Below are 128,640 nucleotides of genomic sequence, written 5' to 3'. Positions count from 1 at the left end.
AAAAAAAAAAAGTAGATAAAAAAATTTACAGTATGTAAAATAAACTTCTCGTATTATGCTTTATATTTGATAATAAAAGGAAAATTTTAGTAAAATATTGCATATTCCATGGAATTAAAGCATGTTTTGAAATGAAGATAGGTTTAATGGGAAGATAAAATAGAAGAGGATATTGCCTACACTGTGACCATGTCTCCCATGTGCCATCCTTTCTGTAAAGAAAATGGGAAATCAATAATATATTTTGCTAAACAAAGCAAATGGAGTGCTTTGGCCTTTGACATTTGAAATGACATTTTGATTTTTTTAATCTTAAAAATTATCAAATTAATAAAGTGTTGAAAACTATGCGAGGGTATCTTTGCCCAAAGTCTTTGGTTGGTTGTTAGGGAGAAGAAAATGCTTACCAAAGTATATATGGTCACTAAGCTTTTGATGGCCCTTTGAGGAGGACATAGCATTAGCCACCTTAGTACTATCATGGCTACATTACTATTAGTTGTTACCTTTCGCTTTTACATTAGTAATGTGAACAAAAATTGGCATTGTGTCTACAACTAATAGTTTAATGAGCAAATTAGCTAGATGACAATAACTTTTAGGCTGATAAGCTTAATGGCACAAAATCAGTCTAATGACAAAAGACCTATATTCATTTTTTGCCAAAATAATTTTTTTTAACACATTGGTGCATATGGTCGAATTGAAAGTAAACAATATATATATATATAAATAGAAGGAAAAGAAAAACAAAAGAGAGAATCAAATCAAAAAGATAAAAAGAGTAAAGAGAGAGAGGGAGAGAAAAAAGTAACAAGTATATAAGATAGTAGTGGAAGCGATGGATCCAATTGTAAGTGTCTCTATCTTAAAAGAAGACCCCACATTAAGAGATCTCAGTCCTATTGTCCTCCAACCCATAGGAGCTTTAAGATGTTTGTTACCTCTTTTCCTTTTCTCTATCATTGTTACGTTAGTCCTTTTCATAGATCTATCGAGTTCACACTCTTTATCATATATCATCCCCATCTCTTTCTCTTTACCCACGAGTATGATTCATCTTGATGACGATGCATCATACTACTAAAAGTTTTCATAAACCCGAGATGATATCATTTGTATCAAGTAATCGTCAATCTTTTGTATATTTGATGAAGCCAAGTATCTTAGAGCATCTAAAATGAGGAAATAGTTAAAAAGTATATAATATTGAATTCTTAGACACTATAGAATGGTTCGTTCATAGTTCCTCCTCTATGAATAACAAGTACAAACACACGTACGTACACATATTTCAAAATTAGATAGATATATATGTGTGAAGCAATATATCCATGTAGGTGGACACCGTTGGTGACTTGGTGTCGCGCATGACTTTTAAGATTCCAATAATGTTTTGATGAGTACTGTTCCGAATCGCATACTTAATATTTGTTCCTGCTGTCATGCACAAATGAAATAACAGTAATCATCTCTTCCACACGATGATAAATATATTAATGCTTCGTGGACCAACTTCATTTCAGAGTTGTCTAGTTCATATATTGAAATTTACGGAAAGTGGGTGTTCTCCAAATTTTGTGATAAATCGCTTTCTCTTTTGACCTTATAAGAAAAATAAAGCTAAACTTTAAATGTTCTTTTTTCCTTTTTTATACTAAAAAGATACAAAAAATATATGTCTGTTAATAATAATATTTTCATGCGTGAAAACGCTTCCTTGACTTTTTCGTAGAAATGTTACAAAAAACTGAAAAATATGTAAAAATTATTGTAATACCAGCTTGTGAAAATCATAGAGATATGTGTAAAAATAATTTTAAAAAATCCAACATGTATTTATAATTAAATACAAGGTTGCTAACTTAAAATCCAATTAGAGATCTTATAAATTTTCGTTTCGTTAATTGAAAGCAGAGATCGATTTTCATTGTACATGATGATGGTTACCAAGTTATTCTGTCCACTAGTTTGTACCAATATTGTCATTGTATGAGAGCCGTGCCAAGGTATTTTAATGCCATAGTAAAAAAAAGATGGTTTAATATCAACAATATATATAACACATATTACTATTATATATATATATATATATTAGTATTTAAATATTTATAATAAATATATAAAATCTAAAGTAGAAGTTTACGGTTCCATAAACAAAAGCAATTATCAATGAATAAGAAAAAAGTATGAAAAACAAATGAAATAGAAATATTAGATTAATCATTTAATATAGTTATAGTGATATACAAAATGTTTTATCTAATATATAAAAATAATTAAGAAAGTTGGATGAAGATGAACAAAGAAAGACGGATTAATATATATACTTCATGAGTGGACGTTTCAGATTTCTTGTACATAATATATACTCTCGCTTTGTTATTAGTCTCTATCTAACTTAACTAGCTAATTCAATATAATAATATAAAATAAATTATCTATTTATTTATATACAATATGTTATGATTATATATTTTCTATATTTTAAAATACATATTGCTATATTTTTGATGAATTTTTAGATTATAAAGTATCCATTTGTCGTTGAACATTTGTTCAATGATAAGTGAATAGTCAATTTCAGTATTGTTAATAGATAGTTACTTGTGTTTATTCATACAGAATAGAAGTAATACACATCAATTCAGGTGACTATGACAATGTGTCCATATGGAAACATATGGGGTTATAGTGCAATTTGTAGATATGATATTTGTCTACATGGATAACTATTTATGGATACAATATTTGTCAAACTTATCCAAATGGATAACTATTTGTGGATACAATATAAGTAATGAATAACACTCACACAACAAAACTCAAACTTTTTCCCAGATCGAACTAAAACAAATTCACAAGACCACAATTAATCAGTAAAATCACAAAATCACAATAAAACCAAGAAAACTCATATCGAATTTCATATAATCTAAAGTGATAAGGAAAAAGATCTAAATATTTCACCTTCTCTAGATTTCCACCATTGTTGGAATGGTTTTTGAATACTTTAGAAAAGGAATGTAAGAGAGAAAGAGAGAGAAACATAAATAAGTTTTTCTCTTTCAATGGATGAGCAAAAGCAAAATAAGGAAGAAGAAGATGTATTGTTTGGTTGAATAATTGAGAGAGAGAGAGAGAGAAAAAAAATAGAAGGGGTTAGAAGAAGTGAGGGGTAATATGTAATTAAACTTTAGAAAAGTATATGAGTAGTAGAAACTAGGTGTGAGTGTTAATACTTTTGGAGAAAGTGGGTGTGTGTGCAAAATTCCCTATAATAATACATATATGTCATAACTCATAATCATTATCAACATATATAGGTTCCTAAAGTTTCCACAAAATATAATGCATTAGGCGAGAGTTTCTTATCTCATATCGTAGGCACGGCTTGTATCGTCACTTGGGGTTAAAACCCAATAATATTGCAGATTATTAACCAAAAAAAAACTTTGTTTTTGTTGTAAGAAATTTGAATTCTACGTTGTATAAATATAAAAATGCTAAGTTTTTATGAATACTAATAAATGCTAAGTTTTTATGAATACTAGGTTTTGAACCCACGCTACGCGTGGGTTTATTTGATATATTTTGATGAAAATTATATATGATTGATGACGGTAATAAAATATTATCTTATAAAAAAAATTAAATTTCAGATACACCATTTTTTAAAATATAAAAATCAGTTGTGTTATAAAATCAAATCTGATAAAAATCATGAATTTAACTCGATGTCGAGGCGAGGCGAATCAAACTGATGACCTCACATATTCTAAACCATTTCTTTGACCACAAAAAAAAACGAAAGAATTTTATCATCATGAATTTAACTCGTTTTCATATTTAATTGATCGCTACCACCTATATTTTCATGTTTTCTATTCAATGTTTTTTTATTCTTTATATTCTTTTTTTTTTCATTTTCAATGTCAAATTTTTTGGTAATTGTCATCATTACTTTTACCGTCTGGTTCTTTGTTATACTCTTTTCTTATTCTTTCTCGTCAACTTCTTCACATTCTTCCAATGAAAAACATTTTTTTAAGATTACCACACAACTTGTTAACTCATCAAACTCCAAGAACAAAATCATTTATTTTCTCATAAAAATAAAAAATAAGATAAAAATAATTAAAACTTAATGAAAGAATATCAACTCATCAATAAAATCATACACAAAAAATATATTTTACAGCTCATAAAAAATAAAAAGCACAAACGTAGATAAATAAGATAATTTTTGTATTACATGAATATTTATAATATTTTTAACTTTTAAAATGTTTCGAAATATAAAATTTGAACCTTTTAAAAAGTTTCAATATTTATAATATCTTAAACTTTTAAAATTTAAAAATTATAATATTTAAAAACTTTTTAAAAGCTAAGAACTTTTAAAAGTTTCAATATTTATATATTTAAACTTTTAAAAATTTTAAATATTATAATATATTTTTTTAAAACTTTTAAAGTTTTAATTTGATCAAATAAAAAACCGGATCAAACCGAATAAAACTTTTAAACTTGGACGCTTGATAAATCAAGCTTTCCTGCTCATTCGTTGTTGGAAGCATATTAATCTTATTTATACTGTTTCTGAACCATTGTCTAAAAAAATTCTAGCCGATGTGGGATATTGTACATAGTTTTTTTATATCCATAAATTTAAAAATTTTCCTTTTTCTAAAAATTCTAGAAATTTAAAAAATGTTAATGAATGATATGTCAAATCCTGATAGGTTGTTTAAAATAATTCTTAAAAAATAAAATTCTGAAAATTTTAAAAAAATGTTAATTAGTGAGGTGTCTAATCACTATTGGTGGTTTTAAAGCTTAGGTGGGCACCTTAAAGAGCTTATAGCTCCTACTTTTTATATGTGTAGATGCTACCAATATATACATGACCTAAGAAAATATCGTTTATGAATTTGGAGAAAAAGTTTTTCCATGAATAATTATATTCATGGAAACAAGTAATTAAAAAAAAAAAGAAAAAAATTAAAACAAGTATGTTGTGTGACCGTTTGTTTATTATATTATAGCTAAAAAGAGAAGGAGGACAAGAAAGGTTTTCACGTGATGCTTTGTGAGTTTTAACATCTGCAGCTATAAGCTTCATTTCAATACTGCCTTTCTTACACTTGACCAACTTCTTGTCCACAATAAGGCCTCTCTAACTCATTCTATTTTCAAAACATTTTATTTTCTCTGTTTTATCCTCCAGTTGAATTGGTAACTATGTACTAATAGAGCGTAATTATATTTTAAATCTCCACTAACTTTTCATCAATCTTTAATTAGTACATGAAAATGTGAAAACTTAGAATATTCATTGTATGCTACAATCACCATATATATTTATTTTATGTTATTATGTAAATTCGATAAATCTATAGCTTATTGATGTTATTTCTAATATATATACACACAAAAGATATTTGATTTAGAATTAATTTTTTTGTCCAAAAAAAAAAGATTTAAAATTAATTTTTAAGGATTTCTGTAGAGCTTTTGGGTTTTCAAACTTTCTTCTTCAGAAACTACTTATGATTAAGATTTAGATTTTATGAAATTGTTTTGAGAGTAATATATATAGAACAGTTAAGATAATTTAATGTCAAGTATTCTGTTTTTTTTTTTTGATAATTTAATTATGAAAATATTTTAAACGGAAGTCAAATATGAACCAAATCAAATGGTGGAAACCATTAAAAAAAAAGTTGTTGCTTCGTACTGTTTCTAAAAAAAAAGGTTTCGTGCACGTATATATCGAAATGCGTTTTTAAGCAACACTTAAGGTATTTACATTTTAATTGTGTGTTATTAGTTTTCATATAAAATAGTCCAATCAAGATAAGTGAATCTAGCTAGCTGGCAAAAGTAGCTCAACTTATAGATACTATTGAAAAAGGGAACGCTTGATAAATATTCGATTGCAAGGACCCTCACCAGTCACCACCACTCGCCTTGGTGCAATACATATCATGAAACACGTTTTGTATATTTAGTAGTGGCAATGGCATATACATTTGGGTGTGAGAGAGAGAGAAGTATGAGCGAGTCATATGCAACTGTCATTTTTTTAAGCCGGTAATAATATGTTTTCCGATTATCGTCCATGAGATCCGATTAAAAAGTTAAAATAAAATGAGCTGTCCACTTAAATTTAGTGGACAAAAAAGAAAGGGGTGAATTTCCAACTAATTAAATATATATACAATACATATATATTGGATTATATTGTTTATAAATGAGTGATAGATAACGTGTATAAGCATGTTAGCTATAGTGACTCGGTGAGTCATGAGTGAATGTTTTTTAAAAGAAAACAAAAACGTGGGATTGTTGTTTATAGTTTTGTTTGAGTTAAAAATGTGTCTCAGTCGCTGAGATCAACGCTTTCTCTATGCGCACACGCAAACCTATATGTATTTAGTTAGTATATACAACATTACTCAGCAGAAGTTCACCAAAAAACAAAAACATGACTTAGCAGAGCCTTCTATAGTTCGATTTAGTCTGTTAATTCTCTAAACAGAAAAACAAAAAATCAGTTCAAATTGCAATTTTCTTTTAATACAAGAATCCCGAAATAATAAAAAGTTGGCAAAAGAATACATAATTTTATTTCGTTGAGATCCCAATGGATGTACCTAAAAAAAAGAAAGAAAATGATGTTCTGATTGTTTGTTATATATGGATAAAAAGAGTTTACAATTTCAATATCAATTATAGATCAGTAGTTATGAGTGAATGTTTTTAACAGTTCAATCTAAAAGGTATAACAATAAAAATGAATGGCATTGCGTATTAAGCTAGTATTATATAAACTTGAAGCCAATGACTATATATGGTCACATACATTTACGTTGCATCTGTCTCTTTCTCTTCTTATATAAGTTGTTGCATATTTCTCCTTCTCTTCTAAAATAGAAGGCACAAGTGCATGTGAATGGCTTACGAGAAGGCCACGAATAATTTGTATATATTGACTAAGAGAGGTGATGAGCATTTATTATTTAGTTGAACGAATCATTATAATATATTAAAATCTTTTCGTAATAATTGAAATTATTTTAAATGTCCGATGAGCTAAAACGATAGATGTTTGGATTGTTGGGGAATGTGGGATTGGTGTATTTTTTATCAATTTAGAAAAAAAATCGATCTGTTTTCTTTGGTACCGTGTGATTATATTGGTATATAATAATATACACAGTTATTTACATTTGTATTTGTATCTTATTTTTATATTTATCATTTCAAGAAAGACGCTGAAATTTAGGTTTTTGTATGGACATCACCTTCATCTAGTCTAATCATGTCATATGCTTTTAAAACAAATATTTGGGATCTTCTTAATTATTATAAAATGCTAGAACATACTATAAACTAATTAATTGTTTTTTTCTTGTCCCTATTTTGTGGTGTGCATGTAGAAGAGAGGCAAATAGGCAATGCATAAACAATACGGAATGTCACGAGAGACAATGATTATAATCACTTTCCATAATAGTTTATTTATAAATGACATTTCAGTGTTTTAAATTTAGCTAGCATGTGGTACTTTTATATAGTTAGATAATAATAAGTTTAAAAAACATATAAATATAAAAGTTCACTTATGATATTCAATAAAAGATGTAACAATCTAATTTTCAATATTATATCGTAAATTAACTAATGGCATATTAAAAAAAAAAAAAAGAGGGGTCTATAACTTTGTTGATGGGATCGTAAGCGGTGAGAGCGTGAACAGGAAACAGGTCAACGGACCTTCGACCATGCAAATAGATAAATTTACAATGTGTGCAGGTTTGACCATTTAGCCAATATAAATCCAGCAAAACTCAACAATAGTGGTATTAGAGCGAGGTTAAAAAATGGTTGTTCTGGAAATAATAACAGGTGTAAAAACTGCATGTTCGTTGGGAGAGGATCGGAGATTTTTGGTGTGACATTGTGATTAAGGGTGTTATCTTGTTTATTTGAAAGAAAGATTGTTAGGATATTAGATAGATATTGTCTAAAACTTAAAATATAATTTTAATCATTGAATACCCTGATTTTAAGAAAAATAATAAGGTATGGAGAGAGGTTTAAAATAATTGATTTAGTTATTTATATCATCAAAATGCACTTATATTTTTAATCAAACATTTGAAAACAATTTCACATTTAAGTGTATTTACGTTAGAGTAATTTCAAGATAAGTGACATTGCAAAAAGTAATTGTCAAAACCGTATAAGCTAAATAAGGATAAAACACGAAAAAATATCGTTTAGTGATTTATAGGATCTGTAAATAAGTTTTAAAATTCTTCTCGACGTAACGAACCGGGATAAAAATGGGCTCACGGACCTAAGGAGGACACAAAATATATTAGCAAATGTGGCGGTCAGAGCGTTATATTTGATATCAGAGATAAATCCAAATGAGTGTAAAGTCAACAGGGCTCACCCAGTTTTGGTACGCAACAAAGACATTACAATCTCTTAGTGGGGGTGACGTCCGAACACAACTCCACAATTCTTATGCTGAAACAATTTCAGGGTAAGAAGTGATTGTTTGAACCGTGCAAGTCTTTGAAATCTCCTAATTGTAGCGAACCGATCGTTGAATAAAAATGGACTCAACGACCTAGAGAAGATGTGCACCGCATTAAAAAAAAGTGGCGGTTAGTGCGTTTTAATTAATATGGAACAATTTGAAAAAATATCTTTTGAAACAAGTTTGTCCAAGTTTGAGACTTGGATCAAAATAGACAATACTATGCTAATTAGTGGTTGAATTTACATAAATTGTAGAGGCTAACAATATTAACCTACAAATTTATATTAATCTGAGTTTTTAGTACTATAATTTTTTTTGAATATAAAATTGTAGTGACACTAATTTTTTCTTTGATGGTTTTTGATAAAATGATAACCTTACAAATTTTCTTCAAATTTTCTGATTTATATATGTAACACAACTGATGGGTTAAAGTACTAGTATAAGTATTCCATGCATGCTTTATTTATATAATGCTCAGTAACATACTAGCATCGGGTGTATACGCTCTCTAGAAAAAAATCTTACAAATTCCTATGAGTCTTTTAACATTTATTGCTAATCTAAAGCATATTATAATGTTTTTTCCATTAAAGTTTGGACAAGAGTTTTACAGAAATTGGGATAATTCGAGAGAATGGGTGAGCAGAGATTCCACGTCCTAAATGAAGGAAAGGGATGGGGCATTCTCTACATCAGTGTACTTATTATCTTAGACCTCAAAATAAATTAAATGTAAAAGGAATTAAATGCATGGATACATATACATGAAATAATAAATTTCTCGACTTATGCCCATACCAACTTTTCCAACATACAACAATTACTCCAGACTCTAAACGCGGATGAGGTGCAAATAATAAATTGCAAAAAGTAAATAACACAAGAGCTTTGTTAACGAGGTTTGGTTTTTTCTACTTCTCGGGACCACGTCTAGATTTCGATTCCACTAGAACAGGAAAGCAAATACAACATATTCGCAAACGCGTAAATCAAGTACAACCCTCTTAATTCACCGATTTGTTCTATAACATGAAATCTTAAGAATAAATCTCTACCCTTAACTAAACTCACACCGAGCCTAGATTCAAACCAAGATAACCTAACCTTGGGCTAAACTCCCTCTGAGCCTAGACTTCAGATCTTCAACTCTCTTGAGCAACCTTCACACACACGTCACACCGACGAACAAAGAAGCTTTAACAACACAAGCACCAAACCGCATAACTAAGCCGCACACAAACATAGAAAGCTCCCTAAGATTTATCGTTATGCTTCAGCTCTCTTACATCTCTAGGACATGTCCAACACCTCCTTATATATCCATTAAGACTTCATAATTACCATAGGAGAAGATTTCCATAATTCATAAGAAAAAAGACATTTTCGTTTTTGCTATTTTGCTTTTCCTTGTAAAACTCCAATTTAATTAACCAAAGAAATAGTAGTTTTTCTCTTCAATTAATCCTTCAATATTGTCTTCTCAAACCTTATAGAAACTTCTCACGCACATAAAATAACAACAATTTTGTATCACGTCTTGAATCACACAAACACTACTTTAGTCATCCAATACATCTTGACAGATATACCTGTCCGAGCAAATATTGCCATGTAAATCACTATAGTGAAAGAATATTTGAAATTTTCGAAATCAATTTATAATTCTTTATCGCATAACAGAAACTGTTAAATATAATGCACATATGTTCATTTTGGTCTAAAAATCGTCAGTAGGAGATAAGACTATATATCGTTGGTAACTTGGTATGGTAAAATCGTCCATAAGAAATCTAAGTATTGTGGGGAAACTGTCGTCGTAGGATTGTTCGTGAGGTCATTCATCATAATAATATAATATATGTTGTATGTAGATAAATATAATAGATTAATCATCATTCATGGTTAAAGTAAATCAAAATATTTATGGTGGCAATATAACGAACGATAAAAATGGAGAGAAAAAAAAAGAAGAGAAATATTCTTCCGCTCACTTAACACAATTGAAAATGGATTTTACTTAATAACCGAATACAGTATTAGGAGTCATAATTATTGGTTATCTCCAATGCTCATTCATTGGTTAGACTCTATTTTTTTTGTAATATTAGTATGTTCTATGAGTAGCTTTATTGTACTCAAGTGCTTACCTCATCTCTTTCAGAGCTTGTCCCTCGTTCTGCTGTGGCATCTTACCGTGTCGGAAATATTACAATTGTTTCTTAAGAACAAGAAATAATGCGCACACACATAAAGAAATAATATATGTATATATTTTTTTCTCACACCAAAATTAGTCTTTAATTTTTCTAAACAGTATCACCCGATGTCAAAAGAAAAATAAAAAGAAAGAAAACAGTATTAAACCAAATATTAATTGCATGATATTGTTCATAAAATACTAACAATTTGTCATAGTTTTATTTATGTTTTGCATAGTTAAAATTGTTGTTTAGTGGTCTTGTGGTTGGTGTTCCTCGAATAGATGAAAAACTTATCGAATGATTCTTCGTATCATAGATAAAGTCATTCGTCGTGGTTTCGTTTATTGTAGGAAAAACCTATCTACCGGATGTCGTACATGTAATATCGTTAGTCATAGATTCGAGTATTAAGGGAAAAACCTATATTGTTGTATAGTTGTTTATAGGAACCATGACCATATATGATGTAGTTAAATGTCATTATGTAATATGAAAAAAAAACAAATTGTTAAAAATATTATGCTGTCCAATAAAGGTAAGGTCACAATGATGACATTCATTTTTCTGAAGTTGTTTTAAGGATGGATGTCTTGTTCATGAATCCTAATTTCTATTAAAAGGCAACTAATAAACCTCACCGAGTAATCTATGCATGCTAAATGAAATAAGAAATCAACTACCAACTACTTAGCGTATCATATGCGTCAACTATACTTATGATTCACTTCGAAGCTACATACTTAAAATAGTATCTATTACAATTATATATTATTCAATAACTCAGAAATAAGGAGCATAAATGCATTTATTTATATGTACCATTGTACATAGATATATAGAAATCTAACTACCAAAAAAAATATAAAAATCTAACTGTGTGTGTATGTAAATATGTAGATGAATAATATGGGTTGCCAGGGGAAAAAGCCAAGCTAGAGAGATAGTAGAGATTGCAATGTCTGTCCCTATCTAGAAAATCTAAGAGGTGTGGACAAATTGCTAGACCTATGAACATTAAAGACTATGCATGTGAATTTTTTTTCATAAATTTTCACATGAATTAAGAATATTAAACGATTGTTTCTTAAGATGGATCAGCAAACTTATAAAAAACGATACTCAAATTATAACAAAATCGAATCTCCACATTCAAACAAACATATTTTTTATGTGACCCCATAACTTACAGATACATAAATACATATTTGGTGTAACATTATGTAAATCATGAATCTTGTGCGCCCTCTTTATAATTTTTTTTTTTCTTTGGTGTTAAACGCCTTAGCATGTTTATAATTTATGATGTCCATGTTACCAATGAAAAAATTATTTGAGTTTCAAAACACTTCGAAATTGTAAAATATTTTGATCTTCACAATGAATTCTTTAGTAAGTATATATCCTCATATTCGGAACTATATTCCCATTCGTTTTTGTACTATGTAGAAAACTTCAAACATATAATATTTACCTAAAAATTCTTTTTTAAAGATTTTGTAAATGTTATCTTAAAAAAGGTAATTATGTTTTGGTTCTGTATTGTAATATTAGCCAAAACATACAGCTAAATTATTATAAGTATAACCAAAATATAATTAGAGTAGTTAAATGAAAAAAGAACGAAGAAGAGAGAAGGTAGGAAGAATGGTCAAAGACAAGAGCATAATGGTCTGCCCAAAAACACTTTCTTAGTGTCAGCCTCAGAGCTGAATTGAAAGCACTGAAAGCTCCTTTTAGTCATCATGTCTTTTTCCAATCTATTTCCATTTTTTTTTTCTTATTATTCTTACCATTTCCACATTTTTTTAATTGCTTTATTTCAATCCGTATAGAGAGAGATGTATGATAAATTAAATGAAGCATCTATTATTGTTTCTACATCTAGTCCCTAACACCTATCTACGTGGGCACACAATCTTCGTACCAAAATGAATAAAGTTTTCCAACGTACACTGCTCTTGCTTTTTGTTTTGTCTTCAATCTATGACTACGTGCGTGAACTAGTTACTATGCTTCATCGAGGATTAATTATAATTCAAAACTTGATCTATCGAACAAATGATATGGGGAGTGGAAATGTTTCAAAGCTAGCTTAGTTGTTAAGTTTGATTATATCTAATATATTTAAAAATGAAAGTCGATCTGCATGGATGAACTAAAAAATAAATAAAAATAACACTATTTATGTCCGTTTCGAAATATTTTAAAAAACTTAATATTTGATTTCACTACTGTTTAGTTTTTCTTTTGTCAACAAATAATTTTTTAAAATTACAAATTATCAAAATATGTTGTTAAACCGTAGTTTTCTTAATAACAATATCTATTAATACAGATTTCATGATTCTTTTTTTTTTTTTTTAACTCATTCCCCACTATGTAACCACTAACATTAGTGTGACTGTTGTGTATTCTCTTGAGAACCAAGATTTACATGAATAGTCAGTTTATTGATGTTTCTTCACTTCTACTTTTAATAATGTCATGTAGACCTTCTAAACCCTTAAGAACCTTACAAGAACCCATAATAGATGATAGTAATTAAGGAACGATTGCTATGGTCTACAAGAATGCATGACTTCTAAAATGGAGATTTGAACGACAAAACCTATCCATTTTTTAGTAAAATCAATTTTTAGAAAGAAAAAAAAAGATTTGATCAATAGTAAAGAAATATAGCGACATCTATATAATATGAATAACTGATACGTCATTAATCAGTAATCACCATTCACCTCGATTCCCATTTGCCTCATTCTCAACATCATTAAAGGTGAATTTAAAAAGTCGAAAATAACATCATTGAGACCTCTCGGGAGAAATTAGTGTTGCAGATGATACAACAGTAAAAAAAAAAAAAAAAAAAAAAAAAAAAAAACATTCGTTGGCTAGCTAGCTTTGACCAGCATAGAAGAATAATCATTAGACTAATTTTTAATATATTTATAAGACATTCTCAAGTAGCTGTGTTAAAAAAAAAAAAAAGAGAGATATATAGACTTCGAATATATGTCTCTATATCCTTGTCCAAAAACGTATCATTTAATTCGTCAAAACCATCATAAGGAATTAAGGATCCATGTGACATATTTGAATTAGCTCTACGCCTCTACCGCAAGCTGTAGGGTCCTTTAAACATAATTTTCACAAAACGTACCATCTCTTTATAATGTAGAGATGTTTTCTTAAATTCCTTGGTAAATGATTCGGATTGTGATTTGACTTAAATATCATGTGTCTTCTGATTTTGGTGATATAATGTCGTTGATTAATTCCTTAGCATCATCAATGAGATTTTGATTCCTATAAGACCATGGCATGTGCATAAATCCATACACAATGCATATACATGTGTGTAAATTTTGACTTTTGTGCAAGTAATAGTTCTCGAAACAAATTGATATGAAACTCTCGTGCATGTAACGACAATTAGATAAACTACTAACTAAACTTATATGTTATGTGTAAACGATTGATTTTAATTTTTTCTTTAAGAGAATAAGGAAAGAGAAGAAGAGAAATGAGAGAGAGAGAAGGTACTTAAAACACATGTACAAAAGAATCAAAAAAAGAGGTACAGTTTTCGTTAACTGACCACTGAACTGAAAATAAATGAATGTGTTGGTAAAAGGAAAACCCCAAAGTTTTTTTCATAGGATTTGAAATTAAATCAATTTGGCAGTTTTGTCAGAAGCAAAAAAAAACTTATTTATAAAAGTAGTATTCATTAACTTAGATATGATTTTCAGGTAAAAAGACAGTTTCTCATTTAGTGTCAAAACCCAATAATGATGAATATGTTATCTTGATGACATTATAGTCAGAATTAAAAGGTTGACATAGTCATATATTGTATGATCTGGTCCAGACTATCAATAGATTTTTTTTGTATGAGATTGTGTAACTTACAAAATCTGGCGTATCAAGTCTGATTTTGGAAGGATACATCAAATATGATGATGAGGAGATGAATAACACAACATGTATTGATGTCTCTACCCATACTACTACATTGTACATGTTTTTTTTTTCTATTGATTTCATTTGTAAATACATGCACAAACATATATATGAAAAATTGTTCTTAATTATAATATTTTATTATTAACTCATTAGAGGAAAACCTTAACATTAATTAATACGATTACAGAATATGATATAAAATAAAAAATCAACTCTAACGATTAAATAATATTCTAAGGTTCAGGTCTGCTTACAATTTTTCATGCGTCACAATATAATGAATTCTTTTACGTATACTTGGCAAAAGAAAAGGAGAGAGAGTAAATATGATCAGAATAAAGTAACGTTAGGTAAAATGGCTAAACACAAGGAAAAGAAAAGCCAAAGATCTTAAAGAAATTAATTTCTTAACTTCATCCAAATTTAATGAAATAATATATATATATATATATATATATATAAAGATGCTTTGTGGGGTGTGGATCTATACGCTTGTTATATAAAGGAGGATAGATAGTGAGGGTTTGCTACCTTCTTCTATCTAAAGAAAGTCTTTACACAGAGAACCCCAAACCAAGAAAAAATAAAAAATTAAATATTAGGCCTTTGTAAATTTAGAATAAATGGAAGAACATCTAAATCCATTAGCGGTGACTCATCTTCTTCAACACACACTAAGAAGCTTATGCATCCATGAGAATTCTCAATGGGTTTATGCTGTCTTTTGGAGGATCTTGCCCAGAAACTATCCTCCTCCCAAGTAAGCTTTTCATTCAAAATCAAACGTATATAATAATACATATATTTATAGAACTTTGGTGTTTAGAAAAAAAAAAAAGATTTCGACTTTCGTGTTATCCTAATCCTTTTCTATTCTTCTTTTGTATATTTTAATCTTTGAGTTTTGCTTGGGGCTTATATTATAAATAATTAAGTGTACTTTGTAAAACAAAATCTTTGTTTAAAAATCATGCATATGTGATGATCATTTGGTGTTGTTTGCAAGTAGATGGGATGGTCAAGGAGCTTATGATAGATCGAGAGGAAACAGAAGAAACTGGTAAAGATAAAAAAAACCACCTCTACAAAGTTGTATTTATAAAAATTTGTGGTGAATAACATTTAATAATATGTGTGTTTTTTATTTTGGCAGGATCTTGGTTTGGGAAGATGGTTTTTGCAACTTTGCAGCTTCTGCCGGGGAAGTAAGTACCGGTGAGTGTAGCGGTGGCGGCTCGGCCGCTTATGGAAGTAGTGATTTTCAACAATATCAAGGGCTTCAGCCTGAGTTGTTCTTCAAGATGTCGCATGAAATCTACAATTATGGAGAAGGGTATGTGAGGATAATACACACTTTTTTTTTTTTTACCACAAAAGATTTGTTCACAAGGAAGTTTATTTAATATTTTTTCCGCGAAATATTTCGTTTTTCTTATATATATAGTACTTTCTCTCTTTTGTGATTCACTTTTTTTGTATGTTAACAGTGTCTTTTGGTACTATTTTCAACACCTATTTTCTTACTTAGATTTTTCTATCTATATGTATGTATATGTAAAGAAGGTGGTTTTAGAAAGTTACGAGTCAAAGTACCTCTTTTTCTCAATTCAAAGGTTATGATCTATAACTGTTTAAACGTCTTGAGGACAAGAGAGGAGTATTTAATCATATATTTTTGGGCAGAGGGAGTATTTAATTAATCATTAACTGTCAACTAAATAAATTATTACTTGTTAATTAATTTAATACTAATAGTCTAATGATTGAAGTGTTATGAAATTGTGTGCAGGTTGATAGGAAAAGTAGCTGCAGATCACAGTCACAAGTGGATTTACAAAGAACCTAATGACCAAGAGATTAACTTTTTATCTGCTTGGCACAACTCTGCTGACTCAGTAAGCATATGCATATACGTACCTATCCACTTCTTTACATACACCCGTGCATGCTATTACCGTTTTAGAGGAAATGAAAATGTATCACTAATACTAGTTGAAAATTTGTGTAATTGTGCAGTACCCTAGGACATGGGAAGCTCAGTTTCAGTCTGGTATCAAAGTATATGTTTCTCCAACTCTTTTTTTTTTTTTTTTTTTTAACTTCTAAAGATATGCATTACATGAAACTAGTAAAGTATAGCTCTCAATATATAATTACATGAAAATGAATATTGTTTGCAGACCATTGCCTTGATTTCTGTTCGAGAAGGTGTTGTCCAGTTAGGAGCTGTTAACAAGGTTTCTCACTCTCTCTCTCTCGCTCTATATATAATACACTTTGTATATATAGAAGATGATATATTTACGTATTAAATTGTTATTATTAAAGGTCATAGAGGATTTAAGCTATGTTGTGATGCTAAGAAAAAAGCTGAGCTATATAGAGAGCATCCCTGGAGTTCTTCTTCCTCATCCTTCTTCTTCTGGTTACCCTTTCATCAACGCATCACCTTCTGAAACATGGCACTTCCCCGGCGTGGCTCCTTCACAGCAGCAGCCTGAGCACCAGTTTTATCACTCTGACCACAACCACCGCTTCTTGCAGCCACAAGCGGTAGGAGCGGCTGCACCGCCTCTACCTCTTTCGATGAAGATCACACCGTCGATGAGTAGCCTCGAGGCGCTTCTCTCTAAGCTCCCGTCGGTTGTACCTCCGGCGACTCAGCCAGGATACTTCGCGTTTCACCACAGTGCTAAAGAAGAAATGAGTCAAGAAGATCAAAATGATTCGTTTAGGGCTGAACGTAATGATTTGGTGGGTGAGGGTAGTAATAACCATAACCATAATAATTACAATAGTAATAATGATATTTATAACTATAGCAATAATTGCAACAATAATAATTACGATAGAGAGAATAAGATAGGTGGGTTTCTTAGTGAGGATTATTAAGTTTATTCAAATCTCTCTCTCTCTCTTTTTCGTACAATAAGTATAAATTGTACTAAGAATTTTCGTAGTCTGACATTATCAATTCTTAGATTTTATTTTTCTCTTCGTTGGCAAAAAAAAAATAAATAAAAATATTATTTTTATAATAATATTGGTATTGAAACAGTGTGTATGTCTTGTTTCTGACATAGTGACATATTACGTTGTTTTAACGGTACTTGTGTTAAAATTTTGCAGATTCCATGTCTTGAACAAAAGTATCACGTAAAATTTATAAATTGAAAAAGGTAATATAATCTATAAAACATATAATTCTATCTTGGAATGGAATTTATAATGTTTTACTTAGTTAGACTATAACCGAGGTTTTTCTACTTTATTTCATCACCCTTCGTTTTGTATACATAATTACATACTTCATTTGGTCAAGAAACCAGTCTCTTATAATTATCACAAAAACGTGAGAAAATGGTATGCTGATTAGTTAAGAGGTAAGAAAATTTAGAAATACAAATTATTTTACATTCAACCCCATTTCAGAGAAATCATTAGACTTAAAATCTGGAGAAACTAATCTGATTTAAGGTATAGAAATATAATCCACACATTTTTTAAGGTATCAAGGACTTCTTTTATTTTGTTTTGTTTTAGCATAGCTACAATTAGTGTTTGAAAATGAAATTGCTATTAGTTTGGTGAATATGTTTATGTTATAAACCAGAAAACTAAATCAAATGATTGCGGTATTTACATATTGTTGTAAATGTTCAAGAAAATGGGCTAGTCGGCTAATATAGCACGTTGGGACGGCATTGTAAATGTAAACACAACCTAAACAGCAGTGTGCATAGTATATATGGGGTTTAGGTAGGCGTCTCTATCCGTCACATACAATATTTGTTGAAAACTAAAACTTTTGTCTATCTATTTATTTTGAGTTTGATTTTCAGTTATTATACGGATTTAGAATATTTTAACAATTAATTAAAAAATAGAAGTTAAAGAAAGTGTATGATTATTACAAAGCAAGAGAAAAAAAATGAAGGAATTTCGTGTCTTGATTAACCAAATATAACCTTTTTTCTCAAGAAGTAACTATGGTTTTTAATGCATCTCATAAGATTTTAATTTATCAATCTTGGTTGTACAGATCATAATATTATACTATAGTATATAAATGTAATATACTGATTTAAAAAGTAAACCGTGCAAATTGTCTATGTTCCATTCAAGCGTTACATCCACCAGTCGTGGTTAAACGTTTCGTGCCCAACCCCGTCTTTTTAACTTTGACGATTGAGGTCAGCCGACACATTTGTATAAAAGACATACTGTTAATTTGGTCACAGGCGATTTTGCAGTACTATCGGGTTCTCGTCCGTAATCCACGATTCCACTAACCAACCTATAAGATCCAGCGATAGAAGTATCTTCTTAATTAACACCAAAAACATTTGAGGTCAAATGCTAAGGACCTAAGGAGATGGTTTTGGTAATATCTCAATTAAGAGTTATCACTACGGTAATTCTCCAAATTTTGAATACCAACTATTTATTACTGCCATGCAAAATTAGTATTTATGAATGTTTTCTGAGAAGTATCATATTGTCTTCTTTACGTATTTTCATTTTAGGACTCTTAAGTAAATGAGTCCATGATACAATATGAGAAGTATCATATTGTCTTCTTTACGTATTTTCATTTTAGGACTCTTAAGTAAATGAGTCCATGATCCTCTTAAGTAAATGAGTCCATGATCCCTCGCTAACATGAGAAATCCACTAATCAAATTAATCTAGACAACAACATCAAATCATATGAACGTATGGACTACATACTGTATTTCATTCAAAACTCAAACCTTCATCCATAGATTCCCAATTTCGACATAATCATTACAAAGGAAACAAACCCTCCAAACATTTTTGTGATTTTTTTCTTTCTAAATGACAAGTTCCACTAATAATGATGAAACAGAGGTCGAAGCAGCGAAGAAAATAACATTTGACAAGACACATTCTCATAACTCGAAGTCAAACTATCATCAAAAAGATATCTCTTTAAACCCAAATTTCACACAAAGCCACAACGAATACACACACAAACGTTCTATGACGAACTTTGTTTTAGTCTATGGGAAGTGATGATATAGAAAATTAGGAATATGTATATGAATCTTGGAATACCTGAAAAATTCTCATAACCCACGTGGGAAATTGTTGATTTGTCCTTCTTCCAATACATCTTTGCCATTAATTTTGTAACCTACCCTCATCCTCATCACAATGGGTTTCTGAAACGGTGAAACAACAGCAATTATTCTGAGAGTTCGGCGGTCTCGGTTTCACAGCAGATCGAGGGTTGTGCTAAATGTTATACAAATCTGGTCAGAGGAATAAAGGGAATAATACCTTTCCCTGTTGGCTATTTGTAACTCTCATAGTTTGTTTGATGCTTCCGTTGGCTGGAAGAGAGTTGCTGCTAGCGGGATCCAGGTGAAGTTGTAGAAACTGCAATGTGTGTGATTATCAATATTAGGAATATACTAGAACATCGTCAACAAAACTTCAGAAACCAGATCGTTTCGAAATCTTAGATCAAACTAAGAAATCATATCATGGAAACTTAGACAGACACGAATCTTAATCCAAAACAGTTCCAAGTTATGAACTTTAAGTCTAAAGCTTCAATTTATCATGGCGGTGAAGCCCATGGCAGCTTTTTGTTTTGGAAATATTTTCTGGAGTAAACTATGAAGCGAAAGGCTTATAACACACACACACACACAAAAAAAAACAAGTTTGAGACCTGACCTTTGGAACTGCAGCCTGGAATAGAAAATCTGTGTACACGTTAGGAGAAAGATTTGTGAAATTGCCCACAATATTTGTCGTTTGAGGGTTTTCTGGTTTCTTTGTGAAGTTGAACTCAATCTTCAAGGAGCTGCTTTCAAAAGCAACAATGGACGGATATGCTGGACTCTTGTCCTCTGTGAAGGAAATAGATGCCAACATCACATTCTAAAAACACGGAAACTGAGGGAAAATTGTGCACAGTAACTTTTCAATGCTTAACATCGTATCTTTACCGTTCTTTGGTGGGGTGGAGCCAAATCCGTCCAATAAATCCATCATAGAAGAAGGCGCAGTGGGAGAAGTTGATGAAATTGTATCCATGGATGCTATTGGAGCATTGTTATCTTGCATAAATAACAAGTCTCCATTCGTCGAGCCATTTTGCACAGGGGAAGGAGTTCCGATTGACAACAGATCCAAAAGAATATCCGCTCCAGCTTGCGATGGTTGCATACCTGAAACTGATAGACGCAGGGGTAAACAATAAGCTCAAAGATTTAGACATTAAGATGCAACTTCACAACTGAACATCCCAATCATTTTACAAAACGTAACACTATATATCGGCTAAAGAAACGTATATGAATTATGTTCCAACTAAGACTCCAAGAAGATATGCTATACAGACGGTTATCATTATCAGTTGCCATACCAGATCTCTGACCCGACAGATGCTATGCTTTAAGTTATTTTTTTGTTCCAACTGGTGGAGTGGTATAGTATAAGTTTGGAAATCTAACCAGGTTGTGCTGAAGGCTGCGTTATATCAACACCAAGAAGATCTTGAAGAAAGTTGTCACCAGAGGAGGTTGGTGCAGGAGTATCATCAGAACTCAGGTCAAGTAAATCAACAAGAGGAGCTTTAGCAACACCATTCGGAATACTAAACGAAGATTTTCCGGAAGTTGACACAGATGCAGGTAAAGAACCAGCTCTCCTTCCACTAAATGTTGCCTCATCAAGGACAGGCATTCTTTCAAGCAAGGTAGATCTGCATGTATATAGATCGATTGTGTTGAATAATTTAGTAGATATTGATCCATGGAACCTTCTCATCCAAAATCGATGAGAACAGATATGTTCAGTATCATCGAAAGAATTACCTTATATTCTGATGCTTTTGAATAACTGAACTAAACTCCATAGATCTTTGTTGCAGTTCTAAGACAAAGCTACCTTTGTTCTGTCCTATAATACTTTTAACCCTCCTGTAAACAAATACAAGAAGCCTATCACTGATGAGAAGTAGCATGGACTAATTTTCACTGCCACCTAATTTTTAAGAAAAAAGTTTACAGGGACGTGAAAAGACTTCAGGCATGATTATACTTTATAACCCTAGTAACCAAAAACTCTGGAATCAACTGAGTAGACATAATAAAGGTAGGTAGGAGTTGGCATACTCTGAACAAGAAGGAAAACGAGATGAGATCTTTAACAGAGCAATGAGTGCCATTGCCTTAGTTGTGACATCCGAAGTATGATGCTTAATAGCAGTCTCGATAACATCCACTGCATCTGATTCTGTTACCTAATTACAGAAGCTTGAGAACTCAAATTAGTATCTATCCATCTAATATCTACATTGAACAAACAAGTCTTTAGCATGTAAAGATGATCATTCAAAAAGTCGCGGGCAGAAAATTTCAGCAATAAATCTATTTGACTGGGTAATCAAATAGTAAGGAATAATAACCCGCATAAGACACAGAGAATAACAACTGAAACCATTTTCCTTTTATCAACCAGAGAACTAGCCGGCGCAGAAAATCCACAAAACGGAGATTAGTTAATATTTTCTAGGGTGTGAGGATCCCAAGCAAATCAGTGAAGGACAAAAATGTTACAAGACAAAAAAAAAAAATCAAGAAAGAGATCCCGTAACTGCACCTCCAGTATCAGTCACAAAAATAAGCCCTTCGTGCAGGATGATAGTACTCACCGTTATTGGATCTTCTAAGTCAAGCATTCCAGAATTGTTTACCAACAGATCAGCATATTCTCCTATGCACCATATTGCAACCCGCACAAGAGTTTCCTGTACCAAATATCACAAATGATCCTCTTACTCCTAAGTTACAAGATACTACAATTTAGGAAACGCCTGACCAAAGAAAAATGTCATCCAACCTGTTCACAAGATGTATATAATGCTCTGTACAAAGCCCTGACAGTGTACCCATGGAGATGAGGGGCATTTGTTATTACAACAATCAACGCGTGCCATACATCCTCTTTCACATAAGTTCCAGCCTACATGTCTCAAATTAATCAAGATTAGAAGTCTCAAATTAAGATCTACTTATTTTCATATGAAGTAAAGAGTTTGTTTTTAGTTAAAGAAGCCTGCATATCAATTGATACTGATAAATGTATGGAGAAATTGTAATTCACGACCTGGGTTAAAAAGTATACCTCAGATAGAACCTTTAGCATTTGATCAATGTACCAGATTTTCTCTGGAGCAAACCTAGTCAGAAAGGAAATACAATCAGGTCTGAAGGACACCATTCATCCAGGCCAGCATTCTGATAAAATTCAGGGATTACTTTTGATTTAGCTTTACTCAGATCTTTGTTACAAATTAAAATGTTCAGTTACCATCTACCAGATAAATGAAATATCAGTACATGCTGGCTGAAAAGTCGTGAAACTTACTTTTCAACAATGGAGCATATTTTTGCAGCAAGATCTCCCTTAAAATCTTGTTCGCTTACTTCCAAATATTCTATAAGCTCCTTTGCTAGCGGCTTCACGTTATTCTCATTCACCAGAAGGTAAATAAGTTCAAGTGCCCTTTTCTGAATTGAAGCATCTGAATCCTAAACCAGAAGATATTTTAGAACACTTTTTCCATTTAATAAAGAGTGATCTCAGACTACCTAAATAGAATTGGATGGTTACATGTAAAAAAATATATTCAGTGACTATAGTAAAACACCAAGCCGGGAAGCATGTTATGGCTCAGCGGTTAAATTGAATTCCGTAACCAGTAAAACAGTGGACTAAAAATCATCTGGTAAGTCAATAAGATACAACCAACAGAGAAAGTGTAACACCATATAAAATACCTTAACACACTCCAGGATTGTAGCTCTGTGTCTCTGAACCGCTTGGGAATCAACAGTTAAGGCTCTCATCAGCATGTTTAATGCTACGTATCTGAGAAAGCAAAGCTAAGGTTTATCGTTTTTGGAAGGTGGTCAATGGAGAGACAAGAAAGGCATCAGGTGCAGTGTGTTATCAATTGCCACAAAATATCTTCCACATCCATACACAATACTGTCAAAACATGTCAGGTTTGGTTTATTTTATCTTTATAAGAGTTGCTGCTTCAAGCAGAAAACAAAAAAAACAAAAAAAAAAGAATCACGGAAAACTAGACATATTTGAGTGAATCAATAATTATCGGTATTCTAGCAAATAAAAATTGAAAGATTACTGTTGATCAATAGTAAGATGTCAAGAGATAAGGTTACAGAAAACTCAAACAATGGTGGTACTCGATAAAAACCTGATGTTATTATCTCGGTTGGACAAGAATTTTCCTAAGATATTGATTGCAAGGACTCGTAAGCCACCGTTTTCTTCAATGCTCATTATCGTTTGAACGCATTCGTATAGGATAGCGTTGCCTGCATTTTTGTTCGACTCGGTTTTTGATGCCACCTAAGACATAAAAAATCAAGTTGGGAATCAAAACGATTTTTTGTGATTATGATTCTCACTGCTCTAGATCAAAAATTTTTTTTAATGCAAGTGTAACAGAGATCCTTCTAGCAAAATCCATGAAGGTGAGAAAAAGGCTTCATTTGTTACCTTTATTGATTTTGGAAAATCAGAAAGAGCAAAACATTATGAAAATAACATAAAGGAAGCTTTTGAAAAGCAAATAAAGGATCACAAAGACAGCAATACATGAAAACCCAGGTCATTCAAGCCAGGAAAAGACTTGAAAAAAAAAACTTGAAAGACTAAGTACAACAAACCTGAGCAAGTATATCATTCATACAGTCACTAGCATCTGCATCCCCTTGGCCCAAAACACGCAACAGTCTGAGCAATCTGATGTGAAGAAATGGATCCATAATTCCAGCAACATCATACTCTGGTGAATATGGACTGTTTGCAATATCTCTCAGGGTTTTAACCAAGCCCTCTGTGCATTTCTGTCAATCAGATAAGGAAACCGCTAATTTTCCATCATGTCAAGCAAAAGAATGATTGAAACAAATCAGTTCAGCATGTAAGTAAATTATGTAAGGGTCGCAGGAAAACCATGAATCCAAAGAGAAAAAAATGGGGATGCATGGATGATATAGATTCCAGAAAGAAGGATAATGAAACTATGAGACAGTAGGAGGCTAGGAGTTACAAAGAGAAGTCTAATGAACAGATATAGAGCTACTTTTAAATTCTCCAAGAGAGAAGGAGAGTGCACACTACAACATACAAGGCAGCCTAATATTCTTTTAACCAAATAGAAAGGATATCAGCAGTTTACCTTACGGAAATATTCAAGGGCTTCGGAACTGACATTACAGATCTCCGTGCAAAGGTGAACTCCCGTAATGAGAACACCATGATGCTTTTCTTTGAGTAAAGCAGCACCAGGATTAATAAAGTTCTCAGAAAGATCAGGAACTTTTCTGATGATCCTTATGGCGCAAAGAGCTGCCTAAATAAAGAAAAAAGTTAACGAATGAAAAGTTCATCTGTTGTGCTCGTCAATGGATACAAAAATAACAGAAGTAAAGTTAAGATTCATGAAAATGAATGCATAGCTCTTAAATTACTGCTTTATTTAGTTAAAACATGCAAGTCAACTTAGCTTCTAAACTTCTGTTATCTGAACAGGTACAATTACAGTAGGAGAAAGCACTCACTTTCTTGCGTATATTTGGATCACGAAATTGAAGCAATCTTTCAACTTCAGGGGCGAGATCACGAGCCATTTCTGCTGAACAAATATTTCCTAAAGCACAGAGAGCAAGCCCCACAATGTATTGGTTTGTGTGATTCAGATCTCTAGACGTGAGTCAAGGTTCTCACAATATCAATTTAAAAATTTGTACGAAGCTGCCAGCAAAAAATTTAAAAACTAAAAAAAAAAGAATCAAATTCGAAAAAATTCCACCAAAAAGGATACTGCTTCAGGGAGTTGGTGACAAGCATTAGCACTTCTTGCCTTTCATCAAGAAGCAACATCAATCCAAGATAACCAATCCTCTTCTCAGGAAACCCAGGAGAAGCAATTAACTTCAAGCACTCCATCTGCCCGAAATGAGTTGGATAACCAAGCATGTGAATGAACATGAGCTTTGCTAGATCCCTGTGTCTGTAGTCCTGGTCATTTTCATTAATAGAAGCACGGATTGCAGCACATTCTTTCCTTACAACAGCACGTTCCTCAGCAGCAGTTTTACTTGCACGTATAGCCCGAATCATGTCGCTGCAAACATCAACAAATGATGAATCCAAGCAAAGTAAACTGTATTACTGTAACACTAGCACAAAGCTTAAGAGGATTTGATTATACAATTACAACATGCCTAATCTCTCACTTCCATAATCCACCAATACAATTTCATTTTCCGAATTGAATTTTGCCGACAAATATACAGATTCGCCAGTAGAAAACTTAAAGAATCAAAGCTACATTTACGGATTTAGAAATCAAAAACGCAACACTGGAAGTATCGCATATTACTATAGTTAGAGATCGGAAGCAAAGTGAATCCTAACCTGAGACGCGTCCCGGAAGAGAAAGGATTCATGATTGTTGTTGTATCCACGCCGGAATGGTAAGCTGATGAAAATCAGATCCAGGGACGATTTGTGCGAGAAAAATGGATCAACAGATTCGAAAAATCATAGATCTAAGAAGCTCTCATTTCCCAGATCTGAGAGTTTCGAAATTCACTTGATCGCTCTCTCTCTAGTCTCTTCCACTGTCGATGAAAAGATGAACAACATGAGAATGAGAGAGAGGTCTATGTGTGTGTGTGTGTTTTTTTTTTTTTTCTTCTTCATTAAAGGTTAACGGAATATTTCTAACGGAGTTGCGGGAGTTTAAACGGAACACTTTTAACGGTAACGATCAATACTTAGAAGCCTCTCGTAAGCCTCTCGTTGACTTAGAAGGTTAGATTTATTTTTATTTTTTCTTGGGCAACAATTATTCATCAGTATACGAATTGTCACCCCGTTTCATTCATAAGATCAGATTCAAGTTAATAATCATTAGGTACATTCAGTATCACATATCCTGAATTGTTACTGTCAAATATAAGTATATTAACCATCCAGATTTCGGGAGTGGAGAATTCATGGTCTTGACAAACCTTAGCAATACTAGTTTATCTTGGGTTGACAACTACTCTAAGAAACCCAAAAGTTGGATTTTTGTAACAAATCTAAAAACTTGATATTCAATAAATTCTACGAAAATGATCAAGCACAAGATGACTACTTATTTGAAGGTGGTGAAGAAAGCATTGGTTCGACATATCTAGTCTCTAGCTTCAGCCTTCAGCGTGGTATACCATCAGTAAGTAACCATGCACATTTCTTAGCTAAATTAGGTTCTCCATTTATGTCGTCGCCGTCATAACAAATTATGATTGTTTTACAACCTTATTAAAGATAACAAGTTTACAATCTGAATCAAAATTTCTCGTGCAATTTACTCCCTTTTCCTATCTTAGTTGATTATTTCGTGATTCATAGTTTAAACAAAAATTTGAAAATATGGTTATGAAAAAACAGTAAAACATAGTTGTAGTTAAAAGTGCTTTTATAGTAATAGAAAATTTTATAAAGGCCACATATTTGTTAAGATACAAACATGAACTTACTTATTCATCGTATAATTTAATTTGTCCTAATAAAATCTCATTAAAAGGCCATATAAATAATGTTTTTTCACCAACAAATTACACTAGTCATCATCATACACATTTAACAATAGAAATCTAAATCAACGAAAACAAGTTCAAAATGTGTATAATGTTATATAATCTGCTTAACGATTAAAATAAGTGCCGCAAGTTATGTAAATATATCTCATTTCCACCTCTACACTCACGTATTAGTCCAGTTTTTCAACTTGTTACACCTAAGTTGTAAAGAAATATAAGTTTTGTATCAATATTTCACACTGACACACATAACCAAAATAAAATAAAATCGAATCTCTCTAATTACAAAAATGTTTTGGTAATTTCAATATTTTTTATTAAAGAAAAAAAAGATTTTAATGTACCTCATTTAATGCAAGTTTGATAAAAATAGGAAAATGGAAAAAAAAAAAAAAAAAAAAGCTGAGTAAAAGAGAAAGGCCTAACAACAAAAGTGTACGGTACTGTGAACCTCCCACACACACACACATAAACACAGACCCTTCTGTTACGCAGCCGTCTCTGAAACTTTTCGTCGTCTTCTATCTTCTCCCACTCTGTTTGTTGAAAACCTCGATACACTCGAAATCTCAGAGATTCATCAAAGGTTCTCTCTCTCTGCTTTTATTTTTTTTTCTCTGCAATGCGTCTCCGATTTTGTTCGTTTTCTTCTGTGTGATTGATTCGTGCTTCTTTTTTTTTTTTTTTTTTTTAACCTGTTGTAGAAGACGATCGAGACGAAGATGGAGAATGTGTTTTGTGAATGTTACAGAGATCATGTTGAAGCTGAGGAGAAGAAGCAGAAGAAACAGAACACGCCAGTCACCGTTGTTCTTAAGGTTGATATGCACTGTGATGGTTGTATCGCTCGAATCGTACGATTGGCTCGTCGTTTGGAAGGTATATAAACCCTAGAAATTGAAATCTGTACTCCATGATTCTTCTTCATGTTTTTTTTTGTAAACAGTCGTTTTTTGCTTTCAATCGAACAGTGGAACAGTATCAAGAATCGAGTTTGATTTCTAATTTTTTTTGGATTTTCGTGGTTACGTTGTGCTGAATCTGAGTCGAATCGTCTGTGTTTTAACCGTTTTGGTTTGTTTCTTCTCTGATATGGTTTGAAAGCATCGTGAAATCGACTGTGAACTCTCTGTTAAACCCTAAACCCCTGACGATTTTGATCTCTGTATATTACGTTTTATCTTCTCCTTCCTTCGTCTTAATCTTCTTTTGGTTATTTCTTCTCTAGTAATGGTTTCTGAGTACTGTGAATCGATTGTGATGTTTTGTTAAACCCTTTAGCGATTTAGATCTGATTTGAGAATCATAAAAACCTCTGTTTCTACCATGTTGTTAACGCAGGATCTGTGAAGAGTTGAATCTGTTGTGTTTTATGGGTTTGTGGATCCTTGTTTCATGATCGTTTGGTTGCTCAATAATCTCATTAACTTTTTTTCTGATTGGTTTAACTGTCTCAGGAGTTGAAACAGTGAGGCCAGAACCTGTTTTGAACAAGCTGACTCTGATTGGGTTTATGGAGGATCCAGTGAAGACTGCTGAGAAACTGCAGAAGAAGAGCAAGAAGAAGGTGGAGCTTATATCTCCTAAACCAAAGAAAGAAACCAAAGAGAAGGATGAGAAAAAGTCTAATGATAATAAGACTCAGACTGTGGTATGCTCTAAATTCAGCTTCAGATACATTTATTGCATAAGTTTACACTCCATTGATTGTATATGTCTCCCACAACTGCTGATTCAACTATGATTAGAATGTAGTAAGGTCGTAGTATCAAGAGGTAGATGTTTCTCAGGCTTACTTGCTGCTCAAGTAACATTCATCATCTCAGATCAAACCCAATTCCTTTGTAGGAAATGTACTGTAGCCAACTAGCCATTATCTTCTAGGTGCTCCTACTGGATAAGTAGCTAATCTTGCCGTTCACATTACTTGCTATGACTTTATAATCTGTTTTTGACTTTCTTGTTTAGGTTGCTGTGACTACAGTGGTACTGAAGCTGAATTGCTCATGTGATGGCTGTATCAAGAGGATTTACAAGACTATCCGTAACACCAAAGGTCAGAGTTATTTATCGCCTATGGTTTCCATTATTTTTGACTGCTACAGAACTTAATTTGTGTATTGAGTTTGACTCAAAACAGAACGTTGTCTTAACATCATTTGAGTAAATGTGTCAACAGGAGTGTATCAGGTCAAAATGGACAAGGAGAAGGAAACGGTAACAGTCATGGGGGCGATGGATGTTAAGAATGTGACAGAGGATGTGAAACGTAAGCTGAAGAAAACAGTCCACGTCGTGCCTGAGAAGAAGAAGAAAGAGAAAGACAATGCAGAGGGAATCACCAAAGTCGGGTCTCCGTTTCTACCTTGTTATGGTTGCACTCATGGGTTTGGGCCTTACCGGTTCCCAGAAGGCCCAATGACTGGTTTTTTCAGTGAGGAGGATCAGAGCTTTTGCAGCGTTATGTGATTTTCGAGGCAAGCAAAAACATTTGGAGTATATCGCAACAATATGGATATATATATATAGGGGGAGGTAAATAAACTAAGTAGGGAACAGAAAAGAAAAAGAAGTACGAAAAGTCTGACGGATATATTGTGATGGTCTGATATCACATGAGTAGTAAAAATACACTATTTTATTATTTTGAGAGCTTATTGCATTTGCAAGGACACTACGTTTTTTATTGTGAGGACCGAATTTTCCAGAATTTTAGTTAAACAGTGTTCTTTCTGGCCAAAACTTTCAGGAGTTTACAGAGTAAAAATAGATGAAAAAAAGTAAATTCTTTACTGCCACAAAAAAAAGTCAAAAAACTGTTATGTATTGCCAAAAGAATTCAGGAGATTCCAGAACTTTTATAAGATAAAAGTAATCAATTCTTAACAATGAAATGGTAATATATATAGGAAGAGGAGGAGGTAATATGTATTAAAAGAAATATTCAAAAATAGCATTAAAACAAGTTTTATAGACAATTGTAGCACACACTATATATATTTCCAAAAATAATACTATTTAACATATTTCGATATTTAAAATTAATTTTTAAAATTTATTTTGACAATTTGTTAGAAATACCCTTTTTGATATACCTTTTTTTTTTAAAATACACATTTTTTTTTCATTTTCATTTTTGCTGTCCTTTAATTTTTAATGACTATTTTACCCTTACATGAAAATATTTTAATCAATAAAATGAAAAACAAATTTTCCCTCAAAAAAAATTTCCCGCTAAATCTTTTTGTCAAAAAAAAAGTTCCGCCAAAAAAATTTTACAAGGCTTTTATAAGGTTTTTATAAAGTTTTAAACGATTTAAAAACCTTATAAAACCTTATAAAAACTTTGTAAATGCCTTATAAAAAGCTTATAAAAAAACTTTTTAACACCTTTTAAAAACTTTGTAAAAGCGTTTACAAGGTTTTTATAAGATTTTTTAAAAAAAATTAAAAACGTTTACAAGGTTTTTATAAAGTTTTTTAAAGGTATAAATTTTAAAAAAATTGGCGAAAAATCCAATTTTGTAATTTTGGTGGGAATTTTTTTTTTGATTTTGGTGACTATTTATTCTTGCTATAACTCAAAGAAAAGGTAATTTGGTCATTTTGTAAATAAAAAGATAGTTTTGAAAATTGGGTTATTTTAAAAAATAAACATACAAAAAGAGGTACGTGTGCTAAATTTCCCTATCTATAATTATATGATTACATATTACCAATGGGGTCATTTTTTATAATATAAAATCTAAATTTTTTTTAATATATATTAATTATTTAACATAAATAATATATGATATTTATTTAATATATATTAATAAAAATATTCTCCATCCAGATATTTTGAAAATCTGAAAAACATATAAATATCATATAAATAATTTAAAATATTATTATAATTTTAAAATATTGTCAATCCGAATCCCGTATTCTGTAATCCGGATCCGCTCTACCCAAATATCTTGTTTTTCAGAGCGAATCTTAGGATAATTGCTCGAAGACCTACCAATTACCAAGACAAGGGTTGAGACTCCGACCGCTAGAAACCTCTAGACCAACGTTGGATTTTTGTTCTAACCATAGTGTCGTCATTTTCACTTTTCATTATTATTTTATTTAAAAAAAAACACGTAAGTGATACCTCCTTATATATAATGAATTAGTTGGTGTTTGTTTGGATGTAAGCGATTGTTGATAAACACGATTGATTTACCATATTTATGGAATGCTTCTCTTTGCCTAGCTTTTTTTTTGGGGTGTAATCTTTGCCTAGTTTTTGTCATGCCCTTTTTAGTTCTTATTCTTACAAATCGATATACGGATTGGTCCAACTAGAGTTCCTTACACATATTGTATGTCATGTTTCAAGCTTTTACGCCCCACGATAAGATATTGGTTATAACATACTATATGATATCCATGCGTGTTTGCGCATTAAAGTTCGTGCGGAGCAAAATCTTTCTCCAAATCAGGTTTGAGATCTTACATTTAAAGAACATATATCAATATATGGTCCTTGGACTCGTTTAACTCTATTGCAGTAATGCACCTCGGGTTGATATTTAGCACATAAGACATGAATCTATCTTAAAAGCTAAAATACGTATTTTGTAAACTTGCTTGACTAGGACGTGACTTACGTTTTCATTTAGTCCTTCAACCAAGTTTATGTTCTAAGTTTTAAATTCTATTTTCTCTATTATCTGATTCATTAGTTGTAAAAAATGTTATTTTTTGTTTGAATAAAATTTAACATTATAATCAAAAAAAAAATCACGAGGTAACCAACTTATATTGGTCTACTGGTTGAAATAATTTACCATGTTGGTTAAGAGACCATGATCCGAAGTATCCACTAAATATAAAATTACTTAATTATTCTATATATGCTATATGCATGAAAAATTATGTATGTTGTTTCATATACTTTAAGGGATAAGAACAAAAAACAAAAACCAACTTTACCGTTTAAGCAAATTAAAGAAAATATCTCTTTTCCGTTAACTGAACAAATCTCAAACTTTTGTTGACTAAGCTATATTGGGTCCAACGTTTAGGCATAAAGAGTATGATATCACCAATTAGTGTAATCATCAATAGACTAGATACTTTCCTTTCCTTTTGTATCTAGATATTTGTAGATGATATTAATAATATCGTTTAATTTTGTTTATAGCTCAATAACTTAATTTGTTAGTTAATGTTTTCTTAATCAAAATATCCTACCAAATTTTCATTCACTTGCATATATCCTACCTTTTCTTAATGTATCTATAGAGTTGAACAGAAAGTGCAAAATCCATATATATCGAATACAAGAAGACGAAAAACAAATAAAGACCGTGTCGGACCAGCCCGCGGTTATAGCGGAGACTATAGTCAAGTAGCTTTCAAAATTTAATATGGACAGTGCACTGCCAACGACATTTATATGCCCTTTTCGCAAATTTTTCCCAACTTCCCAATAATATAAATTCAGAAGCAGAACGTGGAATTATTTACGCAATCATATGTCTAATCAACTAGCTAGGTCATATTATGTCAAGATGGTGTTGCTATAGTCACGTAGTTCTAAAATATTATAAACAAGTTTTCTCCTTGGACTGACGTTCAAAAGTGTCTATTTTGGACAAGGACCATTCTTCTATTGCTACATTTTCCCGTGTTGCATGCCGACTACTGTTTTCTTATGTTATGGTATAACTTGTTGTTTTCAAAACCTATTATTGTTGGTACGAGGTAATTAGTGTGCGTAAGTATGTAATTTACTTAAACGTCTCATTTTTGTGTTGAATAATGGGTTTATTATCGTTTGGAAGGTTGATCAGGAATTCGTATAACAAAATATAATTTTTATCATAATAGAACAAAAATCATTGTATTTTTATCGTTTTCCCCCACATACAACTGGTAGGTGAAAAAGGCATAACTTTAATTTTTTTCTTTTGACGTCAAATTTTTATAATTTTTAGATTTACAATAATAAATCTTCCCATAATTTATGTCTTCTTTTTTTCCAAGATGTATAATGAAAGCATGATAATAAGTCAGACGTTTTGACAAAGCTAATATATATATCTAAAAAGAGTATGTCATAATAAAATATTTTTCAAATCAGTTTTCTTTTATATATAGATTTGATGCAAAGATCACTATTGCTCATGAGATTTTTCTGTGGCACATTTTATAAAAAAAAATCAGAAAATGCATATATAAATTAGAATAACAAAGAAAAATAAGAACAAGAACAAAGAAAATTGAAGAAAAGGGAAAGATAGGTCTTAACCTATCTCGGATACGTGCATGGTTTTGCAGCCTTGCATTGGTTGTACTCAATAGATAAGAAAATTGATTCGGAGAGATATGGTAAATAAACGTACGTACGCATGACAAACACATGAATCGATTGCGTCCCATTCTAGATTCGACTGACACTGTTTGTATGACACGTCCATGGATTGCATGTTGATACAATAATTGAAGCTAGGCATCAAGCCCTATTATCTTACACCTAGGGAGGAAGTGTCGTTACATAACAATAACATAATAAATTAACACATAAACATATATACACAGCTTTAAGTTAATAATTGAGTAAATTAGCAACATTACACAGCTTCATTCGTAGAGAGAGACGAAAATGTCAAGGTGGGATCCATTAATAAGTGATGCTCGTGGACGAATAACAGTATTTTATTTTATTAGCATTTTCTGTTTTATTAGTTGAACGAGGTGTAGATCATGATATATATATAATAAAGTAAAGTGTTTGTGTATTTTAAAAAAAAACACCAAAATAACAAACACAATATGACCAGTACATCTTCGATCAATTGTCTATATATATAACAACTACAATATAATCACAAAAATTATTAGTATCTCAAACGGGTCATTAAACATGAAAATATGTGAAAATATTTAGCCGTCCAAAAGAAATATAATAATTGAAAACATCATTTTGAATTCACATGTATATGATATAAATGTAGTACGAAACCGACCATGACATTGCATGCAGAGATACAAAGCTAGTGATACACTGCTACTATATATACAGTTCACAAGGACGCAAAGTACTGTGTATACGTATATATATAAATGACATTACAAACGATCAATGTGGATTGAACGTGAAAAATATGATGAAATGGTATAGCCGGCGACGTTGTTTGCTTAGTTTTTGTTTTCATGCATAACAAAACTCATGAGTTTTGTTTTTCGGTTTTCTGTTTTATTTGTTTCAAAAGAAATAAGGCCAATAAGGTTAACCAATTAGAATCTGAATCAATAAAGGAGGTATATTGGATCAGTTGGATAGCATCATTCATAAAAATGTTAATAGAATTATAACTTTTTTTTGTCACACACCCAAAATTTCATGAATTTCAAAAAAGAGAGAGATCAACTAGAATCTGTCCGTCTTCGCACAACCAGTCAGATCACTCTACCATTACGTTGGACTTGTCTGGCTTGTTGGCCCTCACCATGTTCAACTTTTAAATTTAATATTTAATTAATATACATTATTACATATAGTTTGATAAAAAAAACATTATTACGCATATATTATAAATATATGATCAAAATTTGAAAAACGTGCTGTAAAAAAGTGTTCACGGAAATCTAAGATTTTTTTTTATGAATTTTGTGATCGTCTGTCCATCTACACGAAAATCACATAACTATAATTTGATTTCTAACCTACATATAAAAAAAATCATTGATAGTGTATACTTTTATAAACATGTAAATTACTGTATGGATATTAAATTCACGGTCATTCTGTAAACACGATTTTCAACACATCTGTTATTTTAACACAAAAATAAAATAAAAAACACATATGTTATCGGTAATACACAAGGACGGGTGTACGTTGAAGGTTGTGGGTTGATGCAGCAAAAGCTAGATAAGGCATGCATATTCGTTTATTAATTAGTAGAATCTTTAATCGTTTCAAATAAGTTATTTTTCCCCTAGATCTTTGTAGTTTCAACTGAAAAAACTCATTCAAGTACCTAAAATAACATTTTAATATAATTTAATTGTTTTATTAAATTTAAATTTGTCAGAATTTTTTTAAAAAGTAGTAAAAAGACAAGTGTGAGATGAGATTATTATTAGTATACAACGAGTTTTTTTAATACAGTAAGTCAGTAGATAGTAGATACTCCCAATTAATGGAGTCACTCTAAGAAAAAATGAGACACAATTTTGAGTCATTAAACAATTAAAAAAAAAACATAAAATTAGATAAACTATTTGTAAGAAGTTTGAAAAGCTAAAGGCACTTCAAAAATAAAACTAGATAACAACCTTAAAAACTAATCATATCTTAGTGAACAAAAGGGTTCACCCTATGAGTAAACCCAAGTATTTTCCATAATTTAGTGGGTTTTCTAGCTAGGTCGTTTAAGTTCTCTTATGGTTGAGCTTTCTCTGTTTTAATTTTACAGACGGTAACCAGAAAGAAATAAAAATAGAAAATTATAACTTACAATGAAATCCGCTTTCGTGGAAAATTCAAAAGAAGGCAAACAACCAACTAAGCCACATGCTTTGGTCTCCCTTACTCACTTAACCTTCTTATTTCTTCCTCTTCTTTCTTATCCTCTTTGTACTATTCTTCCTTATATATACGTACTCCTCCTAACATTTCTATATTCAAACATACATTTGCCAAGTTAACCTGAAATCACGAGATAAAAAAGGAAACAAAGGAAACCTAATCTATTAGCATGGCCAGGCAAAGAATGATTACAATTGAGCCGTCAAAGAAGAAAAAGGGAGGAATTGTGAAGCTCAAGAATGTCGTAGAGAGATTGGTGCAGATCAAAGGCTTTTCCTCGGCAAAGAAACCGTGTTCTGTAGAATACGGTCGTGATTCTGTCCCAAAAGATGTGAAGGAAGGTCATTTCGCGGTGATAGCCGTCGATGGGTATCATGAGCCTACACAGAGATTCGTTGTCCCGTTGATATTTCTGGAACATCCTATGTTCCGTAAGCTTCTAGAACGAGCAGAGGAGGAATACGGGTTCGACCACCACGGAGCCCTGATGGTACCTTGCCAACCAAGCCACCTCCAGATGATATTGACCGAGCAATGGAGTTAAAATTATGCCGTAGTTATTACTGATTTACTTGATATTACAAAATAAAACCGTATTGTTCACTAGAGGGACTCTTGTGATTTATAACAGATATTTCACTTAAGATTTTAGCTATGATATGGGCATCTAATGAAAAATATATTCACATTTCACACACTTCAAACTTGCAACACGAGCAAAGGCAAACATTTCGGCAAATTTTAGTTTTAGTCCATAAAAATGAAGAAAATGGTCTACTGAGTTTAATTTGAAGTACTTTTTATTACGAAAAAAATATCCATTAAAAATGTGTTGTTTCAGTGTTGATGCTATAAAAAAGATGGTTCAGCGTTGTTATATTTGATTTACGACTCTTTATATATAGTAATACACTTGAATCGGTGGTTAAAATAATTATCATCTAAAATATTTATGGACCGATGTGTCTTTTTTTTTTTGGTCACAACGGACCAGATGCGTTTGTTATGGAACCCTAGGATTGTTTTGTTCTGATGCAAGATGATGTAAGAATACACGAAGCCTTGACACAAAAACACCTCGATGTCTTAATGGACCTTTTTAGTCCACTTTACAACTTGTTACCTCAAATATTCACTTAATATTCTCAATATGATTAGGAAAAGTGAAAGTGGGGGACCTATATATGTTATAGCTTTGGTCGGAATTTAGTAACTTCACATCGGTAGAGCATGAGGACAAGAGTAAATACTGATGTGGAGAGATATGAGACGTCACACATAGATATTAAGTCCTGTAGATATTTTATTATGTTCTTTACTATATATATATATATATATAGATATATACACAAATGTATGTAAAAGTGGGACAATAATGCACATCAAACCAAAAGAAACGGTAGGACAATGTACACCAATCCGTACTTGCGTTTTCTCTATCAGTGCCCCCTCCATATTTCCCATATATGTATACACACACATGACCTACGCGAAGGTGTTTCGGACGTGTCTTAATAAGGGCATTGTATAAAGTGTTATCGCCTTTATTGTTTCTAACATCTTTCCTTAAAACATTGGGGTATAAACTAAATAGGATTCGATTTTTTTGTTTTAAGTTTAATCATCAATGAACTCATAATCCTTATAATGTTTATCAAAGTTAAATGAAGAGAGGGGAAAGAAAAAGAAAAAAAACTCAATTATGGTTACGACTTACGAAGGTTGCCTTAACGTAAGAAAAGTTCTTAGTGTGAAACAGTTTTGATTAGCATATTTCATAGTTAATAAAATCTTAAGATATTAATCAATAACTTAAGATTTTGGGGGTTTAGACTTGAGACACTTTAGACTAGAAAGCCAGTATACAGTTTGATGATTGCTTGTTAATCAATGTGGCTTTATATATGTAAATGGAAATATGTGTTAATGGTATGTCGAGTCACTTTTTGTACAACTCACACTGTTATAGAAAAGATCATACGTTGGCTGTTGGCATTAATTTGTGAAAGTGATTTATATAGTTTGGACTTTGGACTTGTTTTGGCAATGTAGTTTCTCTCAAATTCGTCCGTCAGGATTTGTCATATCAAATTGCTGATAAAACTCACAAACCGACAAATTCCCACAATTTGAAACGTCCTTTTTTTTTTTATTATATTTCAGAGTTTTTGATGTCTCTCCAACATTTTTTTTTTTTTTTTTTTTTTTTTTTTTTAAATTCCGTAACACATTTTCTCCTCTTATAAGTTATAATATCTAGTGGAAATTGCTTGTACAATTAAGGGTAATTAGTGGAGTTAAGAAAAAAGTGTTTTATCGAAACCTACGTTCGTATTTTCATGTACGTACCGGTTAACTAAACAGATTTTAGAAGCGGTTAATCTTGAGTGAACTAATTCCCAAACCAACACCATGTTGATTACTTTCACCACATATGCATACGTGTGAAGGTTCATAGCCAGAGGTATTTATGAACTTTGATATTGGCAGAGCTAAAGTCAAAGTTGAAACAAAAGTACGTAAAAGTTAGAGGCTTAGAGCGAAGTGATATCAACCATATATATGAGTTAGGATGGAGTACGTATCTGTACTTAAGTGTTTCATACAAAAATATAAACACATTATAAAAAAATTAGATATTTAGACCCTTATGTGAACAAATCATATAAATTCTGGTGGATCTAGCAAAATCTTGTGTATGTTTTTCGTCCTTGATGAATATTTATAATGGACATAATAACTTTTATGAATTTTGTTCTCTTCTATAATTCTTATGTCTCGTTATTTACTTAAAACTGTAAAAAAAAAAAAAAAAAAAAAAAAGCCATCGGATGGGACTATATACCTTATATTTGTTGTTGTAAAGAACTGTCATATATCAAATTTATATCATGAAGACAAAAAAAAACAATCAAAGCTATAAAACAATTTTCTTTGTTAGCCACACAGCCTAACATAGATCTCAAATTCCGAAGAAAACTAGAGTAAGGAAATCAAAGAACCGAGAAAAACTAAGGAAATCAAAGAAGAACCATGATTTAATGTCGACATTGAAAAAAAAAAAAAAATTGATGCCTTTTTAGTCGTGCCCTACTGATCCTCAACAATGACAACAGCCAATAAATATTGAACAATAAAATATTATGCATGCGAATTGGTACGTGCGGCCCATTAGGAAAAGCATGTCGGGTAAACATCGAGCTGAACCGTCTAGATCGTACAAACCATTCATTTTGAAGAAAGTGGTCATAAGATGCTAGAGAACAATTGTTATGTTGGAGTTTAACACTTTACTAAAGCTGGAAACATTTGTGCGATTAGTAAATTACTGTTACTTTTTTGAAACCCGATCAGAAGATGAATTACATAAGTTTATGGATTGTGGCTTCACTTCGTTCCCCTAGTTCGGACAGCACGGTTCTTCTACCTGATAGAATCGGGTTTAAGGATAACTTTGTTAAAATATATAATCTTAAATTTAAAAATTTAAAAATTTAAAGATTATTGTAAGCTTATTCTGAGTCAAATTTCCATTTTCAACTAGACGATTAACAAGCACTATAAACCCAATCCATTTGGTACTAATTATCATAAACTTTAATTCTCATTGGCAAAGTACGAAAAGCTCAAGAAGGATTGGCCCAACCATTTTGTCGAACAACGTTCCTAGAACAAAATGTCCATAATATATATTTTGATTAGGAAGGTGTTAAACACATACTAAATAATGAGAAGTAGTAGCCCTAAGCATAACCAGTAACCACAAAGGGACTAATGAAAGCAAACAAACATTTGCATATACTTATCGTTACTTGTTTTTATTTATTATTTATTATTATTATTCTGAGCATTCATATTATCCAACTCATTAACGTTCATTATGTATTTCATGTGTAGTCCTGCAAAAGGTGTCTCAATCGACTCAACATAATTAGAGGGTAATTTGGTTATTCGCAAGAAGGAAGAATGCAAAACATTACATAAAAGGAACCAACAAAAACGAATAATTTACGTATACAAGATTTTTACTTCCATTTTCTACCCCATATATTTTGAGTTCTACCCTTTTGTGAAGCTTCTTTTTCTGTCTTAATTAGCATAAACCCAAAGGTACCTTTAGCCAAATGAATATGAGCACCTAAGCCATTCCTCATTCCCCATTCTCTTCTTTTGGGTTTCTAACTAACATATATATACTCAAGAGAATTTAAGTCATCCAGCTTCTCAGTTATGATTGCATGATCTTCTCGAAGGCCCATTTTCCGCTAACTTCTTCTTTCTAACTAATCCCTTTCACACTACAAATAAGAGCAAACCCTCACTAATACAATATGCGTCTTTCACTTTCTGAAACCTTCTCTTACTCTCAAGGTCTTCACCGTTCATATGTTTCAGATTCTACCACCTCGATCCCGCTCAATTTAAATCCATTTAAACCGGCCACTGCAATTTGAGGTAACAAGAATCATCATGCTCTTTCTTTAGAGAAAACTGAAATATCCGGATCAATATATTTCAGGCTCCTAACGGTTTGTTTAAATTATATCATTAGTACTATAGACCGATTTAATAATACTCAAAACCAACTCCTATCTTTTGAATGTATTTTATCCCAATTTGTATTTATTCACCGCAGTAGTGACCAAAGAAGAATAAAAGCTAGACGTAAATATACTATCAGTACTATAGACGGTCTATAATAGACCGATTTAATATTAATACTCCAAACCAACTCCTATCTTTTGAATGTATTTTATCCCAATTTAGTATACTGAATATACTATATATTTAGTTCTTACATCGTGATTTAGTGACCATAGCCAACGTATTTTCGTACACCCAAGAGCTCCTCCTATCCAAACCACACAATTCTCTGCCACTTTGCTTATCAATATCTATAAACATTGTAAAACAACAATCCCTCTCAACCACCTCTTTCTAAAATCATCTCCAAAAACTCATTTTCCTCACACAATGGTCTCCAATTCCGTTAAGTGAACCGGATAAGTCCATGGAACAGAGTTGAGTTTACCAGTATCTACTAGTAGAACAAACTCCGTTCCATGGAGTGATCAGGTAAAAATAATTTCTCCCGTTTGGAGCTCCCAGCCGAGTTTCATTTCGGGTAAGATATATATTTTATTAACTAATGCCTTAAAATATTTGTTGGAAATTATTTATATTCACTCGGATCATTTTAATTGGACTGACTCACCACGGATATTGCCATTTTCTGGAAAATGTTTTTGAGCATGCTCGAAGACATCATCACCTAAAGACAGCCGTTTTTATTGTTAGACAGATGTAAAGAAAGATGATGTAAATGTAAAATGTTATCATCGGTCTAGAACACAAGAGAAATTATGAATGAAAACGAAATGACGAGGAAGGTGTAAGAAACTACGAATGATGTAAGTGTGAAAGAACTTGTCATCTTTCTTTCTTCATTTGTTCTTCTTAGGTTTCTTTATGCTCTCTTATACCATCTTTTAATACCTACTTCAATATTGAGTTTAGCAAAGAGTCAACGACAGTTGTTTCGATCAGTTTCTTACATTTATTGACACCATGAGTTTGAAATCACTAATTAATTTGTTTTTCGTCGACAAAACGATTTGTTATTTCCACAATCCATGATTTTTTTCAAGTTTTCAACAAATCTTTGTAATGGGTCAATAAATCTTTATGTGAAATTTAATTAACGCGCATAGGCCACCAACATAACATATCTTGTTGAGCAAATGATCCTTGTCTCAAGAAAATCACTGGTTCTCGTCTGATGCATGTTTTAATACATTTAAGGTATGCTATAAAACTGTAGTGATTTTTGTTAAAGAATTCTATTATATAAAATACATGTCCGGTTTAATTTAAGTTAATCGGAATTATAAACTGCAATTAAAAAACCGGAGCCATGGATCCCGAGACAATAATCAACAGGTAATAAAACATAGGACTTGGTTTAATGAAGTTATGGTCACACAACCAGCACATGTAGAAGGTAACTTGGACCGTAAGGCAATTAAAATAATAAGAGCAATTGAGGAAGGTTGCATTGTATCTAAAACCACCTCCCAGGGCCGGCCAAGCTTTTTATATGCCTAAGCAAAAAAAAACAAAAAATTGGCCAACTAAAAAAACACTGAAAGAACAAAAATGCTAAAATTTACATCTTAACTGCCTCGATCTCGAAGATTTTGAACAGTTGATAAGTGACTTTTACCACTGTACCATTAAACATTTACAAAAGTAAGCTCCAAAAACCGTTAATAAATATTTCTGTCTAAAACCCTTATTTTACGTGGTTTAGCGCCGGGCTGGTCCTGCCATCTCCAATGCTAAGAACTCGTGACCAATTTTTTTATTATTAAATTTTGGATTTGTAAGGGGAGATGTTAAGAAAAACCTTCTCCAATGGTAAAATCAATGATGATTTCTTAAAAAATTTACAGATTTAAGCAAAGGAGCTTGTGTGATATGTTTTGGAGGAAATATGTTTACATCTCCTAATAATAGAATTAGTCCTCCAATGGGCAATTGTCATTTTCCAATTATTGACTTTAAAAAAAAGTTCACAATTTTTGTTTTTTAGAGTTAAGAATTTGAACTATCAAAGCGTTGATATTGAAGATACACCGATCCATACTAGTGTTATAGAATATCATATTGGGGATATGCTAAGAGCAGTGGAGTAGTTTTCACTTTTGGAGAACCACGTCGAAATTGTGGTACTTGATGATTTATGAACCCAATATATGTATGGGTTGACTCTGGTATACTATCCCAACTATACTACTTCTTCGATAAACATCATAGACTTTTTGCCTCTTTTCTGAACACCATCAACTATATTTTTCTCCATTAAACATCACAAACTATATATTCTCTTTTAATTACAATATAACGACTCTAAAATTGTGATTAGACTTAGTAAACCGATAATCATGTTTTGAAAACCACGTTTGCATTAGCTGAACCAAAAAACAGAGTCCACGATCAGTTTCCTTCTTCCCCGTATCAAAGTCTCAAAATCTTAGGATTCTCTCTTCCTCTCAATTTATCACCGTTTCCTACTTCTCTTTCTCTCCATTTTCCTGGTACGGTCTCTCTCTCCTTTCATAGCTTATCTTTCTCTCTCTCTCTCTCTCTCGTTAGCTTAGTTTTTTTTTTTTTTTTTGTCAAAAGCTTAGAACAGTTAATTTTTCAGTTATCTGATGAACGAAGAAGACATGGATGCGATGCAACACGACACGGAAATGGAAAATATTGATAACAATCCTAGTGAGGAAAACGAAGATGACTGCAAATTAGAAAAAAAAACAAAAGAGAGGGTAAGAAAAAGAAAATCAAAGATGAAGCTGAAGATGATGAAGATGGAGTAGATCGGTTTGAGTTTGAAGTAGAAGATTCAGTAAGAAATTTTGTTGATGAATTGTTTGTTGGTCGAAATGAAATTCCAGATAATTCAGATGAAGAGGAAGAGAATGTATAGTTTGTTGATGAAGATGAAGAGGAAGATGAAAAGGAAATTTTGTTGATGAATTGTCTGTTGGTCGTTATGTTGTAATTAGAAGAGAATGTATAGTTTGTGATGTTTAATGGAGAAAAATATAGTTTATGGTGTTAAAAAAAGAGGCAAAAAGTCTATAATGTTTATCGAAGAAATGGTATAGTTGGGGTAGTATACCATAGTCAACCCTATATGTATCGATCAAAACTATATCAAAAAATTAAAATTGATTAAACTATATAAGATTGGTAACAACATGCTCGATCAAATGAAACAAGTGTAATGGATTCAGGGCATTCAATCACAGTTTTAAATGATCATTGGATTCCATGCTTAGTCATGAGAGTCCTCTTATTAAGTAAACAAATTTTTTTATGGAAACGCTACTATGTGTCATCTCTATCAATCTATTATATTGTCTCACCAAATTAAATGTCACGTATTTCAAATAGATTGTTCAGAATTAATTTTGATGGTTGAAAAGTTAATTCATTCTTAAATCTACTAAATAAATCTGTTTTATTTCCAGATAAATTTGTTTTATTCCCTATTACCTTCATTGCACATCAGTTTATTGTTTAGCTACATTGCTAAAGTTCAAACTTTTGTCAAACCAAATGTTCCTCCGATTATCTTCTTTGGGTTTGATATATTTTGTGCTTCACAAAAGAAGTTTACGTTTTACGTTTTTTCTTTTTTGTTTACATTCATAATTATTTAAATTACTCCAGAAAATATATGAATATATAAAGTTGTGTTCTTAAATTTATATTCGTCACAAGGATAAATGATTCGTATTAATAATAGAGGAGAGGGGGGGTGATTCATATATATTTTAGAGGTATCTATATATACATTTTTAGAGACATTTTTTCTGAAGTTGACACTTATTTACAGGCATGCCATTAGCATTAAATAATTAATTTAATAAACACACTTAACTCTATTTATATTTATTTTTTTATAGAAACTAAGTGTTTTAAAAGTTAACAAACATAATTGTAAATATATACATATTTTATTTCCTTATTATATACATATTTTTTTATAGAAACTAAGTGTTTTAGAAGAGGTATTGTTCTTTAAAAATTTGAAAAACTGATTTGATAAAAATTGATTTTCAGTCTCACATACTATATTTTACTTTCACGGGTATCGTATGATGAGTTTTTGCGGATTAAAAATCTTTGAACATATTGCGTGATCCGCCTAGCATGGCGAGTTTGGACTATAGAACCAATACTAAAATTATTAGTTTATTTCATATACTATAGATTTGTAATCATAGTTTGGAAAATTAACTTAACATACCATATAGGCATATACCTCTGTTTAATTATAGAAAACAAAACTAAGTATTTTAAATTTTTATATTCTATCTAATAACAAATTTAATGTAATTAGGTTATAAATTGTATAAAACCTAAGAATAAAAAAAACATTCTAAACAAAATTATAAATTAATTAGATAAAATTTAATTAATTGGGAATTTGAATACAAAATAAAGTAAAAATTATTATTTAAAATATATTAATTATTCTTTAGTCCCGCCTTGTACCGCATGTGAAAACCTAATATTATAATAAAACCTAAAAACGAAAATTACTCATCATTTTTTTTTTCAACTATTACTCATCTTTCTTTTTCTTCTACATAAATGAATATATTTGCCTCTGTCTTTGTCGTTTACATTAGGAGAATATAAATTGACAAACCAACCATTTTGACTAAGCAACTCTAAATCCACATGGTCATAAACTTTTACTGGAACTAGATTCTCTCCATGACATCTTACTGGATTTTAGATGAAAGATATTTTCTTTAAGGAACAAATTATTAAATTGTATTATCAAAATCAAAGAAAATAAAATTAAATGCATAGAAATGCCACTAACCATCCACTTCTATGGCTATTTCCGCGAATCAATGCAAAGTCATTCATTTATTCCCAACTTGCCCCATATGTTTTTTTCTTTTTTCTTAATGGCAGATTCTTCTCTCTTTTTTATTTTAAAACCAAAAAAAAAACAAAAAAAAAAATATAACCTTTAGATTTCTCTCATTTCTTCATCTTCCTCATCACCACAAAAACCCATTTTAATGGCGGACGTTAAAAACCCTAAAAATCATAATCATCATCATCTTCATGCTCTCCTGATCCCATATCCGTTTCAAGGACATGTAAACCCGTTTGTACAGTTAGCCATCAAGCTAGCGTCACAAGGGATCACCGTCACATTCGTCAACACTCATTACATCCACCACCAGATCACAAACGGCTCCGATGGAGATATTTTCGCCGGAATTAGGTCTGAGTCTGGCCTTGACATAAGGTACGCGACGGTTTCCGATGGTTTACCGGTGGGGTTTGACCGGTCGTTGAACCATGACACGTACCAGTCGTCTCTGTTGCACGTGTTCTACGCGCATGTGGAAGAGCTTGTGGCGAGTCTTGTCGGAAGAGACGGCGGTGTGAATGTGATGATCGCCGACACGTTCTTTGTGTGGCCGTCGGTGGTTGCGAGGAAGTTTGGTTTGGTTTGTGTCTCGTTTTGGACCGAAGCTGCTTTAGTTTTCTCGCTTTATTACCATCTGGATCTGCTTCGGGTTCATGGCCATTTTGGTGCTCAAGGTAATTTACTAATTATCATCTTCTTCTTCTTTAATTTTATCTTTTTGTATATTTTTATGCCTCATTTTTTATTGTTTCCTCTTTTGTTTTTTTTTGATAAAGATTTGTTTCCTGCTCCTATTTTGTTTCATTGATAATAACGGTAGATCTTTCAAATTTCACGAAAACATGTTCTTTTGGGTCTTGGTCAACGTCTATAATTAAATTGAAATGCAAGATAATAATAATTGGTGAGCATTTCATTGCATGTTTACCTATCTAGTGACTATATTATTCGAATATTCTGTTATTATTGGGTGATTACTTTTATCATTTAGACAGCTTGTACACAACTTTTTTCTTTCTTTTTTTGGTTTATGATTATTCTTACTAAATAGGTTTTCTAAAACATTTTATTGTTTTAACCCCAAAAAAAAACATTTTATAAAAAAATGTTATTTTGTTGAGTAAAAAAACTATGAAAGATCATTTAAGACACACATTAGTTACAACCTGACATTTTTTATTAGTTAGGTCAATGAATTTGTTTTTTTACGTAAATAATTTTATGCTTGATTAAAATATTACCCTCAACTCAAATGATTTGCACGATTATATATGAAATCGCATTATAATATTAGAAAAGTACCATGTTACCACACTATTGTACCAAATATATCATGAAACTATATGTTATCGCTTTGATACCAAAAAAGTATTCTCTTTTTCAAACAATTTTACTACCATAATTATAAAAATTTTCCAAAAAAAATCAAATGAAATTATTTATTTAAGTACTCCTTTTTTTTTGGTGAATTATTTAAAATACTCCTGTTAAAAAGCGTTACGGTTTGCCGACCAAAAAGGAAAAACAAAAACAAACAAAAATCAGTAATCGTAACGATATAAACATGGCGAAAAATAATAAAAGCCAGTAGGGACTTAACAAAAAAGCGTAGGGACTTTACTTTTGTCATGTAATGATGCATGTGAATTAATGTCAGGGGGTCCATATTAAAATTACCACCTTTTGATATTTCCTTTTTCTAATTTACCAAACTCGTCCTAACATTTTATTAATTATCTAAATCTACCCCGTAACTATTTTTCCTGACACAGAAACCCGCGACGATCTGATAGACTACATTCCCGGAGTGGCCGCGATAAACCCAAAAGACACGGCGTCGTATCTTCAAGAAACAGATACTTCTTCAGTAGTTCATCAAATCATATTCAAAGCATTTGAAGACGTTAAAAAAGTCGACTTTGTACTCTGCAACACGATCCAACAATTCGAAGACAAAACAATCAAAGCACTCAACTCAAAGATCCCATTTTACGCAGTCGGACCAATCATCCCGTTCAATCTCCAGTCAGGTTCTTCTTCAGTCACAACATCACTCTGGTCTGAATCAGATTGCACACAATGGCTCAACACTAAACCAAAAAGCTCAGTCCTTTACGTATCATTCGGTAGTTACGCTCACGTGACCAAAAAGGATCTTGTCGAGATAGCTCACGGGATATTACAGAGCAAAGTCAATTTCGTTTGGGTGGTTAGACCAGACATTGTCAGTTCAGACGAGACGAACCCATTACCGGAAGGGTTCCAGACAGAAGCTGGAGACCGTGGGATTGTGATACCATGGTGTTGTCAGATGACGGTTCTGTCACATGAGAGTGTTGGTGGGTTTTTAACACATTGTGGTTGGAACTCGATACTGGAGACGATTTGGTGTGAGGTTCCTGTGTTGTGTTTCCCGTTGTTGACTGATCAGGTTACGAATAGGAAGCTTGTGGTTGATGATTGGGAGATTGGGATCAATCTTTGTGAAGATCGGAGTGATTTTGGGAGAGATGAGGTTGGGAGGAATATTAACCGTTTGATGTGTGGGGTTTCTAAGGAGAAGATCGGACGGGTGAAAATGAGTTTGGAAGGTGCGGTGAGGAACAGTGGATCATCCTCGGAGATGAACTTGGGTTTGTTTATTGATGGTCTTATGGCTAAGGTTGGTTTATCTAATGGGAAAGCGTAACTCTTTTTTTTTTTTTTCTTATGGAACTTTGTCAAATTTTGTTTCCATCTTATAATACGCTTTATAATTCAGTTTTGGTCATAAAAATCTACTCTGAAAAAAATGTTAATCCAAACAAATTATTTGGTTTTAGTATTTGTAAATGTGGTATGATATTAGGTTTGTTCAGTGAATATAAAAAAAAAAAAAATTAAACTGAAACCAAAAAAAAGTTTAGGTTCAATTCAACCCCTTTTGTCCACCTCTCCTTTCAATGAGTTTTGAATTGATTCACTATTTTGTGTAAGAGATATCTATTTTAACGTTTTTGAAATATATTTTTATGTTATTTTTATGAATTGAATCAAAATTGAAATATATATTTGATTCAATGATTCAAATACTTAATTATAATAATTTTTTCTTAATATATATGGTCATTCATCGATATACTGGTATTTTTAATTTCTATCATTAACAATATATATGATAATTAATAAATGTTCCAATATTCATCAAGATTCTAAACATTTAATCCAACATTATAATTTAAAACTGAAATTATTTAAAATCAAAATTAAATGATATATATATATATATATTAAAATTTAATAAAATTAATTATTCAGTGTATTATTAGTAACAAAAAATATATACTTATAGTTCTTTCAAACTCAATACCTAATTATTCAATAATTGATATTGTAAATCTTTGCAAATACAATAAAATATATTTAAAACTTTAATATTTTGGTAAGCACGACGAATATCAATTATTTTATAAATATATATATAAAATATTATTTTGTGGTGTACCACTGGTCAATACTCATCTAATGTAAAAAATGAGCAAATCATCAAAAATAAAATTATATTTCATTAATTTTTTGTGTGTTTAACTTCTTATTAATTATGACGCCTAAGGGTAGTAATGTTAATATGGGTAGACTCGGCGCGTTTAGATCCGGCCCTTTTAGACTGTGCTTGTTTAACGTAAAAAAAAATCATATCCGTTTAATTATGTACCTGTTTAAGCGTGGCAGGTACTCTTAAGAGTTCTTTCCATTAAAAATCAAAAAGTAATAATAAAGAAACAAAAAAATTAAGAAACAGTCATTCTCTCAGCAACGGTAGCATCGATTCTCAGACATGTGTCATAGCAAGTGATAAGTTAACTTCTTTTTCCAATTTTATTATTTAAATATATAATAATATTAAAAAGAAATAATAAAATATATTATTTTGGGATGTAGATGGTCTAACCTTAAATTTATGTTGAGTTGTTGACCCATTTAGTTAATGGATTTCCCAATATATATTGTTATTTATTTAGTTTTTAATTAAATAATTAATTTAATTCAATTTTGAATACTCACCACCACCATCATCACCTCCGCACAACCGTCTTCAATCTCCGACGTACTCTTACTCGGCTATGTCTATCATCTGAGTTAGATTCCAATTTTGTGAGTCTTCTCAAAAATCTACTAAGAATATGAAAACTTGAAAATTCAAAACGGAGTTGATGAAGTAAGAAACATGGAAGAAGCGACGAGGCTCGTATGATGAGGCGGTGATGGGAGATAGAGGCAGCGAGGTCATCGTTTAAAGAACAACACTAACTAAACTCCGTTTAAAGAACAACCTTAAACTCAAAGACATCGTTTTACGAAAAAATCAGAAAAAAATATATTGAACAGGCTACCCATTTATGTGTTATCAAGACCCGTCACGCCTGTGAGTTTAAACGGGTCACAGGCCTAAATTTTTATAGCAGTACCGTTTAGGGCCGCGGGATCTGAGTCCACTTTAACATCACTACCCAAGGGTGTTATTCATCAAGCCAGTCTGATATAATTGGACACACTCTTCTTCTTCTTAAAGTAAAGCCTAAAGATGAACAACAATATCAGCAACTGATGTCTTCTTCTGATGAAGCAATATCATTTGATGGGTCGTCTGTTCTCGATACACTAGAAATGATACGGTTGTTCTCGATTTCCAAGAGAGTGAAATTCAATATCTGAACTTGAAAGAGACTGTTTCTAAAGATTTGATGCGCTTTTGCAAACGCCTCAGTGTTAGCTAAACGTTTCATCCATGACACCGTAATTGTCATGTAACTTCATATTATCTTTCCTTCTTCATGGAACTTGGGATTGGGATTATTGCTTACAGTCCTCTAAGATAAGTATTCTTCGAATATGAACCCAAGCTTGTTGAGAACCTAGACAAGAATGACTTAGAAAGGCAAGTATATAGGCCTTGTTTGACTTGTTTGTTGTTGAGCCTTAACTCAGCAGTGGAAACATAATCTATGTAGAGAACGAACATAAATAAGAGTAAGCTATATACCCTTCATGTGCTAAGATTGCCCGGTTTTGGTTAACAACATATTTAACATCTTATTATATAAAGCTTGATGACAATAATCTATGTGATGAGTTTAACTCGCTGAAGTCCTTCCCACTATTCTTCATCTCCTAGATCCCGCTTGCGGAAAATACGAAGGCGGAGTATCTTGTATGTGCTTCGCGTTCTCTTATCTATGAAGTTTCTTTTGTAAACTCAAGCCAAAGACCGAGGAAAATATATTGCATTGTTTAAACATGTTTATTTTAATGGAGTCGATGTACTCGAATTTAGATTTTGTTTTCTGGAGGGGTGCCTCTCAATAGGGTGATCATGATCAACTTCTTCAATTACCATAGATTTTATGGGCAATATGGAATGCCATAAATAAAAACGTTTTTCAAGGTTTAGAGATCGAGGCGAATGATATAATTGCTCAGGCTTTGGACGATAAGTTAGCCTGGGAAGAGGCGCTCTCTTTTACGGTGGAACATGCCAGCTCCATCTCCGTCTTCAGATGTCCAGGTTTCTTCACCTGGTTGTCAGATTGATGGTTCTTGGAAAGCAACCAATGTGCATTCAAGATTGGGCTGGTGGTGTTGCGTTAGTGAGGAGCGAACCTTGTTGTTGGGGGCCAAGTGTCTAAGATGGAGCTCCTCCCCCTACATTCAGAGTTAGAAGCGTTGTTGTCGGTCATGGAGCGTATACGTGCTGCAGGGATTGCTTGTCAACATTTCAAGACTGATTTTGCTGAGTTACTCACTATTGTACAGTCCCTAAAGATTGTTCGTCCTTCTCCAACTTGCTTGATGATTTTAACTCGCTTGAGTCCTTCCCACTATTTTATATCTCTTTGATCCCGCGTGTGTCAAATACAAATGCAGATTGTCTTGCCCGTGCTTCGTGTTCTCTTATCTTTTGTAAATCCCTTCCCTCCAGCTTGGACAACTAACCGAGAAATTTCTTTTTAATTTATTGTTTGGTTGAGAAAAAAAAAAAAGGTAAATAGATACACTTTTAGATTAAAAAAATAGTTGTAGATGAGTTCAAAGTTATTAAAATAAAATTAATTTTAACAAATAATATATATTTAATTCTTTTCATAAGTAAAAACAATATGTAAAAGTAAAGAGATAAAATTTTAGTTATAGAAAATAGTTATTTTTTTTTGCTATAATACACTAATGTATATCCATTTACAAATCTACTATATACATTACTACTAAAATTGTATTTGTACACATAAATATATTTTATTAAAATATACTTTTTAGTCTTTACTACTACCAACAAATTATCTTTATGAACACATTAAATAACTTATTATATGCCTATTCACTTTAACATTTTTATAGTTACAAAATGCATACGTTAAGATTACATACTCCTATCTTATATATTACAATAGCAGTATTTTTGAATAAATTATTTGATTGGTCAAAAGAATATGAGACGATCTTTTTTTTTTTTTTACTTCAACCATCTTTTTCTTTATGTAAAGGTGAGTATTTATATTTTTTCCATAAACAGTAATTAATTGTATATTTTCACAATCATTTTTTATCTTATATAAAAAGTAATCATTTTTCTTGTAAAATTAGCAACTTAAAATTAAAATAAATAAACTATATTATAATTTCGAATTTTATGATATATATATATAATTTCCTTATAATGATCTTTTTAAAATTTAAAGCTGTTTAAATTTTATAATTTTCTTATAATTGCTTTTTCATATTTTTAAAATTGTTAATAGTTTTGTTTTACATTTAGAAGCTTAAAAAAAAAAATTTCTTTAAAAGATTTTAAATAAAATTAGGTTTTTTTTTATTTATTTTACTTTTATATAAAACAGTTTTATGGTAGGTTTTGAATTTTTACGTTTTTATTTTTTATGGCGGGTCCTTATTTAGAATTGACACGTGTCAAGATTTGAATGATACAATTGACACGTGTCACAATCATGTTAATTAGTAATTTTGTCATCAAGCTTTATATAATAAGATGTTAACCAAAACCTTTTTTTAATTTGAAGTGCGAGTAAAAATATCGTTGACGGACGTTACAAAATCATTAAATGGTATTAAATTTTAACCCCAAATACTGCAAAGACAATCTTTACCAACTGTTTTCTTTGTTATACTATTGTGTGTAGCTTTGCCAAAACACAACTGTCTGTCAAAATAACGGCAAAAATCTACAAAAACATTGGTAAAGCCTACTAAAACTATTGTAAAATTTGAGCTAAGCTCTGCTCCAATTTTTTGTGAAGCAGAGGACTATTAATTAATAGCATTAATTTTGAATATTTACAACCATCAGAAATTTTTGCTTATGCTGAATAATTAAGCTAAAAGAATCAATATTAAGGTAATTCATAGAACAATCAATATTAGTCAAGTAAAAATAATTAGAAATTTTTTTCAATACTGGTCAAGTAATATTTACAACCATCAGGTTTTAAGCATATTTAGTGAAGCCTATAATATTTCAAAACCCTAAGTAAATATGCTGAAAAATACATATTTTAATGTATAAAATAATTAATTTTTCTTGACCAGTATTGAAGCATAATAAGCTAAGAAAATTTAATACATCTATAGGAAAATAAGTCAAAAGATTATATTATTTTGCATCTTTGACTAGGAAAAAAAATATGAAACATACTTTGCATATTATATATATAATCAGTTTAGGTGAAAAACAACTCATTAAAAAAAAGTTGAGAGAATATCACTAAAATAATAGCTATCACTATGAAAACTTTGGTGGCATTTTGTTTTACTATCATCTTCATCATATCTTTTGTCCATTCTCTTTCTACAACTGCTAAAAGTCCAGGTAATTGGTTATTGTTATTCATACCTTCATTTTGTAATTATCATCATGATGATTTCACTCTTTTGTTAATAGGTATTGATTATTGTTAATAATGTATATAGATTATCAACCTGGCCGAATAGGGCGTTCCTTTCTCAAATGCTTTGGGCATAACGTGTGTCCGCAAGGAGGACGAGAACTCTGCAATCATATCTGTACTACAAAACTAAGATATGTTCGTGGCTTCTGTGTTAATACACAAAAATGTTGTTGTGCTGATATTTAATACTATAAGTAACTAGTACGTGTCTAAGATTAAATTATATAATCAAATGTATTGGTATCGGCTTAAAAAAAATAAATCTATAATTTTCACATGTTTTTGAATATACAATGAAGAACTAGAGGCTAGAGCGGAGTACATAAACTTTACCAAATCAAAGTTAGATTGATTTTCAAGCCATACATTTTCTTGAAGTTGAATAAAAGCTAATATAAGTTAATGAATATTAAAATGTAAAAAATGAAAAATAAAATCGGCAAATACATTTTCACGTGAATATATTTGGTAATGTGTTGCATATATTGACTCTATTATTGTGAATCTTATACTCTCCCTCTGTTTCTTAATAAGTAATGTCTTAAAAATTACTTTCTTCATATTCTTTGATCTTATCATAATGACTTTAAATGTTACATAGAATCAGTTGTTATTCAATCAAGATTTTGTTAAACTCTATTAAAATTTGGTGTTATTAGTTTTTGATTTGTAAAAATTCACTTAAAATTTTATAATGTGAACAACATTTTTGTGTTATTCAATTAAAACAAAATAAGGTAGGATTGTTAATGAATTCAATTATTATGATATTGGTTTATGACTTTATACACACTTTCACAAAATAAATTCATAGAATGTATCATCAAAATAGAGAAATTGTTTGGGAGACTTTACAAGATTACATAAAAACTAATTAATAAGATTATAGAAAACTCTCTAGCAGTGTTTTAAATTCTTTCACTTATTCACTTTCTATGACTTTATTGCAATCATCAAAATTCTTTAGAACTAAGAATCAAATAACACCCTTAAGTTAAGCTAAAAGAATTAATATTAAGGTAATTTATACAACCATCAATATTGGTCAAGTAATAATATTTAGAGAACTTTTTTAATATTGGTCAAGTAATATTTACAACAATAAGATTTTAAGCATATTTAGTTAAGCATATAATATTTCAAAACCTTAACTAAATATGCTGAAAAATACATATTTAATTATGCATAATATAATTAATATTACTTGACCAGTATTGAAACATAATAAGCTAAGAAAATAATTTTCAATACATCTTTAGGGAAACCAATTATAAAGATTACATTATTTTGCATATTTGACGAGGAAAAAAAACATGAAACATATTGTTTGTTATTACAATATATCTATATATATATATATATATAATTTTTCTAGGTTAAGAACAACTTATTAAAAAAAAGTTAAGAGAATATTATTAAAATAATAGCTATTACTATAAAAACTTTAGTGGCATTTTGTTTTATTATTATCTTCAATCTTTGTCATATCTTTTGTTCATTGTTGTAACACCTAGGTTTCAGGACTTGTGGAGATGTTTAAAAGAATTGATTTGACTTTTTTATATCACAAAAGTGCAATTATCTTTTCGGTCAAATGTGTTGAGAGAACTCCACAGTTAAACGTATTTCTGCTGGAGTATGTTATGATGGCTGACATTCCGAGAAATGAATGTCGAACTGTGCAAGTGAGAAAAAAACACCAAAATATCACGTGATGATTTAAAGTCGTCCAGACGTAGGAAATCGGCCACCGAATATGAGTGGACCATGGGCTGGGAATGGACCTAGGACCTACTTAGAAAAGGGGGACCCATGGACCGAGAGTAGACGTGAAACCCACTTAAAGAGGTGATGACGGGCGTTACAAGTGGTATCAGAACCGAACCCAGATGAATGTGGATTCGAGAGGGTTAACACCGTCGAGGGTGACAGTTTTGGTGTGTAATGAGAACGTTGCAATATTTTAGTCGGAAGAATTGTAACATCCCGATTTCAAAAAGTTACAAAAAAGTTTAAAACAATTGATTAACCACCTGTAACACCTCGACTGTCACCTTTCTTAATAAACTTCAAGTTCACTCTCGACCTAATATCATATAAAATGAAACAAAGAGAAGAAACCAAATTAAATAAATTGAACTAAGAATATTCATTATTTAATTATGTACACTAAACAAAAAAAATAGAACCCGCTCACTGGATCACAATAAACCGGCTCATTAGCCAAATTAATATGTTTGTAGGGAGCAAACCTAATGGTGTATATTCTCGATGAATTTAACATTTGCTATTTATTCTAATAAAGTCACTTCACATAATAATATTTTTCCTTCAGTATAGTTTTGGATTCATTTGGATTCATTTTCCTAAACTTGGACCCCGAGGAAAAGTTAAAATTTCGAATACAATTATACAAACAAAGCCGATCTACCATACCTTAACTAGACACAAGCCCATACTCACATTTGAACGACTGTACATCTTGATGGGTTTCAGACTTTCAGCTACTACTCATGATGCATTTACATAGTTAAAGGGGCCATCTTGAAGCAGTATTTACTATTTAGATTTTAGACACTCAGAATTTTGAGAAGTTTGACGGAAGCATAACAAGATCTTAGAGACCATCTCCAACCATAGTTTCCTAACATGAATTTTTTTGTTATTATTGCGATCATACAAATACTGTTATTTAATTTGATAAGTTTCTTAAATAGTTTAAAAACTCTTTCCAAAGTTTCATAAATCTCTTAAGAAATTTTAAAAGAAAAGTTTCTACTATTTAAGAAACTCATACCATTTTTTATTTATAGTTTTTTCTCTCTCTAAAATAAGAGATATTCATTCATGTTAAGAAACTTCCTCCATTGGAGGTGGTCTTAGACACAGAATTTTGAGAAGTTTGACAGGAAGCATAACAAGATCTTTTGGTTTTTATGGTACTCAGTCGACCACATGTTGTCCATACACGTTCAGATGTTATATAACGCAATTTATACAGTGGACCATACACGATCACAAATCTCTCTAAACATTTATAAGCCATGTTTGTATATGTAACATAGGTACAACCGTACAACTACAATATTACAAAATTGTTATCACATACAAATGGAAGTTAAAATGGTGATTGATTTTGTTTCAAAAATGTTATCCATGCAAATGAATCTCAAAAAAGTGTTTTTATATTTTACATTTTCTGTCTGTCTGTCCAAATTTCTAGAAAAATAATTAATAATAATAAATAACTGTTTTCATTTTCAACTACTAGAATTACAAAAGAGACTAAAGTAATATTATCTAAAAATCATGATTCATCTACCTAGAACTGTTATTTTTCTTATGACTAAGCAGTAAACGACCAGACACGTTCTTGTTTAGGCCAAAACGTAGTAAAACATAAACAAGAAGACGGTAGCCAAAAGCCATAGCCAACAGCACAAGCATGTTCCGCCATTTGGAGTTTGTGTCTGGAGATATCTGGTAGTTTCCTTGGATCGCCTGGTAGCCCGATATACTCCTCACTTCTCCAACCGCAAACACTTCCCCGAGGTACTCGTTCTCTAAAAGACCCTGCACGTATGCAAACATACAAGAACGTTCTTGAGTTTACCCCCTGGAAGAAATAGAAGATTGTTTTTTAGAATGTTGAATATGTAACCTCGATGGAGTAAGTGTGGAACGAGATGTAAGAGAACGGGTAAGTCCAGACGGGTTTTGGTAGAGCGTTACGGATTCTAAAGTGACCTGAAGAGAGCATCATGATCACCTGCAATGATGCATAGGAAGAAAGATCAATCCTTTATCATGACTAATTCATTTCTAAAGACACTAATCTCCTTTACTAATCAGTAATGACCTACATGTACTAAACTCTCATTTGTAATCAAAGTGATTGGTAAGCAATAGATTCAAGTTTGATAAGCGTATATAATATCTCCTAAATCCAACGCTCATCTTAGGCTGAGTTGACCATTCTATTTTCCCTAAGTTGTATACAAGTCAAATCTATATTATCCAAGAAGACATGAATCATAAATCTGATAAAAGGTCAATTCGAAATACACAACTCACGTGTACAGAGATGAGAGTCAATGTGCTCCAGTAAACATCTCGCCAAATGCAAGCAATGGAGAGCATCAATCCTTCGTTCACTAAAAGGCACATGAAGAAGTTGAGCACAAAGTACATCAACAAGCTGAAATCGTCTCTTAACCCGACCATGAAGTAGAACACAAGACTTGAGGAAATGGACATTAGAAACAAGAACGGTATGCTTCCCAGAAACTGCCCTAGTAAGAAGACAAAAGCACCCGAATGCTGGTTCGATGCTTCACTTCTATATATCTATTAGAAGATGAAAGTAGAAAACTTCAGAGCTCAAAAGAAAATGTGATCAAAGATAAGAGAAATCAAGAAGAAGAAATGGTTACCTTGATCTCTTTTAAAAGTGAAGGTATTCCAGCTATTCCCAATAGTGAGGCAAAGGAGACAAAAACAAACACAGCAGCAACTCTTGTCTGTAAGAATATATTTACATGGAACAATAAATTGCATGTTTCGGTACTCAAATGTGACATTGTTGAGAATGGTTTAAAAGACTTACTGAAACAGAAGACAAAGAATGACCTAAGCCAGAATATAATGTGCCAATACTAAGTGTAAGAATCATGTAAAGAATAAGTCGGAGCCAATAGTATTCCCATTCCCTCGACATAACTAGAAGCGATCTCCAAGTGAGCACTGCAACACGTGTAGCAGCACCGGCTTGTCCCTTGGATTTAAGCTGTGTACCCTCCTGCAAAATGAAAAAAGAACGTTCATATAGGAAACAAAAAAGAAACTTAGATATATAATAAGATCCATCAATAGACAATTGTTACCCTTTCGGTAAGTTTAGATATCATAGCCTCGACGGAATCAGCATCTGCAGATGATTTATAAGTAGCCTCGAGAGTCCGAATAGCAACAGCAGTATCCATATTCACTGCTGAAAAGTCCCCATTATCGTCCTGTTGTTTTTATTTACCTCATATCAGGAAAACAAGAAACAAGAAAGAAGCACAAATCATATAAACTCTCAAGTTTGTGTAATGTACCTGCCAGTTTTTGCACATTGCAATAATCCTATCGAAATCTGTGTTAATAGCCCGCAAAAAATGATCTGATGGACTTTGCATAATCGGGCATGGGAATCCAGCATTTGAAAAGTGCTTCAAGGAGACACATAACAAGTAAAAACATAACTTAGAGAGTGATCTTTTGGCCTTGATATGAGAAAAATAAAAAGTTCCAAAACGCTTTATAGTTTATATATTTACTTGTAAGCAAGCCAGTGTCTCTCCAAAGAAGAGTGTGTTTCCATTTGATAGAAGGCAGATTCTATCAAACAAACCAAACACTTCAGTGCTGCTTTGATAAATCGTAAATACAAGTGTACATCCCATACTTGCAAGCTTTTTTAGCGTCACCATCATAAGCAGTGCTGAAACACTATAGAAGAGAGCAAAAGTGTCAATTTTAGAATGCAAGGATTCTAAAATGTAGTATAAGGCAGATGATAACATATTTAAGTTTAGAAATATGGTTAAAACCTGTCAAGATGATAAAGAGGCTCATCAATGAATAAGATATGTGGTCGCATCACAAGTTCACGAGCAATAGACACACGTCTTCTTTCACCACTTCGGAGTCCCTTCATGTAACAGTGACCACCAATCAATTTGTTTGCATAATCACTCAGAGACATTGCCTGGATAGCATCTTCCACAACACTCCTTTTCTGAAAGAGGAAACCTGGGAGCTGAAGCAGCGCTGAATAGTATAGGAATTCACGAACTGTAAGCGATCCAATCAGTTGTGTTTCCCTCTCAACAAACCCCTACAATAAAAGCAAAAGAAGAATTAACAAAGCAAAACATTAACAAACCAAGAAAACTATAGACAGTAGTGACTCACGTATGATCCATAAGGCATATGTGATTTTGAACCATTCACAAACACCTCACCGTACATTTTTGCTGAAGGTGGCAATCTTCCTATAAAAGATAAGAAGACCATGTCAAGTGAAAGAGAAAACAAATACTAACAATGAATCAATTGCCAAAAAAATACTTACCAGCAAGTGCTCTCAATAGAGTAGACTTCCCAGACTTAGCAGGACCCATAATAACCGTCATAGTCCCGGGGAAAGCATAACCATTCGAACTCTTAACAACTTTGTCAGAATATTTCCTCTTCCCTTTCATAGTAACAGTCAAATCTTTCCAAGCAATAGAAGCACCAGCAATTTTCCTAACAACAACAGCCGCTCCTCCACCTTCAGGGACAGGAGGAGGAGAAGAAGCCATTGATCCGCTATTCATCTTCGACAGCGAAGGAGAAATAGGTGTTGTTGTTGTAGCATAGTTAATAGAATCACCACCACCAGCTTCATCTTCCATTCTTGAATCAACATCAGGTGTGTCTTCCCACTCAGGAGAATCCTCAAAGGATATAGGTTGTCGAAGAGAACCAGGTTTTCTTACATAGAAAAAGTGACTTGATGGGACTCTACTTGTTGGACTACTTGCAGATGACGAAGATGAACGGTATAAATCTGATTGAGACTGTATCTCCTCCATTCTTTTGACCACTCAACAACACTACAATTTAACAACCATCAAAATGTTTAGATACCATAATCAATATGCAACCAAAACATAAAAGGCCATTAAGTATATGAAGTTATTAGTGAAGCACTAAAATGGGAAGTTGCGGTAAATTGAAAAAAAAATCTAAGCATTTTTTTGTTTCCATAAGCTCACTAAATTACAGTTTCATGAATGAACAAAGTACAAAATGAGAAGTGAGTCCTAATTAAGTAACTTTAGTAGCATAAATCATAAAAAGCCCTAATTTTTTTTTCAATTTCTGCATTATTGAGACCTTTGAAGAAGATAACTTCAAGTTCGTAGCTTTTTTTCTTTCTCAGTACCCACAAAACGAAGACTAAAGCAGAAGCAAGAGACCCAGTTCGAGTTACGATGAGAAGAAGAGACAAACCTGGATCTGAAACACAGGGAGAGAGACGCGGAGAGAAGAATGGGGAATCTCTTCTTGGGAGTAGTATTAACTTGATTCGCTTCAAGAGAGAGTAACAAAGTGAGCTCTCAAACTCAAAAGTCACACTCTAAACTCTTTCGGGTTCTGCAAAATAAAAATGGATTGGGATTTGTTTTTTGTTTTTGTCTGAAAACCAAATGTTTTAACAAATTATTTACATAAAAATTAGGGAAGCGAGTTTCTTAGTTTTTCCAAACTCAAGAGAAAAAAAACAAAATTCAGATTTTTAATAGAAAAAGGGTATTGCATAAATAATGTTTGAAAAATATTGTGTAAGTATGATTTTTTCAAATTTGCAATAATTGCAATTATTTGTCCTTTGAATTTATAAAGTTTTTTTGGGGGTTTAACTTTTTTTTTTGAAGTAAAATCTCCTTATTTCTAGTATAAATTAATTTTAAATCATGCTTATTTTCAGGATATACTTGTGAACAAAGTGTAAGTGTAACAAAAAAAAACCAAAAATACTAACATCAACTTTAAGCTTCAGATATCTGACCAAAGTTTTTGGACTAGTGCTTTTTGTACTTATGAAAATAATTTGCTAAAATTTTTAAATTTCATAGTAACAAAAATTCAAAATATCTTTGCTTTTAATTTTGTCTTATTCAAGAAAATAAATCGTGATATTAATTAAAAGAAAAGAAAAAAGAATATGAGACTTTGGTTAACTGGTTATCCTTAAATCAAGCAAATTATTAAAGTAAAAAAGTATTATTTGGACGTTAAATGTTTTTTTTCTTCTTTTGTCAATAATTTTAATTGATTAGCTTAAAATAGTCAATGCGAAAGAATGTCATTTACAAATAAACTCAAAAGCGGTTTAGCATGAACTCAAGAATGTCGTATTAGCCCTACGAGAAACGAAAATGAATGAAAAATCAAGAAAGCTCCTCTTATCGTTTTGAATCTCTACCCAGACCACTCGGCTGGAAAATATACCATCTTCACCAAATCTGAGTAGTTGGTTATGAACACCACATCTCGCTTGTTTGCTTTCATCATACACTTCATCGTCCACACTAGTGTAACACCGACAAACTACGACGGAGATTTGCTGCCCCCATGGTTTGTGAGGGGTCTTTACAACAGGAACAATACCACCCTATTCCTGAAAAAAATTGGTGTCCTTCCAAGAGCAATCAATGGAACATCTATAACCCGAATAACTCGTGGATTATACAAGACCAACACGGGGTTGTTGAGACTCGTGTAGGAGATCCAATTGAGCTGCAGACCAGGCCTTTTCCTCACTCTCCGCAAGTTGTATAACATCTCTTGGATCTTTATCCATAGCCTCAAAAACCTTTTTGTTTCGAGCTTTCCAGATATACCATATCAACCAAGGAAACATTAAAATATTGACATCCTTCGGCGTTCGCTAGAAAAGATAGTTCATATTCGCATAAAAAGATTCCGATGGGAAAACACCCGGAATCGTTGGAACCTGAGAAAGTTCCCATCTTTGAAGAGCGGGCGGGCATTGAAAAATGGCATGATTTATAGTTTTCTGATGATTGCCGCACTTAAGACACTCAGAATCACACACTATACATCTATTGTGTAAATTCCACGTGACGGCCATGCAAATAGAAAGGACTTGCCACATAAAATGCTTTAACTTAGGGGGACACTTGGTTTGCCACACATAAGCTTGTAAAGGCGAATATCCGGACCACAGACCTCCACCAGCGTATCCTTATGAATTGTTTGGTAGCCCGACTTAACCGTGTATTTGCCAGTTTTGGTAAAATACCAACCTAGAGAATCCACATAATAAGGGGTCCTCAACGACATAACACATATCAAAGAGACATCCTATGGGTCAAAAGTAATATTGAGCAACTCAATCTTCCACGAATTTTTCCATGTGTCAATAAAATGGTCAACTGTAAGTGACGTGGCAACATTGGAATCTTGATGTAAAGTTGGCCTCGGGTATTGAGCTGGTATCGAGGGATCTGTCCATACAGAATTGGAAGCCCTAGACCCAATCCTTTTGATAAGCCTTTTATTTACTGGAGGTCAAGCTGAGATAATACTCATACATCCATAAGACAGGGAGTATGACTTGATAGGTTCCAAAGGATCTGATTTTTGGAAATACTGGCCTTCAAACACTCTCGCGGAAAGCGAGTCCGACACCGTTATCAGCCGCCATAACTGTTTAGCCAGGAGGACAGTATTAAAATCATCCACACTCCAAAATCCTAACCCACCATTCGCTTTACTAGAAAAAAGCTTATTCCAGGCCATCCAATGCATTCCTCCTGATTGGCCGTTATTACTCCACCAAAAGTTTGCAACAACACTTATTAATTTATCGTTACTGATTTTGGAAGACAAAAACAAGGCATCACGTAAGGTTGTAAAGCGGTGGCAACAGATTTTATCATTACCTCTTTACCCCCTTTAGATAAGATTTTTGAGGACCACCCATTAACCATGGTATGAAGCCTTTCTCTAACAAAAGAAAAAAGTTTTATTTTGGACCCACCCATGCTCTCCGGTAATCCTAAATTAGTACCCATCTCGTCTAAGGTGGAAATCCCTAAGACCGTTTTCAACTCTTATGTGGTCCCGCCGAAAACCTTATGCCCAAATTGTAAAGAAGATTTTGTTAAGTTTATTTGTTGTCCTGAGACCCCTTCAAACTGTTTTAAAATCCGTAAAATGACCTCGCATTGCTCCTTCTTATCTTGACAAAAGAACAAACTGTTATTCACAAATAAGAAATGGGAAATAGAGGGGGAGGGTTTTGCCACTTTTATCCTAGTAATCAACTTATCATGTTCCGCCTTTCAGATATTTGCCACCAAAACTTCTGTGCACAAAATAGATATATATAAGGAGATAAAGGGTCACCCTGACCAAGCCCTCGCTTTTGGGATTATCAACCCTTGGGTCTGTCCATTTATAAGAACCCTATACCGCACTGATTGTATATATCATTTGATCCAAATAATCCATTTCTCGCAGAAACCCATTTTCCGAAGTAACTGAGCAATGAAGGGCCACTCAACCCAGTCGTAGGCTTTACTCATGTCTGTCTTGATTGCCAAATATTTTATCTTGCACGAAGAATTCGTGCGGAGTCCGTGAAACATCTCTTAGGTAATAAGAATGTTATCATAAATCAAACGACATGCTACAAAAGCCGATTGAGTTTCCAAAATAATACGTGGCAGTAACATTTTCAACCTCTGACAATGAACCTTAGAAATGATCTTATATTCCACATTACACAGGATTATCGGTCACAACTCCCGTCATCCGTGTCAGTCTTTCCGTTTTCGGGATAAGATAGATATTAGTATCATTTAAGCATTCATCAAAAGTCTCATTTTGAAGGAAGGAATTATCAAAGATAAAAAATCCTCCTTAATAATATGCGAGGCCTTTTGGTAAAGAAGTGCTGTCATACTATCCGGACCGGGATCCTTTTCTAGACGCATCATAAAAAGCGCAGTGTGTATTTCTTTTTCTGTAGCGGGCACCGTTAGTTTCCATTGACTTGATATGTTATTACCGTTGAAACCTCCTCCAAAGCAGTCTTAATGTTTTTGCAAACAATGAAGCAGTGTGATGTTGTTCATTTTTGACTAAAAGTGGGCATTGTCCAAATAGATTATCTGACTGAGTTTTAAAATTTTAGAAAAAAATTTTAAAACTCATTAGGATGATTTAGTTAGACACTTTGGATGGAAATGCTTCATCCAAAATTAACTAATAATCAACAATGTGTCCAAATAGCAATTGAGACTGATTTCTCTAGTTATGTGCCATTGACTAGACTTCATATTTTGCATTTGCATGACTCACTATTTCTAATGGTTTTGGATAATGCTCCTAATTTTTTTTGTCTTTTTTTCATTTTGCATTTGCAGATTAACTATGTCCATTAGTGAATTTGGACTCCCTTTATTTGTTTCTTTCTATAGTAAAAAGGTAAGAAACTGAGATAACTAATCTAATAGAAAATATTTTTCTGAGACGATAGAATTGGGAAAATGTCCAACAAAACTGATAATAAATAGTACAAAATCAAAATTATAGAAGCCATTATTTACTTATAATATTTTTTTCACAGTCGCTCATGTGACTAACATTTTTCGTCACTATTTCTAGTTTTTGTTTTCCTTTCCCACACTTGCCATCAAACATTGATGCCGCAAGAAGAATTATCGACAACCATCCAGTACCTCTATTATTTTTGTTTTGTCGCTGACTTGCTGCATGCATGACCAAAAATTTGGAGAATTTATCTCTTCTTTACTTCATATTTGGTGTCACAAAATTTTGCCACTAAGATACAAAAACACAGCTTAACATCATATATACTAACATTATAATAAAACAGCTTATAACTGATGGCAATATATGTTTGTTATCCGTCAAAAACAACTATAACTGATGGTAACCAGATGGAAGCGACCGTCGGTTCTAGAGCCTTGGTAACATATACTATTGACGGATTGGTCATCGATAATTAGTCGGTAATCCGTCAATGCATTATCGCCGACAGATTACCGAAGGAATATCAAAAAAGAAATATCAAAAATCTCCGTCTTTACCGATGGTCGTTTCTAAAACGTCGTCATTACTGACGGAGTACCGACGATACTTGTCGTAAAATATTTGTTATTATCAATGGAGTACCGATGATACTTGTCGTAAAATGTTCGTCTTTACCGATGGAGTATTGACAGACCTTTCGAAAAAGTCCGCATGAACCGACGAATGTTTTTTTTTAATGAATTTATTGAAAACTTACATTAGCAAAATTATTGAAACTGAATATTAAGTATATATATTTCTTATATATAAATTCTTAAATATTTAAATTTCTGAATTTTAAAGTTTTGGAGAAATATTTTTAAAAACTCAAAAACAAGCAATTGTGTGTAGAGAAAATGCATCTTGCCCGTCAATTATCCATTGATTTTTTTTGAAAATTTTAAACGGCTATAAAATGGTTACATTAATGGATAGGTTAATCGATTGATTTCTAACCGAATATACTGACGATTATTTTTCATTGATAATCCATCTGTAAAACTGATGGATTATCGATGAATTTTGTTCATCACTAAATTAGCGATGGAAAACTGATAAGCTCATTTTCTGTTGGAAATTGATTTCAGTTTGCCATCGGTAGTTACATACAAACTTAAATCCATCAGTACATCTGTCAGTTACGTCACTGTTTTCTTGCAGTGTAATATGTAGACTTATATACTGAAACTGAGTCTGAATATCCTCTAAAGATTCACCATGGGTTTCATATATGGAATTATATTAATGGGGGCTTATGAGCCCATAGACGAAAATAGATAAGAAAGCCCTTAAAATGTTAAGAAAATTCTTTGCTTTCCCTATTAAGGAAATACTAAGTTAATATCCGTGCTACGGGATTGTTTTTAAAATTTACTTGTTGATCAATATTTCAAGTGAATACAGTAAAACCTCTATAAATTAATAATGTTGGGACCAAGATATTTTATTAATTTATAGTGATATTAATTTATTTATAAATTAATAATTATTATTTTATAGTGTAAATTAATAATTATTAATTTATAGGTATATTTTTAATTGTTTAATTTTTTAAAATTATGAATTGAGACAATCTTTGCAAAATAAGATTACGAAATTACAAATATTATAGAAAAATTTTAAAAATAAATTACAAATATTATAAATTAAAGAATATTGTAAATTTATGGTATTTGAATTGAATTTGAAATAATTAAAAAATATTATTGAAAATAAATTACAAATATTATAGACAAATTCACTTATACACATGACATAAATATTCATATTTATGAACAAAAATATCAATTATCGTATTTTAATAGTCTATCAAACTATCAAAATGTAAATGATGCATATGTAGAAATTGAAAATTTTAAAATGTTTTAGCTGTTTTATGAAATGTAATAGAATATTTTATATCAGTATAGTTTGAAGATATAATATAACTATTGTTTTATAGATATGAGGTGAGAAACATATTTTACTATATCAACATATATATATATATATATGTAAATTTACATGATTATTAATTTATGATATTATTGGGACCATATTTTACATGGGATTTCAAAAAAATTATTATCTTATTATCTTATCGAATTTTGTTATTATCTTATTATCTTATCGAGTTCTAGTAAATAACCTAGATTTTGTTTTTCCTAAAACGAAAAACTTGGATCATATCAGAATTCAGAACTCACCCTAATGTTGTTATTGATTGGAGGAGACAGAACATAGTTGTGGACCTGTGTTCAAACAAATTAAAAGGCTAAGTTTATCATAAGTATTGTTGTATCACAGAGACATGCACATAATTAAATAAAAATACTACAAAGTCTTAATGTTCCATGATGCTTCAAGCATAACCACATGTGCCTGAAGAAAACAGACAGAGACATAATGTACTACAATATAAAAATTTAGGAACTTAAATATTGTTTCAATCTAATATTAAAGAATATTATATATCATATTGCTACAAATATGATATATTGACACAAATTCACACCATTGTATGTTTTATATGGCATCTCAACGCTCGAAAATTCTAAAGGGTATGTCTTTCTTTCATAAATTTCTCCAGGTACATCCGCACTGAAATTTAGAGATAGAAACCAGTCAAATGGATCAATAAGTTACATATAACTAAGACTCTAAGAGACCACTAAACAAAAGAACAAAACTATGTCATAATCGAACTCTAAACTGGTCAATATAACTTTTTTTGTAACTTATAATTAGTATGTTTAAATAGAAACATTTACGGCTTGGTTTGTGCCTAAAGTCGTAGCAGATAGAATCAACTGTATTTTTGATCAAGGTCTTCAAGGTGGGATTGGGTGCGAGCTTAGAAACCCAAAGCCAGTAATGTCCAACCATCATCAAATTATATGAAATTACAAAAAAAAAAAAAAAAAAAAAAAACAGAATAATAAACAGAATAAAAAACAGAACAAAAAACACCCAAATACAAAATTACATCAGCTAAAAAAGTATAATCCACTTGAAAATAATAAGCAAGAGTCCTAAAAAAACAAACAAACTTCACTAACCAACATGGAGAGGCTTTTGAAAAGATTTGTGAGACTTTTGTGTTTTGTTATTAATTTGATTTTAGATTGAGAAAGTGTGGTTGCTTCTAATATGCGATGAGGCTACCTACATACACCCTAATCATAAACCCTCAAAGAACCTCAACTGTAAATACCATAGCAATGTTCTACCCAATCGCATCATATCCAATATTTTGGATCAAGCTATTGTACTAAGAATTGCTACACAAATATATCAGACAAAAATCTAAGAAATGAGAATGAATCAATACAATACAAACCACACACAAAGAACTTACAAACAACAAAATGGTCAAAGATACACTTAATAGAGGAAACCTTAAGATCGAGCATGTCAGAATTGAGGTTACCTTGAAGACGGATCCAAATCCATCTTCATCGAGTTTGTGGATTGGGTGAAAATCTTTGGTATTACTTCTACTCAAATTATCTGTCTCAAAAACTTCTTCTCGGTTTTGTGATAGAAAATTGACTGAAATTGGAGAATCAAAGAGAGATATCCAAAGAAGAGAGAAAGAGGAGATGAGAGAGAGAGGGTTGACTCTCTAAATGTATTGTGTTTTTACTTCAGGTCAAAACTGTGGCAAATCCATTACAACTACGCTCTAGCTTGAGAAGACAATTATAAAGGATATGTTGGTGGTGATACACGGCGTGTCTGTTACAACTTGAATGAACACATCAGCCGCTACTCTTTCTCTATGGGTTGAGGAAGAAAAGCATATGGTGTGAAGAAGACGAAGAGCGAGACTTTTGACTTTTTTGATTCGGTTGACAAGAGGCTTACGAGTAGAGAGAAGGTGACGTGAAACCAAAAATATTAATATTGGTTCAAAAATCTGAGATGTATTAGTCGTTATATTTTGATTTGCTAGCTGTTTTAAATTAGATGTCAGCTCCATGTTTTTTTAAATCGCTGAGGTGTCATGCTCTGCTGAGAAGCGTTCAAGTTTTATTGTATTGATTCTAGACCTATCCAAACGCCAGTAGCTTGATTTTTGTATTAGAGAACTTGGAAAGGAAGAGTTTCTCAAGATCAAGAGTTTGGATAGAGCTTTAGGTAACAAAACTAAGTTTAACATTTTTCGATCCCATGAACAAGAGTTATTAAAGAAAAAAAAGAAAGATTGAAGAGTTATTAAAAAAAAAAAATTCATAAACAAGATAGTATTAACACATACTTGCATTACATATATATACTTCATAAATATTGAGACCAAAAGAATCAACACATCATTGAATTATTTTCTTAATTAAATTCTCAAATAGAAAAGAAATTTAATCAAGGCGATATCTTAGACCGAGAGGTGACTTTGGAGGAGGAACACTTAATGGAAACAAGAGGCTGATAATTTACAAACCGGCTCGGAGCTGATCTCGGTCGGAACCCTTTAGGCATACAACTCTTTACTTCTGTCCCACGGAAAAACTGATTCCTCGGATTCAACTTGACTGTGTTATCGACCGATAAAGGCATCCCTGATGATGAGCTTGGAACGCTTTCCAGTGGTATAAAACGCCCTCCGGCATATATGAATACAAGGTTTAGAGTGATGATGATAGTATGAAATCTTGTGTTGAACATTGGGTTTTATTTTTGAACTGACTAGTTTAGTTTCTTGAGACTTTATATAATATAATGATGTGCGGGATATATATATGAGTGGAGAGGGAGATATACATTGGTTTAGGGTTAAGGTTCATAAATGGGCTCGTGAATGATGGCTGGAAACTAAAGAGACGAGAGAGTAAGTAAAAGATGACAGAGGCAAAATGGCTGGAAAATATTGTACATTAATCAAAATACGATTTTATATGTGTGATAGAGAAACAAAAAAGTGTTAATGGGGTCGGGGAAGATCAGAAAGAGGTAGGGAAGTCCGTGAGTTTCTGATATTACAATCAAAGTCAAACATTTGCCTCTGCATTTATGAATTATGACACACTCACACATACTTGTCTGTATTTCAATTTACCGTTTCTCTTGTTTCAAATTGGTTTTGAAGATTGGCCATAATTTTTTAGGAAATATATAATTATGTACGCGCACGTCTGGAGTATATTGAAACTGTTGGATTTACAGAAACACGATAAATCTGTCACTAACCATTTTTAATTTGCCAAGAAATATATATACCTAATGACCTTACCATGTGGTGCTGTTATAGTTTATGAATAGTTTCTGTTCATAAACATAAGATTTTAATTTCGTCTCTCATCAAATTATTTAACATTTTATTTATATGTATGCAGTATGCTGTTCATCTTTTACCATAGAACTTAAGTGATCATTTGTTTTTTGTAATGAACTAAAGTGATTATCTTATATTTGGATATTGCCATTATGTATAAAATCGTTAACATTAGACTATATATCATCTACTACATAAGTCCAAATCAATATCCACAAGCCTAATGAAGTTCATGTGCTTAGGGCTTTGAGCTAGAAACTACATTAGTATAAATACTCTTAGTTTGAGAGCTCATATCAGAGCTTTGAGGGTTGCCATTTGGAGCAACTCTCCTCTAATTCCCCATATATGAAATCAATCAAAAAAAAACATAGGATCGGTTAAATTTTATCTCAGTTTCATAGTCACTGAAATCGGTAATCCGAATGATGACATACATCAACTATAAAATAAATAATGACATGAAAATTACATTAGGGCTTTGAGCTAGAAACTACATTAGTATAAATACTTTTAGTTTGAGAGCTCATATCAGAGCTTTGAGGGTTGCCATTTGGATCAACTCTCCTCTAATTCCCCATATATGAAATCAATCAAAAAAAAACATAGGATCGGTTAAATTTTATCTCAGTTTCATAGTCACTGAAATCGGTAATCCGAATGATGACATACATCAACTATAAAATAAATAATGACATGAAAATTACATTAAAAGTGATTTTTACATGTCAACTTTAGATGATCCCAAATTTATAATTAAGATTTAAATTCATCGTGCAATAAGCTAGTAAACTAAATTATAATTTGTTTTCTATCAAACAAATATGCTACCGAGAAACAAAAAAATAGAACCCACAAACAAATTGTTAACTCCCATTAATCTATAGATTCTTCACACACTGAAACAGTTATGGTCTTTGACCCAAAAATAAAATAAAAAATCGTGAGAGTGAAACTTTTGGTGAGAAAATATGTTGTCATAGGAATAAGATTTGTCCCCAACTGGCTTTATATAAATCTCTCTATTTTGTATATAAGGTTGATGTCAATATACTTTGACTTGGTCGTACGTAACTCCCATTGTTGGAGCAAAGATGAATTATTATTTATATTTACTAAAAGGATATAACACAAGTCAAAGTACATTAATCAATATGGAAATGGAAACTATCATACATTTAACCACACATTCTGTTTGTGTTTTAAAATTATCTAAATCATTCGCAAACAAAGAAAACAACAATTTGATTCCTATTTTGTTTTCTAAAACCTGTGAGCTTTGATTCTTAACGTAAAGAAAAACTTCGATTTGTTTTGAATGGTTTACGGCGGTGGGTTTCGAGATGGGGATCAGGACTCTCTTCTTTGGTTTATGGATCTCTGGGCTGGGGATCAGCGATCTCTATTGCTTTCAGCGGTGGTAGTGCTGTTTCAGGGGGATCAGGCAGCTGGGTTTTGGGGACTAAGGGATATCGTTTGTCCAAAATCTGGATCGGGTGGCTGGCAGTCATCCCAGATCGTGGAAGATACGATTTGGTTGGATATTGTTCTAGTCTCTTCGGGATTTGATTGGCGATTTAATGGGCATATTGGGTTCGAATTTGGAAAGAGTGGGATTTGGGTTCAAACAGTTTCGGGTAAGCAAATATCCCTTTTATTGTTGTTATGCGATTTGGTGGAGGGGTTAAGGATTCTCTGTTTAATGGAGTTAGTGTGTTCCGATTCTGGTCTATGGGTATTTAAACAGCTTTTTGGGATGTTTGGTTTTATCATTGAGCTTTCTTCATTCTGTTTTGATATACCAGTTTACAGTCGAGGGTCCTTTGTTTTCAAGTTGTTAGTTTGGTGCTTTTCACTTCGGTCTCAGGGTACTTTTTGTGTTTCGGGTTTTGTCAGGATTATCATGGCTCAGTTGAATCTCAACAGGGGTAAGGCGGCTTTGGTTCGAACAGACACGGTGAGAATCTCTGATTCTATGATGGCGCATCGTATCCAACAGTTCTCTCTCACTCTCATTGGGAGATTGATGAATCCATCAGTTCAGCGAATGGAATCCTTGGTGGCTAATTTGCCAAAGATTTGGAAGCTCGAGGAGAGGGTTGAAGGTGCTGACTTGGGTCAAGACATGTTTCAGTTTAATTTTCAAACGGAGGAGGACCTGCAAGGTGTGTTGAGAAACGGTCCTTACCACTTCGACAATTGGATGTTATCCTTGGTTCGATGGGAGCCTATCATCTCAGATACCTATCCTTCCGCCATCAACTTCTGGGTTAAAGCTTCGGGAATTCCTATGCACCTTTGGGAGGTGGCAACCCTTCAAGCCATTGGTAAGAAGATAGGTATTCTTCGTGAGGTAGATGAGGAAACTGGTAGTCTGCTGGTGACTATCAATGGCTTTAATCCTCTTATCTTTCACCTGGTGGTTCCGTTTAATACTGGTGATGAGGTGGTGGCCTCGTTAGAGTATGAGAAGTTGTTGGGTTATTGCAGCCACTGTTTTAGGCTAACTCATGATGTGAAAGTCTGTCCCGAGCTGAGTAAAAGTGAGGGGGGTCGTGGTCAGGGTGATGTTGGTGATAGAAGGGGAGGTTCGTGGAACCAGCCCTTGTTAAAACCGAAGGCACAACATTTTGAGGGTGGTTGGGAAAAGCCAAGGAAGGTTGCTAAGCGATCTCTAGATTTTAATTCTGAGTCAAACCGAGACAGGGATCACCAGCAAATGGGTAGGGGTGAGAGCTCAAAGAGTGGTTTTAGATACCAGGCTAAGAATCAAGGTGATCTTGGTCAGCAAAGGAGTTATGGGAGATATCCAGAGGTTACAGAGGGTGTTGGTCATTCTATGGTCCATCAATCACGTTCGCTACCTCCTAGAAAAGGGAATGGTCCGACTTGGCCAAAACCTATGTATCAGGCAAAGCAGAAGCATGGGTCGCAGGCTGATGCTGATCATGAGTCAGGATATCCTACGACTGATGATTTGGTGAACCGGGAGAAGGATTCCCTGATGAAGGATGTTAATGGGACAAGTGGTGGAGATATTGAGCTTGGGTTCTCGGTAAGTTCTGATGATCTTCTCGAGGATGGAGAATACCAGGAGGGTGATGCTTCGGGTCGAGTAGAGGATACAGTTGCGGATGACAATGATGCTTAGACGGATACGGAGAAGGAGGTGTCAGAGTCTGAGGACGATGCTCCACAAGGTAATGTTTCTATCTCTTCTTCCATTGTTGAGGATTTAGGACATGTGAACCAGGTTATGAAAGATTTTAAGTTGGGAAACTCTAAGGTTAACAAGACAAAGAGGGTTGGTTTTTCTAGTGCTAAGGGTGGAAGGGGGGATAAACGACATGTTGTAGCTATTGCATCGCCAGGCAAACGATTACTAGCTAAAGCTTTATTATTGAAATCTGCAGGTGATGTTGGTAAAAATAAAGGGGATGCTAAGCCAAATCAGAAGAAGCCAGAGGGTGGCAAGTGGGGAGGAGGAACCCGCATACAGAAGAAAGGGATGGTGGCTCTCCCGAAACCGCCAGCTCAAACATGAAGATCATGAGTTGGAACTGTCAGGGCATTGGTGCAGACCTGACAGAGAATTACTTGCAGGATGTGTGGAAACAACATCGACCAGACATTTTATTTTTAATAATTTGTATACTGTCGAACCCCGCGGGGCTAGTGGTGGTTTAGCATTATTTTACAAGGATGAAATAAAACTCTCAGTTCTTTATGATTGTGACCGTATTATAGATGTACAAGCGTTTTTTGGTCAACAATTAGTTTATATGTCTTTTATTTACGGTGATCCGGTTCCCCAAAACCGAGAAAAAGTATGGGATAAGTTATTGGATATCGGGTCTTTTCGTGTTGATAATTGGTTTATGATTGGTGATTTTAACGAATTGGTTGGTAAGCATGAGAAAAGGGGAGGTGCTCTGCGTTCAGCCTCTTCTTTTGTGCCTTTTATTTCCATGCTCTGTCATTGTGGAATGCTCGAGTTCCCTTGTTATGGTGAAAAATTATCATGGAGAGGTAACCGGTGCAATAACCAGGTAGTTCGTTGTCGGTTAGATCGTGCTTTGGGTAATGAGGAATGGCATGGCTATTTTCCGAATTCTAAAGTAGATTATTTGGAAATGATTGGTTCTGATCATTGTTCAATTTTAGCAACTTGTCTAAAGACACATACGAGACGGAATAGGCAATTTCGTTTTGACAAACGCTGGTTGGGGAAAGATGGTTTGTTAGGGGCGGTTGAGTCAGGATGGAATCATACTAAAAATTTCCGGATTCCGGGCTTTGTGGATAAGATAAAAAATTGCAGGAATTCGATTTCTTGGTGGCGAAAGAATAATATTTATTCTGGACCAAGGCTTATTTCGTCCTTGAAGGCGGCACTACAGGAGGCGAAAATGGATGACTCGATTTCTCAGGAGGATATTCGGGGTATAGAGAGGAAATTAAAAGAGGCGTATTGGGATGAGGAATTATACTGGCAACAAAATAGTAGGAAGTTTTGGTTACGGGTTGGGGATAAGAATACTAAATTTTTCCAAGCCTCTACTAGACAGCGACGGGTAAGAAATAGGATTATTGGTCTGTTTGATGCAGACAATGTATGGAATGAATCGGTCTCAGGTATGGAGAATATTGCTACAAAATATTTTGAGGATCTTTTTACGAATTCAGATGTCCGAGGTGTTTCAGAGATGTTACAGGAGATTACCCCTTTAATTTCAGATGCTATGAACAGAGATCTAATTCGGGATATTTCTGAAGCGGAAGTTCGGAAAGCCCTGTTTGCTACGCATTCGGAGAAAACTCCAGGACCCGACGGCATGACGGCTTTGTTTTTTCAACGATTTTGGTCCTTCTTAAAAGGGGATTTAGTGGCTCTGGTTAGAGAAGTTTTCCGATCAGGTAGTTTTGATCCACGTTTAAATGAGATGAATATTTGTCTTATTCCTAAAGTTGATCGGCCACAGCGGTTGGTGGAGTTTAGGCCGATAAGCCTTTGTAATGTGAGCTATAAAATTATTTCTAAGGTTCTGTGCTTTCGGCTTAAATGGTTCCTCCCATCCCTGGTTTCCGAAACTCAGTCGGCTTTTGTTTCGGGTCGCATAATTACAAATTATATTTTGGTTGCGCAGGAAATGTTTCATGGGTTAAATACTAATCAAAGGTGTAAGTCGGAGTTTCTGGCCTTCGAAACGGACATGAGTAAGGCTTATGATCGTGTGGAATGGGATTTTTTAGAAGCGGTTATGGTTAAGCTAGGGTTTGATAGGAAATGGATTTCCTGGATCATGTGGTGTGTATCCTCGGTGTCATATCAAGTTCTTCTCAATGGTCAACCCCGGGGTTTTATTAAACCACAGAGAGGTCTGCGTCAGGGGGATCCGTTGTCACCGTATTTGTTTATACTTTGCACGGAGGTTCTGATAGCGAATATTAAAAAGGCAGAACGGGAGAAGAAACTAACGGGTATCTCAATCGCTCGCGATAGTCCTACCATTTCGCATTTGTTGTTTGCTGATGACAGTCTGTTTTTCTGTAAAGCAGAGGCGACTGAATGTCAGACGGTCATGGAAATTATCAAAATTATGGTAAAGCCTCAGGGCAAGAGGTTAATTTAGAGAAATCTTCTATAATGTTTGGTAAGAAGGTTCCTTCTGAGATAAGGGATCAGTTGAAGTCATTTATTTGTATTTCTAGAGAGGGAGGTATGGGCTCTTATTTGGGCATTCCTGAAAGCCTCCATGGTTCAAAAACAAAGGTTTTTGGATATGTCAAGGATCGGTTGGATGACCGAGTCAATGGTTGGAATGCAAAGCTTTTATCGAAAGGTGGTAAGGAGATTTTGATTAAATTAGTGGCGTTGGCACTTCCTACTCATGTGATGTCCTGCTATAAATTGCCTCAAGAGTTGACATCTAAATTAACGAGTGTTATTTCCACTTTTTGGTGGAAATCCAATGATAGGGCTCGTGGCCTACATTGGGTGGCCTGGGATAAATTATGTAAGGATAAGTGTGAAGGGGGCCTAGGTTTCAGAGCCCTGGAACAATTTAATGATGATATGTTAGCGAAACAGTATTGGCGGTTAATCCAACATCCGACGTACTTAATGGCTCGGGTGTTGAAAGGCCAATATTTTAGGAATAAACACTCTCTTATGGCCAAAAAATCATATAACCCCTCCTTCGCTTGGAGGAGTATTTTTTCAACTAAGGGATTGGTGGAACATGGAGCGCGGTGGGCGGTAGGCTCGGGTTGTTCTATTTCGGTTTGGCGAGACCCATGGATACCAGATATTCGACCACGCCCAGCAAATGGTCAGGGAAGACTCTGGTTACCGAGTTTGATGGTGAACCACTTAATTAATCATGTTACGAAGGATTGGCATTTGCCTACTCTGGAGGAGTTTCTGGATCCGGGGGATATACCGATTATTCGGAGTATGGCGGTCAGCAAAGTCCAGCAACTGGATCGATTAGTATGGCACTTTACCAAGTCAGGAAAGTATACGGTTAAATCAGGTTATCGGCTAGCCAGAGAATTAATGACGGAAGTCGAATACGGGTCGACTTGTATGGCCCTCAGGGCCCAGTCGTTGAAACTTGATGTTACCCCGAAGGTCCAACATATTTTCTGGCAGATTGCTTCGGGCACTCTCCCAGTGTTAGAACGGCTTGCGTATAGGGGTGTCTGGTGTGATACTCTATGCAAACGGTTTGAGTCTGCACCAGAGAGTATTAATCATGCTCTTTTTGAGTGCCCTCGCTCGCGCGATGTTTGGGGGTTGTCACCGGTTTTGTTAGTTCCAGATGGTTTTCCATATGCTTCAATCTATGCAAATTTAGATTTTATTTTCTGGCGGGCAGCTTCTCAGTAGGGGGATCCTGAGGTAGCTCTTCGTCTTCCCTGGATTCTTTGGTCACTATGGAAAAACAGGAATAAAAAAGTTTTCAGGGGTTAGAGGCCGAGCCGTTGGAGATTCTAATTCAGGCGAATAATGATAAAGTACTGTGGGAGGAGGCCAAATCTTACTCGGACAGTTATTTGCCTACTACGCCTCTGTTGGAGGATAGGGGGGCGTTTCCTCGATGTCAGATTGATGGTTCATGGAAAGGTTCAGATCCTCTACAGGGTCTGGGGTGGTGGTATTGTAGTGATGAAGATTTGACGCTTCTTCTGGGAGTACGGAGTCAGAGGCGCGGTCCTACATCCTTACATGCAGAGCTACAAGCCTTGATCTGGGCTATGGAGTCACTAATGGCAGCGGGAGTTGTCTGCCAGAGCTTCGAGACAGATTGTGCAGAATTGGTGGCGATGGTGCAGACGCCTGATGATTGGCCAGTTTGTTCGCCTCTGTTGGAGGAGTTATTTTTGCTCAGATCACGCTTTCCTTCCTTCTCCCTCAACAGGATCACTCGAGAGCTCAAAGTAAGGGCACATTGTCTAGCCCGTTTTTCGAGATCTTTACTTTCTGAAATTTCTTTTGTAAACTTTTTTCCTCCAGTTTGGGCAACCAATCTTGGAGTTATATTTTAATTTAATTAATGTTTGGTTGAAAAAAAAAAACTTCGGTTGACATTTATTTAAATATCATAATTAACATATATAAACTTAATAAAAATTAATTATTATGAATATGTAAAATTAAAAAAAAGTCTAAAATACTGTATAATGTGGTTATATAGTAGAAGAGTTATAAAGAAGACATGTTGGAATTAATCAAGTATTATTAAATTTTTGTTAATACTACTAATATTAGAATATTTGACATAAAATTAAGTTGATTTAACTAAGATTGTATAAAATAATTAAATCATTAGAAAATATGTGACTTAATCATAGCGTATAAATTACTGATTATGTATTTAGATCCCTTTTTTTATAATAATTAAAAATCAAAATAGAATATCAAACACTAAACAAAAAAAACTAAATATAACAAATGAATGATCATGAAGTGTGTTGCGGGTTAAAAACAATATAAATATTTAGCCGCACAACAATCGGAAAATTTAGTTATTATTCTATTTACAAAATATCCAATATTTAACAAATAGATACAATATAAAATATAAATTATAATAAAAATTATATGTCCACGAAGTACCGCGGGTTAAAATCTAGTTACAATCATACTTTGTTGGTCTTTCAGTTTTTTTCCAAGACTCGAAATTCATGTGACAAATCTTATTAGCTACTATCTCCATGGTGGAAAAAACACGAGTGATTTTCTTATATTATGCCAGGATGTAACTCCAATAACCAACAAGAAAAAAATACACAATATTTTATTATCCGATTTGGACAACTAACGTTGAAATTCACTTTTAATCAATTTTTAGTTGACAAAAAAAAAAAAATACACAATGTCACAATGATCATTAAAGAACAAATGAAGAGGCAACGACCCACACCCACTCTCTCAAACCAAAGTCATACTTCAACATCCAAAACCGAGATCATCACAAAGGAAAAAAAAAAAAAAAAACCCTGTAGCGCAATTTTTTGTTTTTAAAGTCTTATTTGTTATAGATAAACATATACCATTTAAAACATAATGTTATGAAATTATTTACTATATTAATATAATGATTATCAACCAATTTAAAGAGATATTCTGCCTAAAACACATTAAAATTGAAATTTTTAGCTGGATTAATTAAAGAATCCATTAACAAATAATAATCTAATAAAATTGAAAATTCATTGGGATTTCTCCTTAATTGTAACTTTTTTTTTTACATAACTCTTACTTAAGCCAATGGGAATTTAAAAAGAAAGTTAAAAGTTTAGTTTAGTTTCTCTGTGAAAAGAAAAAAAGAAAATGTTTTCTTAGGGATAGCAAAGATTTATTTACGCCAATAAGCAAAAAAAAAACAAAAGCTGATGCTTGTCGCACTTGTGTTCGTTGAGAGTCTTAGGCATCAGGACGAACCCAAATCTTCTTCTTCTTCTCGGAGCTGTATATAACAATTCAATCATTTGAGCTAATCTAATATCTTAGATTTAAGTACGAAAACAGAGTAACCCCTTCTTCTCTTCTCTAAATTCCGTTTCGTCTCCTTCGTTTTTCCCAATTTCTCTGTTTGATTTTATACGAAATTTTCTGTTAATATCGAAGTTTTATTGAATACCCATGATTCAAAATTTCATCTTTTATGCGATTGATTCCTCAATTTGATGTTCCTGTGATTTCTAGGGTTTTTTTTTTTTTTTTTTTGGTGTGAATTGGGGTGTTCTTATGTAATGATTTTTATGGGTCCTTAATTGATGATTGTTTCAGGTATTGTTTTAAGGATTTTTATAAAACTTCCATTGCAAATTGAAAGGACTTAGCTTCCAAAAGGGTGAGTTATGTGTAATCCAAAGATCACTTTTTTTTTTACCTTTAATTTTTAGTTGTTCTGTTTCAGTTTGTCTAATTTGGTTGCTTAGTTTGTGTATTCATCAGATTTTGTTAGTATAGTTCTTTCTTTATCTTGGGATTGATATCTTCCAGTTGATTTGTGGGATTATCTGGGTTCAGTATTTAGACTTCAAATCTCAGGATACTCGTTTCATGGTTCTGTCTTGGAAATGTTAGTGATTGATATGTTTTCAATGTAGGAACGATGCGGTTTTTTCTTGTAGGTTTAAACAGTCTCTAGCTAAGATATTATTCCTATGATGTGTGTTGGTACATTCGTAAGATGAAACCGTTCTTATAATCGTTGGATTCCGTATGTTATATGTCAGTATACATAGAGAGGATGTACATGGCAATAACAATTTAGTTTGTGTCTTCCAACTGGACTCTGTTTGTGATAATGATCAAATATGTTTCATTTCCAACTCTTGTGGTCCATTAATTCTTGAATCTTTGGTCCAGCTTTAGTACTTTCTTCCAATCAAATACGCCAAAGAAAGTGATGTACATTCTTTGGTCCAACATTCTTAAAATTGTCCGAGTCTTTGGATCCTTAGGTTTAGAATTTCCTTGAATAGAATTTAACAATTATACAAAGTCTTACACTTCCCACAAATAAGAGTTTGCATCATTGTGGATTGCATTTCTGTTTTGATGTTTTATCAAGTTGCAAGGTTCGAACAAATTCACCTACACTATCTATGATGGTTTATGATTAGATTTTGTTTCAGGCAGTAAGTGGCAATCTTTTTCAAGATGAACAGCCAAAATCCTGATGATCATGTAAGCCAGCTAGAATCTTATTTTCTTGAGCCGACAAACCGAATAATTTCTAGTCTCCATCGCTTGAACTTTCATTCTTCTATTTTATTTCTCAAACATAGGAGGACACAACGGTTGTGGGATTTGAGGTACCTCTATCACCGGTTTCAAGTTACAACAATGTGTATTCTGCAGCAGAAGATGCGACAAGAGATCCTCCAGCTGTACCGCCACATCTTCAACACTCTCAGTTAGGCAATCCAGGTAGCATGGAACTGGCTTCTGCGCCACAGAATGTCATCCTGAACCATCTCTATATCGAAAACCGAAACTCCCCAAGATCTGTTGTAGCACTTGGTTTCTCGCATCGGTTCAGATCTAAGTTTGTCACTGTGGTGATTTACAAGCCAGTCCAAAGAAGAGGGAACGCCAGTGTTTGAATGATGATATGATGAATGCCTCCTTTGAAATAGTGTTGGGATCTTTTGCTGCTTTGTGGGTTTTTTAATTTGGTCTACAAAACTAGCTGGTCTAGACTAAATTTTCATATTCTCTTAACCGATTCGGTTTAGACGGTTTCTAGGTTATTTGATTGAAATCATCTTGGTTCGAAGTTGATACTGCATTTTTTAGGGCCAAAAAAAGCTGATGGACTTGGGCATTGTATGTTTGTAATAACTCCCTTAGATTGGGTTGGTCAACTGAGGTCATGTATCTCTTATTGAAGCTGTGTAGTATTCAGTTAGTGTTTACTCATATATAAATGTTCCATAAGGTACTTAAATCTTACAAGTTACAACAATCATAAACTATTTAAAACTCTACTTTAGAATTTTTGGTCAAAAAAAAAAACTCTATTTAAAAATATGTTCTAATGATGTTACAAACGTTTAAAAAGTACTATTTTAAGATCATGATAACTTTTTTTCTTTTCTGAAACAATATAATGATACTTTAATACTTTATATACAAAAATAAAAACTAAAATTTTAACAAATGATCAAGCATATTATATAATGAGTTAAAACACTGAAAACACAAAACAATGTAATTCAAGAGAAGATAAATTGGATGCAAACTGAAATTGTTTACCTGATAATTTTTAACTGTATTTCGACGAAATAATTTGTGCCCAAAGAAACCATAACTTAAAAGTTAAACCAAATTCGAAGATATAAGAAAAGAAATTCAAAATTTAACAAATAAATTAAAGGAAAAAAAAAGCTAAATACAAGGTAAAAGATTAAGAGATTTGTATTTTTTTTTCTTAAATTTTAAATATCCTAACTAAAAGAGGATCTATAAATTGATACATAAAATGGAAACATTATGAGTTTTTGACATTTTGTTTTATATACTGGCACTGGATTATAGGTCCGAAACTACCAAAAAAAATTTGTCACCCAATAACTTATTTTGCCACTTTAGTTATTTTGTCCTAATATAAAAAAAGTTAAATATTTTTTCTTTCTCAATCAACAAGAAGAACTCTCAAATCTATAATCAATTTATTTTTCATTATCCAGATCAATTTTACGAGAAACATGACAAACAAATCTCCAAAAAAAAAAGTGATAGTTGGTGAAGTCTGAGGAGTGAGTGCGGTTGGAAACAGAGATAAATATGAATCATGTCATATAATCTTCTATAGATATTGTTAGATTTGAAGGATTTGGTTCTTGAAGTGGTGGTCATGGATGAACAAATGTAGGGTTTTTGGCTGGAGAAGAGAGAGATGAAAAGAGAGAGACGAAGAAAAGGGAGGTAAAAGGTATATGTATTTTTTTCTGACAGAAGAAAATGAATTCGGGTATACCCGAAATTATCCTAACCCAAAAGCATTTGATCCAAACCCGATCTGATATTATAAAATACCCCATCGGGTTTTATGTCTCTATACCCGAAAATCCGAAAACCCAAAAACTCAAATATCCGAACCTGAATCCGATTGGATATATGAATGCCCAGGACTATTTTCTGGCCTGCCAAGAGTTTATTTAGGGAGTGTCTAAATCTACTTTTGTAAATTCGGTCTGATTTGTCATAGCACTAGACTATAAAATCCAAGTGATTCTTGAACAGGAGTTTGACTCACAAAGAGAGGGCAAACCAAATTTCCGACCATATTATCAGAACTGAAATTAAGCCACACTTATTTTCTAAAACAAAATTGTACAATAACTATGATTTACTACTATAGTTGGATACTTGGATTCCCTAGCTATTTTTGGTATAGCTATAGGGTTGTACAATGTTATTATGGGGTATGAGGTAAAAGCCTTGTTTTAAAAATTGGCCTCCGCGGCTGAGTAATCGCCGGAAAAGCGTTCGGCGGCACCCATCCGCCGCGATTTCACTATATTCGATCGAAAAATCGGATCTGGGAAAAGCTCACCTTTTTTAAAAAAAATTCAGTCAAAAATCGATAGTTTATGATTAGATATGTAGATTTTGGGTATAAATATACTGAAAATCGAACAAAAATTGACTAAGAAAACGAAAAAAAATCAAGATAGTTCATGTTTTAGGGTTGTCTGCGCAGTCCAAAGGAAGAAAAAGAAGATAAAATACCTATTCTACCCTCGATTAAAAATGAATGATTAAAAAACTGTGGCTACGTTTTGAACCCGAGACACAGGACACACTTTCAATCAACATAGACCACTGCACTAATGAACTTATCTGTAACTTTTGTCAAAATATGAGATATATATCTAGTAGAATCAGATATAAGCCCTAAAACTACTCCCCGGATAATTCATATGTAATCCCAGATTAATAGATTAATTGCTAGGCCCATCTCGACCACCCGACTAGCGCCTAGAGATTTTTAAAACATGGAGTAAAAGTAAAAAATAACTATCTTTATCAAAAGGAGAAAAAAAAAAGTTTCTTAACCAGCTTACGGAATAGATAATGCTACAATATTAATATATATCGCTATCAAATCATACACAGTAGGTCCATAATCTTACTTTTTAACTCATGTGAGTCTTTTTTAATTCAATAATTTTGGTTATGCTCCTTATCTTTTTTTTTTCCCCCACTAAATCCTAACTTTTGTAATCTTATGCTAGCTTTTGTTCTTTGTTCAACAAGTATATTTTCAGAAATTTGGACTCAGAAATTTGGCAGCCACATTGTGGCATTATATCTTGGACACCTTTAAAAACTGACACACTGAAATTACTCGATATAGTTTAACTTTTTCATATGGGATGTTTTTTTGTTATCTATATACTTTGTAGTTTTCATTTGTTTTAAGTTAGAAGGAAAAGAAAAATACAAAAAGTGTCTTTCATTTGATTTGTTGACACTGAACAGCCAATGAGGATTTGAAACGTTTGTATGTAATTAGTACTCATAGTTGGCTGGCTGACTCTGTGAATCGACATGATTTGTGCTTCTCTCATTATGACTTTCCATTAGTACAATTTCTTTTCGGCGCATCAACGCATTTGACATTTATATTAATCGTTTTTTTCATTCTTTCTTTTTGTGTAGTCTTTTTAATTCCAAATAAATAACTCTCTCTCGTCGAGTTTGGTGATGAGGTAAAATCCAATATCAGACGAAAAAGCAATAGTTTTATTCCATTATTTTTTTTGTTAAAAATATAATATATTCCATTGTTGTATTTGACAAAACAAGATAGGAGAAAGAGAGTGGTTTATACCCAAAAAGAAAAAAAAAATGAAATATAGAGAAGAAGAGTGAATGAGGGGGACCAGATTGGGGTGATAGAGTTGGTCCATGGCTCTGACCATGAGCCCATTGATCACGTGGCAAGGAGTGTCTTACTGGTGCACTTTTATGAAGCAACCATGAGTGTCACGTGAGATACCATTGGGGCTATTGGTCGACCTCACCTCATTGGAGCCATGTCATTATACTTCTGTCTAGTTTTCTCTTAATTAAAAGTGGTTTATTTGGGTCGGAGAAATATCAATAAGCGTGAACTCCGGGAAAAACAACAATAAATAGAAACCATCTCATTTGTCTCAAGGAGATGGTAATGAACTCCGAGAAAGATATACTAAGAATCGAGACCATTGCTACAATGCTACTAAATCTATTTTTTTTCGTTTAAAATTCTAAAGGATTTTTCAAAGGTCCTACACGAGTTAGTATAAATATATAATCGAAGAGTGTGTCATTGGTGCATGCTACACACTAGGTTATATTTCTGTATGCATCGACACATTAATTAGAAGTACATGTCACATATGTGGGGTTATAAAAGACTATTTGAGATTGCTTTCCAACGGTGAATGGACAACAAGGTTAGACTCAAGGTGAATGTCCGAAAGGAGATGGTTAGCACTTAGCACCTCCTCGAGATAATTAGTATAAGAAAGAGTCCATGGTTATTGTTCATCCAATCTCAAATATGGGTATTAGTCATTGCTTATATTCACATTTATATAAAAGAATGTTTTCAAATTTTGGAGTAAGTATTTTGCCGTATTCGAAGGATGTTTCGCGTTTTGGTGTATATACGTTAATTTTTGTGTAAGTTTTGTAACTGATTATTTTTATATTTTTAGTATATGTCAGATTAAAAAAAGTAAACAAAAAAAATTTTAAAAGGAAAAATAATTGTTGTGTTGTGTATATAGGGGAAAAAAAGATGGTGGCATCATGAGGGTTTGATGCGAACACGTCACAGCAAGACCAAGTGGCCAACAACTTGTTCACAAAATCTGCACCTATCTACTTCGAACTGTACGGACTTGGGGTCCCTTTCAGGTGTACTGGGCCTCATACGAATCCCCCTTTGTTATTTTTAGATACTTTCTAATAATATTTTGGACAATGAAATCAAAGATAGAAAAATTATGGAATTTGATGTCATGCGGATATCCACTAGATAAGATATGCTTCCTTTGAATTATAATTATTATAATCTGCTTAGATTATGAACTAAAAGTTCTGATCATTTTGGAACAGGGGTGCGCGTTGGGGGCTAATCGGAATATGCTTTATACTAAATTTAATAGATTTAAGTTGGTGTTGTGACCGCTTCCTCATGGACATTTAAATCCGATTATACTCCGTAAAATCGCTATACCATCATCTCCACCTCGATTAATGACTAATCCTCACCTAACATTGATTATTCGATTACACCGTTTAATTTAATTATAATCTGTCTACTCCGATGAATTCCTGTTTAATTTTGTATATACAAATTATTTTTGGAGCCAAATATAAATCAAATATATATGTGTTATTTAGACATTTAAATTAAAAGATTATGATGATTTACAATAACTAATGTACAAACTTTTAATTAAAATCATAATTTTTTTTTAAATTACGTTTTTATATGTTTACTGTAATTTTAAAGACAATACAATAGTTTTCATTTTATTTGATATTTTTCTTTTCACATCAAAAGAATTATATATATTTAGTACTATATATTTTTATTTTATTATTAATTTAGTAAAATAACCCTAAAACTAGTCCCGATTAATTCTCGTTACTAACATCTAGCGATTTCTAAAACAGGGGTTAGGATATTAATTTCAGATGCCAATATAACAAAATATTTCGCCGGTGATCTAAACTTGCATGGATAAACTTACTTTGCTAACGAACATGATATTTAATTTAGAAAGTTAAGTCTTAGCGTATGATTTCTTTGTATTCATGTTTGCATTGATTTTTTTAATCTTATGCGACTTCTTTTTTTTCCTTTTTCGTTTATCTATAAGATTAGATAGAGTCCTCAATTTTTCGTAATCATTTTTATAAAATCTTTTACCATTGATATTAACCAAGAAATAATGAATTTCGCAATATAAATTATTTAACAAAATTAGTTGATAAAAATACCGTCAAAATGTCATGCGTCTTATTTGTAATAGGAAAACCAAACAAAATTTTTAAGAACTATGAGTTCATGGAAGTGAAATTTAATTGATTTTTGAGAAAGTTTTATACTTTTATACTTGGGAAACCAAATAACAACGATCTTGTTTTTTATCCGCAATAAATTTTCTAGGGACAAATTTGTTGAATCAGCAAAGCTATGAGTCTTTGTCATCTACTTATCCCTTCTTGATGTTTAGGTTAAAGAGATTTCTATTACCGACCACCTTGCTTGTTCCTCTATAAGACTGCTCCTAGAAAAATCTCCTAGACCGGATGGTAAGTGACATTATTTTATCTACAGTTTCGACATATCTTTAGAGTGATATACGGTGGTCTTTGCGAAATAGTATTTTAGGAAAAGATATTGAAGAACAGTTGAATATAGGAAGTATATATGTATTTTGACGACCAAAAAGCAAGGGAAGTATATATGTATTTTCTCTAAAATGAAAACGAAAAAGTGATTGTGAAAATTTCAGCCAAGTTTAGAAAATTATTTCAGAAATCTATGTTTAAAATTTACTAGGATACCATCAAAATTAATTTCAGAAAAAGTCAATATTTTTTGAGAATACCTATATTCAAATAATATTTTGATTGCTCAATGGATGTTTCATGGACTAAAACAATGCATGTCTAAGAATTTAAGACGGCGAAAACGTATATAAGTGAATTTTATGGTAAATGAAGACAACTTTACTAGATTTACGTATTAATGAAGGACTAATAAGGCAATATCTCAGATAATATCTAGATTGCGTAATAGATATTTCATGGATTGACAAACAATGCATGTCTAAGAATTTATGGTGGTGGAAACGTATATGAGTGAATTTTATGGCTCTTATTATAACTTTTTTTTTTTTTGGCAAACAACAACTTTATTATAACTAGGTATTGAAAAGAAAGAGTAATGCAAATGTATTTAGTAGCCCTGAGATTTTAAACCGAACCGAAACAATCGAACCGAACCGAACCGATATTTTTGGTGTTTGGTTCGGTTTCGGTTATGGCGGCTGAACCGATCGGTATAATTTTTTTTCCAAAAAAACCGAAATATTTCGGTTAACCGATTTTTTTTTAAAATTTTTTTTTTTAAATTTTTTAAATTTTTTTAGGAAAAAAACTAATAAAACCGAAATTTACCCTAAAATAACCGAAAAAACCGAAACCGAAAAAACCGAAATATTTGAAATAAAACCGAAAAACCCGAAATTATCTCTAAATAACCGAAAAATCCAATTTTTTCATGTTTTTAATCAAATTTCGGTTAATTTCGATTTTGAAATTTTAAAACCGAATTAACCGAGAAACCGAAATAACCGAACCGAAATATATTTCGGTTCAATTCGGTAAGATTTTCAAAATTCAAAAAAACCAAAAAACCGAAATAACCGAACCGAATTCACCGAAGTCCTAGGCCTAATATTTAGGTATTACATAGAGTTAGTTTAGTTTAAGGAGTACTCAGTTATGTGTATTCCTAAATTTTTTAAATTTAATTTCCCGAGATCTGAGTGAGATTCGATCCAAAATTAAACACAGTGTCGTAATTCGGCTAGTGGGTTTTGATAATTATAAATATATACTATGATATTGTTATTGTTGGTAGTCATAATAATGCTATCTTTACCCTAAACCAAGTAACCTTTATCAGATAGATAGATAGTGGAATATTATTTTATGAAATAATCCAGAGACCAGATCCTCGTAATAGCGTCAGAGAGTTCCTTCGGTTCAACAAAGTACTTCAAACCACCTGAGACTGAAGTGTGAAGACCATACTTATAAATATTTTATATTATCAGTTCTACTCTTCTACTGCATGTACAATACAATATCTTACTCTGGCTAAAGTTAATAATTTTTTTTTTCAAAAAGATTGGTAAATATATATGTTTAGTGGGTAGGTTTTATCTACATTCGATTTGGATCAATAAAGATAAAGCTTTTTCTTTCATTTAATTAAAAGTCAGATTCAATCCAACTTTTTGCAGTTTATATATATACTAGATTAGATTAGGATCCGCCCATTGTGCGGATTTAAAGTTTTATAAATTAAATTAAATTTCACAAAAATATATTAAAATTTGTTGTACGTTATTTATAATTTTTATGTTTGTTATAATATACAGATTTATATCCATTTACAAATCATTTATGTATGTTACCAATAAAATCGTATTTTTACACCCAAATATATTATATATTACAAATATATTATTTAACACCACCTAGACAATGACTGTATGAACACATTAAACCAACTATTTTATGTCTATTTACTTTCACTTTTGCATAGTGTTTTTAATTACTAAAATTATTGGCTCAAAAAACATTTCGAATAAAAAATATATTACATAGTATACTAATCAATGATGTATCATCACAATATTTTATAACCAACCATGGTGAGAACCTCGGCTCCGCCCTCCTCCCTATGAAGAGAAAATTGCGTCCAACCTCCTCCACCATGAAGAGAAACTTGGCTCCACCTTCCTCCCCCGGAGAGATAACCTTGCGTCCAACCTCCTCCACCTTCATTCCTTAGGGAGATAACCTTGCGTCCAACCTCCTCCACCATAGAGAAAACTTTGGCTCTGCCCTCCTCATGTCTAGAAAGAACACGTTCACGTCTTTTAGCTATCGCAAAATGGCTTGCTCCAACAACGAATAAAACTAAAGACCCTTTTCTAACGTCACAAAATCTTTTGATAATAACTAATGTTAAATTTTCCAATGTATTCGTGGTAGTGTTTTGACATCATGATGTAGCCTTTGTCTCTGGAATGCTCTGACCGCCACCTTTCTTAGTGAGCCCATGTCCACAGGCCCTCCTTCCTTAGTGAACCCATGTCTACACCTGGCCCATCCATATCCGACGGCCGGTCTGTTAAGTCTAGGAGACTTTAAATACTTGTTTACCGACCCTACAAATCACCATATGATCTTTTTCTGTGTTCGCACAGTTCCGACAGTCACTTTCCGAAATATTACCCACCCTGAAACTACTCCAGCTCAACCAAGCTTAACTCTGGAGTTTTCTCAGGACCCTTGATCGAAAAGATAAATGCACTTTGGTGACATAGGTGGCCAAAACAAATTTTTTAAACCTATCCGCAAACCAGGGTGTCACAGTCTCCAAAATCCTATCAACAACAATTTAAGTTTTTCCAATTTATCTATCTATGTTCGTTGTAAGCTTGTGTTTGATTAGCTTATTTTATCTAACCATTAATTTGATGAGCGTCTAATCTTTATCTTCCTTTAGGATTGAATGAATGGTAACAATTATGTTTGCATAAAAAAAGTCAATAACCAACCAATCAAGGTTGAGAAATTAGAAAAAACATTAATTTGACGTAAATATAGAAATAAAAGAAAATTACAAGCAAGATAATATATGAATCCCAAATAATTCAAAGGTGAAAACATAAATTAAATAAAACAATCTAAAAATACTACATTAAATTTTAAAATACAGTATTAGAAAAAGAAGATGCATATATTAATCATTTTTCTGGATCAACATATTAATCTTACCTATTCCAAACTAAAAAAAAGAGAAAGTAGGAGAAAATTTTGGTTTACAAAATTAAAAAAAAATTACATTTCCATTAAAAACGTTTTACCAATAGAACAAAGTTGAAAGCAATATTTTTGAATAAATTATTTTGTTAGATGAAAAATATGAGACGATCTATGTTTATATAGAAGTGAGTATTTACAAAATTTAGAATTAATAATTAACTGTATATTTCCTTAATTACATTCCTATTTTTTGTAAAATTAATAACTTAAAATAAAAAATAAATCTTATAATTTTGAAAATCTCCTTATAATGATAATTCTCTTTTTATATTATTAATATTGTTTAAAACAAGATAATTTATTTTTTTTGTTGTAATCTCAAATCCCTCATATTAAATGTTAACTTTTTACACATGTCAAAATTTCAGATTGATATAAACTTGGCACATGTCAAAATCTTGGTAATGACTAACTTACAAAACTCAACTTTATATAATAAAATATATATATATATATATATATATATATATATATATATATATATTACCGGCGATATGTGTGAAGGTCAACCTCAAATACATGCTAGTTATGCCAAATGTTATATACGCTCCTGTATTTATTGAAAAAGCAATTTGCAGAAACATTACTGTTTTATTTTTAATTACACCTCTTGTCAAACTGATTGTAGAAAGAAAAATGTTTAACGAATGTTAGGGCTTATATGTACGTACAGGATATAGGTCCTTGTTGGTGTTAAAACTAAATGTACATATAATTAAAATAGTTATATTATTTAATGCAAAATTATTAAGTGATTATCTATGGTATTTAACTTTAGGAGTGGAATTAAAGACGGTAAATAAAATCATTAAGAGGTGATATTGGATTGTAATTTATGAAGATTTTTGAAGAGTTCAACAAAATCATTAAAAGTGAATAAGTGAAAGATTGTTAAAGATTGCTAGAGAGTTTTGTTGATTAGTTTTCTAAAATCTTGTAAAGTCCTCTAAACAATCCCTGCATTTTTATGATACTTTCCATGACTTTATTTTGTAAAGAAAGTGTCTAAAATCATGAACCAATAACATAATAATTGAACTCATTAACAATCTTAGATTCTTTTGTTTTAATTGAATAACACAAAACTTTTAATGACTTTATAAAAGTGTGAATCCAATAACCCAAATTTGTTAGGATTTTTAATGATTTTTTTACAAATCACAAACTAATAACACTAAACTTTAACAGAGTTTAACAAAATCTTGATATAATAACAACAGATTCTACATAACATTTAAAGTCTTTAAAACTCTATTCAAATCTCAAACCAATAAGGCTTTGGATGGCTGTGGATTTAAAAGCTGTTTTTGGTTTAAAATTTTTCAAAAGTCCATTTCTAAGGCCAATAAAGATTATGCAAAAATTGGTTTTCCTAAATATTAGAGAATCCAGATTTGTTAGTTTTTGTCAATTTTCAAAGAAAAACCAAAATCTATGTTTTACTAGTTTTTCATTTTTAATCCTGACTTGAATTCTTTTTTCTATTTTTCTAATTTTTTAAATAAACTTTTTAATAAAAAATCTCAAAACTATAAACCAAAATCTAAAATTTAAAAACTAAAAGCTAGAATTCAAAAACCACTTAAAAACTTGTAAACATTTGCCTAAACTGGTTACCGAACCTGAGATTCGATTTGGTTTTTCTTAACTCTAAATTAGTTTTTTTTTTATGATATTGATACATATTAATGATAGAAAAATGTTTGGGTTCACCCCCTTTTAATTAACCAATCAAGATACAACAAAACGCCATGTCATATCATATTTATAACATAAATCAAAATTAAAATAAAAAGATAAAACAAATTATGTAGATTTTTTATTAAGGAAATTATGTCGGTTTAGATTTATAAAGGAGAATTAGGGTTTAAATTTTATAATTTAAAAATATATATTGGTTTGGGTGTATAAAATAATGATTAGGATTTAGATTTTACAATTAAACGAAATGATATGTCGGTTTGAGTTTATAAAAGAGTGGTAAGGATTTAAATTTTACAATTAAATGAAATTGTATGTCCGTTTGGATTAACAAAAGAGTGGTTAGGGTTTAGGACTTAGATTTTACAAGTAAACAAAATCGGTTTGGGTTTATAAAATTGTGGTTAGAGTTTAGGGTTTAGATTTTACAATTAAAGAAAATTATATGTCAGTTTGGGTTTATCAAAGAGTGGTTAGGATTTAGATTTTACAATTAAACAAAACAAAATTATATTTCAATTTGGGTTATAAAAGAGTGGTTAGAGTTTAAATTACATAATTAAACAAAATTATATGTCAAATTTGGGTTTATAAAAAAGGGATTTGGGTTTAGATGTTATAATTAAAAACTATAAAATAATATTTAGAATTAATAATTTTAAAATTAATTGATATAAAAAAAATATTTTCTTAATTAAGAATTTGTTTCCTTAATTAAGAGGAGGTGAATAGGAGAAGTTAAACGTAATAATTGTCCATAATAATATGTATACTAGGATTTAACCCGCGGTACATCGCGAGACAATATTTTTAATTTAAAAAATTAAAAATTTATGTTGTATTTATTTGTTATTTTCTTATTGTTTTATTAATTTTTAGATTGTATAGTTATGAATATTTATTGGATTTACTCAGTGTACCAGAGAACGATTTTAAAAATATAAAATTTTATAGGTATTCGATATAAGTATTCAAAGTATAGGATTTTTGTATTGTTTGCAAGGTTTTAACCCGTGGAACATTTATCCCCTGGTACACATCTAAAAGTGTTTAATAAAAAACAAATTCCACTTAACTCCCTATATGGGACTAATGTCAACCCGTCCACCAAAATCAAAATAATTTTTTTTATCAAGTTTAGTGATGTTAATTGTTTTACCAAATTACCAAATTAGCATATTATCCCATCATCATTATTGTTTTCCTTAGGTACATAAAATCCTATCATAAAAGATTCACCTATCCATAAAGAGAAACAAACGATTAAGTGAAACTCTCAATTTCCTTGAAAAAAAAATATTCTTGCGAATTGTTTATTTAAAAAAACTAAAACATTTAACTCTTTTAATTTAAAAGGAAAACACAAATTAATTATGTATATATATCTTAGAAATAATTTGTTTTCGCGATTTTAAGAGTAATTTAGTTATTGCTATTTTGACAAAATTATAAGGATTAACTATGTAAATATGGATAATTTTAAGTTCATAATTACAAAGTGTACTTGCAAAAAAGTATAAATAGATAACAATTAAATGATAAACTTGGAAAGTTTGAGAAATAAAATCAAACGAAAACAAAAAAATAACTTCATTCTTCTTAATTCTGAAGATTATGGTCTTAAGTTTATGTGGTATTCACATCATCCTTCTCCTCACCATCCTTGATTTAGGAGCTTCAAAAGTTAAAAGTAGCAGTCGTCAATCATATTTCTTCTTCAGTTTTATTCAAGTCCATTGGTTGAATACACATTAGTTAAACATCACACAAAAAATAAAACCCATGTTGATAAATAGATAGACGTAGTATATTAACTTACTTTTCACCCTTCATTTAGTTGGCTTGTTGTTTGCTTCAAGAATCTCCATCTCCCAAATGGAGACACTTGACCAAGCACATCTAGACATGAAAAACAAAATAATTTAGCCGATAGTATAATTTGCTTGTAATATATATGGTTTCTTAAAAACGTACTTACCAATCATATATATGTATTGGGATTTAGATCACCACTCAGAAATTTTCTGAAATTATATTTAACCAATGGGGCCATTAAGTTTACCACATTTTAGTTTAGAAAACCCAACTTGTAGAGACTTGCATGAGTAAGACCAAAAGTCTCGATGAATCTCTATTCACCAACAGGGAGGTGAATGACGCACCAAATCCTTTTTCGGTTTTAAAACCCTAAAGTAAAAAAGAATAACTAAACAATATTAGAAACAACAAAATGTAAAAAGAAGAAGTAATAATAACAATGAAATGAGGAAAAAAAGTAGAGAAATTCATTTAAATACCACTAAAATTTTTTTTTTTCCAAAAATACCATATTTTAGTTTTTTTTTCAAAAAATACCACAAAAGTTTACTTTTCCAAAATTACCACAAACACACAAAATTGATTTTTAAGGATGTAGAATTTTTTTTTTAGATTTGGGTTCACACATTTAGTTTTAGAGTATAGTTTTTAGGGGTAGGGTTTAGTATTTAGAATTTAGGAATTAATTTTTAGTATTAGAACTTTAATTCAATTATGTGGTATTTTTGGAAAAAATTATATTTTAGTGCTATTTTTGGGAAAAAACTAAATTATGGTATTTTTTGGAATAAAAACCTATTTTAGTGGTATTTATGACAATTGCCCAAAAAGTAGCTAATAACAACATTTTCATCGGCCAAGACTAATTCTTGTAATTTTTTTTGCTTGTGGTATATATAGAGGGAGATTTTATCTTGTTTGATGAGATGCAAGTGAGAAGTATTTATAGTGTTTTGGCAAGAAAGTAGGGTTTTGGGTGAATATATACAAAATATCTTGCCAAGAAAGTGTATAATATCTTGAGCATATCACAATTTCAAAAATCTTTGACTAAAATTTAGAAATTAGTTATGAAATATTAGTTATGGAATATGTTAGTAATTATGAGTGTGAATGTATATTATGTAGAATTTCCATTTGTGTACATCGAAGAAAATTTGATTGACTCCATATTATTAGCGCTTCAGATTTTTACGAAAAATCTTTAATATTGTTTGCCTTTTTTGCATGATTTACTGGGCAACAAATATTTTTTATCTGATCCGATTCGATTTGCAATTTTATTACTATATTTTAGTTCTTATTATTTTGTAAAAATTTTAAGGATTAACTTTGCAAATTAGTATAAATAAAAGGATAAATTGCCAAATGTACTTCAGAAATCTATATATAGATGCTCCATGCTTTCCCTACGTGTAGTTTATGTTTATTACAGTAGAAGCTCTATAAATTAATATTTTTTAAATTAATATTCGCTATAAATTAATAAAATTTTCTGGTCCCGAATTGGACCGGTGTAAAAAATAACACAATTTGATAAAATAATAAGATAATATTTTTTTTGAAAATTCTATATAAAAATATAGTCCCAACAATATCATAAATTAATAATGATATAAATTATATATATATATATATATATCTAAGAAAATTTAGTGAAATATGACTCTATTATTGTTTATCTATTCTTATTCTTGAATTTTCATTCTAGTTGAAGCTCATCTTTAATCTTTTTCATTGTATTAAAAACTTTTAATATTGTCTTCTCAAATCACATCCAAAAATTAAGGAGAGTCCTAATTGCGATAATTGTTTTTTTACATGTAATTGGTTCTAACGGCATCGCAATATGTTATTCGACTTCATTATTATCATGAAAGATAATACCAACAATTTTTTCTAAACTCTAAACTTCTTACATTTGTCATTTTTACCTACATAATTAAGTAAACTATTAACATCAATCCTATTACAATAGCCAAAATTATAAATTAAGGAAATTCTATAAAAATGTGAATCATAACAAAAATATCTTATTTTGTAATATAAAATTTTCAAAATTATGAAAAACAAAAAAAAATCTCTTTAAAGTTAATATTTTATTAATTTATTGATAAATTAAAATATTTATAAATTAATAAAATTTCATGATCTCGACCTTATTAATTTATAAAAGTTTTATTGTAGTTTACTTTTTGAATTTACAAAAAAAATATAATTCGCTGACAGAGACAAATTAAATTTGCAAAGCGCCAATATTAAAATCCCCAACTTCGAGAGAGACACGTCCATAATCAAGCACCACGTCCCCATCTTGTTGTTTTCGCTTCAACTCTTACACATTTATAACAAACATATTATAATAAAAACCAATGGAAATGGTGTTTTACATGACACTTGACAGGTAAAGGATATCAGATATTACTTTATTTATAAACTTAATTGACACACGCCAGAGCTACATGTTACTATGTTAGTCAAGATTTTTTGGAAATATAAAATAAACCTTATTTGTAAATTATAGATTTAAATTTTAATAATGTGTTGTATATGAAAAAATGTAGATGTCCAACTTCGAGATGTAGACGATGTAATAATTTATGTGCGCGATTCTCTAATCGTTTCATTTTAGTGGAACATTTCTTGACACGTGAACTCTTTTTCCGTATTCGAAATACAAAAGTTTAATTTGGACCATTTTGTGTTCGTAAGATCTTTGTCTTATTGGTTTAAAGATCATTTTGTGTGCATGTTTTGGCAGTATCTCGAATCGGTTTTGCGGAGCTGAGGTTCGAGAAATGATTTTTTCCACTCCACAAATTCAATATCATTTGCTGCAGCTTCCTTGATCATTTATATAAAAGCAATATTGTTCAAAAGAGCAAAAAGGTTGGACATAATAATATAGTAAGGTTGGGAAGGGCGTGCCATTGTTGGTCTAATGGGGCAATGGCTTTTGTTCATCTTTCGGAAAAGATAGTTTTGGATGAATTTCAAGATCGAATGCTCCTTGTGAAGAAAATTGTGACTTTGCGTTCGTGGGCTTTCTAGCTCATCCTGCACGCCCTTCCCAACGCAGGGTTTTGGTAGGTTTCACACCTCCGGGGCAAGTAGGGTGTAGTGGTCTCTCTAAACCTTTGATTAGGACTTGGAGTTGCCACTATAAAAAGATAGTGGTCTTGTTTGACCCAAATATCTTTATGATTGAGTGTTTCTTTTCTGAGAAATCACTCCCTATCCTTTGGATTTCGTTAATCCCTTATCTTTAGCATTACCTTAGCCATTCTAGGTGTTGTATTTTGGTCCGGGTTCTAAAAGCTGTTCTACGAACACCTTTCCGCGATCTGTTTTATTTTTTCTTCTATGTTCACCCATGTAAGTTTTATGATGGTTGTAAAACTCTACCTAAGAGGAGAGTTGCTGAATCATGATTTAATATAGTGGGTTTTGGCTGGCAAAAAATAAAATAAAATAAAATAATATAGTAATAACTAGAATTCGACGTTTCCGATTTCTGATCCGATTCAGATAATTCAGATAGAAGTTCACTATCCATTTAGGTTTTATGACTATTCCGTTTAGATATGTCATATGTGTCGCATTCAGATCCGTTTTCGAAGAAAAAAATTAACGAAAAAGTTAGTTTAAACAAAACTAGGTTTAATTTTAATAAGATTTTAGATTTGGTTAAATTTAACAAAAAATGTATTAATTCAAAAAATATAATTAAAAAAACTTGGATATCTAGGTTATCTCAGATATTTTTGTTATTTGGTACTTTTGGATATAAAACTATAACTAGATATAACAAAGCTTTTTGGATACATAATTTTAGTTTAAGTTTTCGGATATACTGTTCAGTGAGAAAAAAGAAAAAAAAATCATCTGTTTCATTTTAATTGATTTTTTATTTTTCTCATATATATTAAGAAATCATTTAGTGTTAGATTTAAAAATAAATAAGATATCATTTATTATATAAAGATTCTGCATGTCTATTCTTGAAACTTGAAAATTGCTGACTTATCAAGAATTAATTAAATTCTCAAGCCATTATTTATCATCCGTTATATCTTATTATATTAATTGGGAAGTACAAATATGAAACTAACCTTAAAATGTGTAAAAAATTACATTCAATTGCCATTAGAAAAACTTAATTAATCTTAGTTAATTAATTAAATAAAGATAATTAATTAAAAATAAAAAACGCTAACAGATCAAATATAAAAAAATCTAGAAAAAGAAAAAAAATAATTTTCTTTCTCTAATAAATTATGGATGAAAATTACTAAATATATTTTTTAAAAATATAAACCAATCAGAATTTCAAAAACTAAGATTTTATATCCAAGTATACAATATAATTATTTTTAATAACTAAATTTCGAAGATTTTGTTAAGATTTCAAATTTTGATTCTTCTATCATCTTTATATTTTTTTTTGTTTGGAATTTTCATATAGTACTTATGATTAGTAAAATGCAGAATTTTTTTATGCATATGTTGTGATTAATTTTTTTTAAAACGAAGATATATTACTCAATAAAAAAAATGTGTGTTTTAATTTCCACATTAGCGGGTTGGTAAAACTAAATTTATATAGATGATAAATTAATAATTTTTCTTTGTTCAAAATTATAATATTAAAACTACTACTTCATATTTCACAAAATAATGATGCAAATACAACAAACAAACAATATAAAACTGTAATATACGTCAAAAAAATAAAATATTATAATATTTTAAATAATTAGTATAATAGATTTACAGAACAATTAAAATGAATATTATCTCAAACAAAATAAATTTTAAAAAAAAATACAACACTAATTTTTATTATTATTTTAGAACTTTTTTTTTTTAAATGTTGATTGTGCTTAAAGCACGGGATATCTCCTAGTTATCTAGTATTTGGGGTCAATTCTGTTCCTCTTAATAAATCAAAACAATAGGACGAGTGAGTCGATTTGGGTTTTAGTTTGTTAGCTAATGGTGATAGTATGCCGTTAGGATTTAAACAGGAAAAGACCTGTTTAAGCTGAAGAAAGATTATTGCTTCCGTAACTTTTTAGCTGAAGAATTAATACTTTAGCTCGATCCAATAATAGTTTTTTTAGAAAATAAATAAAAGGCATAGATCCAATAATATTTGGGCAAATAATAAGAAGTAGCAAGACATGTGAAGTGGGAAAGTGAGATATTCCTTCGCGAGGTGGACTCCAAGATGGCAGCGTCTAACTCCATTTGGCCCAACTCTCTTTACCAATATTCATAACTCAGCTTCTGCCAATCAAACTCTTTATCAGAAAATATCTATGCATACATTAACATTTTAATCACAAAAATCAGCATATATTCACACTCACATCTCTAGACTACTGTGCCTATATATTATTCACACACACATACACACACATCTCTCTCTCTCTCTCTCTCTCTCTCTCTCTCTCTCTCTCTCTCTCTCTCTCTCTCTCTTGTTCTAGATCTCATCAGGTTTTTTCTGGTTATTTTGTAGCTTCTACGATCTTGTAACATGTTTTTATATACGTCATACCTTTCATTTTTGCAAATCAATAATAGAAATATGTGGTTTTGTCTCATTTTACTATTTTAGCAGTATATATTACCAAGTTCAGAGAGTGTTCAGTATTTTTCTTCTTCCCCGCTCTTATCTCTATCTGTTAGGGTTTCACTTCTTTTACAGGTTTGTATGGTTAGGTTCCAACTAAGTAGAAGAGAATACGTAGAATTGTACCAATCACAACTTGTCATCTCGACTATTCCGCCATGTTACCCCTCCCCACATATGTATAATAGATACATAGATAAATTTTATATTATATACATATATATATATATACGAGTTTCTATAAATTATGAAGGATAAGTATTTAAATATATTTAGAGGATATGTAAGTAGTGAGTTGGAGTTATGAGTTTGAGTTTGATTTGAGAGACAAAAGATTGCTACATGAAGATGAAAGACTATTTCCGAAGCCGCGCGCGGTCGTTGTTTGCTGCTGTGGCATCATCAAGATTCACATCTCTGTTGATGGACGGTGGTGATTCACTCGATCCCCAAATTTGTCTCTGTGAAAAATGAGAATCTTGATGATGCTGCATCGGCAAACAAGGACTATTATTTTTGCCCTTTCTGTATTCCATCCAAGATTTTCTTCAGGTTAGTTTGCTTCTGCTTGAAATCCGTTTTTATAATTTCATTTTTGTCACCTGTGTATGTTAACCTATTTTCCCTGTTTAATTACATAAAGATCTGATCATGATCTGTTGTGAGTATCTTTTTTTCTTCATGTGATACCGTCGGATTTGATTTAGGATCTCAAGTTTTTGCCTTTTTGGCAGTCTTTTTCAACCCAATACATGAATGGATCCAAAAGCTTCTCTTTCAATAGATGAAAAAGAGTCACAATATCATCAAAAGGACTAACTAAGGTAACTATGACATATCCCTATACAATTTTCTCTTGTTGGCAAAATTTCAGCTTGCACTTTCACAACACAATATCCTTTTCTTTCTTTTGGGAATAATTAAAAAAATGGATATCATGGAAGTTGATGAGATAATGAAAGGGTCAAGATGGAACTATTGATGTCTAGCAGCAAAGAAAGGTTTTCAGGACAAACTGTCAGTTCTCTTTGTGTTGTTGGTTTATTGTTGGCTATTACATTCAAAATGAGAATCAATTAGGAACTTGTTGGGTGGACCTTACACATTGTAGACTAGGCATACGTCTCAGTCCCACCTATTTGTGTCCCCTCTATGTACATGTTTAGGTGTTCTTGTAACTGCAATACTACTGATGAACAATGAAGCAAAAATTACTCTCATTTTTTTTTAATTCTCTTATAGGGTAATATAATATGGCAGACCAATCAGATTGTGAACAAAACCAAAATACATAGTATAATGAGTTTCATGTGTTGTTTGTTAGCACCAATCATCCCTAATGTAGCTTCCAAATCAAATCATAAATACCTAAGTAATGCCTTCTTTTCTTTTGGTTATGTCTTGTAGTACATGTAGATATAATTGAGTTTAGTTAGTTAATGTCTTATATGTTATGGAGCGTGTGTTTAATCACTCCCCCATCCATATATATTTAGTTATCCAAAGAAATGAATCATAGCTTCCACTATAAAATCTAATTGTTTTGAGCAATGAATTGGATGATCGCGCTCCATAAGTGGAAGTGAAATCATTCGACCTCATTCTTGTAATGGACAATGGCAAGTTGGCAACTATATTTTTCATATCATGATGATATCTTTGATATGTCCGCCAATCACGTGTATTTTGCATATATCTTCCAGTATTGCAAACGAAATTGTAATTTTATCAAAATTAGTACATCAGAATAATATTATATGTATTCACTCCAACTTGCTAATTGAGGACATAAGCTATATAAAAAAAACATTTCTACCGCTATATATATTGCTAATACTAATCACAAGCGGGTATCATTATTTAATCTTTTGTTACCGATATGTGTCACTAATTAAACGAACCGTATAATATGTTTTAATCAGAAGAATTTAATGTGTGAATCTTTTTGTGTTCTGATGATCTTCGTATTTATCTAAATAGCTATTGTGATGTTTCATCAGTTTTATATATAAATGCAAAAACAAAACAAAACAAAAAAGCTTTAGAATCTTTGCGTATATGGATGGATCTGACAAAATGAGATGGTAATATTGGCTCGAGGGGATGAATATATGTGTTTGTATGTGGTCCATTCAAATTGAATTTAAACGCAACGCTGAGTATGTGAGGACCATTGTCCATTTCATTGTAGTTGTACTTATTATTTCCCAGCTTTCTCAAACTTTAAGCTTTTAATGGGTTTGTATTAATTCTTAATTTGGCTCAGTTTACTATTTATAGATAAGATTATACATAGTATATGTTTTCAAGTATTTTTTTATGGCTAACGAATTTTGAAAGTGATATTTACAATTTTATCGATCTCAAATTAGTTTGATCTACAAATATAGCAATTCGATGTCACATATTTACCCCTATCAACAGAAACGATGAGACAGTTTATCTTGATATAAGAAAAAAAAAAAAAAAAAAAAAAAGCTCTGAGCAACCACACTCTTCATATCTTGTCTTTCTCACTCAAAATTTTCTAAATATAATTTTGTGGTTGTTGTATCTTTCTATTTCTAGCTCCACAATATTTTTAATATTAATCTGGATCATGGTAGAAATGATTAAAGGCATAATAAAGTAATGTATATTTTTAAATAAGTTAACGTCACACCAATACATTTGGACAATAGTAGACATGATATGATAGCTCGACCCAAATTGAGAAGTAGAGTTACGAAAATTATTATCCACTTTAACGGTACTATACACTGCGATCAAATAATCTAGTAACCAACCCTGACTACTGCCTATAGTGACCAGCTACTAGAATCTTAAATCGTTATATTCATTAGCGATCAATTTAACGCGTCGACTGAATTTTATTAAGTACTAAAGTGTCTTTGTTGTTTTTCAAGAAATAACAAAATGAATCTTGAAAAACTTACGTGACATGTTCGTTTTGTAATCGTTGGGTTAGTGATCGGTGACACAAAATAATAACTACTTGCGGTTTAAGTAAGTGGACACAGACGACTCTGACATCCCCTCTAAATATAGTTGCAGCGACTATAAAAGTATTTTATCAAACACCAACAACACCTACATCACTTCTAAAAATATTCGCAGCGACACCTTCTCTATTTCTTAACCGTTCCCTGTTCTGATGCAGCGATCATAAAACGAACACCGCCAACACCACAAGTATATTAAGATTGGTAAAGAACACCAATTATCTTATTTAATTAATCAACATATTTAAATTATAAGACATCTTTCTTTTGCAGGCAGACTGCAATTACTTAAATCAGTCATCAATAGCACCATCAATTTCTGGAATTCAATCTTCTTACTACCCAACAAGTGTCTTGAAGAACTCGAGCAAATTTGCAGTTTCTTTTTGTGTAAGGGAGTATATGAGTCAGCTCGTGGAGCCAAGGTTTCATGGGAGATAGTTTGCTCACCTAAATCATGGGAAGGACTGGGTCTCAAAAGACAGATAGACTGGAATCAGATCTTTGGTTTGAAGCTGATCTGGTTGATTTTTTCTTGACAAGTTAGAAACAAAAGAAAAATAAAGAAGGCTAACTTGACAAGTTTGAATCTCTTGCACGTACTTAAACTTCATATTTCCTAGAAAAGTGTATATTTGACCATATATGTGAGGGCTCAAACGGCTTGGTCGGTGGTGTTAACTATCACAACTTGTGGCTGGCTTTAAAGAGGTTATTTTACGTTTTGTAGATCTATTTATGTTCTTCTAATGCTAATTAAAAGCTACAAATGTAATTAATATATTATCTTTTGAAAGGTGCTAATATTTGCCAATAGAACATTAGAATCTTTAAGCCACCCCATCCATGCCTAGAATAATATCTAACTGAAGCGCGTAAGTAACTTTGCATATAATTCAATGAAACATATCCGAAGGTGTGAAAATATATAATAGTAAAAATTAAGTTCGAAAAAGTCCCTCTTGGTTTGTTTCTTCAACTCCACAATGCAGAACAATCGGTGGGCTTAAAAGAAACCAGCAGTGAAGAAGAATCATAACTCACCAAAAAATTATTCTGTGCCCTGTTCCCAAAGATAGCTTCTTGTTTCGAATTACCACATATAACAGCCATACAAAACAGTCCTCCTCCCTCCGATTCCACATACATATTGTACTTTTCCAAGACAAGATCCGCACCGCCAGAAAAATGCATTGTGATTACCGGAAATATCTCTATGGTGTCCGAGTTGTAGCACAACATACTAGTGTCAACTACTCGATCCGCTTTCACAACTTTTTCCACTGCCTCTCTTACTAGGTTACAGTAGCTTTCAGGCAAGAACGTGTAAGTGGTTCCAGAGTCTATCACTATGTTCCCTTCCAAGGCATGAAATGGTGTCCCCAATGTCTCAATGCGGGTGTCCCCAACGCTGACCGCGTCTAGGTTTAGGTAATAGAAACCGGGTTTTGCTGTGGTCATAAACATAGTGGTTGATACAACCCCATCTCCTGCTATATTAGCATTCCCACCAAAGTTGATCTTACTAGTTCCTTTACCAGAGAAGCAGTAAGAGACGAAACCTGGGTACTCCCCTCCCATCTGAGTGACGAGCGATAAAGATCCCCAATTTAGACCAACAATGCCCGAAGAACTCGGGGACTTAAACCCTGAGCTGTTGTGGCTACAACCAATAATGGTTTTAGGCATTACAAAGAGTTCCCCTGAAGTTGAATGGATCGTGACTGTCTCGGTCGCTAAGGTTCCCTTGGTATAGCTTCCGTCTGCGTAGACAATGTCGCAAGGACAAGAGTGCCCGTGGCATCTTTTCTCTTTGAAGGTTGAGGATTTCGAAGGGTCGAATATGGGAGCGTATTGGTCGTAACAGTTAGTACAAGGCAAACATTGTGTCCATACGAGATTGCTTCCTGTGTCTAAGACAGCTCTGATCTCGAAAGGAGGAGTACCGATATGTAGTCTCATTAGATACGTGGTGTCATCAAAGACGGTGTTAGCGTAAGGTGATCCGAGCTGAGTATCAGAACTGACTCGAGAAGAAGATGAATTGGAGCGACGCTGGATCAAGTCGATGGTGAAGCCGTGAGGTGATGATGCTTCGGTTGTAAAGATAAAACATGTTATTAGGATTTGAAGAAAGAGAGCGATCATCGTAGTTGCAAGAGACATGGTGGTCGAGTATTTTTTTTTGTTTTTTTTTTTTTGGGGGTTTTGAGACACACAATGCTATGTGAATCATTCATGTACAATTTTGTCATCTGCGTCCAATTTTGTTCTTTCCATTTTTAGATGAACTTGGGGGAAAATTTAACATCTTGTTACTAAGTTTTACATTTTTTCCCGGGTTTTAGATTGTTCCTTTGGTTTACTTTTCATTAATGGAAATTAGATGATCACTTATAAATCTTAGAAAAATTTTAGATTCTTTTTTTTTTGAAAAAAGGAAGCTTTCATTCATATTAAATCAGAGCTACTGAAAACAGGAAATTCAAAGATCTCAAGGTTTAAGTGGTGAAAGAGGTTACAAAGAGGGGGAATCCCCAAAGCCTTGCAAGTAAAAAAGAGTCATTGAGATAGAGTCCATGAGAGCTATGAAACAGTCATTAAGCATCGCCTTGGAACATAAGAGATCACAGTAGCTCGTTTGATCACCCTCGAACAGGTCAAGAGGTGACAAGATAGTCATGGTCAAAAGACATAGTGACGTTATGGAAAGAGTCAAAGCCAAGAGACTCACCAGAGTGAGAATCACTAACATGAGCAGCGCAATGGCAAAGGTTATGTAGACCAAGGCTTGATGGTCAAGGGAAGGTTGCTTCAGCATCCACAGTGAAGGTTCCGGATTAGCCTGGTAGAGCCATGGATAACTTCTATAACAATCAAACCGTGTGATGAAGATGGTACTGAAGAAAGTTTACTTGAACTTGTCGGATAGAAGCTATGGGTTACAGGGCAGAAGACCATAAAACTTCAAGACTTTAACAACATACCATGCAAGTGAAACAAGAGCCATAAAATGCCAAAGATAATAGTAAAACCGTAACAATGGAGGTGAGTTCTCTCTCACTTGGTGCCCTTGGCCAAGGAGATTAAGAACACCACACAAAGCATGTAGCGAGTTTAACAAGGAGTGATAAGGTACAGACTTTGTCTCAATAGTTTCTATCATCACAAATCTGTGGTAAAAACAAATATGTAGCAGATTTGTTGAATAAATCTGTAGAACAAATATGTAAATCAAAAACAAATCCGTAAAAAATCATATTTGCGATAACTATGAAATAAAATATATCACAGATTTGTCTTACAGATTTTAATGGTATTTTCGTGATAATTTTTTTACAATAAAGTTTATAAAGGGTATTATAGAGATTAGAAAAAAGTAAAAACACTCTAGTTACTTTTAAAAGATATATGTTACTCCAATTATTAATTTTAATATAGAGGTTATTCTAATTATTTAACTTATTTTCCTATGTATACTTTTATAGATATACTAGATTAGGACCCGCCCGATGTGCGGGTTTAGAGTTTTTAAAATGAAATTAAATTTAACAAAGAATTTAAAATAAATATTTTTAGTAAGTAAAAACTATCTATAAAAGTCAATAGATACACTGAAGTGTCTAATGTGGTATTTGGTGTAAAAAGTGTGATTATGTGGTTGAGACTATTAACCACGTTTTCTTTGAATGTCCTCGCTCTTGTGAAGTTTGGGATTTATCTCCGACTCCTGTCTCGTCAGAGGGTTTTCCGTATGAGTCAGTGTACTCGAATTTGTACTTTTGTTTTCTGGAGTGATAAGTTAGCCTGTGAAGAGGCGCTCTCTTTTATGGCGGTCATGTCAGCTCCATCTCTGTCTTCGGATGGCCAGATTTCTTCACCTCGTTGTCAGATTGATGGTTCTTTGAAAGCAACCAATTTGCATTCAGGATTGGACTGGTGGTGTCGCGTTGGTGAAGAGCGAACCTTGTTGTTGGGGGCCAAGTCTCTAAGAAGGAGCCCCTCCCCCTGCATTCAGAGTTAGAAGCGTTGTACTGGGCCATGGAGTGGATACGTGCTGCACGGATCGCTTGTCAACATTTCGAGGCTGATTGTGCTGAGTTACTCATTATGGTTCAGTCCCCTTAAGATTAGCCGTCCTTCTCCAATGTGCTCGATGAGTTCAACTCGCTGGAATCCTTCCAACTATTCTCCATCTGTTGGTTCCCGCGTGCGTCAAATACGAAGGTGAATTGTCTTGTCCGTGTTTCGCGTTCTCTTATCTCTGAAGTTTCTTTTGTAAATCCCTTCCCTCCGGCTTGGGCAACTAACAAAGGAAATTTCTTTTTATTTATTGTTTGCATGAAAAAAAAAAGTAAACCTATACACTTTTAGTTAAGAAAATATTTGTAGATGAGTTCAAATTTATTAAAATTAAATTAAATTTAACAAAGAATATATATTTATATAATTATTTTCGTAAGTAAAAACAATGTATAAAAGTAAAGAGATAAAATTTTAGTTATAGAAAATAGTTGTTTTTTTTTGCCTAATGTATATTCATTTACAAAATCTACATTACCACTTGAAGTGTATTTGTACACACAAATATATTTTAACAGTTTCTTTTGTAAATCCCTTCCCTCCGGCTTGGGCAACTAACCAAGGAATTTTTTTATTTATTTATTGTTTGCATGAAAAAAAGTAAACCTATACACTTTTAGTTAAGGAAATAGTTGTAGATGAGTTCAAATTTATTAAAATTAAATTGAATTTAACAAAGAATATATATTTATATAATTATTTTCGTAAGTAAAAACAATGTATAAAAGTAAAGAGATAAACTTTTGGTTATAAAAAATAGTTGTTTTTTTTTTGCTATAATACACTAATGTATATCCATTTACAAAATCTACATTACCACTTGAAGTGTATTTGTACTCACAAATGTATTTTACTATTAAAATATACTCATTATTCTTTACTACTACCAACAAATTGTCTTTATGAACATATTAAATAATCTATTGTATGTCTCTTCACTTTAACATTTTTATAGTTACAAAAACGCATACGTTAATCTTACATACTCCTATCTTATATGTTACAATAGTAGTCGTTTTAAATAAATTATTTGATTGGTGAAAAAATATGAAACGATCTATTTTTATTTTAAATCTTTTACTTCAAAAATCTCTTTCTTTATGTAAAGGTAAGTATTTACATTTTTCTAGAAACAGTAGTTAGTTGTATAATTTTCACAATCATATTTTTTTATCTTATATAAAAAGTAATCATTTTTCTTGTAAAATTAACAACTTAAAATTAAAATAAGTAAACAATATTACAATTTTAAAATTTTTGATATATATATATATAATTTCCTTATAATGATCTTTTTTTTATGGTAGGTTTTGAATTTTTACATTTTTATTTTCTAAAAATTTAATAATTTTAGAATTGACATGTGTCAACATCTGAATGATATAATTGACACTGTCAAGATCTTGTTAATTAGTAATTTTGACATCAACCTTTATATAATAAGATATATTTTTTTGTTTATTCCTGTAAACTCTATAGTGCATCTCACCAATATTTCAATAAATTTAAATATATTTTGTGTTGCTTTGATCTTTTTTATCCTCGTTATCTTTTGTATAATAGTTGTTTCATTTTCTTTGTTTCATACTCTGTTTTAGTTTAAGACGATTAAAAAAAAATCTTATAATAAATTTAAAAAAAAATAATTTCAAAACACACAAAAAGTTTGGATTTCTTATTTTATGTTTTAAGTATAATTTTAGTGGTAAAATTTAGTGTTTAGAGATTAGAATTTAAATTTGAAAGGTTAGTTTTGAAACATATTAATTTAAAAACTTTATTATTGATATGTTAAATACTTAAATTTAAAACTCACATAAATTGCCTGGGCAAAATACCCGGATTCGAATATCCGATCCAAACCCGTATCCGAGATTGTAAAATACCCGAACAGGTTCTAAATCTCTAAATCCGAAAACCCGAATCCGAACCCGATCCGAACCGATATCCGAACGGGTATCCGAATATACCCACATTATTAATATATAGTAGTAATATATTAATAATATTTATAATTTTAATAATATAAGTGTTCAAAATATTCAGTTTTTAGATATTTTTGATAATTTAAAGTATTTAAACTGTTTATTAGTAAATTTGGGTAAAAAATAATCTAAATTTTTAGATATATTACGTATTATTGAATAATTTAGACTAAATTAGATACTATAATTTTGAGTTTTGTGAACTTCGGATAATCCGAATCTGAACCCGAAATACCCAAACCAAACCCGATCCAAACTCGAAGTCTAGAAAATACCCAAACAGGTTCTATACTTCTAAACCCGAAAACCCAAAAATCCGAATTACTTAAATCGAACCTAAACGGGTACCCGAATGCCGAGGCGTGTCATAATTGTGATGACTTTTTTACTCTTTTATTCGAACTTGTCTTTTTAGTCACCCGAAAACTAGTTTAAGAAATCGTGTCGTTTTCATATTGGGAAACCTAACATCGTGCCACTTTTTGACGGCCGGTCTAAATTTCCAGCTCTGATGAACGGAGGTGGTGATTGAGCAAGAGCTGCCGACGAGACGATTCGATGACTCTGCAAAGGTTCCTGAAAACCTTAAAGACAGCTAAAAGAACTTATCCATTCTCAATCAACAAGCTCATCCTCGATTCTTCCTCTACAAACCAAACTCTTGATTCGCCGGAAAAGCCACTCTCCGACCTCAACCTCTCCACTTTCCGCCGTATTTTAACCGACCCAGATGTCAAATCCTGGAAATGCGTCTCCTTGTTCAGTTTCATCCTCGAAAACCCTTGTCTTTTCTCGTTCCAACCTGACCTCAGAGCTCACTTGTCTTTAGCTTTCCGTGTCTTGTCAGAGAGGAGATTCTCAGATGCGGTGAAACTGATGAAGCCTGTGGCTATTGACGACATTCTCAGGTACCCTTTTAACGCAATCGTCTCTGCCTTTGTTGATGAGTGTGGTGGTTGTGATACGAGAGTTGTTGCGAGGTTCGTTAATTCGATGGTTATGGTTTACTCAGACAATGATAAATTCGATGAAGTTTTTGAGGTTTTTGAGTATATGAAGAACAATGAGGTTAAGGTTAATGAAAAGACTTGTACTTTACATCTGTTGAATCTCAAAAGATCTGATCACATGGAACTAGCTGTAGATTTCTTTCGTTTAATGGTTGAATCGGGGTTAGATGTTGTATCTGTGTACTCTTTAACCGTTGTTGTTTCGGCGTTGTGTTGCAATGGAGAGATCACGAGAGCAAGAGAACTAGTTGAGGAGATGGTGCTGGTTAAAGGGATTAAGCCTAATATTGTTACATTTAAGTCGATGATAGATTCTTGTGTCAAAAGATGGGGTTTTGAAGAGTTGGATTTGGTTCTTAAGTTAATGGACAAGGAAAGTGTGATGCTTGATCTTGATACTTACAAGATTTTGATTGATGGGTTCACTAGTTATGGTAAGCTTGAAGAAGCAGAGAGGTTGGTTTCGAAAATGCATGATGAGAAGCTAAGAGTGGAGACTTATCTGTATAATTTGATCATGGATGGGTACTCTCGGTTCGGTCTAGTGGAGAAAGCGTTTGAACTACACAGCGAAATGAGTTCTCGTGGTGTTACTCCAAACAAGGATACGTTTTGGGTGTTGATGAATGGACTCTGCAGAGCTGGAAAAGTGTGTGAAGCGATGAGATTGTTCAGCGAGTTGCGAGTGAATGAGTTTGAGATTGATGGAGAAATGTATATTACGTTGACTGAAGGGTGTTACAGAGCAGGAATGATAGATAAATCTTTGGAAGTGGTAGCTGAGATGATTAGGGAAGGATTCATTCCTGATGGTACAGTATTTGAAAGATTAGCTGATGCATTGTTTGAAGTAAACTGTAAAGAGGCACAGATGATGGTTACGTTCGTAGTTAAGAGTGGCATTAACCCAAAACCTTGTTCTGAATTTGGTCCGACATGATTATGTGGTCATAGAGGAAAAGAACTTATCTACTTTCTTATTACCTAAAGACTGAGATGACTCACCTGTGCCCTACCAAGTCTCCAACTACACCTGTGTCAATGATATGGTAATCTACCTCTACTAATACTCGAAAGGATAGTGATGTGCACAAAGTTGGTTCTATACCTCCAAAAGATGCAAATATATTAGACATTCTTGAAAGATTAGTGGTTCCGGAAAATTTTTTGGAGTATCAGTGAGTCTACAGTAGACGATGATTTAATGTAGAAGGTGAATAATGATGAAAATGAAAGGGAATGGTGATGAACAAAAACAAGGTGGAAAAGGAATGACGACGACGATGAATATGAGTTTGATTAGGTCCATGTTGCTGTGTCTTCCATGACAACTGAAATTAGATTTAAGGAGATTGCTTGAAGATTGATTTCCTATTTTGGATCGTGAGAAATCAAGGTTGCAATGTCTAGAAGCTTAGGGGGGTGTATTCAAAATAGGATTTTGGAGGATTTATGATATTCAAGATTTTAGGAGATTTACAATGAGTTTTTAAGGTAGTTTGGTGGATTTATTATTATTTTCTATTTTTGAAAAAAAAATAGTTTGTGATTTGATAAGATTTGGTGAGACTTATAACTGGAGTTTTAAGAGATTCTCAAGTCCAGAAACGAGAGATATTCATATAACATAACACAAAGATTAAAACAATAAAATACGTATAAAACAATATAGCATAACTCAAAGATTTCAAGAACAGAGAAACTTATCCTGAATGAATCATAATACACTTCCGTAAACAGCCCGATCCATTGTGTAGCTCCGCTTGAGAAGGTCTGTAGCAAGAGCAGCCCAGACAAACGAAACATATTCACATGAAAATAACAAATGATCACACGTCTCCAAATGAGCATTACAAAAACCGCATTACACATCGGAATCATAAAAGAGAACTTAGCTTTTAATATTATCTTTGCTTTTATGATTCATTCACGGTAATATACACATCGTCTCCAACACAATAATACTTGTCTGGGCAATATACACATCGTCTCCTAATATTATTGTGTTGAATAATATTATCTTTGCTTTTAGGTTTACAAAGATTTCCGTAAACGAGAGAGTATAATAGAACAGAGGTTGAGATAATAGAGATAGAGCCTAAAATTTTTGTTTTTATTGCAAACTCGTAATTTGTTTTTTTTTTTTAAACCAATCCTTCAAAAACACACTTTGGAAGGTGGGATTTTTTAAATAGGATTTCCCTTACAAAAATGTACCCAAAGTCTCTCACAATCCCTATTATGTTTTCTATAAAAAAATAGAATTTGGTTTTGAATAACAGTGGATTTGTTATGATTTTTGCGAATTGTTGATTGAATAACAGTGGATTGTGAGTGATTTTGAATGATTTTTAACAAATTCCATATTCAATAACAGTAGATTTGAGATGTGATTTTAAAATCACTAATTGAATAACAGGGGATTTAAAAAAAAATCACAAATCCTCCAAAATGATGTTTTGAATACACCCCCCTTAATGATTGTGGCTACGTCGATTTTACAACTGGCAGGGCAAAATATCTGAACCCGAAAATCTAACCTGAACCCGATTTAAAATAGTTTTGAACCCGCGAACTTTAAAAATAATCAATTGGATGCTTTTAGTAAATGAATCGGGTATCCGAACCTGATTGGATATATCCGAACACCCGAACAAATATCCAAAACAATCCAAAGTTATATATTCCTAACAATAGTTTGAGTCAATAATTTACAAGTTTTGTAAGTAATTTTATAATCACTATTACAAGATAAATTAGTTGTCATTTTCATTTTCATATGATAGTTTAGATTGATTATATGATTCTAACTTTAAATTTGATGTCTAGTAAGTCAAAGAACTATTGGCTTGTGCCTTGTGAATTTGGTGTTTTGGTATTTAGAATTGTCCTTTTCTTTTCATGAATTCAATTTTGTTTGATAATTTTGGTTATTTTTTCTTGATGATTATAATCATTTGGATGAATTTGAATTTTTTTCTATCTTTTTCTAAATTTGGATTGAAAAACTTTCAAATCCGATCTGAACTGGAAATATATTTCAAGGTTTTGGATATAACCCGAAACTATCCATACCCGATAAGTGTTTACCGATCCCGGCCCGAAATCTAAAAATATTTGAACGAGTCTTATTTCTCTTAACCCGAAAACCCAAAAACCCAAAAAAAACCGAAACACGTAATCCAAACCCGAATGGATACCCGAATACACATGCTATTGGAAAAATCTTTCATTAGTTATATGTATGTTTTGATTCCCCGAATTAGCTAAAAGATCATCCATATTGACTGTTCTGTTTTTAAAAGGTGGTGTGTAATAACAAGTGATGTTTATTTTAACATGTGATCGTAGAGATCTTAATGAAATAACTAATTTTAAAGTCGAAGTTTCTACAGCCAAAAATAACAATCGTTACCAAAGTACCTGCTGAGGTCAGGTGACAACTGGTAGATGGATTATAAAATGCTGATCAACCAACTCTATGTAAATCCAACTCCCACTATACTTGGATGTACATAAAGGATTATAGTTCGTGTAGTCAATATATCCATCCTTATAATCCCATCTTTGATATTTTGAAGCACATTATTCAAACTTAAAAGTCTCTTGATGTCTTTTCGAATTATTCATAAAATTGCTATCTACTCTCCCTGCATATATAAAATGTTTGGTCGAAGTAAGTCAAAAGCGTAAGTACGTAGCCAGTTTTTAGGCCAACTCGGAACAACAATATTGATGTTTCCTAGTAAATGTTTCCAGAGTTCGATTTCATCATGGAAAATTGTCGAAAACTATGATCTCGCTGCTACAAACAGTTTCGATAATTCTAGCAACCTTCTTATAATATACCAGCAGACACAACCTTTCATTGATGTTCAGTAACTAACAACAAATTTAACGAGTAATTGAGTACACCAAGAAAACATATTCTTTTGAGTAAATTGTGAACCTTAATGTACATTTGGTCTGCATATGTCTAGTGTAACAAGAAGACTTGTCCAGAATCATTCTAACTCTTTTGAATGTCCAAGTTTTATTTCTGCTACTTCCTTTGTAACACTAACAACAAATCAGAAAAATCCTTGGACAAAAAAAGATAATTATTTCTCGTTATTGTAACAAACTAACTCATTCCCCCAAAAAATAAAAAAAAATTGCAGATAAATGGGGATGACAAATGTGCAAAAACCATTGTGATGATAAGGTGGGTGCTTGTGTTTATGATTACACCATGAGACCCTCAGGAGCAGCAGCAGCAGGAGCCTTGGGTTTTGGTTTGTCGACAACAATGGCCTGAGTGGTCAGTACCATTCCTGCTACGGAAGCAGCGTTCTGTAGAGCACATCTTGTCACTTTCGCCGGATCAATCACTCCAGCTTCCAACAGATTCTCGTATGTATCAGTCATTGCGTTGTACCCAAGCTCCCATTCGCTGAACATAATCTTTTCGACAACAACCTCTCCTTCGATTCCAGCATTCTGTGCAATAAGTGCAGCTGGTGCCACCAATGCCTGAACTCAAAAAACATAAACCCATATAAGATAATAGTCACAATTCATCACAGAACTAAAAGAATCAAATGCTCAAAGTTATGAATCTTACCTTTTGTACTATATCAGCTCCCAAACGTTCATCAGCATCCTCAAAGGTCTCCTTAATGGCGGGAATAGCAGTGGAGAGATGGACCAAAGTAGCACCACCACCTGGAACTATACCTTCCTCAATAGCAGCAAATGTTGCGTTCTTTGCATCCTCGATACGGAGCTTACGATCTTCAAGCTCAGTTTCGGTTGCTGCACCGACTTTAATGACAGCAACACCACCAGATAGCTTAGCGATTCTCTCAGCGAGCTTCTCTGAGTCATATACTGAATCAGTCTCGAATAATTCTTTCTTCAGCTGAGCAATCCGAGCTTGTAACTCGTCCTTGGAAGCTGCATCTGCAATGAGGGTAGTCGAGTCTTTGCTAATCGTCACTTTACGGGCAATACCCAATTGATCTATGGTTGCATTTTCAACCAGCAAGCTCATGTCACTGGCTAGGTACTCAGCTCCTGAAGAACATACAAAAAAAGATAGAAACTTTAGAGCACAACAGAGAGAACATAAAGATAAACCCAAGTGAACTCTGGAATTTACCTGTCAAGATTGCAATATCTTGAAGCATGGCTTTTCTTCTTTCTCCAAATCCTGGAGCTTTAACGGCAACGACGTTAAGGACACCACGGAGCTTGTTCACGACAAGGGTAGCTAAGGCTTCACCAGTAACATCCTCTGCAATAATCAACAATGGAGCTCGAAGCTGAGTGGTCTTCTCTAAAATAGGGATGATGTCTTTGATTGCAGTGATCTTCTGATCAGTGATCAAAACCCTGGCGTTCTCAAACTCAGCTAGTAGTTTCTCAGGGTTTGTAACAAACTGAGGCGAGATGTAACCTCTGTCAATCTGTTATTCAAGGTAAATAAACAAGTTAGCCATTGAGAAATCAAATCAGAGTTGAAGAGAATTAAAAAAAAAACTCATACCTCCATCCCTTCTTCAACTTCAACAGTGGTCTCGAAAGAGGATGAAGATTCAATGGACAAAACACCATCAGGTCCAACTTTGTCAATGGCATCAGCAATCATTGACCCTATAAGGTCATCATTTCCAGCAGAGATAGAAGCAACAGCTGAAAAAAGAATGGAACAGATTGATTAGTAAACGCAATCAACATTGCTGCATCACAAGGTAAAGGTCTCTGCAAAGTTAGTACCTTTGATGTCATCACGACCTTTCACAGGCCTAGCTTTCTTCTGAAGCTCTTCGATCAGACCTAGCACAGTCTTATCAATTCCTCTCTTGAGGGAAACGGGATTCGCACCAGAAGTGACGCTCAACAATCCGTGTTTAATGATCTCCCGAGCAAGGATAGACGCAGTGGTCGTCCCATCACCAGCCGAGTCATTAGTCTTACTCGCAACCTACCACATAACAACACCAAATTTACCACACCGTATTAACAAAGACAATAACAAAAGCTACATGCTCTCTCTCTCACACAAACCTCACGAATAAGAGCTGCACCAGCGTTTTCCATGGCATCAGGTAACTCAATAGCCCTTGCAATGGTGACTCCATCATTCACCACTTTAGGACTTCCAAATTCATCCAACACAACATTCCTCCCTTAAGAAATAACGAATGAAAAAACATCAAGATAAGTAAAACACAGAAGGAGATTGTGAAAATGTAAAAGAGGTAATTACAAATCATACCTCTAGGTCCAAGAGTGAGACCAACACAATCAGCAAGCTTGTCAATACCAGCTTGAAGAGCAGCTCTAGAGTGCTGGTCAAAAGCAATCTCCTTTACATTTGCTCTAACACTAAAACGTCTGTTTGCCCTCTTGTTGTAGCTTACTCTCTGACCTTGCTGCTGACTTCCTCCTCCCAACTTACTCTGCACACACACACACACACAAAAATGAATAAAGCATATTCATTTACATTAATCTCAATCAATTTCATCTATTTCCCAAACAAAATTAACCATTTTCTCACCAACCCAGAAACCAAAAAGTGAAAAACGATTAAAAACAGAACAAAGTACAGGTCACATCCAGTGGAAAGACATCTACTTTCTTGACAAAACCCAGAAACCAAGTAGAGTAAACCAATTGAAATTAAACAAAGTAAAAGTCTCAAATCTAATTGTAACAGGTACTGAAAGATAAATTCAATTTCTTCTGTGGTAAGATAAAAAAAGGAACAAACTTTGCAACCTGACGGGAAGAACAGAGGACGGAGGCTGAAGAGAGAGCGTTAGCAGAAGCCATTTTTTCAGAACAAAAGCTTTTTTTTTTTTGTTGTTGTTGTTGTAGAGGAACGTTCTGGATTGGTGTGGATAAGGAAGTGGTTAGTAGTGCAAACGAATAGTGTGAGAGAGGGGAGAGGCTTAGGGTTTATTAGATAAATGATGGAGTTGGAGAGTAGCTGAGAGAAAAAGGATCCAGAAGATTCGTAAAGAGAGAGAGTGAACCGTTGATTTAGAAACAAAATAGGCTTTTCACCTACTTTGATTCTTTTTCTATGGGCCTGCTTTGGTTTTACTGTTTATGGCCCAAAACTAGATATAGTATTCTTTTTTGTGTTTCCAAATATTGTAGTTTACACTTAACAGGCGAAACAAGAAATTTACATGTTTAGAAAAAGGTCAAAAACAAGAACAAAAATATAGTGGAGTGGTTTCATATTATTTATTTTAATTTGTATAATTTTATAAAATATTTTGTCAGTAGTTTATGTTACATACTCATTTTTATTTTACTACTAGATAAGGGTCATGTGCAGGTTTTAAAATTGTTGAAGAAAATAAATCCTAAACCCTAAACAAATTTTTAAAAATAGAAAAAAATATATTTCTTGAAGTAAATATTTTAATAATTTTAGTTAGAGAAAAAATCATATTTGTATTTACCTTCATACACTCATTTTTAATTTTACATTTTAAATATATTATAACAATTATTAAAATAATCTAAAGCTAAATTATATCCCACCAAAAATTTTGCCAAATACTCATCATTACAAATATTATTATTGTCAAATTTCAAGAACATTTCACAACTTATTACAAAATATTTCACATGCAAAGAATTCATCAAAACAGCATATAATTAATAACCATGTACAATTTTACTGTATGTTTTATCATTAATATACGCTCTAACACCCAAAATTATTTTATTGTTAAAGTATGCTCTGTATCACCACCTAAAATGTCTTTTAAAAAAATTAAACAAATTTTATGTTGCTTTACTTTCATTTTAGGATAATTATAGTTCTTATAATTACTAAAATTGTTTTGTGACATAATTTTTTTAACCAAAAATTTTACTACTCCAAATATATTTTGGATGAACAACTGGTGAAAATTATCTACTCGAGTACAATGATTTTATGACCAATCCAATAAAAGTTTTTCATTGTGAAATTGAAAGAAAGTTAATATAACATAATAAAATTAAAAATTCGAAATTATAAACAAATCAAAATAAAAACTTTATAAACAATCAAAAAAATAATATATGTCATAATCACGTTAAAGGATCGATGACCTGTTTACTCCTCAGAAGTATCGCAATGTACCAAAATTACTTAGAACTATGAGCTCGTCTCAAATATTCTCGAATCATAAGTTCTCAACTTATTTCTACCCAATCAAAAATTCTCGTATCTTTTTCTAATATCTGGGTTTAAACGGTTTACAAACCAAATCCGATAAAAACCATATAAATCTGGTTTGAAACCAATTTGAAAACGGTTTACAGTTCTAACTTCCTAAATTTCAAAATCGCTTCTCAATTACTCGATCAATTATCTTTTGTTTCAGTACCGGAATCATTGACATTATCCAGAAGAAAAAACTCTAGATTTTGACCAGAAACATCAACCATCGACTAATCTTCAAAACTTATAATGCTACTAAATGTAGAATCACTTCTAGAACCTCCATCAGTATCTCCATCCCCGATTAATTTAGCGGGCTTTATATATTTTGATTCCATTTCATTGCATATGATAACTTTCATTGAATAACATGCACGAATAAAAGACACACAATAGATAAGCAAAATTATATCAAGAAAAAAACAAAGATCAAAGCTTTCGATATAAACATGTAAATTTATGTAGATATAATGTTATTTTCTTAATGTTATTTTCTTAATGTTATTATGTTTAAAAAAAAACAATTTTTTTGACATAAATTATGTTATTCGTTTTAGATTTGTTATTCCCTATTTATTGATTAATAATAATATAAATATTTAATGAATTAGGTTTTTTTTAATAAAAGTTTTTTAAAAAAGTTTTTTTTTTAATATTAGAAATTTGTGTAAAATTTACACTTGTCACGATCTGGTGAGTTAATAATTTTTGAAATTGACATGTTTCACGATCGGGTGAGTTAGTAAGATTTTCTTCTTTTAAAATTAAAAATTTGTGTTCTTCGAGTAAAAGAAAATTAAAAATTTGTGTAAAACTGATACAACCATACTTTATATAATAAGATTTTAGACGTTTTTTTTTCCATTTAGAATATTTGTAAAACAGTTTGATATGTGTACTATATCTAGAAAATAACGATACCTTACTACAACATGACTGGTATACTAATAAATTATTTCTAACGTTTTTAATATCAAAGTTTTGAATGATTACGATGGTCGAATGAACAAATTTGTTAGTATTTTAGTATATTTTTTTAGGGTGAACAACTAACTATGGCAGACTAATTTTATTTATATATAAAAATAGTTTGTGTTTGATCTAATAATGATTTATTTATCTATTTTTTTTGTCTACATAACGACAAACATAATTTATAAATAAAAAATATAAAAATTATTTATTATACAGGAAATTTATCCATGTTAACGGCTATAATTATTTTGGATTCCATATAACTTACATAATTTTTTTTTTGACAATTAAAGCACAAAAGAGCTAATTGAGTAGAAAATTATTTACATAAAAAAAATGGTGGAGATATTTGTACTTATATTTGCATTTATAGAAATAAGAGATAAAGAGAAAAATAAATTTCTCTCTATAACGCCCCGACCGCCACCTATTAGTAGGCTTCATGTCCAATTCTAGTCCACGGGCCTACCTTCTTTAATAGGCTTCACAACCTTTCACTAGGCTCGTGAGCAATCCATATCCGACAGCCGGTTTGCTACGTCCGAGAGACTATTAAAGACTTGTTACCATCCCCACAAATCACCACATGATCTTTTTTGTGTTTTGTCCTCACTCGCACAGTTCCGACAATCACTTCCCAGAAAGTTACCCATCCCAAGACTACTCCAGCTCAAGCACGCTTAACTCTGGAGTTCTCTCAGGTCTCTTGACCGAAAAGATAAGTGCGCGCCAAATCAATTATTTTAAACCTCTCCGCAAGTCTCTGAAATTGGGGTGTCACAATTCACCCCCACTAACAGATCGCAACGTCCTTGTTGTGCACCAAGACCGTCACCCCTGACGGTGTGAGCCTACTCGACTCCACACACGTCTCGGTTCTGCTCTTATACCACTTGTAACTCCCTAACAGCCACCTCTTAGTGGCCCTATTTCCAATCCCAGTCCACAGGCCCACCTTCCTTAATTGGGCTCACGACCTCTCACTAGGCCCGTGAGTCCATCCATATCTGACGGCCGATTTGCTACGTCCGGGAGGCTTTTAAAGACTTGTTACCACCCTTACAAATCATCAAATAATCTTTCCCTGTGTTTTGTTCTCACTCGCACAGTTCCGACAGTCGCTTCCCGGAAGGTCACCCATCCTAAGACTACTCCAGAGTTAGCTCAAGCACGCTTAACTCTGGAGTTCTCTCAGGACTCTTGACCGAAAAGATAAGTGCACTTTAGTGACATAGGTGGCCAAATCAATTCTTATAAACCACTTTGCAAGTCTCTGAAACCGGGGTGTCACAATTCACCCCCTCTAACAGATCGTAACGTCCTCGTTGCGCACAAAGACTGTCACCTTGTGACGGTGTGAGCCGACTCGATTCCTCACTCGTCTAGGTTTGACTCTACACTCGTCACACTCCCTCTTAATCTTGATATCCTCGAGATACGTCGAAAAAGGTGACAGGTCTAAAGGGGAAAACACCATCTTCACCAAGTCTGAGCAGTCTGTAAAGAAAGCCACATCCTGAAATCATGCATCACATGGGCCAGATGAAAGTTTCTACTTCAGCATGCAAAGGGTATAGACTATTCCGGAAATTGAAGACTCCCACAGTTGGTAGTGAATTTTGGAAAGATGTAAAAAAATCATCCTTCACTTGCAAAGGTATCACTTTCTTTCCAAGATTCATCGATGACACATCAATAACCCGAAAAACTAGTGGGTAGGGAAACATCAGCCCCTCGCAGCCGAGGGGTAGATACCCTCGGGGCCGACGAAATAACCTCATCCTCACCCTCACCCTCAACCTGAGCCTGTTGTCATATCGTCACCTCACCTTCGACTATCCGAACAACCTCCTCCGGCCGCTCGTCAATATTCTAAAAAAATCGTGCATTTCTCGTCTCCCAGATATATGACATAAGCCAAGGGAAAGCTGATACCGCAGAATTTGGATTGTTAGAACCCAAAAAGTGATCCACACACTACAAGAAAACAGGCGATTAGCGACTACACTATTCGTCGCTTTGTAGTCGTAAAAACTATGATTACGACTAAATAGCAACTAACGCAAGCAGTCGGAGATCAAGAGTCGCTAATTAATGTAGTCGTATATATAGTCTTCTTTTTGCGAGTACTCTACGACAAAAACTTGTAGTCATTAGAATGTCATAAGGTCGTCGTCGCATAGTCGTTAAATTAGTGACGATTTTACGACTATTGTGTGATTAAGTATCACAGCCAAGTGGTCTTCTTACTGTTGTCGGTTTTTAGTCGTATAATTGTGGTGACTTGTTGGCAGACAACAAACTGACTATGGTTTTCGTAGTCGCTATATAGTCATTTATCTTAGTGACTTTGAAGTGACTATTTAGAAACTACATTACGACTATTTGGCCACTGATGTTGATTTCAGAATCTGAATGTTGCATATACTAATATCCCTTTATCCTCCTCCTTTCATTCTTGTATACCAATTTAAATAGAATGATTAAAATTTGGAAAGATATAATATTGAAATATTGAAATATAGAAATACACGTTCAAGTTACAGAAATAAAAAAGGTCATAAACACAATCTGAAAGTGGCAATGAGTTCATCCAATAGAGTGAGATTGAGTTCATCCAAAAAGAGTTAAGACAGAGAACCTATTAAGCAAATGTTGATGGAGTTGGAGTTGGATCATTTTGGGGAAGAGGTTCTGTGGTTGTCTCTTTAGCTGAATGGCTTGCAACGAAATTCTGAACCCGCGGATCACATTCCCTCAGAAACTCCTCCACAATGCAGAATTGGTCAATCTTGTCCTTGGGCAGCAATAACTATGGATTGCTCAGCTTCACGCGCAGAAATTTATGCATCACGCCTCAACAAATGAGCAGCATGTTCTTCTATCATGCGTTGAGCTTCCTTCAACTATTCTTGGAGAGCCACAAAGGTAGAAGAGCCACATGCTTGCTTATGCTTTCCATTGACAAGGCAGTACTTGAGGCTTCCAACTCCATAAGGTGTTCCTCATGAATCCTTCTCAGTGGACTTGAAAATAAGAGAAAAGTTAAGATTAGAGGATGGCAAATTAAACTCCAAGACTATAAAGGTGTATTGGTTTTTAAAAAAAGTAACCTCAAGGAAAATTTCTGTATATTCTTCTGTTGTGAGGTCCCGTGGCCATGATTCTCCATCTGACACAGCAAAAGACTCTGCCTCGAGCTGAGACAACCTCTCCTTAACAGTCTTCTCGTATATTTCTGCAATCTTCTATGCCTTCCGATCAACATATGTACCATCAAGCTTTGTATGTGCCTTGATAAAAACCTCACCAAGTCGGACTTCTCTTGTCAATTCCTCAACCTGCAATGTTAGCAAAGAAACAGAGATTAACTAAAAAAAACAGCTATGTAAGAGTTGAAAGTGGCAAAATTAACAGCTACTTAACCATTTCGTCTTGAAGCTGTAGATGGAACTTTGGCCCTAAGAGGTGGACGTGAGGACCTAGGCCATTACGGTCAGACATACTAGCATCAGAGTAGGTTTTACCCATTTGTTGTGCTTCTTCAGTGTCCCAATAATCCTCCATCGTAATCCAGAGAGTGTTTCCAATCCAGTTTGGTTGAACTCGACTAGTCCTCACAGTGCTAACCATGTCGCTGATCCGCTTTTGACAGATTTGCTCAAAATAAGCTTGAACAGTCCCGAGTATCAAAGGATCACGGGTGTGGGTTTTCTAGAAAAAAAAAAGAGCTATTGTGAGTGAAAAGAAGACATGTAAAGCTATGTATGAAGACTATGTGATATAAATCCTTAATGCGAACTCAAGGAAGTATCTCTCTTGTTTGTCCCGCGTAGGGATGTTAATATGGGTCAGCAAACCCATTTATTAAATGAGTATGTTGAATTAAAATGAGCCCATTTATACCTATTTATGAGAAAAACTTAACTGGGGTTAAATGGGTTTCCCCATTTAGTCCCATTAAATATATGGGTTTTATCATAAATAAATGGGTACCTATCTAGACCCATTTGTATTGATATACTTATTAAATATTGATCATGTAAAATTATATTTTTCTGTTAAATTGTAAAATCTCATTTTCCTGCCAATAACATTAAATTATCTTTCATTAAAAACATGTTTTGTTATCAAAATATTTTGTGGCCAAAATTACAAAGCCACAAATTGCACATTATCACTTAAGTTATACATTTAAATGAGCTTAATAGGTTAATTGGGGCAATGTATCTTTAAATGGGTATGGTTGAATGGGTTTCAAATATATATGGGTTGAAATGGGTTTATACTTAAATGGGGGGGGGGGGTTAAATGGGGTGCGTTTACCCATTTTAACATCCCTAGTCCTGCGGCACACATGTCCAGCTGTAGTAGGGACCATCGAATTTGTTTAGAAGAATTTTAGTAATCTTCCGAACAAGTTTCGATCCTTTGTCACGAGTAAACCTCCATACACATGAACCAATAAAACAAGTACGTAGGTTACTTAAAAGCAAATAATAGACAAACCAAAAGAAATGAGATCAATAGAAGAGGCATCAGTTTCTATTGAATTACAATACGGATACGCATAAGACAAAAAACACCATTGCTATTTGTATAAGCCAACACCACAATCATAAAACACCATTACTATTTGTATAAGCCAACACCACAATCATAAAACACCATTGCAATTCGTATAAGCCAACACCACAATCATAAAACACCATTACAAAACCCACCAAACTCTCTTCTAACAATTACAAAACACCATTACAAAACATGTGAAGAGGAAAAATCATACCATTGGGTGTTCGGTATGGGTGTGGGAGAGAGGATGGTGGTGAACTTATCCCTGTTTGGAACCAGAAGCTGTATATTTAGAGCACACAAAAGGTCCTCCTGGAGTTCCGGCAACACCGGAGAAGATTCTTCTTCGAAGTTGTTTCCTTGAGACGATGGATGTGATCGAGTTTGAGAGGTTCGAAATGGAGAAGGCAGAGGGACATCCTGAAGATTGGCCTGAGTCTGTGGATTGAAGTGGACTTCTTCTGAAGGAGTTCGGTATAGTTCGGGTGGAGGTGGGTGTGTAAATGAGTTCTGAAAAAGTTGTTGCAGCGGAGGATAGCTCCGGATCTGGGCTGCTAATGACTGTCGTTGCGAATCGGCGACTTGTACTTCAGGCGTCTGCAGAGGAGGAGGATCTTGAACCGCCGGTGTGAAGCTGTACTGACTGGGGAGAGTGTTAGGCCGTCGATTTGGTGTTGCCCCTCTCGGTCTCTGAGCAACGTTAGGAGCAACCTTCCTTTTTTTCCTCGATTCGATATCTTATTGGTGAGAATTTTGAAAGGTCAAGTTTGGATCGAGAGACAGAGAAGTCGAGTTTGGATCGAGAGAGAGAAGTCGAGTTTGGATCGAGACAAAGAAGTCGAGTTTGGATCAAGAGAATTTCGAAGAAACAGAGAAGTCGAGTTGGATCGAGAGAGTAGGGTTTGAGAGAGGTTTCGAGAGAGTAGGGATCGAGAGACTAGGGTTTCGTATAGGTTAGTGGTTAGTGGTTAATGGGCTTAGTTTAGGAATAGTTAGGCCTTAATTAGTTAATTAGGAAGTAGATTTGGGCCTAAATTTAGCCCAATTGTAAACTGTAACATTTAAATTATTTTGTACAAATTATAATTACAAAATTAATTTATTATTTTGGTAAAAATTTATAATTACAAATTTAAATTATTTTGTTAAAAATTAATCCTTAGTGAAAATTAATTTAAATTACAGATTACAAATATAATTTATTTGGGTTTAAATACTGAAACAAACTTAATATTATTTAAAAAATATAATTTATTTGGGTTTAAATATTGCAACAGAGCCGATTTGTTGTTTTCGTATTCTCCTGAAATTTTTCCTCTAGGATTTACTTTTACAACACTGAGCCACTCCTGCTTTGGTTTTTTTATGTATGGATACAAAATATAGCAAACTTGATCCGCTTGAGATGCTGTTTGCAAAATCATTATTTAGTATGGATAGTTACATTTATGTGTAAATATCTAAATTATATGGAGTCTTTACGTACCTAAAATAAATGGTTCATATTTGTTGTATTTCCTCAATGCGTTCACGTCTACAACACCACTATTGCTCTTCCGAGTGCCTCTACCGAGAACAGGATCATAACACTTACACTTAAAAAGTGTGATCAGACCACTTACACTATCTCTTTAACCCAAGGTCCATGCACTATCTCTCTTTGAAAGCCATACTTCATGCATTTCCCCACATGAAAAACACGTTTTTTTTAACTGTCTTTTACGACTATTTGGCGACAACTAGATGACTATTTAATGACTCGCTGTATGAGTCGCAGAGCAGTCGCCAAATATACGTCTATCAGCTGTGGTCGGTACCGTAGTCGCTATTTTACGACCACTTTATTACACTACAAGAAAATGTCACATATATAGTGTCCGGAAAACGCTATAACAGGAAAACATAGCGTTATGACAAACGCTATGTCTGCGCCCATTATAATAGATATGGCACTTTACATAGCGGTTTTACATTATGCTATATTTATTTTCTTTTAGATTGCGTTTTCTTTATTGCAATTGTATACTTTATAATAGAAATTAATCTTCGTTATTATTTATTGTTTGATTGCATTTGTTTTGTATTATTATTTTTATTGTACCCCAGATTTTTTTTTTCTTATATTAATTAGCTCGGTTATATTTTGCTTATTAGATAAACATCTTGTCATTTGTCAAACCAACAATATCTAAAGAAAAAAGTTCATATAGCCACAATCGTGAAATACATGAGAAAGGTTCCACAAGTACAAATACAAGAATTTCTACTAGCCAAACAATTTCCACTACCCAACACAATTCATCCACCATTAGTGAAAGGTTCACATATAAACAATGTTGTCATTAGGCCAAGCAACAATAGTACCTAATGCATCAGCAACAATCTCAAATTCAGAAGTTCTTCTCCATACTCGTGCATCCCCAATCTTACAGATGTCAACCCAAAGTTTGCTGGCATTTGGACCCAATGGAATGCAGTGGACAGTGTCGTTTGGATTGGTTGAACAAACTCGGCCTTCTGCAACTGTTTTTCCCGATCCAAAGAAATATCTGAGGAAGCATTTCTTCTTAGCTAAGTTGCTATTGTTGGAGCTGTTACTTGTACTCTACAAATTAAATTGCATAAAGTACTTAATCACAATCACACAACTATACAACACATCATGTAAAAGACATATGTATAGAGTTTTACCTTAGGTGATGATTCTTTAGCTGGTTCTACTCCTTTAGAACCTGATGTTCTTGCTCCATTAGAACTTGTTGTTCCTGCTCCTTTATAAACTGATGATCCTGCTCCATTAGAATTTGATGCTCCTGCTCTGTTAGGAATTGATCCTTCTTTATTAACATCTGATTCACTATCAGAGTCTGCATCTTCCATTCCATGTTTCTTATTCTTAAACAGCTTAGTAAGCCGCCATGCTATGTTCTCAAACAGTGCATCACCCATGACAGAAATGTCTTCACTTGGTGGTCTCCATAGGAAAGCATATTTGTTAATCGCTTTTACAATATTCACCATTGCAGCATTCAGACCCAAAGGAATTTTATTCACCAACTGTTTAGGGTCAGTTGAAATCATATGTGCCTCAGCAACTACCTCACCACCCAAATTCCAATCAACAAGCTGTAATCTATTTTCCATTATGGTTGTGGCCTAAAAAATTCATGCAAAAACAAATAACTAAAGCATGTGTCACCTAACCAATAAGCATTTATATATTACCATAAACATGAAAACTATAACATAAGAACTTTACCGATGCATCAACACCCTTGTTTCCAGTTGAGGAGTGCATAGTGTCCACAATTATCTTATCAAATGGCCATGATATTTTGGTTCCCAGAGCCTGGCCAATCGAGTTGACAGTTTGACAGTTTGTGTCCCCTAATCACCAGATGAACTACTACTGTGGCTATTGGTTGATGGCATAGATTCCGACAATCAATACATGGACAAAACATATTTGGAGGATCTCCCAATCTCCTAGCTGACCCATAAACAAAATCAGTTGCTCCTTTCTCATACTCGAGACTATTCCTATAAGGTAGAAAATACTTTCAAGTTCAATCATGGGTCATAAGAAACTCAGTTGTAAGTTAAGAAATTATTAGTAATAACAATATAAAACCATACCTTGGAAGCCAAACCCAAGACTTGTCCATGTTACACAGCTCCATAGTCAAACGAATACATATATTTGTGACAAGAGATTCTTATATCAGACAGATTCAAACTCAATAAACCAATAGAGATACATACTATAGAATACGCTTTTAAACTCAATGAAACAACAGAGATACATATAAAATGAAATTACCTATAGATAACTAGGATTTTGTAAAGAAGAGATTGCAAAGGGATAACCTGAAAAAGGAGAGTCAATTATAGTTAGACAAAACTAAATTGATACATTAAAAACTGAAACCAATTGAAACCATAAAAATCTTGTAAAGAAGAATCGAAACCTTAAAATTTGACAGACAAAACAGAAACTAAATTGAAACCTTAAAATTTGACAGAAACCCTAAGAAATTGAAACAGAAACCCTAAAAAATTGAAACATAAACCCTAAAAAATTGTCTAATTTGTCGAAAAGAAAACCGATATAAACATCTCGAAACCCAAAATCGATTACTCAACATACAATCCAAATCTGTACCTTCGATTTCGATAACAATTTTTAGAAATAATATTTGAGATAGATAAGAGAATTTCGGAGAGAGCTAAAGAATTTCTTAGAGATAGAGAATCTAAGAATGTGAGATTTCGACAAGAATCTAAGAATCAGAGGAAAGAAAATGAAAAACCCTAGCTAATGAACAGAGAAGCAAATGAAAAGAATGTGCGATACTTCGACAAAGGTAAGAGGGAATAATGAAAATGTTGGGCGCTTGTTTTTTTAGCTAAGTACTTAGCCGGGAAATGAAAAATAATTTTCTGCCTTAACTAAAGACAACGTTTTTAACCTTGTAATGCTATGTAAGATACGCTTCACAAAAACTGTAACTTTTAAAAACATAATATAGCGTTACAATTACCCAAACGCTATCTAAGACATACCAGTCTGTTAATTATAGCACAAATGAGTAGCACAATAGTCGCTAATTTACCGACTATGGTACGACTATCAGCTGTGGTCGGTACCGTAGTGACTCAGTAGCGACTAAATTATTGTAGTCGCAAAGTGGTCACTATGTGGTCGTTATTTTTGGCAACTACAAATGTAATCACTACTTATAGTCGTTAATCGCCTGTTTTCTTGTAGTGACATTTTTATAAACCAACTCCGTCTAGAAAGAGTTTGGTCCCACTGAACCTGAGCTAAAGCCCAGGTCTGGCGAACCGGAGACTGTCGTTCCGTATTATATCCTTACTTAATCATATACTTTCCGTAGAATAAGTATATACTTGTAACATTAACATATATAGTAAGTTATCGTGTCCAAAATACTCGAGTTTTTGGGGAATTTTGGACATTTTTTGCATATTTTTTGTTGTCCTGGAGTAAATTAAAGTAGAACGCTTTTGTGTTATTGTGGGAACTTTAGATAATTTCGAGTAATTTGGAAGATTTATGGACATATTGTTTTTTGTTTTCGAACATTAGGTAAACCCGAACCGAACCTGAACCCGATCAAACATGAATCGAACCCGACCTGAACTAGAACGAATCCTAAATTTCTAAATTCAAAGAACCCAAACTCGGAAAATCCAAACATGAACCCGAATACCCCAGACTTACTAACCATGATGGGTTAATACCCTCGGCATATCGGGTTTTCTTCCTTACCTCTGGATCCATAATGGTCTCGCACACTATGAGGATATCCAACCCCCTTCCATTGAGAGGGTTATCTCTCTTTTAAACTCTATTAAAATATCATATTACCCTAGACTACTTACGGCTAGACCCATAGGCCATAACTTAGCTCCTACTTAAGATTTGGAAATGGACTCTTTGTCCAGTCGACTGGTAAAACATGTTCATATAGTTACGGGTGATTGTTACAGAAAGTTACAAATTAGTAACAAAGTATTAGTTAATTTAATTTGTAGCTAATATGTCACTAAACGTAGATATATAATGACAGATAGTAATAAAAAAAAGTGTAGCAAAATTGTTTTAAAGTTTGTGACACAGAGTATCGTAGCTCTGGTGCACACAATCTAAGTCGTCACAAATTATAGTTAATAATTACTAATATAATGTAAAATCAAATATAATTCGAACATTTTGATACAAACTCGTTGTAGCTATAAGTGACAAATATCGGCACAAAATCTTTGTGGCTATACAAATAAAAATATGAAAACCCTAGATGCCATTTATTAGCCTTTCTCTACTTAGATACATTTTATCTTCTCTTTATTTACAGCCACCTATCATCACTTAAGTCCAAATCTCTATTGTTGATGTCTGATCTACTCTTCCACTGGCTCCGCCGCTATGGCTGAAACGCCGCCCCCACCCTCATACTCCTCATCCACCTCCTCCGCCTCCCTTTCATTCGACCCAGCTCGTCCAAATCCTAACTAACCTTCAATCACATCTACATGCCTTTGTTGTCTATGAGACTAGATTAATAAATTCAATGTGGCAACGTCTCTCGTTTCAGGTAAGCCTCTTTCTCTCTTAATCTGGTGAATTCTATTTGTAGGGTGTCAAATATAATAGAAATATAATAATTTTATTGAGTCGTTTTTCA

At 32.6% G+C, this 128,640-nt stretch overlaps 10 protein-coding genes, 2 long non-coding RNA genes and 2 pseudogenes across 21 annotated transcripts; 10 read left to right on the top strand and 4 right to left on the bottom strand.

The window, feature by feature from the left end:
• Positions 1–15,198: 15,198 nt before the first annotated feature.
• On the top strand, positions 15,199–17,768 carry LOC104753461 (protein RICE SALT SENSITIVE 3-like). Its single transcript, XM_010475713.3, has 7 exons — positions 15,199–15,487; positions 15,737–15,787; positions 15,881–16,060; positions 16,517–16,622; positions 16,744–16,785; positions 16,908–16,964; positions 17,056–17,768. Exons 1-7 carry the CDS (start codon positions 15,351–15,353, stop codon positions 17,617–17,619), a joined length of 1,137 nt encoding a protein of 378 aa, XP_010474015.2. The 5' UTR covers positions 15,199–15,350; the 3' UTR covers positions 17,620–17,768.
• Positions 17,769–18,717: 949 nt separating this feature from the next.
• LOC104750108 (AP-1 complex subunit gamma-2) lies at positions 18,718–26,535 on the bottom strand. 4 transcript variants are annotated; one of them, XM_087490475.1, is made up of 19 exons: positions 26,221–26,533; positions 25,625–25,927; positions 25,362–25,503; positions 24,980–25,153; positions 24,465–24,644; positions 23,990–24,144; positions 23,547–23,637; positions 23,134–23,297; positions 22,891–22,945; positions 22,606–22,728; positions 22,418–22,513; positions 21,879–22,006; positions 21,579–21,683; positions 21,216–21,466; positions 20,709–20,936; positions 20,434–20,609; positions 20,032–20,130; positions 19,807–19,913; positions 18,718–19,024 (listed from the first exon to the last, which is right to left on the bottom strand). In XM_087490475.1, exons 1-18 carry the CDS (start codon positions 26,250–26,252, stop codon positions 19,818–19,820), a joined length of 2,598 nt encoding a protein of 865 aa, XP_087346601.1. In that variant the 5' UTR covers positions 26,253–26,533; the 3' UTR covers positions 18,718–19,024; positions 19,807–19,817. The 4 variants fall into 4 exon arrangements, with proteins under 4 accessions (XP_087346601.1, XP_087346603.1, XP_010470157.2 ...); XM_087490477.1 differs by having other exon boundaries at positions 22,891–23,003; positions 26,221–26,478; XM_010471855.3 differs by lacking the exon at positions 18,718–19,024 and having other exon boundaries at positions 19,624–19,913; positions 26,221–26,535.
• A 1,570-nt stretch (positions 26,536–28,105) lies between these two features.
• Positions 28,106–30,069, top strand: LOC147925205 (heavy metal-associated isoprenylated plant protein 1-like). The gene is made up of 4 exons (XM_087490060.1): positions 28,106–28,274; positions 28,853–29,046; positions 29,364–29,451; positions 29,575–30,069. Exons 1-4 carry the CDS (start codon positions 28,118–28,120, stop codon positions 29,862–29,864), a joined length of 729 nt encoding a protein of 242 aa, XP_087346186.1. The 5' UTR covers positions 28,106–28,117; the 3' UTR covers positions 29,865–30,069.
• A 5,975-nt stretch (positions 30,070–36,044) lies between these two features.
• LOC104750106 (protein SMALL AUXIN UP-REGULATED RNA 12-like) lies at positions 36,045–36,622 on the top strand. The gene has a single exon (XM_010471853.3). It carries the CDS (start codon positions 36,134–36,136, stop codon positions 36,506–36,508), a length of 375 nt encoding a protein of 124 aa, XP_010470155.1. The 5' UTR covers positions 36,045–36,133; the 3' UTR covers positions 36,509–36,622.
• Positions 36,623–45,245: 8,623 nt separating this feature from the next.
• On the top strand, positions 45,246–48,395 carry LOC104750105 (UDP-glycosyltransferase 86A2). The gene is made up of 2 exons (XM_010471852.3): positions 45,246–46,107; positions 47,206–48,395. The coding sequence occupies exons 1-2, from the start codon at positions 45,576–45,578 to the stop codon at positions 48,120–48,122; spliced, it is 1,449 nt and encodes a 482-aa protein (XP_010470154.2). The 5' UTR covers positions 45,246–45,575; the 3' UTR covers positions 48,123–48,395.
• A 4,759-nt stretch (positions 48,396–53,154) lies between these two features.
• Positions 53,155–53,650, top strand: LOC147925204 (uncharacterized). Its single transcript, XR_015583388.1, has 2 exons — positions 53,155–53,294; positions 53,396–53,650. It is a non-coding gene; the product is annotated as an uncharacterized LOC147925204 (long non-coding RNA).
• A 2,857-nt stretch (positions 53,651–56,507) lies between these two features.
• LOC104750104 (ABC transporter G family member 3-like) lies at positions 56,508–60,726 on the bottom strand. 2 transcript variants are annotated; one of them, XR_015585337.1, is made up of 12 exons: positions 60,418–60,697; positions 59,492–60,017; positions 59,332–59,411; positions 58,968–59,254; positions 58,695–58,866; positions 58,473–58,586; positions 58,257–58,385; positions 57,980–58,171; positions 57,807–57,838; positions 57,448–57,720; positions 57,035–57,142; positions 56,508–56,946 (listed from the first exon to the last, which is right to left on the bottom strand). XR_015585337.1 is itself a non-coding variant. In XM_010471851.3 (12 exons), exons 2-12 carry the CDS (start codon positions 59,994–59,996, stop codon positions 56,692–56,694), a joined length of 2,202 nt encoding a protein of 733 aa, XP_010470153.2. In that variant the 5' UTR covers positions 59,997–60,017; positions 60,418–60,726; the 3' UTR covers positions 56,508–56,691. The 2 variants fall into 2 exon arrangements, 1 of the variants encoding a protein (XP_010470153.2); XM_010471851.3 differs by having other exon boundaries at positions 57,807–57,893; positions 60,418–60,726.
• Positions 60,727–71,054: 10,328 nt separating this feature from the next.
• Positions 71,055–73,574, top strand: LOC147925203 (uncharacterized). Its single transcript, XM_087493365.1, has 2 exons — positions 71,055–72,984; positions 73,198–73,574. The coding sequence occupies exon 1, from the start codon at positions 71,103–71,105 to the stop codon at positions 72,933–72,935; it is 1,833 nt and encodes a 610-aa protein (XP_087349491.1). The 5' UTR covers positions 71,055–71,102; the 3' UTR covers positions 72,936–72,984; positions 73,198–73,574.
• LOC147925202 (uncharacterized) lies at positions 73,567–77,274 on the top strand. The gene is made up of 5 exons (XM_087492525.1): positions 73,567–74,768; positions 74,964–75,407; positions 75,497–76,592; positions 76,754–77,140; positions 77,209–77,274. The coding sequence occupies exons 1-5, from the start codon at positions 73,567–73,569 to the stop codon at positions 77,272–77,274; spliced, it is 3,195 nt and encodes a 1,064-aa protein (XP_087348651.1).
• Positions 77,275–78,554: 1,280 nt separating this feature from the next.
• Positions 78,555–80,751, top strand: LOC104750103 (SNF1-related protein kinase regulatory subunit beta-3). 5 transcript variants are annotated; one of them, XM_010471846.3, is made up of 4 exons: positions 78,555–78,809; positions 79,083–79,146; positions 79,937–79,988; positions 80,090–80,751. In XM_010471846.3, the coding sequence occupies exons 3-4, from the start codon at positions 79,962–79,964 to the stop codon at positions 80,405–80,407; spliced, it is 345 nt and encodes a 114-aa protein (XP_010470148.2). In that variant the 5' UTR covers positions 78,555–78,809; positions 79,083–79,146; positions 79,937–79,961; the 3' UTR covers positions 80,408–80,751. The 5 variants fall into 5 exon arrangements, with proteins under 5 accessions (XP_010470148.2, XP_010470149.2, XP_019093461.2 ...); XM_010471847.3 differs by having other exon boundaries at positions 79,925–79,988; XM_010471849.3 differs by having other exon boundaries at positions 78,622–78,822.
• A 17,507-nt stretch (positions 80,752–98,258) lies between these two features.
• LOC104750102 (uncharacterized) lies at positions 98,259–99,812 on the top strand. The gene is made up of 2 exons (XR_761526.3): positions 98,259–99,144; positions 99,327–99,812. It is a non-coding gene; the product is annotated as an uncharacterized LOC104750102 (long non-coding RNA).
• A 2,757-nt stretch (positions 99,813–102,569) lies between these two features.
• Positions 102,570–103,781, bottom strand: LOC104750101 (aspartic proteinase CDR1 pseudogene; annotated as a pseudogene).
• Positions 103,782–108,021: 4,240 nt separating this feature from the next.
• Positions 108,022–110,280, top strand: LOC104750099 (pentatricopeptide repeat-containing protein At2g28050 pseudogene; annotated as a pseudogene). The gene has a single exon (XR_015585335.1). The product of XR_015585335.1 is annotated as a pentatricopeptide repeat-containing protein At2g28050 pseudogene (transcript).
• A 2,474-nt stretch (positions 110,281–112,754) lies between these two features.
• Positions 112,755–115,764, bottom strand: LOC104750098 (chaperonin 60 subunit alpha 1, chloroplastic). The gene is made up of 8 exons (XM_010471843.3): positions 115,438–115,764; positions 114,932–115,115; positions 114,721–114,842; positions 114,430–114,637; positions 114,200–114,345; positions 113,813–114,119; positions 113,276–113,727; positions 112,755–113,184 (listed from the first exon to the last, which is right to left on the bottom strand). The coding sequence occupies exons 1-8, from the start codon at positions 115,489–115,491 to the stop codon at positions 112,897–112,899; spliced, it is 1,761 nt and encodes a 586-aa protein (XP_010470145.1). The 5' UTR covers positions 115,492–115,764; the 3' UTR covers positions 112,755–112,896.
• Positions 115,765–128,640: the final 12,876 nt, after the last annotated feature.

This window comes from Camelina sativa, chromosome 16 (genome assembly GCF_030686135.1).
Source record: "Camelina sativa cultivar CO46 ecotype springtype chromosome 16, ASM3068613v1".
Classification (NCBI taxonomy): Eukaryota; Viridiplantae; Streptophyta; class Magnoliopsida; order Brassicales; family Brassicaceae; genus Camelina; species Camelina sativa.
Note: the sequence above shows the minus strand (reverse complement) of the source record. Positions and strands in the feature narration are given on the sequence as shown.

Coding starts and splice junctions, on each gene's coding strand:
- LOC104753461 (XM_010475713.3), top strand. CDS start 15,351: ATGGAAGAACATCTAAATCCATTAGCGGTGACTCATCTTCTTCAACAC. Junction 15,788..15,880: donor AGAGGAAACAGAAGAAACTG/GTAAAGATAAAA, acceptor TTATTTTGGCAG/GATCTTGGTTTGGGAAGATG. Junction 16,786..16,907: donor AGTTTCAGTCTGGTATCAAA/GTATATGTTTCT, acceptor TATTGTTTGCAG/ACCATTGCCTTGATTTCTGT.
- LOC104750108 (XM_010471855.3), bottom strand. CDS start 26,252: ATGAATCCTTTCTCTTCCGGGACGCGTCTCAG. Junction 25,504..25,624: donor GTCACCAACTCCCTGAAGCA/GTATCCTTTTTG, acceptor ACTCACGTCTAG/AGATCTGAATCACACAAACC. Junction 20,937..21,215: donor GCAGCCTTCAGCACAACCTG/GTTAGATTTCCA, acceptor TGCGTCTATCAG/TTTCAGGTATGCAACCATCG.
- LOC147925205 (XM_087490060.1), top strand. CDS start 28,118: ATGGAGAATGTGTTTTGTGAATGTTACAGAGATCATGTTGAAGCTGAG. Junction 28,275..28,852: donor ATTGGCTCGTCGTTTGGAAG/GTATATAAACCC, acceptor TAACTGTCTCAG/GAGTTGAAACAGTGAGGCCA. Junction 29,047..29,363: donor ATAATAAGACTCAGACTGTG/GTATGCTCTAAA, acceptor TTTCTTGTTTAG/GTTGCTGTGACTACAGTGGT.
- LOC104750106 (XM_010471853.3), top strand. CDS start 36,134: ATGGCCAGGCAAAGAATGATTACAATTGAGCCGTCAAAGAAGAAAAAG.
- LOC104750105 (XM_010471852.3), top strand. CDS start 45,576: ATGGCGGACGTTAAAAACCCTAAAAATCATAATCATCATCATCTTCAT. Junction 46,108..47,205: donor TGGCCATTTTGGTGCTCAAG/GTAATTTACTAA, acceptor TTCCTGACACAG/AAACCCGCGACGATCTGATA.
- LOC104750104 (XM_010471851.3), bottom strand. CDS start 59,996: ATGGAGGAGATACAGTCTCAATCAGATTTATACCGTTCATCTTCGTCA. Junction 57,894..57,979: donor ATTCTTTGTCTTCTGTTTCA/GTAAGTCTTTTA, acceptor ATATTCTTACAG/ACAAGAGTTGCTGCTGTGTT. Junction 57,143..57,447: donor TGACTCTCATCTCTGTACAC/GTGAGTTGTGTA, acceptor GCATCATTGCAG/GTGATCATGATGCTCTCTTC.
- LOC147925203 (XM_087493365.1), top strand. CDS start 71,103: ATGGTTTACGGCGGTGGGTTTCGAGATGGGGATCAGGACTCTCTTCTT.
- LOC147925202 (XM_087492525.1), top strand. CDS start 73,567: ATGTCTTTTATTTACGGTGATCCGGTTCCCCAAAACCGAGAAAAAGTA. Junction 76,593..76,753: donor ATGTTTGGGGGTTGTCACCG/GTTTTGTTAGTT, acceptor AAAAGTTTTCAG/GGGTTAGAGGCCGAGCCGTT. Junction 77,141..77,208: donor AGACGCCTGATGATTGGCCA/GTTTGTTCGCCT, acceptor CTCCCTCAACAG/GATCACTCGAGAGCTCAAAG.
- LOC104750103 (XM_010471846.3), top strand. CDS start 79,962: ATGAACAGCCAAAATCCTGATGATCAT. Junction 79,989..80,089: donor GCCAAAATCCTGATGATCAT/GTAAGCCAGCTA, acceptor TCTCAAACATAG/GAGGACACAACGGTTGTGGG.
- LOC104750098 (XM_010471843.3), bottom strand. CDS start 115,491: ATGGCTTCTGCTAACGCTCTCTCTTCAGCCTCCGTCCTCTGTTCTTCC. Junction 115,116..115,437: donor TCCTCTGTTCTTCCCGTCAG/GTTGCAAAGTTT, acceptor GTGTGTGTGCAG/AGTAAGTTGGGAGGAGGAAG. Junction 114,346..114,429: donor AGGTCGTGATGACATCAAAG/GTACTAACTTTG, acceptor TTCTTTTTTCAG/CTGTTGCTTCTATCTCTGCT.